The sequence below is a fragment of the Pipistrellus hanaki genome, assembly GCF_964339955.1.
Source record: "Pipistrellus hanaki genome assembly, chromosome: 6".
Taxonomy (NCBI): Eukaryota; Metazoa; Chordata; class Mammalia; order Chiroptera; family Vespertilionidae; genus Pipistrellus; species Pipistrellus hanaki.
In genome coordinates, this window is record NC_140508.1 from 12336458 (window position 1) to 12457893 (window position 121436).

Here is a 121436-nt window from a genome sequence, read left to right on the forward strand (position 1 = left end):
CCCGTTTGTGAGAGTACAGGCCGGGCTGAGGGACCCCTCTTCCCTCCTCCCCTCCCATGCACAAATGCCATGCACCTGGCCTCTAGTTTATTATAATAGGATACAACCCAGCAACAGCCAGAGGGCAGGGATGCCTAGGGCAAGGCCTGTGGGAAGGGCCACTGAGCTTCTTGTTCTCCACAAATCTCCACTGGATCAGCAACCCGGAGGCTCTCTGAAGCCCACCCTCCCCCAGGCTTTTGGTTCATTAAATCAGTGTTTCCCAACCTTCTCTCATGATGAGAATCACCTGGTGGAGTTGTTAAAACACAGATTCCTGAATCCCAACTAAGAAGTGCTAAACTAGAATTTTTGAGAACATATAGGTAAAATTGCATACCTAACTTAGTGCTCTGTATATAACATCTGTGTTAGAGCACTAGTTAAGTATACAATTTTACCTATATGTTCCCAAAAATTCTAGTTTAGCACTTCTTAGTTGGGATTCAGGAATCTGTTTTAACAACTCCACCAGGTGATTCTCATCATGAGAGAAGGTTGGGAAACACTGCTCTATAGTCAGCCCTTCTTCCCTTACACCCCTAACAGGAGCAGGGGGTGGGGGGTGAGAGGGGTGGGAGGGAAGGAAGTTAATGGGGTTGATTCCCTAGGATCCCTAGAGTCCCTAGGGCCGTGGTCGGCAAACTGCGGCTCACAAGCCACATGCAGTCTGCCGCTCTGTTGACTAATGAGTTTGCCGACCACTGACCTAGACTCTTGATTCCAATAATTACAGGCTGTTGTTGTTCCTTGTGAACAGCCCCTATCCCAGTGGTCGGCAAACTCATTAGTCAACAGAGCAGCAAACTTCGGCTCAAGAGCTGCATGTGGCTCACGAGCTGCAGTTTGCCGATCACTGCCCTAGGGCCTTTCCAAAAATTACTTCATGAGTATAACAGAAACACCTTTATGGCTCTCAACATTTACAAAATCCCAAGGAGTTCTAGAACATAGTTTCTAGGATTTTGAAACTTTGTATTTGGGGGAACACTAATTTCAGTGGAAAGTGTGACCCTAACCGCTTCCCAGGACATTTAAAAATATATATTTTTATTGATTTCAGAGATGAGAGAGAGAGAGAGAGAGAGAGAGAGAGAGAGAGAGATCAATGATGAGAGTCATTGTGTGGAGAGCAGCTACAGTGTTTGGACAGGTTCAAGCCTCGGACGGATGAGAGGGCACAGTCCTCTCATGACCACGTGCAAGTCCCAGCTTGGAGGGCAGAACCCTCCCAGCACAATTATAGCCAACAGCTGTAGTTGTAAGCATGAACCTATGGTCTGAACACGAGGCCCCATGTGTCTGAGGGATGTGGGCTTGTTAGAGTTCAGGTGCATGTCACTGAGTAGGATAGAAACCCACGGGAATGTTGTAAACATCTTGACCACGCCCTTACTTTGCCTCGTGGCATCTGGCTATAAAATAAAGACACAGCTTGTGGTCCATGGCGCTCTCTCTCCAGGAGAGAGGCCAGTGTCCCAACCAAGACCCAGCTTTTTTCTCTTGTCTGTCTTTTCTCAATCCTTCTCCACCCCCTCAGGGTCACTGAACCTGGTTAAGCTGGTGTGGCACATAAGGTGCCCTGGGGCTGAGGATGCCACGGCCATGCCAGCCTGCAAAACATTGAGCAGCTTCCTCCTGCTCACCCCACACTGGGGATCAAATCCATAACCCAGGCATGTGCCCTGGACTGGGAATCAAACCGTAACCTCCTGGAGCCACATTGTAATGAAATGTCTGGGTTATCAGTACAATCGTGACATAGCTGCCTTCTATATTTTCTATGAAGTTGTATGGGTAAAGAGACCCAAAGTTTTTTGAAAGTTTTTGCAATTCAAAAATCACCTGACACTATTATTATGGGGAGCTGGGTGAAGGGTACATGAGAACTCTCTGTGGTATTTTTGTAACTTTTGGTGACTCTTAAACTATCTCAGAATGAAAGGGTGTAAAAATATATTCCAAACAGGTTGAAAAAAATTTTTTTTTCATTTCCACCAGTAGCTTTGGATTCCCACAAGAAGGGAAGGGCCTCCTCTGTTTCCTCTTCTGTAACGTGAGAACTAGATCAGCAGCTTTCAAACCGCCAGTGTCACTGAGGGTGTTTAACAGCTCAGCCAATATCTGCTTTGATTTTTATCTTATCAAAGCCATCTGAAAATTCGCAGTATTCGTCCTGACTTTTAACTCTCTGAGGACCCCGGCAAGTTCACTTGTACTTTCAGATTAGCTCTTGGGCTTTCCAACTTTGAAACTGTCTCCTTTCCGAACCATGCGCCATACTTGAACCTCTTTGGAGTTGGTAGCTGTACAGACTGTGACTGCCTTGCATTGCTTTTTGGGGAATGGACGTGGAGAGTTTACTTTTCTTTGCTTAAATTCAAGCCTTGCATCGGTTTAGAGAAATGCAAATTAGATCTACCACAGAGCATTTTTCACCGGTCGATCAGAAATGTGATAGTACCCGGGAGCCAGGCCGCAGGAAACAGGTGCGCTGACGGGCTAGCCCGGAGTGCTCAGCGGCACAACCCCCTGGCACACCTCAACATTTCCCATGCATGCACTCTTGGACCTGGTGATTCTATTTTAGGAAATCATTCTACAGACACTCTCTCTCGTGTACAGATATAGGTATAGATATTCGGTGTCTCTTTGTAGTAATAAAAGAACTGGAAACAAACTGAAGGTCCATTAATAGGGATGGTTGAAGCCATTTTCAGTATATGTACGTACACAATGGGAAACTGAACTCCTAAAGCAATGATGCAAATCTAGACCCACATATAAGCAATATTTCCCACGATACATTGTTATGCCAAAAAAAAAAAAAAAAAAGCAGAATGTAAAAGGTTGTTTGCATTATAGTATAATTGGGGAGTGGGGGGCTGGACAAGAAACTGGTAATAGTTGCTGTTTTCTGAAAAGGAAACTGGGGGCCATGTATCCTTTTTTAGACAGGACTTTCATGTTCCTGCGCTAATTACATAAGCGTGAAAAGAATCAGGCCTGTGTATGCTTGCCTGTGTGAATTATCTCAAGTGAACATACTGTTAAAGCACAGGTGTGCCACCCTCAGTCAGGTGCCAGGCAAGACTCGGAGCCAGCTCTTATCAAATAATCGGTTGTGCAATCGCCACTCAATGCCCAACAGTCTCACGTCCTGTTACAGAGGGTCTCAGCACTTATGTTAACTTTCACACGATTCTTCCTTAGCTTGTCTGTTTATGTCAGGATTGCAGGCAGTTGGTAAATATGGCTGGTGGGTCCGTTTTGGGACAAATTTTTCCCTCATCCCTTCCCAAGATTTCAGCTCAGGTTCCAGGGATGAAGTCAGGAGTGCCCGCTGGAGTCACCCAGGCGTGTCTCTGTGCTGTGTGCCTGGACCACACGCCCTGCCACCATCCGCCCCAGCAGCTGGGTGTGTCCTCAGCACGTTCTCCGGGGAGACGCTCAGGCACTCTCTGGGTAAGAACCACCTGCAGCGTCCACACCTCAGAAGCTCCACAAACCTCCTCCAGCCGTCAGCCAGGGCCCAACCAGGACAGAGAGGCAGCCCTGAGGACTTAGGTGCATTTAATGCAGGAAGAGGATGCACAGGTGGTAAAAGAGCTGGAAAGCCACATGGGAAAGGTAGGCAGCCGAGAGACTAACAGCAGGAAGCTCTACCGCTTCCACCCAGGGAGGAGGCTGGGAAACAAGAGAGGAGGTGGCTTTTCAGAGCTGAGGAACCAGAGCCACATGGCGGAGCCTGAGGCCAAAGGGCACCCCTCTGGGACCTGGGCCATAGAGGGGTTGGTTGCAGCCACTGTCGCCAAAACAGGGAGGGAGGGCAAGAAATACTCTGGCTTCTCCCTTCCACCCATTAGCCCAGTGTTTCCCAACCTTCTCTCATGATGAGAATCACCTGGTGGAGTTGTTAAAACACAGATTCCTGAATCCCAACTAAGAAGTGCTAAACTAGAATTTTTGAGAACATATAGGTAAAATTGCATACCTAACTTAGTGCTCTGTATATAACATCTGTGTTAGAGCACTAGTTAAGTATACAATTTTACCTATATGTTCCCAAAAATTCTAGTTTAGCACTTCTTAGTTGGGATTCAGGAATCTGTGTTTTAACAACTCCACCAGGTGATTCTCATCATGAGAGAAGGTTGGGAAACACTGCATTAGCCAAGCCCAACAGGAAGCCAGAAGCCCCAGACTCCTGGACACACGCACAGGAGCTGCCATGTGCGGTGCTGAGTCCGGGAGCGAGGAATGGGTCCGAGGGCAGCGGCCTCACAGCCCTCCCACCAGCTTCGTTCAATTTGCAGCTGAAATCCTGGGCCACGCTTTTCTGAAGTAATTCTGAGAATTTTTGGATTTGTTGAAACAAGTGCTTTTGCGACTGCAAAGCCCTGAATTAGCCCGTCTTTGTCTAGAAAAATAAGGAAGGCGTAAGAAAAAGGAGCCCTCGTGCACTGCTGGTGGGAATGCAGACTGGTGCAGCCACTGTGGAGAACAGTATGGAGTTTCCTCAAAAAGTTAAAAATGGAACCTCCCATTTGACCCAGTAATCTTACTTCTTAGGGCTATATTCCAAGAAAGTAGAAAAACGGATTAGAAAGGATATATGCACCCCTATGTTCACAGCAGCAGAATTCACCATGGCTAAGATTTGGAAACAGCCTAAGTGCCCATCAGCAGATGAGTGTATTAGAAAACTGTGGTACATCTACTAGGGGTGTCGAACTCAATCAGAGAAGGGGCCAAAATCTAAAATCCAGCCTAAATCGCGGGCCGAATGGTTTACTGAACAGTCATAAACTGACAATGTCATAAACTGACAGCGGAGTGCAGTGATGACAGCGTGGTGCGGGCCACATTGCAAGGCCTGGCAGGCTGGATTTGGCCCGCGGGCCTTGTGTTTGACACATGTGATACACAATGGAATACTACACTGTGGTTAAAAAAAAAAAAAAAAAAAAAAAAGGAACGTTTACCATTTGCAACAGCATCGATGGAACTGGAGAGCATTATGCTAAGCGAATGAGTCAGTCAGAGAAGGTTAAATATCGATGTGGGATATAATGATCAACATAATTTGATGAATAGATCGATCTAGAGACAAATGGTATGGGGGGAGAGGGGGAGTTCGAGAGCAACCAAAGGACTTACATGCATGCATGCATATTAGCATTAACATGGACACAGACACTGGGGCGGAGGGGGCTTGCCCAGGCTGGAAAGGGATGGGGGAGGAAATCAATTATTTTATTATAATAAATAAAAGCATACAATAAAAAATATTTGAATACCAGTTACCAATTTAAATGGGATCTATAATTTTTCTAGATTCTGTCATCATATCACATTCTCTGCATGTTTACTAAAAAGGGAAACGTGCTTTTCCGTAATAGTCAAAGATTTGCTTTAATAGTGATCTTCCAAAGGAACCTTGATACCATCTATCTGTCCGCCCATCCATCCATCTATCCATGCAGACATCTCTCCATCCATCCACATATTCATGCATGCATCCATCCGGGCACGTCACAGTGCTGATGAATAACACAAGAAAATAAAAGCTCCTGTCCTGAGAACTTAGATTTTAGTGGACTATGCATGATTGCTATAGAAAACTATTATACATCTGTTATGTTTGCTGTGGACCAAATTTTGATCACCTGCAATTATGAACTATTTTGTTAAGAGAAGGATATCTCTGCTCACAGAACATATGACAGTTAATCCAGTGACTGTGACCTCATTACTCTTCAGATTAATATACCAGAAGAAAAACTGAATATTCTCTTAATGATTTAAGAAAGTGTCTGGAAATCTCCTTCCAGGAATTTAGGCAGGAAATAATTCTAACAGGTTGATTTTTTGGAACACCAGGCCAATCTCTGTTCTTCTACCGTTTCTGCTACTTGTCCTCAAAGATGCTTCACTGAGCTAGTCCTCCCTGGCCTTTTGACGGGAGGGAATTTATTTAACGCTTGTGACACTCAGGTTCTGCATCCTTAAAATAGTGGGAAGCGTCGCCTCTCTGCTTTTCAGGCATTGGATGACATCGCACACATGATGCTGGTAATTCCTTTAGGTAGAGATTTTCAGTCGAAAGAAAAGTTTAAACCATAGGCAAGGATAACTCCCGTCTTCTATTAGAAACACGTGGGAAATTTTGAATAAATTCAAATACATGGAGCACAAGGGCAGTGACCTAGCAAACGGATATCCAGGCTTATGTCAGAAGTGTAGGGAGGCCCTGGCTGGTATGGCTCAGTGGATAGAGTGTCTGACTGCGGAGTGAAGGGTCAGGGATTCGATTCTAGTCAGGGGCACATGCCCGGCTTTCCGGCTTGATCCCTAGTAAGGGGCATGCAGGATGCAGCCAATCAGTGATTCTCTCTCATCATTTATGCTTCTCTCTCTCTCTCTCTCTCTCTCTCTCTCTCTCTCTCTCTCTCTCTCTCTCTCTCTCTCTGTTTCTCTCTCTCCCTGTCTCTTCCTCTCTGAGATCAATAAAAGTATATTTAAAGAAGTGTAGGCAGGAGGGGGCAAACAGGAGAGACCAGACTCCACGCAGCCACGTGTCACTACAAGATAATCCATGCTCAGATTTGCCAGATCTTTACACTTAAAAAAAAAAACTTTCCAAATCCCGATTTTTATGAGAGCTCTATCATCTTTTAAGCATTGGCAACAGATTTAAATTTATTTTACATTCTAGATTTCGAACATGGGGTAGAATTGCCCATATGTCTGAACCTCAAAGGAAGGTTGCCATTTCTAAATTGTATTTCATCTATTAAATGGGAAGAGGTAAAAAACTGGAGAACAGAATAAGCCATGCACATTCTAGTCAAACAAAGGCTGTTAGCTTTGCAAGAAATGTCTTCCCCCCTGAGCAAGTCAGTCTGGAAGGAACCCGCATTGGAAGAGCGATCTGAAGGGGGAGAGGAGGAAAACGCCCTTCCCTCTGGTGTTAGAACATCGGATCCTGCAGCTCTGCTCGGAATGGCTGGTGTGGACACATGCTCACACCGACCGATAACAAAGCCACTGCAGATGTTACCTACACCCAAAAAACCACTGGCACCCACTAGCACCCAAAATGAATCACGATGCAACCTTAGAATGAAATATTATGCAACCATGACAAGAGTGGGAAGCGGAGGTTTGCAAGTATCGAGTGCCCAGGTTCACCCGGGGAGCTTGTCATGTGGACCAGACTTCACAGCAGACCCTCCGAAGCAGTCTCCACGAGCGGGGTTGGCGTGTCTGCACATTAACTTCTACACAGGCCCTCCTAACCCACCAACCAAACTGTGAAAACGCTTCAGAATCAAAGCTGTTATGAAACAGTATGCATCGTGTTGCGTTTGATTAGGCTTTATTCAGCTGCATGTGAAAGAAACAACACACACAAATAACAGAACCTGACACAAGATAAATGTGCATTTCTTGTGAAGCTCAGAAGTAGGCAATCTAGTTGACATCTCCATAAAGAAGTTAGCGGCCCGGCCAACATGGCTCAGTGGCTGAGTGTCAACCTATGAACCAGGAGGTCACAGTTTGATGGTACATACCTGGGTTGTGGGCTCGATCCCCAGTGTGGGGCGTGCGGGAGGCAGCCTATCAATGAATCACTCTCATCAATGGTGTTTCTATATCTCTCTCCCTCTGCTTTCTTCTCTGAAATCAATAATATAAAAAATAAAAGTTAGCCAGCTGGAAATTTTTAATAAATTCTTATACATAGAGCACAAGGGCAATGACCTAGCAAATGGATATTCAGGCTTATGCAAAAAAAAGGGGGGGGGGAGAAAAAAAAGAAAAGAAATTAGCAACCTGGACTACATACAACTTACCTACGTAATGGTCATAATATATATTCCCAAAGAAGATTTAAAAACAGCATGTAAGTTTTAGTCATAATTTTATAAAATACATGAGTACAACACACACACACACACACTCACATATCTATATATATGAAAGCCTAATATGCTAAGTGTCCAACTGTTTGACCAGTCACTATGACACACACTGACCACCACGGAGTAGACACTCCAACCAGTAGGTTAGCTTGCTGCTGGGGTCTGGCCAATGGGAACTGGGCTGGACATGTCCTGGAGCCCTCCCCTGGTCCCTCCCCAGACCCTAAAATAAATATTTCTTCTATTAATTTCCTTTCAATGTGCACGAATACGTGCCCTGGCCTTCTAGTATATATATAAGCAATGAAAAACAAATATTGTCCTCCGCAGCACACATTTTTAGTCATGTTCCCTAGGGACAGGTATAAGGAAGGTGGCCTGCCGAAACCAGTTTGGCTCAATGGATAGAGTGTCGGCCTGCGGACTGAAGGGTCCCAGGTTCGATTCCAGTCAAGGACATGTACCTTGGTTGCGAGCACATTCCCAGTAGGGGATGTGCAAGAGGCAGCTGATGGATGTTTCTAACTCTCTATCCCTCTCTCTTCCTCTCTGTAAAAAAATCAATAAAATATATTTTTTTAAAAAGGAAGGTGGCCTGGTAGAGTCCCACTGGGGCAGGTGCTTTCCATAAGATACAGGAAAGCCTCCCTGGGAAGGGACATTCTGTTTGGCCCTGACTGGCAGAAAGAAGTTAGTCCTGCAAAGACCAGGGCAAAGCAGAGAGAGGGCCTCAGGGGCAGGGAGAGCTGGTGTTTAAACAACAGCTGGGAGGCTGTGGTAGGGGCCTGGGCACAGCAGGAGAGGACTGGCCGGCAGGAAGCTGGGCTGGAGGACAACAGCCAATCCACACCTAGCTCATCCCTGCCTCAGGGCTCTTGCTCTGCTGTCCTCCATCCCCACTCAAGTAGTACCTGCTCAGAGAGGCCTTCCTTGATCATTCCCACAGCCACCAGCATGTCCTCGTCTTATGTCTTCTGAGACCTCATCACTATCAAGCAAGAACCCTGCTGATGTGATGAGCAGTGCGAGCCACTCGCAAAGCTCTCTTTTTGGATCACCCCTGCACCTCCGAGGTCTAGCACAGCGCCTGGCACACTGCAAAAACTTATAAACAAAGAGTCCCTAGGGCAGTGGTGGGCAAACTCATTAGTCAACAGAGCCAAATATCAACAGTACAAATATTGAAATTTCTTTTGAGAGCCAAGTTTTTTAAACTTAAACTTCTTTTAGCGCCACTTCTTCAAAATAGACTCGCCCAGGCCATGGTATTTTGTGGAAGAGCCACACTCAAGGGGCCAAAGAGCCACATGTGGCTCCCCAGCCACAGTTTGCCGACCACTGCCCTAGGGGAAGGGGCACACCCTTAAAGGAAGCATAGAGGCAATTCCATTAGTTACAACATTATTTACCCAGCGCCTGTTCTGTGCCAGGCTCTCGGCCAAGTTGCGGCGGACAGATATATCAGTGAAGCAGAGATTTCTAAAAAAGAAAAAAAAAAATCCCACCTTCAAGGGGACTTATTGAATGCTAGGGGGAAGGGGAAATGTAATACACAAATAAATTATGATCTGTCAGACACATAGATGGCTATAGATACACAGACTCCCAGATAGTATAAAGTTAGATATAATGAATTCTAATAAGAAAGCTAGCCCTAACTAGTTTGGCTCAGTGGATAGAGCGTTAGCCTGCAGACTCAAGGGTCCCAGGTTCGGTTCCAGTCGGGGGGCATGTACCTTGGTTGCAGGCACATCCCCAGTAGGGCATGTGCAGGAGGCAGCTGATCGAGGTTTCTCTCTCATCTAACTCTCTCCCTCGCCTTTCCTCTCTGTAAAAATTCAATTATATATTTAAAAGAAAGTCTTTTTTTTAAAATGTAAAGCAGAGGAAGGGAGACAAGGCGGTAGGTGGGGGGAAGAGGGCCGCAGTATGAGACTGGACAAGCCAGGGATGGTCTCTCTAAGCAGGGACTTCCCCTGGGAATTGAGAAATGCTCGTTCCCAGGCCTCACTCCGGCCCTCCTGAGTCAGAAACTCTGGGGCGGGCCCCGCAGACTGCTCTGACCAGCCCTCTCGGGGGCTGTGCCCGCCCGGAAGGTCCGAAAGCAGGCCTCTGGGGCGGCGGGGGGGAGGGGGGCTGTCAGAGTTCGGCCCCCCGTGTCAGTGTCTCCACGTGATCCCGGTCCCCTATCTCACCGGTTCCCACCGGCGCCCCGTTAGCCGCACGCTGACCTCAGCCGCGCTGGCTCCCGGGCCCCCCGCAGCGCCCACCAGCACCGCAGCCCGAGGCGGCCTCTCCGCCACCCGGCCCCCCATCCCGGGGGTGCGCGGCCGCCACCTCGGGGCCCCGGCGCCCAGGGCGGCAGGTGCAGAGGCGCCCGGGCCGGGGAGGCCAGACGCATCCATCGGCCCGGATCGCAGGGCTGCGGGAATGGGCACAGCCCTCCCGCCCGGGTCCGCCTTCCCCTCCGGGACGCGGGGCGCCGCCTGGGTCCCTGGGGACCCCGCGATCCGGGGCCGGGGCGCGGCGCCCGGGAGCCGCTCCGCAGCTGGACCGGCCGAGCGCCCTCTAGGCAGCGGAAGTGGCGCTCGCCGCACATCCGTCCTCCCGCCCCGGAGTGGGGGGAGGAAGGCGGGGGGGGGGGGTGGAAAAATAAAGGAAAAGCCCTCCACCATGTAGCCCCGTGTTCCCCGCCCCATCGCCGGCCGGGACCCCCGTGTGCGGCCATGAACGCGGCCGGCGAGGGCGAGAGCTTCCCGGGCTCCGTGCAGAGTAAGTGCCTCCCGGCGGCGCTGTGCGCGCTCCGAGGCCCGGGCCCGGCCCGTCCGCGCGCAGCCGCCAGGCCCGGGGCCCCGAAATCGGGGTGACGCCGCCGCGCCTGCTCCCGGGGACCGCGGCGGGCGCGCCGGGCGGGGGGCGCCGGGGCGGGTTTGGGGTGCGGGCGCCCCGCGCGGCGCCAGGCGGGGGGCACCCTCCGGTTCCCAGACCCCTCGGAAGGGGACGGTGGGGGAGGGCATGCCGTCCAGACAATCGCCACCCCCTTGGGGCATTCCCCGGACCGTGCTCCCCTCCATCCCCCCCCCCCCCCGGTGGAGTTTGGGAGATTCGGGGTAACCGCTGCGACGCCGGTGGTTAAACTTCTGCCTCGGGGGCCCCAGACCCTGGAAGTGCGGGGGTCGGAGGGTCCCACGAGGTCTGGCCGGCGGGGCTTGCCGCCGCCTTATGGCAAAGCCTGGTCCCCATCAGAGGCGGGGATTTGAATGGGGAATGGAGCCGTCGTGGCTCCTCGGAGTTTGGGGTTCATGTTTATTTTCCTTGTGAGACAGGCGGTCCCTGGTCCCGCCCGGAGCATTGTCTCCCCAAGTGCGGTCCGGGGACCACGCGCCGGCCACCTGGGAGCGCGGCGCTTGTTTTAAAGAACAGAAAGCTCTGGGGCCCCACCCGTCTGGTCCGTGCTGGGCTGCCGGGCGAGGGGGGGGGGGGGCGGGCGGGGGGGAGGGCGGGCGGGCGGGGAATGATGGGGGTTTGAGGGGAGAGACCGCCCTTTCCCTGGGAGATTCGGGAACATATGCAAAGTTTGAGAACTCCTGGCACAGGGGTTTGCAGACACCTGGCACTTAGTAAGCGCTTAGCCTGTTAGCTGTTCCCGTTAACAGTTTGGGAGACTTTGGGTTTGTAATTTGCATAATTTGTGAAAAGCACGGATTTTCCTCGACCCCAGCCCACCTCCTTTACGACTCCTCTGGGAGTGGGACCCAGGTGTGTCCAGGGTAAACCCCCAGCCCACCTCCCCCAGATCATTCTGATGCTGAAACAGGTTTGGGGAACTTTGCAAAGAGAAATACATTCTTTTTGTTGGTGGTGAGCATGAGCCGTGCTCAGAGTTGTTTTTTTTTATTATTATTATTATTATTATTATTATTATTATTTGACCTCAGTCCATTCTCACTGCAAAGGTAGGTATGGTTTCTCACTCCAGATTTTCAGAGGGGGGTACAAGTGGGTGCCTCAGTAACAACCCAGCCGGGAGGCATGCGGGGGCTGGGGACCCCTGCGCTGGCCTCTCACAAGCACCATCTCATTGAGGCCTGGGAACCAGGCTGTCGGCGTCAGCCCTGCTCCATCCGAATGGCCCTGAAGCAGGTCCCTTCATCTCTTGGTCCCTTGTTTCCCGTTAGTTCTCCCACCCCCACCCCCAGCACCTCAGCAGCAGTGCGGAGGTTTTGAAGGAAAGCCTTCCTTCCTCCCATCCATTGGCTTGAAAGTACTTAAGTGCAAGATGGCTGGTAAAGCATGGCCACGCCCAGCCTCAGCACGCTCCTCAGCCCGCCAACCACATCGCCTTTCCCCACTAAGATCTCTTGTCTTTGATAGACTGGGGGGGAATTGAACATACTGTAATTGTCTTGGAATTTTTTCAGAAAGTTAATACATGGATGCCGCCATATATGCGCAAAGTAGGTCTCATATAATTTAAGCATGGGAAAAGTTAGCAATAATATAAAGATCTAATAAGTACTGAAATTTATGAAACATGGGTAACATGAAATAATATAAATGTATTATTACATAATTGTATTTACAGATACATTTTAAAGATGTAGCACAATGCTTATGCGGTCTTATGTGGGTAGAAAAGTTAATTTTACAATATATTATGATGTTAAACAATTTTCAGTTAAAATACAATTTTTAATTAAGATCTCATGTTAGAGACTTATTAACTAGTGGTGTTTCTTTATTCGATAAGCATTGACATAGACTTTGTCAGTTAGGGATGAATTTTGGCCATAAGTATCTGCACTAGCCTAAGGAGAAGCCTGGAATTGGTGGTTCAGGAGATCAGTGAAGTAAGTACAGCCTCTGCAGGCACCTTAGCATTTTCCTCAGAGTTACAGTATGGCTGCACAAGCCCTGTTATCACACCTGCAGTCCAGGCAGGATGTCTGTCCCCTTTTTATCATGAAAGCCAGCCTTTCTCCAGAAACTCCTTTAGCAGTGTGCTGCAGGGCTTCCCAAGTATGAAGGGGACCAAGATCATTTGGAGTGGTGGTTCTTACAATTGGGGCGACAGGTAGATAGGATTTAGAAATGTGGAAAGAATATATATATATAAAAATACACACACACACACATATATAAGTAACATATATATATATATATATATATATATATATATATATATAAATTTCAGAGAGGAAGGGAGAGGGAAAGAGATAGAAACATCAATGATGAAAGAGAATCATCGATCAGCTGCCTCCTGCACAGCCCCCTAATGGGGATCAAGCCTGCACCCCAGGCATGTGCGCTCAACCAGAATCCAACCTGGGACCCTCAGTCTGCAGGCCTTGTCCACTGATCCATCCAAACCAGCTAGGGCAAGGGATTAGTTTTCATGACTGGGAAGTACAACCATTCTTTTTCTCGATTATCTTTTTTTTAATCCTTATGGGGAAAGAGGTACGCCCATTCTTTAGCTGCTGGTTTTTCCAAGTGCAGGCAGACGTGCACATAAAGAACGTTCTCGTGTGCAATGCCACGAGTGCCCCTAAGGACAGAAACGTGTTATGAGCCATCACTTGGGCCTGGGTACCTTCCTGCCAGAACAGAATCGGAAGTCTGTTTGTAAGGAAGAAGAGGGAAGTAGATTGGACAGTGAGCCGGCAACTAGCCATGCCTGCCACCGTGCCCCGTTTTCCTACCTGGATTTGGTTTGCCCTGTAATGTCAAACTGTCTGCGGTTAATCTGCTCCTTTCCCTTTGTCCCATGGAGTTCCTGGGGGCACGACGGTGCTGGTGGAGCTGACCCCCGACATCCACATCTGCGGCATCTGCAAGCAGCAGTTCAACAACTTGGACGCCTTCGTAGCGCACAAGCAGAGCGGCTGCCAGCTGACCGGCACGGCCGGGGCGGCGCCCAGCACCGTCCAGTTCGTGTCCGAGGAGACGGTGCCCGCCACCCAGACGCAGACCACCACCCGGACCATCACCTCGGAGACCCAGACCATCACAGGTATGGCGGGCGGGGAGCCGGTCAGAGCGGGCCATGTCCCAGACCCGCCCTGGAACTTGTGAAAAGTCCAGTTTCCCAGGGCCCACCAGCTGGGGCTGCTGGTTCATTATTTTTAACAAGCTCCGCTGGGAAGCCAGCCGCCCAGCAGGCTTTGGGAGCTGCCGGGGTAAAACAGTAAGTATTCGCAGTTGTAAAGGCTGTCACATGTTAAACAAACAAAATTAAAACAAGTTCCTAAAGCAAAAACCTAATACTAAGAGGAAGAATACCCGCAGGAAATGCACTGCAGTTAAAAAACAAAAGATTGTTATTTTGGGTGATGGGAATATGGATATGGTCTTTGCATTTGCATTATTTATATTAATGGATAAAAAAGGGGGGATTTTTGTTTGTTTGTTTGTTTGTTTGTTTGTTTGTTTGTTTTTAACCCTGTAAGCAGGCATTGCTGCCTCCCTCTCTGGCTACCACCAGGAACTCAGAAAAGGTCACCCCAGTTCTGGGTGGTACCGTTCACGCCACCAAAAGTAAATTGTAGATGGATCCCAAATTTAACTGTATAATGACACCATGAAAGTCCTAGAGTAATTACTATACACACAGACACACGTGTACACACACACACACAAACACACACACACGTACACCTACACTTATTAGTACACCTATATAATCTGTCTTAAGGGGTCAGGCAGAAAACTTTTAAAATATGAAGTAACCCATTTATGAGTTAGCACTGACATTGTGGGTTCCTGTGTATTCCTTAGCTAAAGGCATTCACATTTTTAAATAAATTAATAAAAATACTGTGCCCACCAAAGAAGACAGGTCCTGGACACTCCCCCCTCCCGCCCCTAAAGGAAAAGAAGTGTGTAAGTAGTTGCAGATTAACTTGAAATTTTTCCAAAGGAAAAGCAGTGTATTGAAAAGTTTAATAAGGACAACTGGAGAAGATAATTGCAGCATATATGACTAAGGCCTAATGTTCATCCTATCTAATAAAAGGGTAATAAGCAAATTAACTGTCACTCCGTCACAAAAATGGCGGTGTCCATAGCCACAAGATGGTGGCACCCAGTCCTCTCAGCCCTGCCAGAGTCCCCCCACTCCCCAGGGATGGCCACTGAGAGTGGGCAGCATGAGCAGCCTGGCAGAAGGCTTGCTTCATCGCCGTGGCGACGAGGCAAGTGTTCTGCGCCCAGCCGCGGATGGGCCTCTGGGCAGCAGACACAGAGCAGTCAGGCCCTGCAAAGAGCTACTGACGCATGGACTCATGTGCAGGGCAACTAGTCCTACATAAAGAGCTCCTAAAAGTCAATGAGGTGGAGAAAAAGAACCAAGTAGAAAAGTCAGCAAAGGGCAGTAGGTGATAGACAAGAGGCTCTATCATGGAAGTATGCCTGGTGCTCAGCAGTGAAAGACATGCATGTGGACAAGGCTTGGGGGAGGAGCTGCTCTCCTTTCTGGGGAGGTAAATTCACATAACCTGGGTGGGTTTGTGATATCTTTTGAATTTTTAATGTTAGATTTAAGATTTTTCACATTTCGAAATGTACATAAGACACATTTACCCAATAAGTCCACTCCCAGGTATTTACTCTATAAAACTTTAGAGCATAAACTATAAAGAGAGTGGGACTTTTATATGTCTACAACAAGAGGGAATTAGATAAATCAATGTCAGAGATTCAGACAGTGGGATAAAACTTGGCCTTGAAAAGGGGAGCTAGATCTATATGCAGACATAGAAAAATCTCCAAGTGTAAAACTCATACAGGTGTGTGTGTGTGTGTGTGTGTGTGTGTATATATATATATATATATATATATATATCATTATATTCAAGGGAAGCTTCTAGAACAGGAATGAGGCGGGTCATTCTAGTGAGAGAACCGTGAACTGTGCACAGTAGGGAATGGTGAGGACTGGGGAAGCGGAGAAAGCTGCTGTTTGGATGCAGTCAGATACTTTGAGTTTTCAGAGAAGCCAACCAAATGTTTTTCCCAAACATTACAACGTTGGTGGCCAAACAATACATCTGTGAGCCTGGCTGAGCCACAGGCTTTTTTTTTTTTTTTTTTGCATATTCTCATGTTTACCAAATAGTTCATATGGAGCTGAGGCGTGGCGAGCACCACCACTTTCTCTTCATCAAATATATGTTGTTGTGATGTTTGAATTTTGGGGGGGGGGAAAAATAATGTTTCTGCTGAGTTTTTAAAACATTGAAATAGAATTAACCGATCATCTCACAAACCTTAATAATAATACCTCAAGGTCTTCCCCACTTTCTCCAGAGTTGATCTTAATATTATTTTAGAGAAAATTTGAAACCTAATATACACCTTAGAGATGGGCCTGGTCCAACCTTCTCGTTTCACAGCTAGACCAGTGCAGCTACAGATGTGGAGGGGATGTGGCCAGGTCCCACCACACATCAGGACAGTCCTGGGACTTAGGTGTCGTGGCCCTTACCCCGGGCGCCTTCTCTCTGCAGACTCGGTCCCCTGTCCTCAGAGGCAGGCGCCCAGGAGCCTCATGCTGTGCCGTGCTGCCGCAGGGCGAGGAGGCGTTGAGGCCCGCACTTTATTGGTGGCCCCTGACTACATCCTTCTGTGATCTGAGCTTTTGCCTATGAGTTCCCTCTGCCTGAAATACGTCTCCTGTCTTGGTCCGGCAGACGCCAACTCCGCCTAATTGTTCGAGGTTCAGGACTGTCTGCACACAGAGCATCAGGCTTATCCTGGAATGCCCCCTCCTCTGTGAACTGCAGCCGCCGTGTGCACACCTTTATGTTTGCCAGAGGAGCCAGGATTCCTCTGGCCTCAGAGCCGCCGTGCATGTGGTTCCTCTGCCTGGAACTGTCTTAATTCTTAGGCCGACCTCAGAGCTGCACCTAGAGGCATTTCCTCCAAAACGCCCCCACCCACCCCCACCCCCCCTTTGACACCACACACACACTGTTCTCTCAGACCAGGTCAGGTCCCCATAGCTCAGTGATTATTTGGGCAAGAACCCTAAGGTCTGCCCCATGGCTGAGCCAAAAGCACATGAATGAGGTCATCCCCAGCGCCAAGAAGGTGCTGGGCGGGAGGGTGCTCCTTCTGGGTTGAGTAAGTGAACCACTGACTGCCCAGGTGACCTTCATCCTTGAAGCTGACCCCACACCCAATGGCTCCTCCTCCGTCCTCGTAGTCAGTCCTTGGCCCGATGACACCCATGTCAGCATTTCCACTGCCCACGTTCCTTCACCCTTGCTGTGCCTCCGCTGTGCGTATCATCCTGTATGCTCAGGTCAGGCCCGGAGTCCTCTCCGTGCCCGGCTCATGGTGCCTCCCCCTGTCGAAGGGAGCGCCGAGCTCCAGAGACAGACTGCTGGACTCGCATCCCAGTCTGCCGCCCCCCAGCCCTGGACCGGGCGAGCCCCTTCCACGGTCTGATTAATATCCCTCATCAGGCCCTCCCGGGTGTGCCCAGTGGTTATAGCGTTGGCCTGAACACCGAAAGGTCTTGGGTTCGATTCCTGTTCAAAAGCACGTATCAGTTGCAGGCTGGATCCCCGGTCGGGGCTTGTGCAGGAGGCAACCAATGGATGTGTCTCTCACATTAATGTTTTTCTCCCCCACTTCTTCTCCCCGCCTCCCTTCACGCTATCTAAAAACAGTGGGAAATACCCTCGGGTAAGGATTAAAAAAGAGCTCATGCCAAAACCGGTTTGGCTCAGTGGATAGAGCATCGGCCTGGGGACTGAAAGGTCCCGGGTTCGATTCCGGTCAAGGGCATGTACCTTGGTTGCGGGCACATCCCCAGTAGGGGGTGTGCAAGAGGCAGCTGATCGGTGATTCTCCCTCATCGATGTTTCTGGCTCTCTGTCCTTCTCTCTTCCTCTCTGTAAGAAATCAATAAAATATATATTCAAAAAAAAAGCTCATTATGGCACCTGACACTATTGGGGCCCAGAGCTGGGTGCCTGGTATCCCCGGGTATTGGGAGGATTGTGTGATCACAGGACCTGGGGCAGAGGACTGGGGCTCGGTAAGCGACCACTCTCTTAAGGCGGAGATGGAGGGACGGATGGTGAGATCTGCTGCTTCTCTGCCAGACGCTGGTGCTCTTTCCCACCGTTCCTGCGCCCGTGCCACAGAACAGGCGGCATCTTGCTGGTCTCCTTTCTTTCACGCAATTGAGTTTGGTTTTCTGGGCCCAGCTCCCCCCACGCCAGGGCTTCAGTGTCCCAGTGGTGACGGTGCCCAGACCTGCCGGTGGGCCAGAGTCCCCAGGGAGCTTGGTAAGGACCCCGGGGCCTGGGCTCCACCTCCCGGACCTGCACCTCCGGCTGAGGTGCAGGCACCTGGTGCTTAAGCTCCCGGGCGATTCTGATCTCAGCCAGGCAGTGAGACCCCCACCCCGAGGCCACAGCCCGAACCCGGACACCACCCCGGCAGGTGTCTCCAGGTGCCCGCACCCTGACCTTGTCCAAGCTCATTTCTCGCTCTTTGGTCCTTGATTAAACCCTACCTCCTCCTCACTCAGCTCCTGGGTCTCTCTGTCCTACCGTAGTCGGGTGGAAAGTAAAATGTATTCTCCGCCGCTAGTTTGGAAGCTCCCTGTTTCTCATTGGATTGAAGAACCTGCCTCCAGGAACCACTGAGATGTGGAGGGGCTCACCCTCAGAGACCCCCAGGCCCGGGAGCAGGGGAGGAGGCCCGAGGGGAGAGACATGCCCGCCCAGCCCTGTGGGACGAGCACAGCCTTGTGAGGAAGTAAGAGGAGTAGTGAGTCTCCTGGGGAAACACTGTGAGGCCAAACATATTATATCATAAGCCTGGAGAGGATCGCCTGCCTGTGGGAGGAAGATGGTGGGAAGGGGCATTTCCGAATGGTGGCCTGTGGGTGGCGCCACTCGAGGCCAGATCTGGTAACTGCCTAGAGGTGACCTGAGAGTAGTGGTGGGAGCCATGTTTCATCTCTGTTTTCTTTCTGAGGGAGCTGGGGAGCCATTGAAGGTTGTTGAGCACAGGAGTGATGTAGTAAGCATTGTCACAGTGTGGCAACATAATACTAGCTAATTCTTTGTTGTTGTTTTTAAATATATTCTTATTGATTTCAGAGAGAGGAAGGGAAAGAGAGAGAGAAAGAGGAACATCAATGATGAGAAAGAATCATTGATCAGCTGCCTCATGCACACCCCCTACTGGGGATCGAGCCCACAACCTGGGCATGTGCCCTGACCGGGAATTGAACTGTGGCCTCCTGGTCTGGGCATAGCTAATTCTTAAGGAGTTCTTATGAAGAAGCCTGTCTGAAGTCCTTTTCACAAATTAAATACTGGGAGTCATTATCCCATTTTACCAAAGATAAGGAACAAAGGGGTTAAGTAACTTGTTTGGGGTGACAGAGCCAGAAATAGTCAGAAACGGTCTCAAAGCCACACCATGCCTTAGTAACCTCCTCGTGGCGGCAGCTCTCAAAAGAAACCCTGGAGCTGAGTGGAGAAGGCAGACCCCAGCCCCCTCCCAGGATAACATCCCATGACCCAGGCGGGAATGGGAACCAGCCAGTGCTTTCCATTGCCCTGAACACCCGACTACACATAGGCCGGGCAGCAAGATATTGGTTATCTCTTCGGACAAGAACGGGCCGGGCTCACCCAGGGTCCGTCCTACAGTTCAAAGATGACAGGTTCTTTGCGTCTTGTTGGTGTCCTGGTGGTGGGTGTTGTCCTTCGGCCTCGACCCTCATGGGGAAATGAAGGCTGCCGTTGCTTTATGCCTCCAGCCTTCGCTCAGCCCTGTCCACAGATGGAGAGAGGGACAGATGCTCTTTATCTGGAGGACGACGTGCTTCCCAGAAACTGCAGACCCCAGGGGCTAAGATGGGACACAGCCCAGGCCCATGGCCGTGGAGGCGGCTGGGCCACAGGGACAGGGAGGAGGTCTCAGCAGGGGAATCCAAGCCAAGGGCCCCTCTGGAGAGCCACCCAGCCGGAGTCTCTGTAGACTGGCCCAGAGCAGGAGTCAGAGCTGATGGGAAGGAAGAATTACCTAGAAATCTTGTTTAAAAAAATACAGCGATAGCCCGGTTGGCATAGCTCAGTGGTTGAGCGTCAACCTGTGAACCAGGAGGTCCTGGTCACAGTTCGATTCCTGGTCACGGCACATGCCCGGGTTGCGGACTGGATCTCCAGGGAGGAGATGTGCAAGAGGCAGCCGATCAGTGATGCTCTCATCATTGATGTTTCTATCTCTCCCTCTCCCTTTCTCTCTGAAATCAATAAAAATCTACTTTTAAAAATACAGCTATAAAGATACACAGACTTTACCCCTGATATCTCCATCAGAATCTCTGGTGCATGATCAACTCGGAGAACCACTGGGCCAGGAAAAGGGGAGAAAGGAAGGAAATCGCTTGGCATCGGTGTCTGGCGCATAGTAGGTGCTCAAGAAATCCGAATGAAGGAGTGAGCCCAGCACTCAGAGTGGGAAGAGGTGTGGGGAGTGGGAAAGAAGCTCTGTTCCGCTGTGGTGTTGGTTTTTTGTTCCTACCCAGCGAATTCCCAGTCTAGCACAGGCTCACTTTGTTTCGGGAAGGACGGTTTGTGGTTGCCTGTGACAGACCCCTGCTCTGGCTATGGTGGTTTAAGCCCAAGAGGGGGCTTTTATTTACAAGGAAATAGAGAGTCACTGAGGACCAAGGGCAAGGATGTGGCTGGAACTCAAAAGAATGATACTGCCCAGCCTGGGTGGTTCAGTGGTTGAGTGTTGACCTATAACTAGGAGGTCAGGGTTTGATTCCCAGTCCAGGCACATGGCCGGATTGCGGGCTCGATCCCCAGTAGAGGGTGTGTAGGAGGCAGCCAATCAGTGATTCTCTCTCTTCATTAATGTGTCTCTCTCTCCCTCTTCCTTCCTCTTTGAAATGAATTAAATATATATATATATATATATATATATATATATATATATATATATATATATATATTTTTTTTTTTTTTTTTTTTTTTTTTTTTTTTTTAAAGTGGCGTTAGCCGGTTTGGCTCAGTAGATAAAGTTTTGGCCTGCGGACTGAAGTCTGGGTTCAATTCCAGTCAGGGCACATGCCCAGGGTTACTGGCTCCATCCCCAGTTGGGGGCATGCAGGAGGCAGCCAACCAAGGATTCTCTCTCATTGATGTCTCTATCTCTCTCCCTCCTCTCTGAAGTCAACAAAAGTATATATTTTTTTAAAATAATAAAAATTTAAAAAGCAATGGACACCGGGAACCAGAAACATATCCAGGATTTCAGATGTTCACGGTTCAAAGTGTGGCCTGAGGACCATGGCCGCTGCTCAGGAGCTTGTTAGAAACCCAGCTGCGGCCCACCCAGAGCTGCTGACCTGAATCTGCATTTTAAAGAGACCTCAAGATGGTCTGGGTGCTTGTTACCGGGGAGAAGCGTGCTGTCTGTGTGACAGCCCCCAAGCTTAATGCCTTTTTTTCTTCTTCAGAAGGAAAGTCCACGCCAAAACGCAGTCTTAGTCCCAATTCTTAACCCCAGGGCAAGCGGATCTGACTGGCCTCCCAGGTGTCTGTGGGACAGGAAGGGCTGCGCGGACAGTCACTGCTCACATCCCCGTTTCACTGGCAAAAGAACTGAAGAGCAGCAACCTGGTCTGGTCAAGACCCCATAGCTAGTGAGCGGTGGAGACTGAGGTTGGTCCCAGGTCAGCCTGGCGTTACACACACACACACACACACACTCACATACACACTCACCCTCATTCCTGGGAACGAGTGGCTCCTCCAACATCACACGGCACCCACACGCCCACAACAGCCCCTCCCTGATCAAGGCCACCTGAAGGCTTTCCCGTGGGACCTGCAGGTCCCGTTGTTCACAGTGGCCCCTGGCAAGAAGCCGAGTGTGGGGCGGGCTGCGAGGGGCGCCTTGAGGAAGCCATCCAGGAGGCTCCCACAGAGTGGGCAACGCGGCTGTTGAATTCCAGGCACCTGCAGCAGAAGACGATTAATAGTCACACGGCTCTGTGTTCCCTACTGAAATGCCACCTCCTCACAGAGGCCTTCCGGGATTACCTCACTTAAAGTCACATGCCCCCAGCACTTCCTTTTCTCACTTCCCTTCCGTCAGTGTCTTTCCACGTGTTTGTTAGGGTTTTTGTGGCAAAGCCCTGGATGGAGTGGTTCAGTGGTTAGAGTAGGGGTGTCGAACTCAATCAGAGAAGGGGCCAAAATCTAAAATCCAGCCTAAATTGCGGGCCGAATGTTTTACTGAACAGTCATAAACTGACAATGTCATAAACTGACAGCAGAGTGCAGTGATGACAGCGCGGTGCGGGCCACATTGGAAGGCCTGGCGGGCTGGATTTGGCCCGTGGGCCTTGTGTTTGACACATGTGGGTTAGAGCATCGGCCCGCGCACCGAAGGGTCATGGGTTTGATTCCAGGTCACGTATCTGGGTTGCAGGTCTAGTCCCCGGCCCCAGCTGGGTTGTGTGCAACAGGCAGCCAGTTGATGTGTGTCTCTCGCATTGATGTCCTCCCCACCACCTTCTCCCCACTCCTACTCCCCCTTCCTCTCTTCCTTCCACTCTAAGAATCAATGGAAAAAATATCCTTCGGCGAGGGTTAAAAGCAAACAAAAAAAAGAAAGGACCAGAAGCATCTGCCTGAATTCACAGAAATCCTATCTGGTGTAAGTGATGGGGACAGTGCTCGTGTGTTAAAGAAGCCTAGGTTTGGCTGAAACCGGTTTGGCTCAGTGGATAGAGCATTGGCCTGCGGACTGAAGGGTCCCGGGTTCGATTCCGGTCAAGGGCATGTGCCTTGGTTGCGGGCACATCCCCAGTAGGGGATGTGTAGGAGGTGGCTGATCGATGTTTCTCTCTCGTCGATGTTTCTGACTCTCTATTCCTCTTCCTTCCTCTCTGTAAAAAATCAATAAAATATATATATTAAAAAGAAGAAGAAGAAGAAGAAGAAGAAGAAGAAGAAGAAGAAGCAGCAGCAGCCTGGGTTTGGATGGTTTCAGAACTCTGGCTCAGCATCTGGTCTTCTCGCTGTCCCCTGTGCTTACCGAACGGCTGCCACAGGTGCAGGCATCACACCCTCCCTCCAGCATGTCCAAAGACAGGAAGTGTAACCAGGGCAACAGGAACGAGCATTCCTCCGCTGTCTCTCTTCCCCCACTTGTTTGATTGGCTTTCATCCGGGAGAAGACCTCTTACAGAACCCCCCGCCTGTCCCCTGGGCTCCGCCGCTGCACGGGGCCACGCGGACCCGCCTGAGCCGCTGAGGGGCTGGGAAGCAGCCTGCCCCGGGCATGCTCCAGAGAGGCAGGCGGGCGAAAGGGGTGGCTGCTGGAAATGAATGACCACCCTGTCTTTCAGTGTCAGCGCCAGAGTTTGTGTTTGAGCATGGCTACCAGACGTACCTGCCCACGGAGGGCAACGAAAACCAGACCACCACCGTCATCTCTCTGCCCGCCAAGTCACGTGCCAAAAAGCCCTCGGCGCCCCCTGCGCAGAAGAGGCTCAACTGTTGCTACCCAGGTACAGGCCGCCTTGTGTCCTGCGTGTGAGGAGGACGGGACGTTGTGTAGGCTCCGGGGTCCTACATCGTGAGCTCAACCTAGATGTGCTCCAAACTCTTCGGCTGACTAATCAGAGCCCCGTATGGTAAGGTGACCAGATGTCCCGCTTTTGGCGGGACAGTCCGATTTTTAACAATGTTTTAAAATGCCGCGGGACACATTGTTAAAAATTGGGACTGCCCCCTTTTTAAAAAACACCATGGGACGTGGGACACATTGCTAAAAATCGGGACTGTCCCACTAAAAGCGGGACGTCTGGTCACCTTCCTGTATGGGCAGCATCCCACACGGGCTCTTGAGTCTTGAACAGCCATGGGACTTTGGAATGGGACATGCGAGAGTTTCAGGTTCCTGTGAATTTTCCCTGCGTGGCAGTAGCTCAGGAAGACATCTAGAAAGATTCTGTTCTTAGTTAAAGAAACAAAACAAAAAAACACATTTTTATTTGGGAATAATTTCAGAATTACAGAAAAGTTACAAAAATGGTTCAAGCCCAGCTGGCGTGGCTCGGGGTTGAGTGTAGCGATGAGCCAGGAGGTCACAGTTCGATTCCCAGTCAGGGCACATGCTTGATCCCCAGTGGAGGGCGTGCAGGAGGCAGCCCATCAGTGCTTCTCTCCCATCACTGATGTTTCTATCTCTTTCTCTCCCTTCCTCTCTGAAATCCATAAAAATATATATTTTTTAAATAATAAATTATTCAAAAAATTTTCTATATTATCTAGATTTTCAAAATCTGAACGTAGTAATGTAATTTGTCATTTTTCCTATATACATATATATTTTCCCCTCACAGCACTGTCCCTTGTCCCTCAATGCCTCGATATGTATTTCCTAAGAACAAGGAAACTCCTATAACCACCGTACAATCATCAAAGTCGGGAAATTCCCATTTATAAACACGATTGTCAAGTTACTGACCTTATTCAGATTTTACCAGTTGTCTCTGTGTCAAAAGAAAAACATCTTTCCCCCGGTCCCAGATCCAGCTCAGGATCACACATTGCATTTGGTTTTCATCCTGCGCTTTTCTTTTGTGACCTTGACATTTTTGCAAACTGCAGGCCAGTGATTGGGTACGGTGTCCCTCCGTTGGGTCTGTCTGAGGTGTCCTCCCGGTTAGATGTAGGCTCCGCAGAGCGGGCAGGAAGCGCAGGAGTGGTGTCCTGGCCTTGGTTCATCACCTCGGGGACACGGGACCCCGGTGTGTCCTGTCTCTGGCGGGTTATTGAACTCTCGTCACTTGGTTGAGGACGTTCCTGCCAAGTTTCTCCGCTCTAAAGTGATTATGTGTTATGATTAACCTCTCCTTGCCTTTTGAAGGTTGCCAGTTCAAGACTGCCTATGGCATGAAGGACATGGAGCGTCACTTAAAAATCCACACAGGTACGTCCCATTTCTTGGGCACCTGCGCCCTGAACACGTGCTCTGTGCTGAGAGCTGGGGGTCCAGACCAGTCAGACACAGGACGTGACATAGAACCTCAGTGCGTAGCACACACAAACAAACAAAAACAAGATGCTGTTCCTAAACGTGGTTTTGGCAGAAAATGCCTAAAGCATTGAACCCAGGACTGAAACAGGCCTGAGCGAACTTCACCAGTGGAAATGTGAACGGCTACAGCCATTGGGAACATTGATTTGCCAGAATGAATTAAAATTTAAATGCACCTATTTTTGTCATTTTTGAAGAGATGATCCTGTGAATGTGTCTCTGTGTGCATGTTTGTATGTGGGAGAGAAATGGTTGGTGAAGAGAGGAATGAGGGGGAGGAACAGTAACATTACTTTTATGTATCTTCACATCGTATCATTGGATGCAGTGAGTGTGTTATTTATGCAATTTTGAAGGGGGATTTCATAAATACTTTTTTTTTTAAATATATTCTATTGATTTTATACAGAGAGGAAGGGAGAGAGATAGAGAGTTAGAAACATCGATGAGAGAGTCATCGATCAGCTGCCTCTTGCACACCCCCTACCGGGGATATGCCCGCAACCAAGGCACATGCCCTTGACCGGAATCGAACCCGGGACCCTTCAGTCCCAAAGCCGACGCTCTATCCATTGAGCCAAACCGGTCCCGGCAAATAAATACTTTTTATAAAAGGAGAGAAAATAATCAGTCTTTGGCGGAAAATGTGATTATTTCTAGTGATTTTAAATTTATTTGATATATTGCTTTTATGTCTCCCCTATTTTCTGCAAGGAAAAGGAGTTGCATTTTTACACTGTTTTTTAACAAAGTATGAGATACCCCTAATTCGATGATACAGGCGTGTATAAATTTAAAAACAAGTGTATGAGGTCTAGACACACTGAGAGCTGGCTTAGGGGTCACTCATGCCTGGAGACCACACCTTGGCCTCAGCATTTGGAAGATCGGTTGTTTCTGACATTCCTTGGCCCTGGCCCATGATTGCCTCATTGCACTGGCGGCACCATCGGATCCAGTCCACCTCACAGTGACATGTCACTTGAGTTTATTCTAATGATCAGAATGTTCAGTTTTAGGTTTCAAGCATTGGTAAGCATTCTCAGTGTAACAAGCAGTGCATTTCTCCACGTGGCTTTCACGTGCTGAAGTTCCATCAGTCACGTGTCACATACTCGCCATTGCGAGAATACAGTGCTGTAATTATTAATGAGGATTGGGGGAACATTCTAGAAATATTAGTAAGGCCCTGGCTGGTGTGGCTCAGTGGGTTGAGCGTTGTCCCATGCACTGAAAGGTAGCTGATTCGATTCCCAATCAGAGTACATGCCTGGGTTGCAGGCTTGAACCTTGGTCAGGGGCGTGCAGTAGGCAGCTGATCGATGTATCTCTCTCACATTGATATTTTTCTCTCTTTCTATCCTCTCTTGCTAGAAAAATCAATTAAAAGATCTTTTAAAAAGTATATGTATACATAAGGGCCACCATCTTCGGTCTGTGTCTGAGATCTTCAGAAAGCATCTTTTACATACAGTGAGCCAGGCCTGGTTTCATAGGGTAGTTTCTACATCACTGCAGTATGTCTACCAATATCTTCAAGTGGAGAGGTGACAAGAAGGCGTCCTTACTTTAGTAACTTTCAGAGGCGAGGATGTGGTCAGGAGCAAGAATAGCAGGGCTCGCCCGACCGGCATGGCTCAGCGGTTGAGTGTCAACCTATGAACTGGGAGAGCACGATTCCATTCCTGGTCAGGTCACATACCCGGGTTATGGGCTCCATCCCAGTGTGAGGTGTGCAGGAGGCAGTCAATCAATGATTCTCTCACATCATTGATGTTTATCTCTTTTCCTCTCTCTCTCTTTCTCTCTCTCTCTCTCTCTCTCTCTCTCTCTCTCTCTCTCTCTCTCTCTTTCTCTCTCTCTCTCTCTCATCAGTAAAACTGTATTTGACCCCCCAAAAAAAAGAGTAGCAGGTCTCTGTACCAGCAGAGCCGGCCAGCACCTGCTCAGTGCTGCAGCCACACAGACAGGGACCCCAGGGGCCACCTAACAGCTGACAATAATGAGAAATTATTGTTCCTGGATATTTAAATTTGACTATTAGCATTTTAACAATAAAATTGTCACATTTCATACACTTTTAGGGGTGTTCTTGAATGCCAGATGTTTATTCTACAATGGTAGTGATCAGTTTGGGCCGACATTGGTATGAGTGCTCGGTTATTTACGTATTTGATATAAAGTAAAAGTGAAAATCCTAACTCCCATCCCATCTCCTTCTTATCTGGTGCCCATAAGTCACCAGTCTTAATCATCCAGTAGGTCTCATTCTTAGATTTTGGCATTCCGGTACCAAGCCTAAGGCACACACACACACACACACACACACACAATTTACTTTTTCTATCTTACTAAGGTAATATTTATGTATATACGATAGCTTCTCAGCCTTTTGGCAAAGATGTTGTATTGTTATCACTGCAGCTTGCTGTTTTTCGTTGACTGTTGGACATCTTGCCTCAGCAGTATGCACGTACCTATCTTACTCTTTCAACGGCCAAGTACGGAATTGGTCCAGTAATTCACAGTACCTCTGCACACGAAATGCTTCAGCCTTAAAAACCTGTGGGTATTGCCTGGCTGGTGTGGCTCAGTGATGAGCATCAACCTGTTATGAAACAGGAGGTCATGGTTTGATTCCCAGTCAGGGTACATGCACCGGTTGTGGACTCAGTCCTCAGTAGGGGGCATGCAGGAGGCATCCAATCGATGATACTCTCATCATTGATGTTTCTATCTCTCTCTCCCTTCCTCTCTGAAATAAATAAAAATAAAAATCATGTAGGAGTTTGTTTTTTTAACAAACAGTATATTGTATTGATTTTTTTTTAACAGAGAGGAAGGGAGAGGGATAGAGAGTTTGAAACATCGGTGAGAGAGAAACATTGATCAGCTGCCTTCTGCACACCCCTACTGGGGATGTGCCCACAACCAATGTACATGCCCTTGACTGGAATCGAACCTGGGACCCTTCAGTCCACAGGCCGACGCTCTATCCACTGAGCCAAACCAGTTAGGGCGTCATGTAGTTATTAATGATGTGAAAAGATAGAGTCACTGGGGAGACAGGGTTGCATTTGGCTAAGAAAGCAAAGACAGTCCTGGATTCTAATCCCAGTTGTTGAGAGGATTCAGTAAAACCACTCAGAGGCAGGGGGCCTTTCAGAAAGGAAGTGTTTCAATTGATGTCAGCCAAGAGGTCTTTTTGTACAAAAAAAAAGTGGAGGTACACACAGACACAAAAGAGACTGGAACAATTTACGTCAAAAAACGTGTGGGTGACCAGTTGACAAGTGTCTCGAGAGTCTGGATGAAGCAGGTATGGCAAAGAAACCCCACGCCTGCTCGGACAAGGCTGGGCTTTGTGTCTCTGTCACATGCCTGGCCAGAGGCGACAGGTGGTCCGGGCAGGTGGGCGGGGGGTTACCCTCCTTCTGTGCCATCACAGTACGTTATGTCACGGTCCCCACCGCCTGCAGGTGGCTGGCCTCACCTGCCCACACCTGCCGGTTCACCCCGTCTCCTGGTGACCGCTGGCACGAAGGAGGGGAGAGAGAAGAGGCAGAAAGCACACAGCTTCTTTTTCCAAAAGGGGCACCTTTTCCTTCTCTGCCATTTCACCGGCGAGGACGTGGTCGCAGAATCACCCCTCCCTGCACGTGAGGCCGAGAGATGTGGTCCGCAGCTGGTCACCCACGAGCCCCTACAACTAAGGGGTCTGAGGGTTCGGGCCTGTCTATGGGGACAAGGGAAATGGAGAGAATGGATACGAGGGACAGTGGACACTCTATTTTACTGAGCTGTAATTCAAAATTTTAAGTTGCATTCAATTCTTTTTTCATATATGTATTTATTGATTTTTGGAGAGGGATAGAGAAACAGAAACATAGGTGAGAGAGGAACATCATTGATTGGCTGCCTCTTGCATGCCCCTTATCGGCCAACCTGGAATCATCCTGGAATCAACCAGTAACCTCGTTCCCGGGTCCATGCTCAACCGCTGAGCCATACCGGGTTGCATTCTATTCTTAATAAGTAAGAAATTCATATTCAATGTAGGAAAAATCAGAAAATACCAGTAATAGCAGACTCATCTTCAAAATAGAGGTACCCTGCCCCCCTCCAAGATGGTAGCTCTTTGCCAACCACCCATCCCCCACTCGGGGGAGGGTTTCTAACTAGACTTTGGTGATCATGTATCACTCCCTTCACAAGGCGGTGGGAGGTGAGCCTCCTCCTTTACGCTGTCTCCTGACGCCCTCTGTGTGTTTGAAGGAGACAAGCCCCATAAGTGCGAGGTCTGCGGCAAGTTCTTCAGCCGGAAGGACAAGCTGAAGACCCACATGCGGTGCCACACGGGCGTGAAGCCCTACAAGTGCAAGACGTGCGACTACGCTGCCGCCGACAGCAGCAGCCTCAACAAGCACCTGCGGATCCACTCGGACGAGCGGCCCTTCAAGTGCCAGATCTGCCCCTACGCCAGCCGCAACTCCAGCCAGCTCACCGTGCACCTCCGGTCCCACACGGGTGAGTCCCCCGCCGCCCCCGCTCAGTGCCGCTGGCGTGCTGCGGCTTCCGTCACAGGCGCCCATGCGACCATGAACTGGGGGCGTGTGATGATCCCGTTGTATGCAGTTTTGCTTTTCGTCTGGCCCAGAAGTGCCTTCCTGGGTAAAATAGGGGAAACCTCCCATTTAGAACTCTCTGTATATAGCTTTAGGTCACTTTATAATTTACTTCCTATTATTTAATTGAGGAGCTATGCTAAACGAAATATAGAGATGCAAGTGGTGCGTTTTTTTAATACATTTCTGCATAATGGTTGTTGAGTCACTTCCCTCCACCTTAAAGCATACTCTGACTGGTTCAGCGTGGGACAGCTTGATGGAAAATCTCAGCAGAGTAGGTAACTTAACAGATTGCGTGTGCTTTCCCTTTGGCGAGTGTATCCGTTAGCGATTGGTACAGGGATGCTGTGTAACAACCAGCGTGAAACCCCAGGGGCATATCATGCTACGTATTCATTGCTCACATGCCTCAGGTCAGCACGGACATGGCTAGACCACTGTGCTGATGGGGGCCGGGCGCCGTCACCTGTGAGGGGAAGGCTGGGCGTCCATCACCCTTGGCTGGGGATCTGTTAGCTGTGGGCTACCTGGCTGTCCGTCGCCTTGGCTGGGGCGGGTAGGCGGGGAGTGAAGCTCTGCTCCCCATACATCTCCTCCTCCCTCTGGAACCAGTGGGCTACCCAGGGGTCCTTCTCATCGCAGTGGCAGTAATACAGGCAACTGTGTCTCAGTGTGTGACCTGTACTTGTATCCTGTTGGCTAAAGAAAATGCTGTTTTGGGCCTGGTGTTAAGGGTTGGGGCTGAGCTCACCTGCAGGAGGAGATCACCACAGGTTCCATGGCCAAGGCCAGAGAGATGCGGGAGGGATACAGAATGGAAGCCACCCCGCCGGCGCTCACCTCTCTCTGACCTGCACATGCACTCCCACCCGCCCATGGCCAGCATCTCGCTATCTCCGTCAGGTGTGGATACGTGTCCTCTCGCCTGGAGACCCTGGCAGTAAAAACACAAGCCCGTCCCCCCTCCGGGGCCCAGAGCCGGGACGGCGGCAGTGGCCTTGCTGTGGCAGTGGGTAAGGCTGAGGCCCCTGGCAGCCACTGGTCCACACGTTTCTGACGTCCCTCTGACCGGGGTCCCCGGCCCCCCGCTCTGTGGACAGGAAGTGGTTTGTGATTAGCTTTGGCTCAGCTCCCTGGTTTCTAGATGGTTCCATGGCCCACCTTTCCCTTCCCCTTCCTTGGCTACTTCTGAAAAGGAGTGAGAACGCGCCTTTGGGAGAGGGTGTCAGCCTGCGTCCCCGCTGCCGGACGCTGGGCACCTCTTTCGGGTGCTGGTGCGGCTGGGCACGGCCTCGCCGGCAGAGCAGCCTAACGCGTTGGAGCCCCAGTGTGTGTGTGCCGGCAGCCGCACCGCAGGCCCTCCCGAGGCTGCCATCCTCGGAACCCAGCGCAGGCACTTTGGCACGTAACCTCCTGTGGGCCGAATCCTTGAGACTGTAGGACTCCTTGTCCAGCTGAGAGAATCTACGTGGCACCAGCTTCACTCTTTTAGAGGTTTTAACGGAGACCCTACATCCACAGCCTTCGTTTCTCATTCAGTCTTTTCTCCCCCACTCCTCACCTTCCCCCGCCCCCAATCCTCGCCGTCTCGAGATCAACTCCCTGGATAGGATCTTTGTCCACAGTTTGTTTTCTTTGAAAACCTTCTGCTGGCTAGAGATGAGAATCTTTTTGTGTTGATTATAGATATATATATATTTTAATTTGAGAGAGAAAGGGAGAGAAAGAGAAGCATCAATGATGAGAGAGAATCGTTGATCGGCTGCCTCCTGCACACCCTTCCCTGGGGATCCAGCCCACAACCTGGGCATGTTTCCTCACCGGGAATCAAACTGTGACCTTCTGGTTCATAGGTCGGTGCCCAACCACTGAGCCACACCGGCCAGGCACAATGAACATCTTTATCCAACCCAGCGCATCTTTGATTTCTATATTCTCTCTCGAAGTCCCATATTGAAAATGGCCAGGGGTTTGTGTGTGTCTTTGTCTCTTTCTGTGATAGCTCGTCATGTGCAGCTGGTGAGACACTTCCGGTGTTCTGCCTAGAATTGACCTCTTCCATCAGGTCCCCAGTTCAGTAGGTGTGTAGTCTGCCTTTTCAGTTCCTGCAGGGGGCAGTGTTACCGAAGGTTTGCCACTCGGTGGTGTCCCGGCGGCCTCCTCCTGCCAACCGGTCCGAAAGCCAGTGCTCCGTAACTTAGCTTTGTGCTGTGGCAGTGCTCCGCTTCTTCATCCTGGTCTCTGCATCCGTTACCTGGTATCACAGTGATGCAGTGTGACAGCCCGACCCTCAGTGGATACAGCGTGCCTTTTCCGTTCCCACGTTGGGATCAGCTGGTGTCCTCTGGGCAGCTCTGCTGATCTTGGCTGGGCTCATTTCCCAGTGTGAGGCTCAGCTGGCCGTGGCCTGGCTGTGCCCTGGCCTTTACCATGGTACCCCAGCTCCGCTCCACGCACCTGTCCTCTTCCTCCTCCTCCTCCTCCTCCTCCTCCTCCTCCTCCTCCTCTTCCTCCTGGGACCAGTGGGCCAGGCCAGGCTTGACCTTCTCACGGCGATGGATGGCAGGCTTGCAAGCAAGCAAATCCCAACGCACAAGCCCATTTCAAGCCATTACTATGTCAGGCCTATGCAGCGTATCATCAGCTGAATCTGAGGACATGATGGGCCCTGTGGTCTGAGGTCATGGCAAGTCATCCTGCCCTGGTCAGGAGAGCATGCATGAGGACATATGTGACCGAGGCCATGGCTACAGGGAGAAGTGGTAGGTGGGAGTTTGGGGGACATTTTTGTGGCCGATAGCACGTTAAGACGTTGACATAACTAATGCCCAACCGATCTTCAGAAATCTCCCCAACCTAAGGTAGAGGAGCTGAAGGACTCACTTATGGAAACGGTTCAGAATCATTTTGATGTACATGGATAACCTTACCATGTAGTGTAGCATCTTTAACTTGGCCCAGAAAAGTGTATTATGTAAAAGTTTGACTGTGTTCCATTTATGCATGGAGTACTCATCCCCCCCCCCTTTTTTTTTAAATATATTTTATTGATTTTTTTTACAGAGAGGAAGAGAGAGGGACAGAGAGTCAGAAACATCCATGAGAGAGAAACACCGATCAGCTGCCTCCTGCACACCCCCTACTGGGGATGTTTTCGCAACCAATGTACATGCCCTTGACCGGAATCAAACCTAGGGCCCTTCAGTCTGCAGGCCAACGCTCTATCCACTGGTTTCGGCTCATTTCCCCTTTTTAAGTCTGTGGCACTTACAACATTTTACAAATTGTAAAATTAATAGGATTTTGTCTTACCCTTCCTTCGCTTTGATCAACTACGTTGTCCATCATCTTAGGAGCAACTTAAACTCAAGAAAGATCCGTCCACTTAAACGTGTCTGTCATTTATTCATCCACCAACACCCGTTAAGTCCCCTCTGCCGGGCACTGAGAATAAGGTAGTGGGCACTCCTCATTTAAGAAGTAAATCTGTGGTTAAAGGGGAATGAAGAAGAAGATGGCAAAGGGATTTAAACCGTTGACTTCCATGTCAAAATTGTTGTTAAGCTCTGTGAGAGTTGATTATCTGCCTTTCCTGGGTTTCACCTCTGCTGATGCTTTAAAAAAAAAAAAAAGACAAAACATTGACCCTAACTTCAGGGAAGACCTAGTAAAACATTCTGGAGCAGAGTCTTCCTCTGAGTCCACAGACACGGCCACCCTGAGCCATGGATAGAACTTAGGAAGTCCATGAAGTTGGATGGGGAAAGATTTTCATCCTCACCTTCACTAACCCGTACTGAAACGTGATGTGTCCTTCAGTTCCAGCAACTGGCAGCCAGTCTGGTCACAGTGCGCGGAACTCGTTGCCAGTAGAAACCACACGTCCTTCCATACGAGGGGTTGCAGGAGGATCAGAATTTCCTTAATGCTCTTCTCTGTTTAGAAAGGGTTGTAGTCACTGGATCTTACTATTTAATATGTTGGTAAGCACCTACATTGCCATATCACAGATTTTTTTTCTTTTAATTTTTAATAATTACTTCAAAATAATCAGTTCCTTTTGAATTCCTATTCATTTTTAGCTTATTTTGAATACTTAAGCATTGTTCTGAGAAAGGGCCCCTGGGTTTCACTGAATTGGGAAAAGGGGGTTGATGGCATGAAAGGGGGGTCAGCAAACTTATTCTGTAAAGGGCCAGATAGCAAACATTTTAGGCTTTGTGGGCCACACAGTCTCTGTCACAGTCGCTCACCTCTGCCTTGAAAGTGACCATGAACAACACAAACAAATGGGTGTGGCTGCATACCAATAAAACTTTATTTACAAACACAGGCTGTGAGCCAGATTTGGCCATAGCTTACCATCCCAGAATTCAGTGTGCATGATCTTGGTGGTATTTATTTACACATAAAGCATTGTTTAGGTTTGGGCTTCCTAATTTTCTTAAAGTTTGCTATTTCCCCTCCCTGTTGTCTGTTTTAAAATATATTTTTATTGATTTCAGAGAGGAAGGGAGAGATAGAAACATCAGTGATGAGAGAGAATCATTGATCGGCTGCCTCCTGCACGCCTGCTACTGGGGATCAAGCCCGCAACCTGGGCATGTGCCCTTGACTGGAATCAAACCTGGAACCCTCCAGTCTACAGGCCAACACTCTATCCACTGAGCCAAAACAGCCAGGGCTGTTTTGTTTTGTTTTTTAATTTTTTTTAATTGATTTCAGAGAGGGAGAGGGATAGAAACATCAATGATGAGAGAGAATCATTGATCAGCTGTCCCCTGCATACCCCACTCTGGGGATTGAGCCCGCAACCCTGGGTATGTGCCCTTGACCAGAATCAAACTCGGGACCCTTCAGTCCATAGGCTGACACTCTATCCATTGAGCCAAACTGGCTAGGGCGCTCCCTGCACCCTAGCCAGTTTGGCTCAGTGGATAGAATGGGTAAGCTATGGCCAAATTCTAGAATGGTAAGCTATGGCCAAATCCAGCTCACAACCTGTGTTTGTAAATAAATTGCATGCATTAAGCAGCTCATGGTGATGTGTTAGGCCTTACACCTAAAAGCAGGAGCACAGGCTTTGTCTGTTGAGTCTGTGGCCTGAGACAGCGAGCATTGGCTGTAGGTACCGATGGTTAATTACCTGGCATCTCAGCTTACCAGCCTGGAGTCCAGGCCCTGCTCAGGGCTCCCAGGGACTGTGACCAGCTCTGCGGTCTCTCTAGGCCTCGGGCTCCTCGCGTGAACAGTGGTGTGAATGGTAACATTGCTAACACACCTGCCTCCTGGGACTGTCGGAGCCCCCAGGAGCCCCCGATGAGACCATTCCTGTGGAGTGCTCAGCAGCGTGCCTGCCACCCGGAAGCAACCCTGAAGAATGTTAGCTGCTGCTGTTCTGCCTAATTATACAGTCACTGACATGGGTGGGGCCACCGCGGCGCCTTAGATGCCCTGGACCTGGCACCCACTGACCCGAACGCTTCGGAGTATCACGCCGTTCAGAGGTTGGCGCGGTTTCGCTTCCCCCGCTCATCTTTCAGCAAATATCAATTTAAAAACAAAGAGTAGGAAGTCAAGCGGCTGGATGTTATGACTTCGCCAGCAGAGAACGCCGTTGGCAATGTGGGATATAAAGTTTGCGCAATAAACACGTCTTTAGTCATGAAACTCTGCCTGGAGTATAAGCTGGCCATGTGAACCCCGGTAAGAAAGAATATTCTGATGAGTGATCACAAGGAGATGACTGGTTCGAAATGTTACAATATGTAACTCAGTCACAGCCAATGGATCATGCAACACGGTACAGCCCCCAGCCAGGGTCGTCACAGTAACCCTGGGAGCCATAGCGCGATTGTTGTAAAGACTGTGCTGAGGATGCTCACACACCTTATTGGGACAATTAAAGAGCTCTTTCCAGTCTCCGCTTTTCTCCTGGGTTTTGAGACCGTGGTGGTGGCTTAGTTTGGGGAAAGAAGAGAAGCCCTCCACCCCCCCCCCTCTTTTTCCCCCTCCCAGGGGCTGCTAGAAGCCGCAGTTAGAAGGTCTCCACCCGCTGCCCTGGTGTAGGCGAGTTTCGGGTGTGCGCTTCGGGGGGAGATCCGCGGTGGTTGTTGCCTGCCTGTTCTCACCCGAAACTCACCTTGTGTTGACAGGGGACGCCCCCTTCCAGTGCTGGCTCTGTAGCGCCAAGTTCAAAATCAGCTCGGACTTGAAAAGGCACATGCGCGTGCACTCGGGGGAGAAGCCCTTCAAGTGCGAGTTCTGCAACTTCCGCTGCACCATGAAGGGCAACCTCAAGTCGCACATCCGCATCAAGCACAGCGGCAACAGCTTCCAGTGCCCGCACTGCGACTTCCTGGCGGACAGCAAGGCCGCGCTGCGCAAGCACAGCCGCCTGCACGGGGCCGAGCCCCCGGAGCGGTGCGCCGAGTGCGGCTACTCCTGCGCCAGCAAGGCCGGCCTGCGCGTGCACGAGCGCGTGCACCGCGCCGACCGCCCCTTCAAGTGTGGCCACTGCAGCTTCGACACCAACCAGCCCGGCAACCTGAGCAAGCACGTGAGGAAGTTCCACGCGGACAAGGTCAAGAGCGAGGCCCCGGAGCGGAAGGACGTAGCATCGGGCCGCCAGAGCAGCCGGCAGGTGGCCAAGCTGGACGCCAAGAAGACCTTCCACTGCGACCTCTGCGAGGCCTCCTTCATGCGCGAGGACTCGCTGCGCAGCCACAAGAGGCAGCACAGCGAGCACCGCAAGGGCAAGCGCTCGGACGTGACGGTCCTGCAGTTCCAGATCGACCCCAGCAGCAAGCCACCGGCCGCACCCCTCGCCGTGGGGCACCTCCAGGTGCCCCTCCAGCCCGGCCCCGCGCCCCCGTTCGGCGAGGGGAGGGTCAAAATCATCGTGGGGCATCCAGTGCCCCAGACGAACACCATCGTCCAGGCCGCGGCCACTGCCGCCGCTGTGAACATCGTGCCGTCGGCCCTGGTGGCCCAGAGCCCCGAGGAGCTGCCCGCGAACGGCCAGCGGCTGCAGATCCTGCGCCAGGTCAACCTCATCGCCCCGCCCCAGGCCTCGGGGTGCCCCGGCGAGGTGGGCGCCGTGGCCCAGCCCACCACCGTGCTGCTGACCACCACGCAGGACCAGGCGGACGGGGCCACCCTGCACCAGACCCTCCTCCCCGCGGCCCCCGGCGGCCCCCAGGAGGGCGCCGGCAGCCAGACGTTCATCACCAGCTCTGGCATCGCCTGCACCACCGACTTCGAAGGCCTGAACGCCCTGATCCAGGAGGGCGCGGCCGAGGTGACCGTGGTGAGCGACGGGGGCCAGAACATCGCCGTGGCCACCACGGCCCCCCCTATATTCTCCTCTTCCCAGCAGGACTTGCCCAAGCAGACCTACTCCATCATTCAGGGAGGGGCCCACACAGCTCTGCTCTGCCCGGCGGATTCCATTCCAGATTAAAAAACGAAGGAAGGAAGGGGGAGCTTAAAAAAAAATAGAAAGGGGGGAGGGGGATGTGACAAGTCATACATAGAATTCTGCAAGAGGTATACTCTTTATGTTTTTAAACATTATTGTGAAAATGCACACACCCCCATAATAAATTGTAATTTTATACTGCCCACTGTAATTTTTAACGCTGTCCTAACTTTGAGGCCTCCTCTTGAACCGTTGTAACCGTTGTAGGATCTTCAGTGTTACCGGGATCATTATGAGTAGAGCTTGGAATTAAATGCATTGAGTAGTGACTACATTTGCCTCCAACGTGGCTTCCCAACTCTAATAAAGGTTTTCTCCATCTCATTAAACTTGTGGAGTGGATGGTGCTTCCCAGCCTCTCACGTGCCATTCTGAACCTCCCCCAGCATACGTGGCTACCAATCTGTGATACGAAGGACCATTTTCTGCACAATGTTACCTGGGTATTTGACACCCCCCTCCAGAAAAAAAAGTTTAGTTCTAATCACATAAAAAGGGAATGGTTTTCTAATAAATTGATACATATTTAAAATATACTGACGGTTAATGATTTTGTAGTCACAGTATGATTTGGGATGGAGGGGATGTGAATGAGCTTATCATTAAGGAGAACTTGAACAAGCAAAGGTGTGTAGCCCTCGCTTCTAAGTATTATAGAAACATCTTACCTCAACAGTCAAATTACCTGTGGTACCTAAAGTGATTTGAATGGAAATGCTTTTGACCAGTAGGTGGCGCCAGAGAGCAAGCTAGGATTATACCACATACATGAGCCAGAGTCCTAATATCTCTGATTTCCAGCCTCTCACATGATCTTCGAGTCATAACGGGCTCTTAGTGAGTACTGCATGAACGAAGCATGCCCTCACAGAATGTCAGCAGGGGTGGTGAGTTAGAGAGGTTACTCTTGTGAGAGAAGTATATTTAAAATATAAGAACACTTACTTTTTTTAATCAGTTTTTACACACTTTTACTTCCCTAATACACACACTTATTAAAGTTCTCATGCACATCAGCTTACTTTTACGTAAAAGATATAAAGCAAAGTAAAGAAATAACAAAGTGACAAAGCTGGAACCCTTGAGGGTTGTCCTTTGGAAACAGCTACAGAGTTTGAGCTGGGCTTGTCTTTCTCTGCTCCTTACTTACTTGAACACAATGCTGATAATTCATTGTGCTTTCCTTTTATTTATTTTTTCCATTGTGTTTTCTTGCCAGAATTTCTGTCTTTTCCTATCAGTGATGGTAATAATGATTCATTAACTATTGTTTGATAAGAAATCAAAAAAACATGCAGCATCCAATGTTAGTATTTTAATAATGCCATTGCTTTGGAAATATTGCTTTAATAATGCCATTGCTTTAGAAATATTGCTTATAGCTCTTTAGGAAGCTCAGCTATTGAATTTCAGCAGGGAAACTTCCATTATCATGAACCTGTTTTTTACCTCTTTCTTTTTACCCAGAGTACCCCTTTTTTTTCAACTTTTAAAAATTTCCCCCCTGATTATAAAAGTAATGTGTGTTCAAGATAGAAAGCATGGGTCTGGCCTGTGTGGCTCAGTTTGTTGAGCACCATCCCATGGACCAAGTTTCGGGCTCAATCCCCAGTAGGGGGCATGCAGGAGGCAGCTGATCGATGTTTCTCTCTCTCTCCTTTCCTCTAAAAAAAAATCAATCAAATAGAATTTTTTTTATTGTGGAAAGTATGAGAAACATTATCTAGAAAAATTAGTCCCTAATCTTACTATCCAGATGTAAACATTGGGACCATTTTGATGGAGTTTCTCCTGATCTTTTCCCCCCTGCTTATGTCTCTATGTTTTCTACTCCAGTTACAGAGTTGATGTTGAATTGACCATACTATTTCCTTTCTATGTACTATTTTTTTTTTTGTAATTGGTTTTTGTTTTGTTTTTTTCCTTAGAGAGAGAAAGGGGGAGAGAGAGAGAGAGAGAGAGAAAGAGAAACCTCGATGTAATAGCAAGACATGGATTGGCTGCCTCCTGCATGCCCCCTCACCCAGCATCATGCTTAGAGAGAGGAAGGGAAAGAGAGAAACATCGATGTGAGAATCGTTGATAGGTTGTCCTCCGAATGTGCCCTGACTGGGTATGGAACCAGCAACCTGTCACGGCACCAGCCAACACCCAGCCAACTAAGCCACTCTAGCCAGGCCCTAACTTTATTTTTATTTATTTATTTTTTTAATATATTTTATTGATTTTTTACAGAGAGGAAGGGAGAGAGATAGAGAGGTAGAAACGTCGAATAGAAATATCGACCAGCTGCCTCTTGCACACCCCCTACAGGAGATGTGCCCGCAACCAACGTACATGCCCCTGACCGGAACTGAACCTGGGACCTTTCAGTCCGCAGACTGACGCTCTACCACTGAGCCAAACCGGTTTCCACCCTAACTTAATTTTTTAAGCAAAAGTGAGACTATGACCAAACCATGTTTAATTTAACCATCTTCTTCTTCGTGACTATTTAGGTTGTTTTTGTCTTGTTTGCCATTACAATGTCCACAGTAATCATCCTACATAATTCCTCACATTCACTGTACTCTTGGAGTTTCAGTGCATTCCCTTAGTCTGTACCTGTGTAGATTTCAAACCGGTAGTCCCCGCTGGTGTGCACCCAATTATCACCAACCCTGGGTGTTTTCCGGCTTTTGAAGTCTTGTTAATCTGATGAGAGAAATGAGGTGTTTAGTCCTTGTGCGTTTCCCCAGCTGGTGTTTTGATCTGTATTTGTTTCTACATAGACTATTTGATCGTTTGCGTTTTTCTCTTATGACCTTTACACCACTACACACTCATTCTTTTTCTTGGGTTGTTGGGAACTCGAGGATTCGACCCCATGCCCATCACATATTGCTGAGTTTTCTCTCTTCCTGTCTTTTGTCTTTTGACTTTCCTTGTGGTGATGTTCCCATATAAAAATGACTGTCCTTTTATGCAGTTGGATTCTTCTGCTTAATTTGTGGCTCCTCTCTCTCCTATGAAAGCCTCCCTCCCGAGGCCTTTCTGTGATATTGTTATTGTCTGGCTTCGCTGGCACCTTGCTGCTGCCAGGACTCATCTCTGTAACATCTGATGTAGGAGTTTGGTTGTCCACATATACAGGCCCATTTGTTAAACAAGCTATCAATATTATTCCCCTTGGGACGGAATCTTAATTTCACCTTCAGATGAAGTACCCAAATATACTTGGATCTGTTTCTGGAATCTATTTTGTCCCATTGATCTTCATGTCTTCTCTGGTTTGCCAGTAACACATAATTTGATTATGTTTGCATTAAAGTAAACCTTAATAGCTTTCAGACTTACAAAGACTGTAGATGATCTTTTCCAAAACTTTCTTAGCAATTCTTAGGTATTCATACTTCTAGATTAACTGTCACTTGTCCAGAAAAAGAACACTCATTGAGGATTTTTATTAGAATTGCATCAATGTCATATATGAACTTAGGAAAAGATAACTTGATTAAAATGTTAAATCTTCCACCCAAAAACTTTTATTTACATGCTGTTGTAAACATTAGTCAATGAAATTACATAATTTTCTTTATATACAGCCTAGACTTATTATATAAGCTTGTATTTTCATATTCTGAATTTTACTATAATTGTATAATAAATAGGTCTTTTATCCAATTTTAAATAATGATTACTTAGTCCTTAGCTCCAGCCCCAGCCCTAACCCTAGCCCTAGTTCCCCTAGCCCCAACCCCAACCCAGTAATTGTTAACCAGGTGAACTGGTTTCAAGTAATCTTGTAACTGACAACCGGTAACTGGTAATCTGATAACCAGTGACCTGGTAACCAGTAACCAGTGACCTGGTAACCGGTAACTGAATAACTGGCAACTGGTTAACTGGTAACCTAACCAGGTAAGCTGGTTACAAGTAACCTTTGTTACTGGTAACCTGGTAACTGGTAACCTGGTAACCAGTGACCAGTTAACTGGTAACCTGGTAACCAGTTATTTGGTGACCAGTAACCTGTAACCAATTAACTGGTAAATGATTAACCAGGTGAACCTGTTACTTATAACTGGTAACCAGTTAACTGGTAATTGTTAACCACATAAACTGGTTACAAGTAATCTTAACTAATAACTATTGACTGGTTAACTGGTAACCTGTAACTGATTAACTGGTAAATGATTAACTGGTAACCATTACTAGGTGAACTGGTTGCAAGTAACCTTTGTAACTGGTAACCTGGTAACCAGTTAGTTGGTAACTGGTAACCAATTAACTTGCAAATGGTTAACTGGTAACCACTAACCAGGTGAACTGGTTGCAAGTAACCTTGTAACTGGTAACCTGTAACCTGGTAACTTTTTGTGACCTGGTAATCGGTTACCAGTTAACTGATTAGCTGGTAACCTGTAACTGGTTGACCAATAACTGGTTAACTGTTAACCAGTAATCTGATAATCCATACCGTGGTAAGCATCAGTCATTAATCTGGTAACTCTCAGAGTGAAATGGCAACCTAGTATCAGGGTATATCACCACCTACTAATATGGCTGGTGCCCTGTTTGCCGCTAGCCCTGTAACTGGCAACCTATTGACGGAAATATCTGGTTAACAGCAAGCAGGTAAACGCAAGCTGGGCAACCTTATCACTTTGAAATCAATAACTACCGTAGCAACCAAGTAAATGGGAAAATAATGAGAATTGAAGTGGTAGCGGTGGTAAGAGACAACCTGCGACCCCGTAAAGAACTAGCTAGTAAGTTGCTGGTTATTTTCCTGGAGTGCAGCCGCCTAAGCACCATTGTGGCAGGTACAAATCTGGCAGGTAGCAAACAGATACCTGGCATGCAGCACCCAGCAACACAGCAACTTGCAAGCAGTAGCTAGCAACCTAAGATGAAACCAGCACCTGAAACCTAGTAACAGGGTTTCGGAATCCAGCTAGTTATCTGTAAGCACCTGCCAATTAACAAGCAACCTGAAAGCAGTAATGGTCACACAGAAAAACTACCTGCTGGTGCACCCAGCCAACACAGCTAGCAACCCTAGGCAGTGGTACAGGGAGCGTATAGGTCAGACAACCGCCCTCTCCCAGGTAGCCTGTACTCCCCCTCCCTCTCTCCCTCCCTCCAACCCTTCCTTCCTTCCTTTCTCCCTCCAACCCTTCCTTCCTTCCTTCCTTCCCTCTCTCCTTTCTTCTCTGAGGTAATATCAATCGGGATGAAAATGCTAGCAGGAAAAGTCACTGCAAAAAAAAAAAAAAGCACAGCAAACCATACCTGGAAAGAGGACCCCTGGTCCTGGGTAACCACAGTAACAAGCATGCAGCAAAGGAAACACGCGGAAAGCTGAAGGAACGCAGACAACAGCACTGCCTCCATGCATCTTTCGCCGGAAATCACCGCAAAGCAGTTCCGCTACAAGAAGGAGACAGCGACACTGGCAAATCACGCGAAATACTGAATAAGGGGGGGGGAGGGGGAGGGAGGGGGGGAGAGGGGGGCGGGCACTCAACTACGTGGTTACTTGTGCAAGGAAAGGGAACTCCAAGAAATTGGATACCGCAAGGCAGCGGGGAAAGAAGACCTAACCAGCATAGCACAGCCACAACTGCGTGATGCACAGGTTTAGGGCATGTATCAATATCATGGGTCTGCCCGTATATTCTAAGTCAGACATCATCGTCCGGGAAACACTGCCGAGATAGAAACGGCCATTCTGAACTGAGGGAAATGGACAGGGAAATAAATAACACGTCTTGGACACCCTTAGAAGATCACAGTTCAGTTCCCAGTCCTAAATCACTGGGTCAGAGTTATTTAATTTTTGGAAGAAAGTCCATGCTGTTTTTCATAGTAGCCGCACTAGTCTGCGTTCCCACCAGCAGTGCACGAGGGTTCCTTTTTCTCCACATCCTCACCAGAACTTGTCGTTTGTTGATTTGTTGATGGTAGCCATTCTAAAAGGTATGAAGTGATACCTCATTGTCGTTTTAATTTGCATCTCTCTGATGATCAGTGACTTTGAGCATTTTTTTCATGTCTCTTGGCCATCTGTATGTCCGCTTTGGAAAAGTGCCTATTTAGGCCCTTGCCCATTTTTAAATTGGATTGTTTGTCTTCCATTTATTAAGTTGAATGAATTCCTTATATATTTTGGATATTAACCCTTTATCAGTGTGTCATTGCCAAATATGCTCTCCCATACAGTGGGCTCCCTTTTCATTTTTTTTTAATGGTTTCTTTTGCTGTGCAGAGGTTTTTTTATTTTGATGTAGTCCCATTTGCTTCTCTTTCTCTCTATTTTTTCTTCTCACTGCAGCAGTCCCTTTAGCATTTCTTGTAGTGCTGGTTTGGTGGTGAAAAACTCTTTTACCTTTTTTGGTCTGGAAGCTCTTTGCTTCACCATCTATTTTGAATGATGCACATAGTAATCCTGGTTTCAGATCCTTGCTTTTCATTACCTTGAGTACTTCATGCCATTCCCTTCTGACCTGTAGAGTTTCTGACGGAAATCAGCTGTCAGCCTTATGGGAACTCCTTTGTAAGTAAATTTCCTTTTGCTGATTTTAAGATTCTCACTTTGTCTTTAATTTTAGGCATTTTAATTATGTGTCTGGGCATGGGACTTTCTTTGAGTTCTTCTTGCTTAGGACTCTCTGTGCCTTCTGAAATTGAGTGATTTTTTTTTTTCCTTCACCAGGTTAAATAAGTTTTCTTCCATTATTTCTTCAAACACATTCTCTTGCTCTGACCGGTTTGGCTCAATGGATAGAGCGTCGTTGGTCTGCAGACTGAAGGGTCCCAGGTTCGATTCCTGTCAAGGCATGTACCTTGGTTGTGGGCACATCCCCAGTAGGGGGCGTGCAGGAGGCAGCTGATCTATGTTTCTCTCTCATCGTTGTTTCTGACTATCCCTCTCCCTTCTCTGTAAAAAAATCAATAATATATATATATATATTTTTTTTTTTTTTAAACAAACACATTCTCTATCCTTTGCTCACTTTCTTCCCCTTGTGGCACGCCTATTATGCAGGTATGGTTATGTTTCACGTCCCACAGCTCTCTTAAGCTGTCCCCCTTTTTAATTGTTTTTTTTTCTCTTTGGTTCTCTGATTGTTTTTTTATACCATGTCTTCCAATTCACCGATCCAACAATCAGCCTCCCCCAATCTGGTATTCCTTCTACTGTATTCTTTATTAGTGCTGTTTTACTCTTTATAGTTATTATATCTTTTCTCAGACTGTTGAACATCTTTGCCATTATTATTTTGATCTCTGTATCTGATACATTTCTTACCTCCATTTCTTTTAGCTCTTCTTATGAAGAAGTCTCTTCTTTCATTTGGGGCTTGTTTTTTTTGTCTACCTATTTTGGCTGCCTGTTTGCATTTGTGTCTGTGTATTATATAGGTAGATCTGCTGTGAGTTCCAATCTCACAAAAATTATTAATTGACAGTATTTATTAGAAACTCTTGGTCTCTGATGAATATGATATATGATGGTTATGATATAGTCATTTAATATCCACATTGTTTTATCCCTTTCTTACAGTGTATATACTAATTTTGTTTTTTTGTCCTATTGCAGTAGCCAGAACCTCCAAACAATGTCGCTACAGCTGGCATCCTTGTTGCATCTCTAACTTTAACTTGATGGCTTTAGAATTTTCAAATTTAATATAAAATACATGGTTCCTTTGGGTGTTGGTTTTTACATATCAACATATGTAAAATATGTGAAAAAAATTTAAATATATGTTTTTATTGATTTCAGAGAGGAAGGGAGCGGGAGAGAGAGATAGAAACATCAATGATGAGAGAGAATCATTGATTGGCTGCCTCCTGTATGCCCCTACTGGGGATCGAGCCCACAACTTGGGCATGTGCCCTTGGCCGGAATCAAACCTGGGACCCTTCAGTCTGCAGGCCAATGCTGTATCCACTGAGCCAAACCAGCTAGGGCTACTCTAATTTTTACTTAGAGTTTTCATTGGGATGAGTTGCTTACTATTATCAAATATCTTTTCAATATCTTTTGATATAAATATTTGGATTTTGCACTTAAATATGAGGATATAGTGGATCAGTGCAGGACATAGCCTGGTGCTGAATCACCTGGCTTTCCTGAAATAAGCCCCTTGGTCGTGTTGGATTCATCTTCTAACGCTTTGCTGGCTCTCATTTACTGGTATTTTCCTTGACTACTTCACAGCTACACGTGTAAGCCCTGTTGATGTCTAGTTTTCGTTTTTTATGCTTGGAGTTTTGCTGGTTTCTTTGTTTTAGGTTATTCTACTCTGAAAATAAATTGGGACTCTTTCCTTCTTTCTCCGTAACTAGCAAATATTTAATTATCTCAGTAATTAGTCTGTTTATCATCTGGGCTGATGCTTTTTATCATTGTACATCCTTAATAATCTTTCCAGTTTTTTTCTGTAATTTTCAGTCTGGATCAATTTAGGTAATTTATAGTTTTCAAAAGAAAAAAATTTTTCACAGTGCTCTAAGTTTTCAGATCTGTGGCCCTTCCATTTAACATTCTCCTAAAATTATTTTTAAATCTTTGACATTTGTTTAGCAGCTTTCTTGTTTCTGTTGTTTTTGTTTTGTGTTTTCATTCTTCACCTTAGTTTGCCAAGAGTTTATTTTGTCATTTGTTTTAAGAAAAAGTAAAGCTTTTGTTTTTATTTCTTTACTCCTCCATTTTATTCATCTCAGCTTTTATCTTTTTATGCATTCTTTCTGTGCTTTTCTTTCCACTTATTTTGTTATTGTAATTTCCCTAAGTTCACTTCTTCTCAGCCTTTAGTAATGAAAGCATTTAAATCTATATATTTTCCATTTGACTTTACCTATGTTAGAAGATAATTTTTAAAAAACTTAAAATTTGTCATACAAATATAAAGTGAACATATTAGGGATTTTATTTAATTAATTAACTAACTAACTAATTAATTAGAGACTCAATAAAATGATACAACAGGTTCAAATGAGAATTAATTCGACAAATGCATACTTACAACAACCATCAGAAACACAAAAATAAATTTGCAGACAGATGCATCTGGTCGGTATCTCCAGGTGATTTATTTGCATTATTATATTTTTCTATAACCCACAAGGTTATAAAAACTTCAGAAACAATGAAAGGCACTAACTCCTATAGAATTAGACAATCCAGACCTGGAAACTAACAGGATACTCAGAAATCTCTTTTGCTTATTTTGAAGTTTTTCAAAAATTTTCATGGCACCCATATTTGTGTAGATTTTTTTCCGAAGCATCCTTTCATAAGTGTTAGATATTTTGTTATTTTAGTTTCGAGGATGGTTGGTTGGCTGGGTTGGTGTGTCGGGGGGAACAAACCTGAGAGTTATATCAAGGTATATTTTTTACTTTTCAAGTAGTTCCAATTTGTGAAACCATGCTTTGGGTTTCTGATAATAATGGGTTTTGGTCTGAGAATATGACTTGTAAAAGTGCTCCTTGTGATTTTAGTTTTTTTATTTTAAAAATATGTTTTTATTGATTTTCAGAGAAAAAGGGAGAGGGAGAAATAGAAACACTGATGCATCAACATTGATCAGCTGCCTCCTGCATGCCCCCTGCTAGGGATCAAGTTGGAAACCTGGGCATATGCCCTGAGTAGGAATCGAACTCAGGACCTCTTGATATACATGAGTTGACTCTCAACCATTGGCCCATGTGGGCCAGACAGTTTCTTGATGGCCATGTACATGAGTGATTTTTGTAAAAGTTTGGTGGCTATCTGTGAATGAAGCATGTTGACTTATTATTCAGTTCTTGAAATCCTCCCATAGATTTTGTCTATTTGATAAACTTTGAAAGTATTTTTAAACCTCTCACTATGATCGTGTTTTTGCTACCAGTTGCAGCTTCTGATTGCAGAACCTTTTCATTGCCCCCGAAAGAAACCAGCTAGCAGTCACTGTCCTTTCCCTGCCTCTCCCCCGCCTCTGGCAACCACCAGTCTACTTTCTGTCGCTGTTGCTTTTCCTGTTTTTATAATTTCACATAATCAGACCAATGGGATCTTCTGTGTCTGGCTTCTTTCTCTTAGCATAATGTTTACAAGGCGCATCCATGTAGCCTGTATCAGAATTGCATTCCTTTTTTATGGCCAAATAATATTTCATTGTATGACTATACTATTATACAATTCGTTTATCCCTTCATCAACTGGTAGAAATTTGGGTTTTTCTGACTCTTTGCCATAGTTTTTAAGATATCATTATACTCAGGCTTTAGAATCATTTATGAATTTTTATCAGGGTGGCCACTACCTATTGAGCAGTTGCTCTGTGTCAGTCATATTAAATCAAAGACTGTTCCCCCCAGTCCTACCCGGGAGCCGTTATTACCGTCACCCTGTAGGGCTGATGAGGCTGAGAACCAGCATCAGTAAGCAGCTGGCCGGCTCACACAGCTAGTTTGTGCCATTTGACTTGAATCATAAAGTCAAAATGGGGGGTAGGAAGTACCCAGTTGAATGCAGAAAACAGAAATGGGGGTGAGCAGCTTAAGGTGGGCTGGAACATATGAAGGTCTGGAGGAAGAGAGGTCATTTGTAGTGAGCATTTTTCTAGGAAAGCAAAGTGCGATTTTTTTAAAGGTTGGTGCTTCTTGGGTCTTAGGAAGGTTGGTTGTTTCTGGAGAACAAAATCCTGTATTTATATTGTATTTATAAGGTGATCATACAGCTTGTCATCCAAACTGGGACACGTTTGAGAGTAAAGTGGCATTATTGATCATTATGCTGGGTGAACACGTGTAAATCAGCTTCTAATTTACTGTTATTACTGATTAAAAAAAAAAAAAAAAACAAGCCAGAAGCTGTAAAATAATGACAGTGCTTCACCCTAGTGGTGCAAAGCAGCAAAGATTAGAATTCCACAGCCCATGGGTCAGTTTTCCAGAAAAATATGTCACATGCCATAAAGCTGATCAAAATTTGGGTTTTCTACATAGTGTGTATATAAACATTTAGATTACTATAGATATATCTACCAATCCGTTTGTGTTTAGCCAGGTGGTTGTATTCCTATTCCTAATGTTAGTAAGCGTGGTAAATGAGATAATGGTTTCCAGTTGGCAGAGAATTATATTCCCCCTCCCTTGCCTGCTGGCATCATGGTGAGCGGAGTGTGCTTCCCTGCCCCATTGGTTCTGGACCAAGCCATTGTTTCACTTTGGCTGACGAAATACCAGTGGGCCTGGTTGAAAGAGGGGCTTTAAATGTGCCTGTGCAGTTTGGCTCATCCTCTCGCTCTCATGTGACCTGTCATGAGAAGAACATGCCTGTGTAGTTGATGCCTATGAGACACGAACAGACATGTGGGCCTATGAGCCCCATTGGCAGCCCAGAGCCAAACCCAGCACAGCCCCCATGAACTCACAGACCAGTAATAAGGAAAATCAGCATTTCTATGGAAAGCCACTGAGAGGTTGTGCTTGTTTGTTATGTAGCAAAAACTAATACGAGAGACTGCTGGTACAGCCCTCAACGTAGGATGACCTATTGAATGGCCATAGCCGATGCTAGGTGTTTATGTGAATGAATAACATGATGTCTTCCCAACAATTCAGCAGGTCTCTTTCTCCCATATTGTCTTGCCTCCTTTTCCTCTTTTCCTTCTTCTTCTCCCCCACCCCCTTAATTTCTGGTCAGTTCCCTTTCATTGGAAAGGGAGAGGAGAACCTGCTTATGGTTCTCCATGTGGACAGCTCTGTGGAGAGGCAGCCTGTCCCTACTGGCTCTGAGGCCAGGCCCCTCCCAGGAGAAGCTGCATGAAAAGATCCAACTCCGGGGATGCCTCCATTTGTGTGAGATGTTATACCTTCCCAGAGAGGATTTTGTTCATTTTGAGCCAACTCTAAGCCACCACGCATCTTCAGAAAGATAAGCCGAGTTCAGGTTAGTTTGAAATATTAATATGTTGAAGGTTCAACAAGCATTCATTTTGAGGGGTATTAAAAGTTCTTGCAAATCAGTGGTCATCTTTACAGAGTGGCTCTCAACCTAATCCATTAGACAGCACAGACACACCCAAATTGCCTTTACACCGGTGGGTAAGTACCATCATCCAAAGACCCTTGGGGGTCCAGTCCACCCCCACCTTCAGCCATATGCTTCAAATGGGGCTGACATACCCTCTATCAAAGAGGAGGAATGTGTCCTACACTTAGCAAATTATGGTACCCAATGACCTTGGTCAAAGTTATTGGTCTAAAGCAAGATTCAGCAATGTTTTTTCTAAAGTGACAGAAATGCTTGCTGGTTTCAACAGAAACATTTGATAGTAAATATTTTAGATGTAGAAGGCCATCCAGTCTTTGTTATGGTTCTTAACTTTTTAGTTTTAGCATAAAAGCAGCCATAGACAATACATATGAGTGAATGAGGCTGTGTTCTAATAAAACTTTATTTATAGAAACAAGCAGTGGGCCAGATTTAGTCTACAAGCCATAGTTTGCCAATTCCTGGTCTTAAAGGATGGGCATATGAATAAAGGTGAGCCACTGAGGCCTAACCAGGGCTGAGTCATAGGACTTTTTTTGAGTGATCAGGAAAAAAGGCACCTTTTTTTTTTTTTTTTTTTTTTTTTTTTACCTTGGATCTATGATAATATAAGGCTGGTCCTGGCTGGGCTTCCAAGTAGAGATGTATTATTTACCAACTGCTATGTAACAAATTATCCCAAAGCTTAGTGGCTTAAACATATGTATTATTTCAGAATTTCGATGGGTCGGGAATGCAAACATAGCTTAGCTGGATCCTCTGCCTCAAGTTCTCTCCCAAGGGTGTAATCACGTTGTTGGCCAGGGCTGGGGTCTCATCTGAAGGCTGGACTGGGGGATATATCTGCTTGCAAGCCCACTGACATGGTAGTTGGCAGAATTCAGTTCCTTGTGGGCCACTGGGGTGAAAGACTCATTTCCCACTGGCTATGGCCGGAGGCTGTAATCAGTATTGTGCCACTTGGGCCTCTCCATAGCACAGCTCTCCACATGGCACTGGCTTCCATAAAAGTGAGCAACCACACGGAGACCGGTTTGGCTCAGTGGATAGAGCGTCGGCCTGCAGACTGAAAGGTCCCAGGTTTGATTCCGGTCAAGGGCTTGTACCTTAGTTGTGGGCACCTCCCCAGTAGGGGGTGTGCAGGAGGCAGCTGATCAATGTTTCTCTCTCATCGATGTTTCTAACTATCTATCCTTCTCCCTTCTTCTCTGTAAAGAATCAATAAAATATATATATATTTTTTTTTTTAAAGTGAGCAACCAAGAGAGAACAGGACAGGTGAGCAAGGAGAAGCCAGTGTCTCTTTTGTAATTTCATCTCAAAAGTGGCATTCCATCTCTTTTGTCAGAGTCTGTTCATTAGAAATGGGCCTCTGGGTCTAGCCCAGCCTGTAGGGGAGGAGATTAGCCAAGAGCAAGAATATTAGGGGGTTAGGGCTCAGTAGGAGCCATGTCAGAAGCTGTCTTTCCCTTTGAGGAACTCCCTGGAGGAAACCAGCACACAGGAGCAGAGCAAGACGGAGCTGGCATGACCGAGTTTGAGGCCCTGGATCAAGCCAGAGCTAAAATAAAAATGCACTCTCACCATTCAGTTATTTAAGACAAAGTATTTGTTTTTCTTAAGGGGGTATTAGTTGAGCGTTTTGTGGCTTTCAAGCATACAACCCAAAAAAAAGATACTTCATTACATAAATTTAGTCCTAAGCCACCTGGGCATCTATAGTAACTGATGGAAAAGGTCATTCTTCATTGACTGTTCCCTGTGCCAAGTAGTGCCCTAGGCATGTTACAACTACCTCAGCAGTCCTTGTGTCAGCTCTAAACAGCAACTAATGCAGTAATCTCTTCTCACAAATGAGATAAAACCAGGAATGACACATACTCTTGGTCACCTCTTTAAAGGGAAGCTGCTTGCCTTCCTCTTCCTCTTTGCTCCTCCCCATGGGCTGGGTCACTGGTCTGGACCTTTGCCTCCAGGAGATAGAAAAGCAACAAGCTAGGAGTTGGGTCCCTAGATGATCTCGTGGAGCATCATCCAGCAGAAATAAACCTCTGTCTTATTTAAGTCACTTTTACTTGGTCTCTGTTAAAGAACCCAAAGCAACAGCCTAACTAAAGATGGGATCACAGGAGGGCCTATTCTATAGTACGGCTGAACTCAGTGTTCCAAACACACCCCTCCCATCTTTCTCCCTGACCCATCCCCAGCATGCCTGGCACAATGTCAGTATTCAATAGAATTAGTAAATTTACAGGTATCATTATCCTATATAATAAAGCGGTAATATGCAAATTGACCATCACACCCTCACACAAGAGGGCCATGTGGTCAAAAGATGGCTGTCACAAGATGGCCGGCAGGGGAGGGCAGTTGTGGGCAATAAGACCAGCAAAGGAGGGCAGTTAGGGGCAACCAGACCAGCAGAAGAGGGCAGTAGAGGGCAACCAGGTCAGCAGGGGAGAGCAGTTGGGAGGGACTAGGTCTGCAGGAGAGGGCAGTTGGGGGTGACGAGGCCAGCAGGGAAGGGCAGTTGGGGGCACCCAGGCCAGCAGGGGAGGAAAGTTGGTAACCAGGTCAGCAGGGGGGGAGGGGGGGAGTTAGGGGTAATCAGGCCAACAGGGGAGGGCAGTTGGAGGCACCCAGGCCTACAGGGGTGGGCAGTTGGGGACAACTGGGCCTGTAGGGGAGGGCAGTTGGGGGTTCCCAGGCTGGCAGGGAAGGGCAGTTGGGGGGACCAGGTCTGCAGGGGAGGGAAGTTGGGGGCAACCAGGTCTGCAGGGAAGGGCAGTTAGGGGCAACCATTCCAGCAGGGAGGCAGTTAGGTGGTCGATCTGGCTGGCAGGGGAGTGGTTAGGGGGTGATCAGGCTGGCAGGCAGAAGCAGTTAGGGGCAATCAGGCAGGCAGGCAGGCAAGTGGTTGGGAGCCAGCAGTCCCAGATTGTGAGAAGGATGTCCTAAACCAGCAGTCAGACATCCCCCAAGGGGTCCCAGATTGGAAAGGGTGCAGGCTGGGCTGAAGGACATTCACCACCCCCACCCCCGTGCACAAATTTCATGCACCGGGCCTCTAGTTACATTATAAAATAGTTTTATAAGTTATTATAGTGTAAGGATAATAAGTAGATGACTGCCAATAATAATAACCAATATCCTTGATTATTTACTGTTTGTCATTCCCTTTTACATATAGTCTGCTTTATTACTCATAAAAACTATTTGATAGACAGAAGAGCCAATTCTGTAGAGAGAGAAAGCAAATCAATAGTTGTCTATGGCTGAGGAAAATGGAGAGTGATAATAGGTGATAAAAATATTCTAAAATTGTGATGGTTTCCCAACTCTGAACTACTAAAAATAATTATGTTGTACAGTGAAAGGGTGAACTGTAGGGTATGTAATCCTATCTCATTACATTTGTTAGTTGTTGGTTTAAAAAAAAAAAAAAAAAAAAAGAAAGAAAGAAAAAAGAAAACCCATTTTAGGTAGGTAGGATTATTGTCTTCTTTTTACAGATGAGAAAACTGAGGCTCAAGGAGGTTAAATTACATATCTGTGAAGAGCCAGGTCTCAGTGAGATAATACACGTAAAACATCTTCTAAAATAGTACTTAGCTCATGGAGGACATTTGTGAATGGCCACTTTTTTCACTGTCAATACTACCACCCCCACCATTATTATCCTTCATTGCTTCTCGGTAAGGAGAGGTAAAGTAGCTTTCCAAACCAGCCAGGATTGGCCTCTGGATGTGTCTGAGGTTTAATAGGGAAAGAGGGGAAAGGAGAAATAGAAATGGTTTAATCATATACTGCCTGCCTCTTCCTTCCACCTACCTCCTTCCCCTCATCTCCAGCACTCCACCCACCTACAGCGAGACTGAGGTTCCTCAGACATGCCATCACTTTACCTCCTGGTCTCAGCACAAACTATACCCTCTGCCTGGAAGCCCCCTCACCTCACTTTTTTGCCTGCCCAAGACCTACACATCTGGGGTTATGAATCTGCCTCTTGCAGGAAGCTTTACCTGACCGCTGTGTGAACCTTTATCGCACTGTCTTGTTCACTTATTTTTCCTCCTGATTATTATGTGACTCCCTTGAAGGTTTGTTGTTGCATTCCTAGAGGTTAGCATGATGCCTCACACCCAGATAGAACCCAATTAATGTTTGTTAAATGAATGGCTCTGGAACAAACCCTCACAGAGGATGTCAGAGTCAGGGAAACCGTGCCATAAGACATGGAAAGCGATGATAGGTCTGGTGATCTCAGTGTTGCTTGAAAGGGATCGAAACCTCGGTTTTCTCTGGTGAAACAACTCACCACTGCCCCAGGTCTAGAATCTGCAAACTCCTATGCCTGGACAGCATTCCTTTACAGTTCAGGAGCTTACAAACCTGGAGGAGCCAGCAGATGAATTGGAGGCTGTTTAATATCTCTGTGAATAAAGGCCCTGATCCTCTTTGTGGCTCACACTGTAGCTGCTTCCAGGGTGTCATTTCTTCATTTCACACTCGGGAGAGGGACTGGGGGGTAGGAGCAGAAAGGAAAGAGAAGGAGGAAGTGGAGATTTGTATCTGGTTATTCACATTTTCAACTAAGACTGTGCCCTAGTGACTTTTAAACTAGTACTCCCCCCCTTCATTTTAAATGATATACACCGGTGGGAATGTAAATTGATATAGCCACACTGGAAAATACTTAGGCATCTCCTAGGGAAGTTGGACAGGAGCATATGGTGGGATCCAGCTATTCCTCCTCCCTTCTCCCCCCGCCCCCTCCCCCCCCCCCCCAAACTGTGCTTCCAAGCGACCATGCAGGAGAATCTCCAGGGCAACTTGTTAAAATGCAGATTGACCCCTGTGCGTCCCAGGCTATAACGTGAGCACAGGTCACGTGGGAACCTTGTGAAGAAGCAGCTTTTAATGGAAAAGAGAAACTTCCCTCCATGAGTCAGGGAACCTGAGTGAGAATGTTTACATCTACGTTACTCATAATGGCCAAATTGGACACCGCCCATTGGCAGTGACAGTGCAGACCGAATTGGTCTATGCATGCAACGGAGGTCACGCGAGAGTGGAAATGAATGAGCTGCAGCTGCCTGCAGCAACCTGTTCAATCTCACAGAGCGAAAGGAGTGGAGGAAAGTTACCCTTGTGGTTCAAACGGTGGCCAGACTCAGCAACGTGTTAGGTGGTGGCAAAACTACTTTTAAATCGTACGCACTTAGAAATAGTGGAACAAGGTGGCAGAAGGAAGGAGAAGCTCGTGGATGGGAACATGGGAAGGGTTTCCTTGGTACAAAGAATGTTCTAGATCTAACGTTGGTGGTTACATGAGTATTAGTTTTATTCCTTAAATTGCACATGAATGTTTTATGCACTCTTGTATGTGTGCCAAATTTTGTTATTTGTTTTTTAATTTTAAAACTTGAAAGATTGCAGAAAAGTATGTACTTATGTAGCAAGTTGTCAGTCACTCAGACAATCATATCACCAATATTGCTGACCTGTCCTCGGGGATAATTCCTTGGTCTCCTCCGCATTCACATGTGTGTGTTGGGTTGTGTGTACAGGGTGTAGCAAAAGTAGGTTTACAGTTGTTCATATAAAAATAATACAATAATTAATAAATAATAATACAATAAGAATAAGAATAAACTATTTTGCATACTCACAACTGTAAACCTAATTTTGCCAAACCCTATATATATTAAATTTTATAGAGAGAGATGCTGTTAGATCTTTAGGTATTTACATACATATATTTACATACACACAGCAGCATAATTGGTGTTATTTGAACATTTGGAGACTTACATATCTTGAAGAATATTCCCTATCAAAGCACACAGGAATATATTATTTTTTTTTATGGTCATATAGAATTTATTCCATCATATGACACAATCACAATTTAATTATTTATTTTTAACTATAAAGTAGTCTGTGAATACATTCATTGTTTTAAAGGAAGTATTACTGTATTACAAATACACAGAAAATTTAGGCTCCTCAATCCTTCTGCCCTCCCCCTCAAAGCTGCTCCCCTGCCCCCACCCTGCTTAACACATAGCTAGTGTGTTGCCTTCCGATACCTTTTTATCCTCGATTTCCATGTTGCAGTATTGGAAGTCTATGTCAATGTGAACGTGTGTATATCTGGGGGAACTTGCTGTTTTATTGTTTTCGGTGCAGTAGATCTGGGACTTGAGCCAGGCTTGTATACAGAAATCTGACTGGTTACTTTGTATTTGCTGCCTGATATTCTACGGTGTGGCTAACCCTCACTTTAATCGAACCACTGCCCTATGATTGGGCATTTAGTTTGTGTCTCAAATTTTTTGGCTGTGACAACGATGTCACCACAAACATCCTCAGACACACTCCTCTGTGCGCATGCGAAGATGTCCCTCTGGAGAAGACTAGATGGGAAGGAGAATTAATTGCTAGATCATTGGCGGGGACACATTTTACATTTTATTGCCAAATTGCCCTCCAAAGTGACGACAAACATTAACGCTCCTGCTAGCAATGCATTAGGAAACCAATTACCCTGCACTCCTGCTAGCAGTAGATGCTATCAGCCTTCTCAGTATTTACTGGTCTGGTAGGTGGAGGAAAAAAAGAGAGAGGAATTCTGGCTACTTAATATTCACTCCTTGTAATTAGTGAGGCTAACTCCCCCTACCCTCCCCCCCCCCGCACAATTTCTTCCCAAAATCCACATTAAACAAGATCTCCAGGTCGTTCTTCTTCCCATTCAAGTCTGAGCAGCACAGAAATCAGAATCCGATTCTTAACAAGGTCCCCAGGTGATCCGTGACTGTTATTCTCTGAGACACCGGAGTCAGGATCTGCATTTTAACAAGGTCCCCAGGTGATCTGTGCCCGTTACTCTCTGAGACACAGGAGTCAGAATCTGCATTTTAGCAAGGTCCTGGCTGACTCTCATGTTGCATGCATGGTACCTGTGAGAGTGCAGGATGGGGCAGGAATAGTGGCATCATAGCAGATGCTCACCTTTACTAATATGTGTTTCGTCTTTTTATTTGGGCAAGATCTAAAACAGTATTTCAATTTATTTTAACTTGCATGTCTTTTGTCATAAGTGAGCTTAGACATTTAAACAATTTTTTACAAGCCAGGTTTTCCTTTCTGGGAACCAGCTAGTCAGTGAATCTCGTTGCTTTGCTTGGAACACACCAGCGCTGATCTCCTTGGAGCTTTGCTGCTGTGTCCTCTCCCAGGATGCCATCTCCCTGGTTCTTCCAGGGCTTTGGCTCTACCTACCCCATCTAGCCCAACTCAGATACCCCACCACCACCACCCAGTGATTCTTTGTCGCCATCCCACTTCATCTTGACCGTAGCAACCATTGTTATCCGAATGACCTTATGCATGACCCCATTCCTTCATTCACTCTTCATTCCTTCCTTCGCTGACTGCCCTGCTGGTCTTGTTGGTCTTGCATATCACTCTGTATCCAACACCTGCAACAGACCAGGAAGTCATGTGGGTCAACACATTGTTAGCAGATGAACAAGTAAATTAATTCCTGGCCGATAAAGAAATAAGGTTAGCTTCTCTCTGGATGTACACCCCATTCAGGGATCACTTGTACCTGGATTGTTCAGTCCTGTATCCATAGTGGAGAACCGTCATGGTTATGGCAGATGTCAGATGAGGTGGCTAAGGGGAGCACAAGCCAGGCGAGGTGAGCACACCCCCAGGAAGCCTAAGATGGTCAGGGAGATCATGGTAATTTATTTTTTATCTATTTCTCTTGAGAAATAAGGCAATTACTTGAGCAATGTTAAGTGAGTAGTATTAAATTACTCACTTATATACTGGGAAACACGCACTTCAGAAGGGCCGAGTCATGTCTACACGGACTTGTTTGCATCTAATTAATTTCCATGTAAAATAGTATCTGTGCCTAGTCAATTGGAGGCACCAGTTCTAGATAAGTGTTAGCTATTATTATAGGTAACTGTAACTCTTACTCTATGGTTGTAAATAGTAACACGAAGAGAGTACTGCCTCTGTGCTGTACATTGCTGTGTACTGTACACACATGAATCTGTCCTCACAGCCACCCCAGTTATGCATTGCCATGTTACTGATCAGAAAGCGGGGCAGGGAGCAGCTTTCTCACGGCCACGCAGCGACAGAGCCAGGATTCTACTCTGGTGGCTCCACGGGGTGCTTACCATCCCATGCCACTCCTCCCGGTCTTCACATGCTCTGCAAAGGGGTGTGGCGTGACCAGGAGGATCTTTGTATGGTTCAGAGGTGCCCATTCCTCTCTTGGCAAAATACTGCAAGAGCTGTCAAAATTACAGATAGTCTCCATTTTCCTTTTATGAAGTGACTAGTGTTGAAACTTTACTAACTTTCTCCATGAAGAAAGGAGACTACTTAACCATTTTTTTTTAAAAGAGAAGATTCAGGAGGATAAAGGTGATCTATAAAGAATGAGAAAGTAACTAGTTTGCAAGAGGAACATCCTATGGAGACAGTATTTTGAAATGTGCCTTTGGCCTTGATCCCCTTGTTAAGTGATTCTGTTACTGAGAACAATGAAAAATGATGACACAAACACCTTTATCTGAGAGGTTGAATTTAGCAACAGAATTTCTAATCCGTGTAAGCATCTTCCGTGGGTTGGAAATCCACGTTAAGATTTGAAGATGCACCTGCTTCAGGTGAATTTGCAAAAGCCCCAGGTGATTAGCAGGGAAGGGGAGCATTTACAAACTGGATTTTTTTTTTTTTAAACTTGTATACTTGGTAAATGGAATGGAAAGAACAGAATAACTTATTCAGCATAGCCAATCATACCTGGGTTTCATTTAGATTTCTATATCCTGTGTTACAGTTTTTTTCAGTTTTTCAATTATGACCCTTGAAATCAAACCGTTGAAACCAAACACAGCAGTCAATTTAACTTAGCACAACTCTGAATGCATGTAGTGTAAAATGTTTAAAAAGTGCCTTCAAAAAATGAAACAGATGTAATCAGATTCTGCCATTGTATTTGTGGAAAACATCAGTAATTTTGTTTTTCCTGAAACATTGCACGCAGGGAAAACACAGGCTCGTAGTGAACTATCAGTGTGTGTGAGTCTGACAGGCAAAAATGAAGACAGGACGTGGCCCCACAGTATCGCTGGCCCCGTCTCAGTGCCGTTGTAAATCAGTGTAAATCAGTGCCATTGTCTCCTAGTCACCTACCGTCCAACCTACGGGGACATTCCCTTAAGAAACTAGGGCGCTTTTTATTTTACAGAGAGGGAGAGAGAGAGTTAGAAACATGGATGAGAGTCATCAATCACTGCCTCTTGCACGCCCCCTACTGGAGATATGCCCGCAACCAAGGTACATGTCCTTGATACATGCCCATGACCGGAATCCAACCCGGGACCCTTGAGTCCGCAGGCTCTATCCACTGAGCCAAACCGGTTTCGGCACTAGGGCACTTTTTAGAAAAGATCAGAGTCAACACCGCACACATGGCAAAGGCCAGGAAACAATCCGTGCCCATCCGCAGGAGAGCAGACAGATAACTCTGGTATGTTCGCACCATGGAAGATTACACACGAGTTAAAATGGACGAATGCCAGTCACAGCAATTTAGATGATCATAGTAATCTACTAAGTGTGAGAAAAACAATTCCTGGAAGATCGCATACACTTATGTGAAGTTTCTTTTAAAATTAAAATGGTTTATATTTTTAAGAATACTTGTAGGTGCAAAAAAACAAAAACAAAAAAAAACCTTGCTATAAAGAAAAAGGAATGAACATGTAGGACTTAGGTTGATGACTATTAAATTAGAGGAGAGGGAGCTAAAACCGGTTTGGCTCAATGCATAGAGGCCTGCGGACTCCAGGGTCCTGGGTTCTATTCCCGTCAAGGGCATGTACCTGAGTTGCAGGCACATCCCCAGTAGGGGGTGTGTAAGAGGCAGCTGATTGATGTTACTCTCTCATCGATGTTTCTGGCTTTCTATCCCTCTCCCTTCCTCTCTGTAAAAATTCAATAAAATATATATATTTTTTAAATTAGAGGAGAGGGAAAGAGAAGGTGGGTGAGATGTAGTTTATGGTTAATGGCTTAGTTTTGGGTGGTGGGCCCCTGGTGTTTATTATATCATAATAAGCTAAGGAACAAACCAGCAACCAGATACAGGCCCGGGATGATCAGTGCTGACAAGGTGTGCTGTAGCAAGGACTGACTGACCCAGTGGTGTGCCCTTGAGTGGAAGGGTGCAGAGAGCTCAGGCAAGCGAACACACAGGCTCATGGCTCCAGCAGGCCCAGGGTGTCAGGTGTCACCCATCCTCCATGCTGGGCGCCCTTCCCCTTCAGCTTCCCCGGAGGCAGTGACCGCGGTCCCCAGCTTACCCAGTGTCCTCTGCAGCACTCCAAACGGAGACCCTAGCATTACCTTTTCACATGGCATGTGTTTTCAAATGGCATTACGTTTATGTGTATATACATCCCAAAGAAATCTTTAAAATTGCTTTAATTTTTTTGTTTGTTTAACCTCGAGTGACTTCACCTCGCGTTGCACAAACATCCTAGAATCGATTCACAACTTGAAAACAGGAAGGCTGAGGAAAACAGCTCGGTTTGGGGGAAATATAAAAATGCTCTTCCCGCAGGCGGTCCCCTAGGGCTTGTCAACGGTAGTAACCCCGCAGCAGGCGGTGTACCGGACGCGGAGAAACCCCACGGGGCCCGCACTCGCCACAGCAGAGCCCCCCGCCCGCGGAGGCGTTAGGAACACGGGTCCCCAGACCCCTCCCGGGTTCGCAGCTGAACCCGGGTCTTTCTAACTCGGGCTCCACGTGACCATCAAGTCCCGGCAAGCTCGGGGCACGGCCCCGCCTTCATAACAGCTCCACCTGGGAACGAGTAAACACCTGGGACGGACCGCGGTGGCTTTCTGGCTCCCAATTGGGATGTCGTTCACCTGGTGCAAGGAGGGGTCTCCCCCTGCGCCCACCCCAACACCCCTCGGGTCTCATCAAGGTCCCAGCCAGTCTGAGCACGAACGCCAATTAGACACACACACACACACACACACACACACGCACACGCACGCACGCACCCCGAGGACCACGCCCCAGTTGCCTGCCGGGCGGGGCCCAAACTTCTCGGGTGTGTGGCTTCTGGGGTGTGTGGCTTCTGGGGTGCGCGACGCTGGACCCCGCGCGGCGCAGCGCAAACGCGGATTCCCGGGCTCCGCCGCCTGGAGCCAAAACTTTGGGAATCTGTGTTTTTGATCGGCTTCTCCAGGAGCAGTGGTTCACCCTGCATTTGGAGACACTGTGGCCTCATTTAAATTTCAAATTCGAACGTACAGCCAAGGCTGAGAGCCGCGCGTGGAAGTCGTGCCTTAACGCCCGCGCCGAGCAGCCGGGGGAGCTCGCACAGCCCCCGCCGCGGCGCCCGGGGTCCCGTCCGGGCCGAGGGAGCCCGAATCCGGACGCGCCGCCGGGGCCTCGCCCGGGAGGGAGCTCGTTAGGATCCAAACGCGCAGGCCCCAGCCCAGACCCGCCGGGTCAGAATCTGCATTGTAACGAGCTCCCCGTGGTGCCAGCGCACATTCGGGCTGGAGGCGAGCGGCGCTCCTGCATTTTTAATGGGCCCGCGGATCACCTGGGAGCTTGTTAGGATGCAGACGCGGCTCCTCCAACTTTAATGTGCGCGCAGGTCGCCGGGGAGCTCGTTACAATGCAGGTTCCGCCGCGGCGGGCCTGGGCGGGGCCCGGGAGCCTGCATTTCCCCGGCGCCGCGGGGGCGCGGCCTGCGAGGCGCGGACGGCGCTCCCCGGACCCCGAGCGAGGCCGGCCTCGGGCCAATCCGCCGCCGGGGCCCGGGATAAACGCCCGCTCCGCCGGGGGTGTGACTGCCCAGCTCCGCGTCCTGCTGGCGGGCAGCCGGCCGCTCGCGGGCCGGGGCGCCTCGCCATGTCGCGGCGCAAGCAGGCGAAGCCGCAGCAGCTGCTCCGCGCCGAGCCCGAGCCGGAGCCCGCGCGCCCGGAGGCGGCGGAGGCGGCGGGTGAGCCGGGTGAGCAGCGCGGCGGCCGCCCCGCCAGGGGGGCTGGATGCCGTTTCCCTGGTGTTTCCGGGCTCGCGCGGGGGCTCAGTCCCGCCGCCGGGCGTGGAAGACGGGGCGAAGCTTCCAACTTGTCCTGGGACTCCGGCGCGGATCGGGGTGTCCGCGCCGACTGAGCGCGGTGCATCGCCGGGCCCGCTGCAAGGATGCCCGGGGACGCTTCCAGGGGCTGCCTCCGGGGTGGCGGGGTGCCGGTCCCCGAGCCCCGCGCGCAGGCACTTCTGGGGGCTGGAGAGATGTCTGCAATGTCTGAGCTGGCGGGTCCCGGGCTCGGAGGGGAGAGGGACACGGCAGCGGACCGGGCGGACGGAACTCCGGCTCCGCTGGAGCCTGTGGCCCGGGCGCCGGAGCCCGGAGCGCGGTGGTTCGGGGTGCGCTTTTGGGGGGAGGTGGGGGACACGACAGAAAAGCCCTGGAGGGAGGTGTGGGCCGGGGGCGGGGGCGCTTTCACGCGCTGTCCGGACCGGCCGCGGGGTGAACCCCCGAAGGCTGGGAGGGGGCGATGCCCGGGGGGAGGGCATTCGGGACGGCGGGAACCGCGGGTTCGGAGGGGAGGGCGCGGCGGGCTGGGACCTGCGGCGGGACAGACGATGTTTGAGGGGTGAAATTGTGCCTTTTTACCCCGGAGAAGCGGAGCCGCTGGGGGGTGGGGGGGTTCGGGTAGGCGGGGCCACAGCCGGACTGGCCGCGCTCACCTGGGAGCCCCGCGGCTGGGGGAGCCCGGGAAGCGGAAGGACCCCCGGCTCCGCTAACGCCTCGGGCGGTGTTTCTCACCCCGGGGCCCCGGGAGCCACCAGTGCTAAAGCGGCTCGGGGTAGGGAGCTTTGCCAGCTGGTCAGATTCTTAGGGCCACTCGCAGGTACCCCATCCCTTGGAATGTCGGGGGAGGGGAGGGGAGGGGTGAGGTCGGGGAATCTGCATTTCTAAAGCGCTCCCGCTCCTGATTATCTGGCACTCAGACACAGATTGAGAGGCGGTAATCTCGCCTCCCTCCTCTTAGCCTCCCCTCCCTCCCTGGCCTGATACCTTTTTCTTAGGAAGGAAGTGGAGTGGAGTTTTAACTGCACTGCCTTTGTCCTTCCTGCGTTCTTCTGGACGGGGATCTCGAGTCCCTTCTTTGGAAAGGCTCAAACCCCCAGCAGCGCTAAAAAAAAAAAAAAAAAAAAACTCTCCGCAGGAGGTGGCGGAGGGGAAAAAACCTTAACCAAGCCACTCCTAAATTAGTAGCTTGTATTTGAAACTAAAGTTCGGCTGCATGAATTGCCGTAAACAAAATGCCATAACCACTTCCATGCCCAAGGCCTTGAATGGAGACAGGTAGCTGGACAAGGGCGGTCTTTGGCCTCCTGCTGGTCCTCCTGCGAGGACTTTAGGATGTTGAATCTTTAGCTGGGAGCGATTTTTGAAGACTTCCTGAATTGCCCCGGGCTGTTTTTCAAAGTTCTTGCTACCCGCTTCTTTTTATGTGTTCAGCAGCGCTGGCCCTGGAGCGGGCCTGTGTTCCCAGGCTTTGGGGATGGTGTTGGGTACCCTGAGTCCCCGGGTCCCCCCTGTGGGCAGGCATCATCAGAATTACGCCCCAAACACGCCTCAACACCGGCCACCACTGCAGAGAAAAAGCAGCCTGACAGCTGATGGGTTTTTTTTTTTTTTTTTTTTACCTCTATTTTATTTACATCTGTGCTGCCGAGCTGGAGCTTGCCTTTCTTGTTAAGTTAGGCCACTCTTGCAAATAAATCACTTTGCAACCAAAGTAACATTTGGAGGAAGTATAATGGAGCAGGTCAGTTGGTAGACTTGAGGCACCACCAGTGGAAGAGGGAAGTAGCAGGGGCAGGACAACAACCTTACAAAGTAACATCAGCAGTTTCTCAAAGGGTTAAAAAAGGCCCACTGTGCTCAAGGAGGTTCTAACTGCCAAATGTTTGTGGCTGCTCTCCCCTCCCCGCTCCTGGTCAAGCAGATCTATCTTTCCCAGGAGAGCGTGGGCCCTTGGGTATCTAATGGTGAAGGAAGTCTCTCGTGGTCCCTGATAGCTGTTGGGCAGTTTTCTGATAACCAGAACTCGTCCATCTCTCTTCTGCCTATTTTGAAGCTTGCATTGCGCAATGCATTTCCCTCTCCGAGAATGTGGTGGTGCACATATGTACACACTAGTGAATAAAACCAATAATGTTTACACGGTGCTCACTTATGGCCAAGGTTCTTTTATGGAGGCTAAATTTCATAATCTTCATGTTACCCTGTAAGTTTGGGGCTAAAGTCCCATTTTACTGATGTGGCAACTGAGGAACAGCCAAGTTGAGTAACTTACCTAGGGTCACACAGGTACTATTGGAATTTGAAACTTACTAGCTGGCTTCCCAGTCAGATCCCTCTCACTTAGATTTCAGCTTTTCAGTCTAACGCTGCCTGGCAGGTTAAAACACTCCAGAGTTGGATGCCTTTCTTTTTAAAGGGGGATTGCTAAGTAGTACAGGTTTGGTTGCCTGTGAGGGGCATACTGATGAGCTTCAGGGTTCTAGTCGGCTGAAAACTTCTAGCCCTGTGACCTTGAGCATCTCTCCTGAGTCATTTTCCATCCTTCTGAGTAGAAGGTCTCAAAGTGTGGTCCCCAGATCAGCCGCATCAGCAGGGAACTTGTTAGAAAAATCACCTCTTGAATCAGGAACTCTAGAGGTGGGCACCAACACCTGTGTCTTAACAAGCCCTCCGGTGATTCTGACTTGTGGCGTTGTGTTAGAGCAGTGTTTCCCAAACTTCTCTCATGATGAGAATCACCTGGTGGAGTTTTTTTGGGAACATATAGGTAAAATTGCATACCTAACTTAGTGCTCTTAGAGGTATGCAATTTTACCTATATGTTCCCAAAAATTCTAGTTTAGCACTTCTTAGTTGGGATTCAGGAATCTGTGTTTTAACAACTCCACCAGGTGATTCTCATCATGAGAGAAGTTTGGGAAACACTGTGTTAGAGGCTCCAGTGTCTCCCAAACTTCTCTCATGATGAGAATAGTAAAATTGTATACTTAACTAGTGTTCTAAGCTTAAGGATACAATTTTACCTATATGTTCCCAAAAATTCTAGTTTAGCACTTCTTTGTTGGGATTCAGGAATCTGTATTTTAACAACTCCACCAGGTGATTCTCATCATGAGAGAAGTTTGGGAAACACTGTAATGAGGGTGTGACTTTGTGCTTCTCTGATTTTAGCGGAGTAAGCGTGTCAAACTCATGGCCCCGGGGGCTGTATGCCTTGTTTACTTGGCCCGTGTTCGCTTTTGAGTTTGACATGCTTGATACAGAGGAATTGCCTAGGGCTCCTGTGAAAGTGCAGGTTGCCTCCATAGGTGGAACGGAGTCTGGGGTGGGGTGGGCCTGAGGTTCTGCATGTCTAACTAGCTCCCTTGAAGCTGATGTTAGTGCTCTGTGGCCAATCCTTTGAATAGCAGAGGCTTAGAGTAGTAAGAGAGTCGCTTAGGAAAGGCTTTAAAATGCAGGTTCCTAGGGATCTGCCCTAATACCCCTTCCCTCTAGGGCCGTGGTCGGCAAACTGCCGCTCTTTGGCCCCTTGAGGGTGGCTCTTCCACAAAATACCACGGCCTGGGCGACTCTATTTTGAAGAAGTGGCATTAGAAGAAGTTTAAGTTTAAAAATTTTGCCCCTCAAAAGAAATTTTAATCGTTGTACTGTTGATATTTGGCTCTGTTGACTAATGAGTTTGCCGACCACTGCTCTAGGGCATTACATTTAACCCACAATGCAGGTGATGCTGATCCAGGTATGGGGACCGGCCTGTGCATTGTACGGTGTTCAGCAGTATCCCTGGCCTTACCCTGCTAGATGCCACTATCCCCACAGGATCCTGACAATTAAAACGTCCCCAGTCATTGCCAAAAGTTCCCTGGGGGCAAAATGAACCCCAGTGAAGAACCACAGACCTTTCTAATTGAAGTGTTGTGTACAGAGAATTTACGTTGCTATCTCTTAACCCTGAGACAGGTCAGCAATTCCTTTTTACAGGCGAGTTCCCTGTGGCTCAGAAAGGTTAAGTGAGGTGCCCGTAGGCACACAGCTAGTTTCCTGGCTAAGCAAACCCTGTACCTCGAACCGAAGCCCTCACCAATGTGCTGCACAGCCTCCCGTGTCAGAGAAGGTTTACCTTGACAAACCCTCAAGGAAAATGGAATCAGCCTTCTGTACTGGGGTAAACCAAAAGCCCCAGACCATGGCCTCAAATTTGTAAATTAGTCGAGATCTTTTTTCTTAAAGACTTCAGACATGGCTCGCACGTCTGTAGGAGGGAGTACTTAATCATTGTTATGGGATCTTTTTAAACTGCCTATTTAAACTGAGCCATATGAAATTCTCATCCAATCCTTGGGCCCATGAAAACCAAGATTGTGCGTGGCCCAACCTCACTGAAAACGGAAAGACACAGTGAGGGGCCTGCACCCCTGGCTGGGCTACAACAGGTAGTGACGGGGCCGGCCTTGTTTCTTCCGTACAGCGATTCCCCTTCCCTGGGCTGTTTTACAGTGAATCAGACAGATATGCAGTTTGTGAATATTCCTCTCTACACTGTGAGAAGGTTTTTTAGTGAAGGTCTAATTTTATCTTCCCACTTTAAAAATAAAAACCCTTCTCAAGCTTTTAGCTGGGTTCAGCTTCCCACCGTCTCTGGTGGTGTTACAGTCTGTTGAAATCGGAATCAAGACCCTGGTATTACAGACCGTCATCAGGTCTTTGTCCCTGGCTCCCCCTTCTGTCGTGTTATCTGCTGAAACGCCTGCATGTGGCCTGTGACCTGTACTGCGTGGAAATGGGACGGAAGCATTTAAAAATAGCCTGGCATTGCCCCGACATCCAGCTTTCTGTTCTGTCCGTCGTAACTCCTGGCCTTTGGTTCTTGTCCTACTGCCCTTTTCTCATAATTTGTGTCCATTACCTTTTATAAAATTGTAGCCTGTGATGGATCGGACATTCTCTTACAAAGCAGATCGTTGAGAGGCACTTTTGCCAAGTTTTACAGCCCGGATCCGGCCATGGCATCCCTGTCACGATGCTCTGTTCTTTTGTCCCCTGTGTATCCTGGAAACCGGTCATTAGTGAGGGTGACTTTTCTAAGGCCAGAGTGCATGTGGCTTCCAGGTTTTCAGGTTTTGTGTGTGTGTTTGAGAAGGGATGAAGGGAGGTGGAGTAAGCCCATGCCTGCTCTGTTATAAGACTTGCCGTGGTGCTAATATTTGAGATATTAAGGAACACCTTCTGGTCTCCATTTCAGCTTCAGAACTAGATTCTGATGCCTCCAAACCAACTTGCCCCTCCTCCGACAGCAGCGACACCCAGAAAGCCCCTGTCGTGGCTCCTCCCTCCGAGTCAAAGCAACAAACGGCGACCCTGGGAGAGAGGACCTTCAACTGCTGCTACCCAGGTAAAGGGGAACCGGGAGCCCCAAGCCCCTGGGGCGCTGTCCAGCGCGGCGGGTCCCGCTAGCTGAGCGCGGAGCGCTGAGCGCATCCCGGCGCTGCTCTTGCGCATGCGTAGGGGCATTCTCAGTGGGTCCTGAGCATCGCTGCTCAGCGTGTGCCTTCCCCGAACTCCAGTTCATAGTAGCTTTCTTTCCGAGATTATATATTTCTCTTTCTCTTCTAGGTTGCCACTTCAAAACTGTTCATGGCATGAAAGACTTGGACCGCCACCTACGAATCCATACGGGTAGGTGTCCATTCATTTGCTCAGAATTTTAGTGTTAAAAATGTACAACAGCACACGAGGAAAGGGATAGGATTAAGTGCTAGGTATGAGGTGTGAGCAGGACGGATAAGGTCTCTGCCTCGTGAAACTCAGTCCAGTGGGGTGGGCTGGGACCTAAAAAGTAACCAATAGGCCAAAATGTTAGCTAACGGGTAAGGGGAAAGTGCTCAGGAACCTGTGTTAGAGGGATGTGATCTAGCTGCAGAGGCTTGGGAGGAGCAAAATTGTGTATGAGGTGTACGTGAACTTGAACACAGGTTCTCCAGCCCTAGTCAAGCCTTCACAGTATTGCAGGTCCAGTCAGTATCTCAGTTATAACCTAATTAGAGGTCCAGTGCACAAACTTCATGAGGGCTGGGGGGTCCCTCAGCCCGGCCTGCACCCTCTCACAATTCGGGACCCCTTGGGGGATGTCCGACTGCTAGTTTAGGCCCAATCCCGGCAGTTGGACATTACTCTCTCAATCTGGGACCACTGGCTCCTTAACTGCTCACCTGCCTGCCTGATCGCCCCTAAACCCTCTGCCTGCCTGCTGGCCCCTAACTGCCCTGCCTGCCAGCCTGCCTGCTGATCGCCCCTAACCACTCTGCCTGCCTGCCTGCCTGCTGATCTCCCCTAACCACTTACCTGCCTGATCACCTCTAACTGCTCACCTGCTTGCCTGATCACCCCTAACCACTCTGCCTGCCTGCCTGATCGCCCCTAACTGCCTCTTCCTCAGCCCCTGCCGCCTCATCCCCCACCACCGCAGCTTCATGACGCCTGGAAGGTCATTCGACTGTCTGATCTAATTAGCATATTATGCTTCTATTATTATAAATGAGAAGCCTTAGCCAGAACTAATCAGCTAGCCTGCTCCTCAGAAATTGACTGAGATAATGTTTGCTGTTGTTTTTAAATGGGCATGTGATGAAGTTGGACAGGTTGGCACAGTAATCTTAGATAAGAGCAGTAAGGTTGCTTCTTAAAGGTGCCTTCCAAGGTGCCACCAGCTGCTAAGAACACAGAAATAAGATGCTGGAGTGGAAGAATTCCCTGATCTACATCAGGGGCGGCACACCGTGGCCCGTGGGGCCCGTGTACCCTGCAGGCATGCCTCTTGTCCCCCTACCTTTGTGGCTGCTCTGGCCCTGCGGTGGCATCACTGAGCAGTTCCCGGAGAAGAGAAATGGGGTGGTACACAGAGCCTGAGATATTGACTGCCTGGCTCTTTACAGAGCTCTGCCAACCTTGGGAGTGTAGACCCTTTAGTGTGAGTTAGGATACTGGTCTGTTTGCTCTTACAGAACCACGCTAAGTGGCTTATTTCTCTCAGAAGCAAGGGACCCACAGCTGTTAGACCGGCTTTGTCATCCTTAACATAGCGCTTCATCTCCGGTCCAGATTCCCTGCCCCGTGGAAAACGGAATGGAGGGGAAGGGCTCACAGCCTCCCTCACGGGCCGTGCCACAGAAGCAGCAAACCTTGTGGCCAGCGGCAGATGAGCAGACCTAGGCCTTTTCAGGCATCGGGGCGGGGAGGGGACTGGGAATGGTTTCCGGAAGGGCAGCCACATACCCAGCTGAGATGCTGCAGCACCAGGAGTAGGACAGCTCTCGGGACAGTTGGCAGTGTGCTGTGGAAATAAGAATGAAGGGGCGCTCTTGCCCAGAAAGGGTAGACCATGAGAGGCCTCTTAGCGAAAGGAATGGATAATCCTCATCTTGAAAGACGAGACTGCGGGATGACAGGGTCAGTAGGAGCATGGCACTTGCAGGAGCCATTGGAGCAAAGCTGAGAACCCCGTCTTGCCCTAACATGGCGGGTTTGGGCCACCTCAGGGGACTAAATTGAAGGAAACGGTGGAGCTGTTGTTCTCAGCAGTGGCAGTGCTGCTGCCATCTAGTGGGTGGGGCCAAAAGTGCTGTCTGCATCCTGCCTGCACCGGACAGGCCCTTTTATCATGTCCCAAACGCTAGGGTGGACGGAGAGAGAGGCTGCAGCTGGGTTAATCGTGTTTTATTGGAGTCACGCAGAGCATGATGGGGGTACAGGAAGTCTAGGCAAGGCTGGCTCTGTCCTCGGTGGTACCCTGAGTCAGGCGGGCAGCTGTGGTGCAGACGGATTGCTCCTTAATAAATGTATCCTTGGGCTGCTCCTCTGGGTCCAAGGCAACTGCTCTGGTTCCCGGGTTCTCTTACCCAGGGAAGAGGGGGAGACGGCCTGGGGTCTCCCAGCATCTCTCTCTGGCATGACCCAGAAGTAGTGTCCCTCGTGGTTAGTGGAATAGTGAGATCCAGCTAATGGTGACTTAGAAACAAAGCATTTCTGTCCTGCAGCACAGCCCAAGCTCAGTGTGGCGGCTGGCCCATGGCTTCAGGGACTCCGGCTCTTCTTTTGCTGCTTTGACATCCCAAGGATGTTCCTCTCACAGGCATGGTCTGTACTGCCACTTTAAATATATATTTTAGTGATATTTAACAGAGAGGAAGAGAGAGCGATAGAGAGTTAGAAACATCGATGAAAGAGAATCATCGATCAGCTGCCTCTTGCACACCCCCTACTGGGGATGTGCCCGCAACCAAGGTACATGCCCTTGACCGGAATCGAACCCGGGACCTTTCAGTCCACAGGCCGACGCTCTATCCACTGAGCCAAACTGGTTTCGGCTTTACTGCCACTTTAAAGACACATCCTAGCCTGGTCGGTGTGGCTCAGCGGTTGAGCCTCAACCTAAGAACCAGGAGGTCACGGTTTGATTCCTGGTTAGGGCACATGCCCAGATTGTGGATTTGATCCTCAGTATGGGGTGTGCAGGAGGCAGCCAGTTGATGATTCTTCCTCATCATTGATGTTTGTATCGCTCTCTTCCTCTCTCTTCCTCTCTGACATCAATAAAAATATATTTGGGGGGAAAAAAGAAAAATTCTAGAAGCTACACGTATCACTTGGATTAATGAAGTCTTGAATACATGTGGCAAAGAGAACAGTCTCTTCACCAAAAAAAAGGAGAAATGGCACGCAGGCTAGTGGTGTGTCTCACCCAGCCTGGGTGGGAAGCATCTGTAGGTGATCATTTCAGTCTTGAGCCCCATCTTTGCCAAATAGGTAGGACAGTGGTTCTTAAACTTCTATTTTGAGATCCTTTTACATTTAGAAATTAAAGCCTCCTTTCCCCCCCCCCCCCCCCCCCAAAAAAAAAGGGTTTTTGTTTTATCTAGAGTTGCGGCATTAGCAATCTGAAACTTTAAAATATTTATTCACTTAAAAATAACAGAAAACACATTCTATATTAACATAACACTTTTATAACACGTATTTTCCAAACCAAAACGTAGCATTGTTTATGCCTTCGCAAATCTCTTCTGTCTGGTTTCGTGGCCGGCTGGGTCCTCGGCTGTTTCTGTGTACAGTCCATTGTCATGTGTTGTTTTGATTGAAGCATGTGATGAAAACCTGGCCCCACTGACAGGGCGGGCAAGAGGGAGTTTACGGCCGAAACCGGTTTGGCTCAGTGGTAGAGAGTCGGTCTGCGGATTGGAAGGTCCCAGGTTCGATTCTGATCAAAGGCATGTACCTGGGTTGCGGGCACATCCCCAGTAGGGGGTGTGCAAGAGGCAGCTGGTCGATGTTTCTCTCTCATCAACGTTTCTAGCTCTCTATCTCTCTCCCTTCCTCTCTCTGTAAAAAAATCAATAAAAAAAATATATTTTTTTAAAAAAAAGGGAGTTTACGATTGTGGGCACACAAAATACAGAGCGCATTCTTGTACCGATATGTATTAATTATTGCATTTTTATGCGAACAACTGTAAACCTACTTTTGAATGTGATGGGAAATGGAGGGGAATGTTGATGGTCTTTCCAGATAATTATTTTCCTTTAATCCACAATGCAATATATGGTTAGCTACTGAAAGATTTTTGGCTACGTGGACTCTGCAGCCGCATAGCCACAGACTTTTCAAACTGTTCCGTTAAAATGCATTGATCTGAATGCTTTTCCCCAAGCTTGATTGTTGGCATGTCCTGCATTGGTCGCTGGGAAGACACTGGCTTACCAACTTAGGTAATTCCTCCAAATGTCTCATTTCATTCCAGCACGGGGAAAATCACTTCTGTTAATATTGCCAATCTCGTTTTGGAAACCTAAGAATCAGGAAGCTGCAGGCCCAGAGTAGCGGGTCTGTGTTCTGAAACCCTAACTTCCCTTTTCAGAGCTTTCTTGAATGTTACATTGTGGTGTTGGTCACTGTCCTTGAAGCCACAGGCCCACGTAGCTCATTCGGCCGAAGACCAGGTCTGAAAACAACACACAAAGAAAGCCATAGTTCGCCAGTTGTTTCAAATCAAAGCCGTGCGGCCTGGGTGCGGTGTGCCGGTGCTTGTCAGACAGCCGTGCGTTGTGGTTTGCAGCAGCAGCAGCAGCTTCCACATCCCACATCCCGTTTCATCACACAGGGAGTTAAAGAGGCTTATTCAGGGGAGAGATTTAATCAAATGGTTTCAGCTGCTGGAAAGGATATTATTCCTACGAGTGAAACTGGCTCTGGCTTCCCTGGGCAGCGGGGGACAGGGGCAGGTGGTTGTGAAGGCTGTCGGGACAGCAGGGAGAGCTCAGGGGCCAGCAGACCGGCCCACCATCACTCCTCAGTGACAGCGCCAGCCATGAAAAGGGCAAAGCGCGTCCTAGGAGGGGTATGAAAATACTTTGACCACAGACTCAACCAGATGAGTCTCGAGGACCCCCGGGCACTCCCAGGCTGAACTTCGAGGGCCGTGGAGGCTGAGTGGGACAGGCGCATGAGGAGAGGCTAAGGCGTATGTGCGCCCAGCATGCAGGCTTGCTGAGGGCTTATTTGGGGAGTGTTGGAAAGTCAGGCCTGGAACTTGGATTGAGTCTTTCTTTTTATTACTTTTATTCTAGAGTCATGTTGGGGCATACGTATGTGTACGTATATGGGTTTTTACCTTAAATGTGAGTCTGTCTGTCTTGGATGGAAAGAAAAACTAAATTTTCAAATAGACAATAGAAACAGAGCGAGGAGTGAGAGGGAGGAAGAACAAGATAGAAAATGCTTCATTTCTATTTTTTTCCCTAGCAAAATCGTAAACAAGAAAATATAGAAAAGTCAATGTAAACAGTAAATATATCCGGATAATTATAAAAGCAGCATCAGTTTTCTCATCAACTTCATACATTGAATATATATTGCTTACTGTCTTTCTTGGCGGCGGGGGGGGGGGGGGGGGGGGGGGGGCTTTTTTTTTTTTTTAAGAGAGAAAGGGAGGAGGGGAGAGAGAGAATCAGATAGAAACTTCTGTCAGTTGCCTCCAGTACCTTCCCGAACCAGGGATCGTTCCCACAACCTGGGTATGTGCCCTGACATGGAATCAACCCTCCAACCTACTGCGCCACACCAGCCAGCGGAAATTTCTAAGTCCTTCTATCAAAAGTGAATATGGTGTTGTTTGAAAGCTAGCAATGACAGGATGAGGTCTTTTGCCACCTCTGCTTCCAGACCACTCTCCCACCTGCTTCCTGGGCAGGAAAATTCATCTGGAAGAGAAAAGAAGGGACAAAGCTAGCCCCAAAATCTTGGACAACAAAATCTTTTGCTTTATTAGAAATTAAAATAACCAAAGAGTTATAAATCAATCTGTGAATAAATAAATAAATAAATAAATAGAAGTGGGATAAATAAATATGGGACAGAGCATAGGAAGAGGTGTGGGGGGGAGGGAAGGGGGTGCGCACGGGTGAGCAAATTGAAGGCAGCATTTCGAGGTGGAGGAGTTGCAGGTGAATTCTGGTGATGTGGGGCCAGGACAGTTGGCAGTCCATTGGGACAAAAGTTATTGCCCTTCGCCTCATTCACAAATTCCAAATATACTAAATAAGTTAGGGATTAAAGTCTATAATGTAGTAGGACAAATTTATGGTGTAAGTAGACAATTAAAGCCACAGAGAAGACATATTAATGTCTCTAAATTTAAAACTTAGACACCACTACGAAGGGAAGACAAGTGTCCCACAAGTAAATTTGGAACATGGGCGGAATTAATCTTCAGCACATACAAGGTTTCCTCCAAGTCAAAGATAATCTTAGGGGAAAGAATCTGAGCAGGAAATGGCCTAAGAAATACAAATGCCAATATTTGCATTGAAGGCCCATAAGCAGTAAAGGAAAATGCAGTCTAGATGCCGTCTTTTCTCCATCTGGTTGTATTAACAAAGTGAATTGCAGAACACCATATATCACTCTGCATTCAATTTAGTCATTGCCATACCCTTCCTCCCTCACCTCCCAATTCAGAGAGAAACGTGGCAATGGGCAGAAAGTTGATAGAGGTCTGATAGTACCAGAGCCGCTTTAAAATGAAATTTGAGCTTTGGCCAGTGTTGCTCGATGGTTAGAGGGTTGACCCATGCACTGCAGGGGCATGGCTTCTATTCCCAGTCAAGGGCACATACCTGGGTTGCATGTTCGATCCACAGCCCTGGTTGGAGTGCATGCCTGAGGCAACCAATTGATGTGTCTCTCTCACATCATGTTTCTCTCTCTCTCCCCTTCCCCTGCTACCTTCCACTCTAAAAATTAATGGGGGGAAATGCCCTCATGTACTCTAATAGTTCAAGTGTACTTTTGTTTTGTCTTGATAGACTATCTTATGCAAGTAAAGCGTTTTCTCCTATCTTTCTACTTGATCCTGAGCACCTCTGTCTGGGTGCTCCAGGTCTGAGTTGAAGAGTAACAGTGAGAAGAAGCCATCATATCTTAATTCCTTATCTGAAAGGAAGGCTCTCCTGTCACCATCTTTAACCAAAAATGATGGCTGCCTTTCAGATGGTTTGCTCCCTTTAAGGTGGTCTCATGGGGTTTCTCTGGCCTCATAAGAGATTGACTTATAAGGCTTATATTTTTACTATCACTTTGTATTTCTTCCTTTGGCATTGATAGCCGAGTTCATCTCTCATGAAGTGAGTTGAGGCATTTATCTTTTCCTATGCTATTAAACAGTTAATCCAATGTAGAAACACTTCTAGGGCAGTGGTCGGCAAACTCATTAGTCAACAGAGCCAAATATCAACAGTACAACGATTGAAATTTCTTTTGAGAGCCAAATTTTTTTAACTTAAACTTCTTCTAACGCCACTTCTTCAAAATAGACTCACCCAGGTCGTGGTATTTTGTGGAAGAGCCACACTCAAGGGGCCAAAGAGTCACATGTGGCTCCTGAGCCATGGTTTGCCGACCATTGTTCTAGGACATTTGGTCATCTGTGCCCACAGTCCTCTCTGCTTGTGTCTTTTTTCAGAGGGTGGGAAGGGGCTGTAGATGGGGCTGTGTCGGGAGAACTGCCTTCAGTGGCAACTGAATACTGCGCCACTCATCCCAGCGTCCCTACCTGTCCCCAGCCCCGGCCCCATCCGGGTGAGGCACAGCTCCGTGCCTGTGGGCTTTTCTGCAGGACCCAGCGGCTCTGTCTGGAACACGCCAGTTAAAGGCATTACTTGACCTTGTGTCTGCTGTGGACTCCTGGCAACTCTGTGAAGCTAGGACCCTTCCCAGATAGTGTTTTTAAATGGAGTAAAATCCCATTGAAAGCTGTATTTTAGTACAGTTGCTACCAAACTGTTAAGTGTGTGGTATTTTAATACACTGAGTCCTTACGACCCTGGGAGCTTGTTAGAAATGCAGACTCTCAGACCCTACCCAGGTCCACTGAGTCAGAAACTATATTTTGTTTCTTGTTTTTATGAGTTCAGCTTGAGACGTGAGATATTGATCAAAGGGTACAAACTCTGTTATGAGATGAATACATTCTAGGGAACCGAGGTACAGTGAGGTGACTGGGGTTAATACTGTATCCTTTGTTATATTCTGAAAGTTGCTAAGAGTAACTTACATGTTCTCATCATAAAAAAAAAAAAAAAAAGTAATTATCAGAGGTGATGGAGCTGTGACCACTATAAGGTTAATCATTTCTCAATATACATAGATATTAAATCCTCACGTTGTATACCTTAAACTTACACAATGTTATATGTCAACTAGAGGCCTGGTGCATGAAATTTGTTCATGGGCAGGGTCCCTGGGCCTGGCCAGTGATCAGGGCCAATCAGATCCGTCTGCCGGCTGGGACCTTCCTTCCCCCAGCTGCTGGCTGCTGGCCGGGGCCTTCACTCTGTGCTGCCCCCTGGTGGTCAGAGCACGTCAGAGCGAGTGGTCCAACCCCTGGTCGGTCGAACTCTGGAAGGGACAATTTGCATATTAGCTTTTTTATTATATAGGATTATAGTATCTCAAAGTTCTGCATGTAAATGCCACCCCCAGATGACTAGTATGGACATCAGCACTGAGAAACCCCACATTGAAGGTTAGGACCTCGTGGGCTGGTCTGCTAGCTAACTCCCTTCGCTACGGAGCAGCGATGAACATAAATGTTGCTTTGAGAATGTTGCTCATGTCTATTCACAAGGGTCTCGGGTACCATGATTAGTTTGGTCAGCTAACCAGATTCAAAACAGGAGGAAATGCTGGAATTCAGTTAGGAGTTTTAGAAACGGAAGTGTGATCATTTCCCACACAAGGCCTTTGACCCTCTGGATTGTATCTACATGTCCCAAATGAAGAATCCCCCATCTGGAATGTGACAGGTCATCTGGGGCAAGAGAGACGATGACACGCTGGCTGGTTTAGATGAGCATTTGTCTAACGGTGACTCATCAGTTGTGATCTCATTTCCCTGGGCACAGCGAGCCACACACCGCAGTCCCTGGGGCAGGGAGCAGAATTCTCCCGGGAAGGACAGCTGACACCTCAGTAGTAAACAACTTACTTCGGGCTGCATCTCTGACGGAGCAGCGTTTGACCTCGTCATCGATCCGTTTTACTTTATATCTTCCTGGGCCATCATTCATTTTATCACATCTTCCACATTTATTGGGGTGAAGTTCTGCTTGACCATCGATAGTCCCCTTTCTCTCTGCAACGCCTCTGTCCTCAACCAGGCACAGCGTTACTACCCTCCCTCCACAGGAAACATTCGGCAATATCTGGAGACTTATTTGACTCTCACAACTGGGGGAGGAGGTGGTACTGAGGAGGGGTCCAGGATGCTGTGAAATAGGCTGACATACAGAACAGCCCGCTGCAAAGAAGAAGCTGGCCCAAACTGGCGATAATGCAGAGACAGAAAACCTTGGTCTATTGGAATCTTCTCTTTTAAAAAAAAAATAAATACATTTTAAAAAACGTGTTCATTGATTTTTAGAAAGATAGGGAGGGGGAGAGAGAGATAGAAACATTGTGATGACAGAGAAACATTGTGATGACAGAGAAACATTGATCAGCTGCCTCCTGCATGGCCCCCACCAGGGATTGAGCCCCAACCTGGTCATGTGCCCTGACAGGGAATCAAACCAGCGACCTCTTGATGCATGGATTGACACTCAACCACTGAGCCATACCAGCCGGGCAGAATCTTCTCTTTCTGAGCAAACCTCCTCTTTTAACAACCAAGTTTGGTTTTCTTGATCAAGTGCTAGAATCTTCATTTATTCCTTCTAGTTTATTGACTCTCATATGGTTCACTTGTTTTCAGTCTTCTGTTAAAAATGAACTTAAAAGTGATGGGTTATGGCACCCTGGCCAGTGTGCTAAGTGGTTAGAGCTGAGGAGTCTTGGGTTTGATTCTCCATCAAGGCATGCACTTGGGTTGCAAGTTCAATCCCAGCTCCAATTGGAGCACATGTGGGAGGAAAGCAAACTGTATCCTCTCACATCATGTTTCTCTCTCTCCTCCTCCCTTTCTCCCTTCTAATCTCCCTACAAAGCAATGGAAAAGATATCCTGGGGTGAGGGCTAACAACAACAAAAAGTGACGGGCTGTGGGTGTTGATACATGGCACACTCTGCCCATCCTGGGAGGTTTGTAATCTGATTTGGATTCATGAACAAAAATTGTTGAAAATATGTCCTACAGTTTTCAGGCTGACTTTTTCAAAAACCTTTTGTGAGACCATGTTAGGTCATAAAAGTTTGATTCACATCTACTTGGCGAGTTTAATCTTTTCTTTAATATGAAATTTCTAGTGTCTTTCATCATCACAATTTCGATATTAAAATTGATATTCCTGCGTTCTTTTAGCATTTGTCTAGAATGTTTTTCTATCATTTTTCTATTCCTTGTCATTTTTACTTAGGTCTCTTAAGCACATTAAGCTGACTTTTTGAAATTTTTTGAAAATATATTTTTATTGATTTCATTGAGGAAAGGAAAGGGAGAGGGGGAGATAGAAACATCAATGATGAGCAAGAATCATTGATCGGCTGCCTCCTGCACGCCTCCTACTGGGACCAGCCTCTAACCCAGCTATGTGCCCAGACCAGGAATCAAACCTTGACCTCCTTGTTCATAGGTCAATGCTCAAACCACAGAACCACACCACACTAGGCAGACTGACTTTTTGAAATTTTTAACAAGTAAGTTTAATCCATTTATGTTTGTTGTACTTATATTTAGTTTGATTTTTACCAAATTTTTGTGTTGTTTTTTGTTTGTTTGTTTTTGTTTTGTTTTTTTAATGGTTGGTTCTCTCTTATATGAGAAGCAATACTTTCCATTTCATTGCTTTCTCATATCCCACATTTTATCCACTTCCTTTTTCCCCCCTGATGTGTTTATACAATTCAAGAATAATACCCTGAGTCATCTGTCAGCTGGCTTTCTTTTTCCCCTGAATGCCAGTTCAAATGTAGGATTCTATTTAAGCAATTTCTGTAGAACTTTATAGATTTTATTTCCATCTTGCTATCATCCAGTGTGGTCTGAGGAGTTGTGTGCTGATCTGAACGTTTTTCTTTCTGAAGCCTTGAATAGTTTACCATCTGGGCTTCTGAATTTGGCCACCCTTTCTAGATAAGGCATGTTAAGACCCAGGGCCATGTTTGGTGTTGAGAAATAAATTATTTGCTCTGTTCTGTCCTACCCAATCTAGAGCTAGCTGTCATATCTTTTCTTTTAGTTTCTCTGTTGTAACATCCTTTTGCTAGTCAGCTTACTGGAAGAGAATGGAAATAATTCTGGGAATGAAAACTGCTTTTATAACTTCAAGTTCTTGATTTGGACATGTCCACACACAAAAAAGATTGTCGAGACAGCACAATGTAGCAGATACTGGAGCAAAACTGCCTTTGTTCAAATCCCAACTTCAGCCTTGAACAAGTTGGCATGTCTTCCTGGTTCTGGCTTTCCCCGGCATTTGATTCCTGGGTGAAATCATGTGTATTGGACATGATCTGTCTGAAGTGTGGTAGGGGAGGGAAGGATTTGGAGAGATGTTCTGAGCACGGGGATCTCTGATTCCCAGCGCATCTCTAACTTCTTGGGCCGTTTGCGCTATTTCTCTGGTCTGAGCACCCTCATTTCTGGTAGCTGGGGCAGGGGAACTGTGGGAGGGTGGAACTTTGCTCCTTGCAGTTTGGCATACAGAAGGGAAGGACCCTCCTGGCCACTTTTTATGGTTTCATCAGCGAGAGCCAGAAAGCTGCTCTAAGACACTTAGACCTGAGTACTTCTGTGGACACTCCCATGTTCCCAAATGGGGTTTGGCCTGTGATTTTCTCCTTCAGTCTGATTTTATCGAACCTGTCCTTTGAATTCTCCATGATTCCCGAGCGTCCCATGCATGGCACACCTCTCCTCTCCGTGTGGGCATCTAGATTTTTAAAATATATTTTTATTGATTTCAGAGAGGAAGGGAGAGGGAGAGAGAGATAGAAACATCAATGATGAGAGAGAATCATGGATCGGCTGCCTCCTGTATGCCCCTCTGGGGATCGAGCCCATAACAAGTGTCCTGACCGGGAATCGAACCATGACCTCCTGGTTCATAGGTCAGTGCTCAACCACTAAGCCACACCGGCTGGGCGGCATCTAGATTTAAGTGTCTTTCTATCCCGGGCATTTGTGCAGAAGGAAGAGGCAGACCCATGTGCCCAAACTACCATTTTGGTCAGATCTCTTTGCAGTAGGCTTGATGAGAGGAACCCGTAAATCCTTGAATCTTTCATGTATTTGAAGGAGACAAACCACACAAGTGTGAGTTCTGCGACAAGTGCTTCAGCCGGAAGGACAATCTGACCATGCACATGCGCTGCCACACCAGCGTGAAGCCCCACAAGTGTCACCTGTGCGACTACGCCGCCGTGGACAGCAGCAGCCTGAAGAAGCACCTGCGGATCCACTCGGATGAGCGGCCCTACAAGTGCCAGCTCTGCCCTTATGCCAGCCGCAACTCCAGCCAGCTCACCGTGCACCTCCGGTCCCACACAGGTGAGTCCCTGACCCGCAAACCTGGGCCTGACCTGCCAGTTTCTTAACCTTTATTTATGTAAAACACAAGCAGCGTAAACACCCTGGTGGTTAAAAAGGAACGTGGACTCTCTCTGGTGATGGTAAAGCTTGTGGTTTTAATTAAAAGATGAAAACCCAACAGCTGGGTTTCCTAACATGCCTGCATAGAATGCACTGGATGAGTAGGCAGTACAGCAGCCAGGAAGCTAAGGCATATATTGAATTATCTGAGATATAAACTAGGTGTTTCAGTCTTTTCACTAAAACTCTGATTGCATAGTTTAATCCAGAAACATGTAGCAAAAGCAGTGGAATGTAACTGCAGATCACAAATTTCCAGTTATAAAAATTGGGCTTTGCAAAGAGCTTTTCCTTCCCTTCTTTATGAGGGCCCATTGAAATAATGATCGATCAATCGATAGACCCAAATAATCCATCGTGGCATAGAAAAATGGGGATTGGGAGTCTCATAAGAAGGTTCCTAAAATGAGAATTTTCAGTGAATTCATGGAAGATGGCAAGCAGACAGAAATACGTTGTCATCTAAAACTGAGTAAAGAAACCTGTCCCAACAGTCAGATGAGAGGCAGCCAGGCCTTGGGAGCCACCCCTTGCAGCCAGTGTCCGGCTGGCCTGAGCGTTCTGGGCTTGTAGACAGCCAGGCCCCAGCGCTCAGAGAAGCTGAGCCTATTGGCAAAATGGCCCAAACTATTACCCAGCAGGCAAATATCTATGGCACCTGAGTCTAATCCTTAGGCCGATCCACTCTTCCTAAGCGAAGTGTCAACTATGGATTATGAGTCATTTGTGGAAAATGATGGTGTAAAAAGCACCCAGTCTAACAAATAATTCTGGAGCTAACAGGGTACGTGGGTGATAGATGAGAATTTTTTAATTCTAATTGGTATCCATCCACTGGCAGAAATGTTGCATCCAAGAACAGTTCTATGAAAAGGTAGTAAGAACAAAGAGGGTGTGAATTAAAACTAGGATTACTGGCTCTAAAGTTTTTTAAAATCCCAGAGATCCGGGGGAGTCGGGGGGTGGGGGCTGTTGGAAAACTGAGAATAAATATGAAGCTAGAAGTTGGTTGCTGGCTAAGTCTAGGAAGAAAAAAAATAGAAGTGAGAAAATCAGAAAAATGATTTCATAGCTCTAAGGGGCCGTAGGCATGACAGGCCTCACAAGATGCCATGCAGGGCCAAAGGAGGGGCCAGAGCAGACTCTACCTAGAAAGACTCCTCAGTAACACTGGCTTTTGGAGACAGTGGAACGGTGGCTTCTAAGCTGGAAAATCATTTTGAATGTAGAATTTTATATCCAGCCCAACTGTCTCAAGTCCAAAGCAGAACAGACAAAGGTGTATATAAGGACTCAGACTTTTCTCTAAGCCACCATTCTAGGGAACGTACTGGGAGATAGACACTATCAAAACAAGGGAGAAAAATTTGACCTGAGGTATTTGATATGAGAATATCTGAATACAGCTAGCTGGGATTGCAGTAAAGGGAAATAGCAAGATGATAACTTGTACAAAAGGCTAAGAGGAAAAAAAATTAGTAAATCAGAAACTTACAGAAAATTCATTAGAAAATCCATGTAAATGCTTACATAACTAAAAGACTGGACAACTTGAGATGATGATGAGGTTCTTTTTACTCAAGAAATGAACAGTGTAGTCAAGAGCATGCATGATAAAATGTGGCTCAAAATGCGTCTGTAGGAAGAGGATCAATTAAACCTTGATGTATATTATCAACTGACCCAGGTGTGATAGTGATCCTGGAAAGGGGGTGAACGTAATCTGTAGTTGGGTATGATGAATATTACATACTGTCATTATATAAATTACTTCTACAGCAGTCCTCAAATCACACTGTCCTGTTCAAAGTTGTTTCTTTTAACGTTGATTGGAACATAACTCTGTTTATATCAGTTAGCCTATGGTAAAACTGGCTCCGTTAACATTCCGATGACATTAAGAGAGGACTCAGTAGAGCTGAACCCTAAAAGGTGAAAACAGCCCTAGCCAGTTTGGCTCAGTGGATAGAGCATCCACCTTTGGACCAAAGGGTCCCTGGTTCAAATCTGGGCAAGGGCTCATACATTGGTTGCAGGTTCCTCCCTGGCCTGGTCCCCGGTCAAGGCGTGCACAGGAGGCACATAATTGATGTGTTTTGCTCACGTCGGTGTTTCTATCTTTCCCTCTCTCTTCCACTCTCTCTAAAAAGATCAGTGGGAAAATATCCTCCAGTAAGGATTAACCAAAAAAAAAATAAATACAATTTGAAAACAGCTAGTCAAAGCTTGAGAATTCGCAAATGTTATTGAACTTACGTGTAAAAATAAAGCTATTCCTGACAAGAGGAGGGTATCCTCAGAACACCTCTGAAGCTGACGGGCTCACAGTGGTCAGGCTGTGCGTTGGAAGGGAATGCTAGAAGGCCAGGGCCACAACTCGCAGTGCGGGAGGACACTGGGGGAGAGGGTGCCCAGGTAGGGTGTAGGAAGAGTGAGACCTCGTCTTGGCTTAGCGTCATGACGATGATACATAAAGTAGCGACCCCCACAAGAACTAAAAACCTTCGCAGTCTCCAGGGGGGCCTAGGAGGCTACAGCCTCTCTGTATGTGTCTCCTGCTGCCATCTTCACGTGTTCCTTCTAGAAATAAAACTCGTGTTGTCATTGGGAAAATGTGAAACTTCCGCGAGGAATACAAGGCAGTTCAGTGATGTAATGTAGCTTAAACGCTGGAGTCAGCATGCTTCTAAGTGCCAGCTGGGTGTGGGACAGGGGTTTGTAACACTGTGTGCACCTCTTCCTCCTCCTGTGTCCAGTTCTGACATGTCAGGTTGAGGGAGAGTTTAGAAGCGAAGCGGAAGTGTCCTGGTGAAGAGGATGGGCTTGGATGCCACGGTGCCGGGGTTCAGATCCCTGCTATTCAGGATCCATACGTTGACCCCTCTGAGCCTCAGGTATCCCAGCTGTAAAATGGGGGTAGTTGGGTAACGGTACCCATGCACAGGGCTGTTGTGAGGACTCAGCGAGTTAATACACATGGGAGATGGTGTCATTACGAGGCTACAGCTAGCAGAGTCCGAAGACCCCACTGTTCCCTTTGCGGCCAGGTGTTCTGACGCATGCTTGGGGGGAGGTTGGTGTTGCCTGCCTGCTCTAATGGAAACACACCTTCCGTTGCTAGGGGACACCCCCTTCCAGTGCTGGCTCTGTAGCGCCAAGTTCAAAATCAGCTCGGACTTGAAAAGGCACATGATCGTGCACTCCGGGGAGAAGCCCTTCAAGTGCGAGTTCTGCGACGTGCGCTGCACCATGAAGGCGAACCTCAAGTCGCACGTGCGCATCAAGCACACCTTCAAGTGCCTGCACTGCAGCTTCCAGGGCCGGGACCGGGCGGACCTGCTGGCGCACAGCCGGCTGCACCGGGCCGACCACCCCGAGAAGTGCCCCGAGTGCAGCTACTCCTGCTCCAGCGCGGCCGCCCTGCGCGTGCACAGCCGCGTGCACTGCCCCGACCGCCCCTTCAAGTGCGACTTCTGCAGCTTCGACACCAAGCGGCCCAGCAGCCTGGCCAAGCACTTCGACAAGGTGCACCGGGACGAGGCCCGGACGACGGAGAACCGGGCCCCGCCGGCCAAGGAGGCGCCCCCCCGGGAGGGCGGCGGCTCCCCGCACGTGGCCAAGATCGTGACTCAGAGGGCCTTCCGCTGCGAGACCTGCGGGGCCGCCTTCGTCCGCGACGACTCGCTGCGCTGCCACCGGAAGCAGCACAGCGAGCAGAGCGAGAGCAAGAACGCGGACCTGGTCACCTTCCCGCCCGACAGCGGGGCCTCCGGGCAGCCGGGCGCCCCGGCCTCCTCCGCGGGGCAGCGGGAGGCCGCCCCGGAGCCCGGCCTCTGACCGCACGGGGAGCGTGGGGAGCTGCCCAGACACCCAGGCGAATGCTGCTCCCGGCCATCGGGTGCTGCCATCCGGCCAGACTTACTCACAGGCTCTGGGCACGGCTGCCCCCGACTCCTGGGCCTCCAGACGCCAGGGCTGCAGCCCCTGTGGCCGGAGGGCAGACACCTCCCATCACCGTCTTCCCTCGGAGAACCCATGAGGCGAGGCAGCCAAGCGTCCCCGGGTGGGGCCCGCTGAGCACTGACTGCTCTGTCCGACAGGACCAGCTTCTTCATAACGGACTCCTGTCCTGAGACGGGTCCACCTCCGGTGCAATTATTAAACGACTCAGACTACACGGGACACGAGCACAGAGCTGACCTGTTTGGTTCGGGTGAGGATGGGTACGCGGGGTCTCTGGGGAGCTCTAGTTCTTACCCCTGGTGGCGGTTGGTGGAGTGTTCGCCTTACACGTTTTTTGTATGGTTCCTTTTGTCTTAAAATAAAACTCATCAGTTTGTCGGTTGTCTTAAAACTCATCTGCCTACGGCGGTAAGAGGAACATTCCTTCCGTGGGCAGGCGGTGGTGGTCTGCTCTCCGCCCGCCCCTCCTGCAGGGATCAGAGATGCTCAGACTCCCCGGTCAGGGCTGCGGGAGCGGAGAGCAGTGTGGCCTGCAGGTGGCAGCAGAGATAAGCTAACGGAAGCGCAGCCGGTCGCCGCTTTGTGAACTCCAAGGTTTGTGAAAAGAAGGGACGATGGGCTCGGTGCGCCCGGGGCTGGTTTCTGGGCCTGCGGTGCATGGGACAGCCTGAGACCAGCGTCTTTTCATCACAGGGAGCACGTGGTGTGCACGGAACCAACCAGGACGTGAACTTCCAAACCTCTTATAAATGGATGCGGTACTTAGCTTAAGAGGCAGCGAACACCAGTGGCTTGTCTCTGACCTTAAGTGGCCTTTTTTCCCCATTTTGTCCTACTTTGGCATCTTTTCTTCAAATACAGTCTGTTTGATACAAGTCCTTGTGTGTTCCTCATCAGGCTAAAAAGTGATGCCGTTAAGAAGGATGAACAGATCCATTGGTTTCGGGAAAGTGGGAAAGGGAACGTGAAAACAGATGTGCAGAGATTGCATAGAAGGCACTGTTTCCCTTCTGACATAGCGAGAGGGATGCAGCTTCTTTTGTCACGGAACAAAATTGTCGCCTGACCCCAGACCTTCATGCGGTCAGGTTTGTTCCAATAAATAAAGATATTAAAATATCTTTATTTATCTGCCAGGTTCCCACTCACTCTGCCAGCTTATTCACTTTGATAACCATGTTTTAAATACGTACGATACATTCATTTTAATGTGAAAGAAGTCCTTGGAATTTGTCAAATTTGTCAAAATTGTCGTCGGAACAAACCTGACCGCATGAAGGTCTGGGGTCAGGCGAGTGATGCCCTGTGGAACCCCTTTGTTGTGAGGAGATGACGAGAATGAGGAGCCTGCCCCCCACGTAAGAACGGATTGTTGCTTTGCTTTCGGACATTGTTCCCGTGGCTCAGAGAAGCACGGGTAGCAGCGTGCAGTGTGCTGTGCAGGTCCCGCCGTCCCCGGGCTGCTGTCTGCCCGGAGTCTTACCTGCGCGTCTCTTCCAATAACAGGAGGGCCGTTGACCTCTCACGTGGGAGCCCCAAGATCAGAGTCACACAGGTGTCCCTCTCCTTCGCTGTTATCCCCCGTGGGTAAACAGGAAAGACGCCGGCCTTCTAGGAGGCTTTCTTTAACAGCTGCCTGAACCTCAGGTCTTACATCTGCCCTGGGCTCGCCTTGTGAGTCTGGGTTCCCAGTGCAGCCGAGATCAGGGCAAGTGTGGGACCAGATACCAGTAAATACCGGAGGCAACAGAATGAGGCTTCCTTTTTCTTTCTCTCCCCCCCCCCAAAAAAAACAAAAAACAAAAAACAAAAACACAATACTATGTATATTTTATTGATTTCAGAGAGGGAGAGGGAGAGAGACATCATCAATGAGAGAGAATCATGGATTGGCCACCTCTTGCACGCTCCCCACTGGGGACTGAGCCTGAGACCCAATGGAGCCTGAGACCCAATGTGCCCTTGACCAGAATCGAACCCGGGATCCTTCAGTCCGAAGGCTGATACTCTATCCACGGAGCCAAACCAGCTAGGGCTATCCTTTTTCCTTTAAGGAAAAAATTAAATGCAGGGACAAACAGCCGAAACCGGTTTGGCTCAGTGGATAGAGCGTCGGCTTGGGGACTGAAGGGACCCAGGGTTCTATTCCGGTCAAGGGCATGTGCCTTGGTTGCGGGCATATCCCCAGTGGGGGGTGTGCAAGAGGCAACTGATCGATGATTCTCTCTCATTGATGTTTCTAACTGTCTATCCCTCACCACCCCCTCAGGGTCACTGAACCTGGCTGAGCTGGCACAGCACATGAGCCCAGCGTGGGGCTGCGTATGCCATGGCCGTGCTGGATTACCACGACTGTGGAATTCAATTTTGTTTATAAAGAACAGATGGTTTCTATTGCATTGTGTTCACTTCTCTCTCTTATGTCCATTTACCTTCAAAGTACAGGCACTTTTACTTGACCAGAGAGGCTAAATGTCACACATACATGTTTTGGGGATTAAGGAAACTCCTGCACATCCTCGTAGGCGTGAGTAATTGAGAATTGTTTGTAATTAAGAACTCATTTAAGAATATAAATTCTAATTAGCTGGCTCTTGATCTGGGGCTGCTTATGTGCCAGACACCCTTCTAGCTCTTACTTAATCTGCATAACAGTTCTGGGAGGCAGGCACTGGATGATCTCCATTTTATAGATGAGGAAGATGAGGTGCAGAGGTCTTAGGTAACAGGACCCAAGTCTCGCAGCCAATGAAATGACAGAGCCCGAATTCAACCCGGCGCCCTGAGCCTCCGGGCTCCTGGGCCCCGGGCCATCTTCCAAGCTCCTCTCCGGGAGCCGGACGCACAGCTCCCGGCACGCTCTGTCTCAGCATTTCCAGCAGGAAGCTCCTTATCGCCCGCAGGGGAGGCGCCAAGCTGAGCTGCAGCCGTGGCTGGATGACAGGTTTTCATTTTTATATTGCTTTCCTACCTTCCCTCCAGTGACCACGTAGTGCTTTTGCAATAAGAAAGCAGTTATGTTAAAATACTGACAGTCCTTAAGGACAGAACACTTCCAGTGCCAGAACGTGGCTCATCTCTAATGTCTGAGCCAACCTGCCTACCCACAGCCGCTCAGCGTTACTGTTTTGTGACCTCGAACCAAAGCCACGGAGACGCCAGAGGCAGATCCAAAATTCCCGACGGTAACAGCTGTCCTGGTGCTGTCTCGCACACATCTGGGAGGGCCTGTATGTCCACAGAACGTAGCACAGACTGAGCACCGTGGGGTCTGCACCCCAATGGAATATACTACTGGAGGGGCATGAGATGCTCAGGACAGTAACAAACAATACCCCCTCACCCCCAAACAGGGTCTAATGAGAACCGTCTGCTCTGGGAGAAGAGGCGGTACTTCTAAGGGACCAGGGCAGGAGGTGGCATTTGAAATGGGCCTTTGTGACCAGAGATCACAGTAAGGGCGTGGTCAAGATGTTTACATCATTCCCGTGGGTTTCTATCCTACTCAATGACATGCACCTGAACTCTATCAAGCCCACATCACTCGGACACATGGGACCACGTGTTCAGACCATAGGTTCAAGCTTACAACTATAGCTGTTGGCTATAATTGTGCTGGGAGGATTCTGCCCTCCAAGCTGGGACTTGCACGTGGCCATGAGAGGACTGTGCCCTCTCATCCGTCCGAGGCTTGAGCCTGTCCAAACGCTGTAGCCGCTCTCCACACACAGTCAGATGGGGGAAGAGAATCCGTTTGCTCTGCTAGAGGGAGACTTGTTGGAGAGCAATTTGGCGATAATGTCGAAATATAAGCTGCAAGTTCCCTTTGGCCCATCAGTTCTGTGTGTAGGTTTTTCTCCCGTGGAATGAATTTGATGGGGTGTTAGAATGAGTATGTGCCAGGATATTCAGAGCAGCTCACGAGCAGTTATCAGGAACCAATCAGCGTTTCCGTGGGTGTAGGGCTGGTCAAGTTCGCCAGTGACCGCACAAAGGTTTTCCAGAGACACAAAGTCCTGGTTGGTGCATGTGTGTTGGCATGGAGAGTGGTTGAAGGTGGATCATTAAATGAACAAAAAGTAGCTTGCATTGCTCTGTTCAGTACAGTCCCCGCTGATGTTTAAAAGTGAAGGTATGTGTATGGTCATTGCCTCAAAGGATACGAAAGAACTTGAATGGTGGCTATTTCTGGTAAGTGAAGGAAATGTAGGGAGACAAGGAAGGCTTTTATTACTTTAACTGGTAGCTCTGCGCACAAATCCATGTGCCAGTAGCTCGTCAGTAGCTCACTGCTGCCCTCCAGTAGCTCTCTGCCCGCTGCCCCGCCCTCCTGTAGCTCCACACCCACCCCCAGCTTGCTGCCCTGCCCCCTCCTGTAGCTCTCCACAGCCTGCTTGTAGCTCGCTGCTCCACCCTCCTGCTGATCCGTGATCCAGTCGTTGGTCAGTTGGTACGCTGACCAGGTGCATATTGCATCTTTATTATATAGGATACCCTTCTGTTTCATTCTTGTTTTTACGACAGGCTGTATTAAGTAGATGATTAAAATATCTTTATTTATCTGCCAGGTTCCCACTCACTCTGCCAGCTTATTCACTTTGATAACCGTGTTTTAAATACGTACGATACATTCATTTTAATGTGAAAGAAGTCCTTGGAATTTAAATATTCTGTGGACATCTCTCACTTTTTATGTCGACTCCCTTTTCTCCACCTGCCTCTCCCCTGCACAGTTAGGCTCACTTTCTGCCGCTCTCCGGAGCCCCTGGGTGCAGAGCTGAGGGAGCTCTTCTCGGGTCTGTTTGTGGATGGCACAGCCCTCCTCTCTCCCAGCATGAGCTGGAGGGGTCGATGGCTTTCGCGCGTTTCTCTGCTGTCCTCTGGGATTCAAACTTGGGATGAAACCAGAATTTATGCACTTAGTTCACGCAGCAGGCATTTCAGCAGCTGACCTTTTGGACTGTCCCTCATTCCATCCACAGCTTACCCTCCTCGCCGGTGCTTGTCTTCAGTAAAACTTTCCCAAAGCTCATCACTCCCAAGGACAAGTAACACTGTACGAGGGGACAGCATGACGCCTCGTTGGTATTTTCACACCAAAAGAAAAAATTCATCTTAATTATAATAAGTGGATTATTCTTTTATATAGAAAATTTGGAAAATACAAAATAAGGTAGAAAAGCAAAATTGCTGCCTGGACAGCATAGCTTAGTGTCTGGATGTTGACCTACGAACCAGGAGGTCACAGTTCAATTCCAGGTCAGGCACATGCTCAGGATGGGGGTACAATCCCCACTGGGGGGTGTGCAGGCAGCAGCCAATCAATGATTTTTTCTCATCATTGATGTTTCTGTCTATCTCCCTTCCCTGCTGAAATAAATAAAAATATATTTTTAAAAAAGAAAAGTAAAATTATCTATAACTTAGTCCCAAACCAATAGGCAATAGTTGCTAGTGTGTTCCTCTATTAGTTTTTTGCTTGACTAAGTACGTTTTATATCACTATCTAGCATTTGTTAATGTGTGCACTTTGAAACCTAATATGGCAGTTCCCTGTGTTGCCATATGCAACTTACATAAGTTACTTCTCATTATTCTCAGTGGACATTTGAATTTCTTCCAGTTATTCAGACTTAAAAATAATGCCACATCTGTCATCTTAATGTATGCGTCTCTTTCCATATGTAGGATTACTTTCTTCAGGTAGATTCCCAGAAATGGAATGACTGGATCAGAGTTCGTAAATATCTTTAAGGCTCTTGCTAAATGTTACCAAATTGCTTTCTACAAAGGTGGTGCCAGTTTGCACCCGTCAACAAAATGGCAAGTATCCTTCCCCCTTCTCCAAAACTGGGTGTTGTTATTAAGTGCTGTGCAGTTTAGGTAAGCTGCTTATCTTTATTGCATCAGCAACTCTTTAATGGCATTAGTAGAGGAGCTTTCAAAATACCCATACATGGTGTAGCCCAGTCAGCGTGGCTCAGTGGTTGAGCGTCGACCTGTGAACCAGGAAGTCACAGCTGGGTTCTTGGTCAGGGCACATGCCTGGGTTGTGGGCTCGATCCCCAGTGTGGGGAGTGCAGGAGGCAGCCAGTCAAAGAGTGAGTCTCTCTTTGATGTTTCTATCTCTCCCTCTCCCTTCCTCTCTGAAATCAATTTAAAAATGTTTTTTAAAAAATAAAAAAACATATGTGATCATATACTTGCATATTTTAAGTAATGTATAGTATATTAAATAAAAGAATGTAAAAAAAAAAAAATACCAAGGTTTCACTATGCAAATATAAAATCCACCAACCCACCCTGTTTGGTGTTCTCAGTGGTTAGAGCATCGGCCCACTCACAGGAGGGTCACGGGTTCAATTCCTGGTCAAGGTCATGTACCTGGGTTGCAGGTTCAATCTGGGCCCCAGTTGGGGCACATGAAGGAAGCAATCAAATGATGTGTCACTCTCACATCAGTGTTCCTCTCTCTCTTTCTCTCTCCCTTCCCTCCCACTCTCTCTCTAAAAAAAAAAAAAAAAAAAAAAAAAAAAAAAAAATCAATGGGAAAAATACCCTTGGGAAAGGATTAACAGCAACGACAAGAATAAAACAAACATAAGTCCACCAACCCTCTACCAGCAGCAGAGTAAGCACTGTGTGGACGTAAAATCATTTGACATTTCACCACTTCGTTTAACACGTAATTATTGCAGTAAGCAGCAAAAAGGGGAATTATTTAAAATCTGGCCCTTTTGCCCCAAGAATGTTGGGCATTTATCCCAGGGGCCTCCATTTGCTTCATCAACATTAAACCGCGTTTGTATGTAAATCACGGGGCTCCGTGAACACGGTAACTCTCGCTGGACAGTGATGTTCATGGTGGCCCAATGCTGTGAGCGCAGTTGGTGCCGGCTGATGACTCTGCTTGGAAATTGCCCATCAGGAAGCCATTTTCAATTGATTATATTTCATGGTTAATAGCCTCAAAGACCGCTTCTACTCCTATAATTAAACGTCATTCTTAGAAGTTGAACAAAGCAGTGATCAAGGAAATGGGATGGGGATGGGTACCACGCAAAAAAAATGAATATATAGCTTTGCCAGGTTCTCAGTAATTGAGGGCAGCCTGGAAATTGGAAATGTGCAGTATTTGACAAAGCCGCTTATGTCAGAAAATGGATGGGCGCCTTGGGAATGGGTGGGGGAGGCGATTACGTAAAACTGTACATAGTTGAAAGGAAGGGAAAGTAGCTTAGTTTAGGAACAGCTAAAAATGAGTGATATGAATAATCTGTTAATGGCTAAAGGCATAGAGAGAAAAAATAAAACTAGTAAAGGGCATAAGAGAGCTGGAATGTTGCATGCAGTTTGCTGATTTTGTTTTTGAAATAGAGAATCCTGGCACCAACATCACTGTTTTTATATCCATAGAATGGGATTAGGTATAATCCCTCTGAAAAATTGGGAGAACAACACCCCTAGTGCCATCATCTTGCCTCCAAAAACCTGTAATGATACCATAGCTAACATAAGATTCTATTGCCAAGGAAATAGATCTCAAATGAAAGAGATGGAAAAAAATAAAAGACTGGATATAGAGTTCAAAACCACGGTTATAAGGTTTTTCAAGAATTTCCTAGAAAAGGCCAATAAATTTAATGAGGCCCAACTAGAAATTAAACAAACACTAAAATAAAAAATATTATACAGAGACTCAATAGCAGACTAGAAGAACACAAGAAACAAGTCAAAGATTTGGAATACAAAGAGCCAAAGGGCACTCCTCTGGAGAAGCTAGAAGAGAATCCATAAAGTTGAAGATAGTGTAAAGAGCCTCTGGGACAACTTCAAGCATACCAACATCAGAATTATGGGGGTGCCAGAAGAAGAGAGAGTGCAAGATACTGAAAACCTATTTGAAGAAATAATGTCAGAAAACTTCCCCCACCTGGTGAAAGAAATAGACTTACAAGTCCAGGAAGCGCACAGAACCCCAAACAAGAGGAATCCAAAGAGGACCACACCAAGACACATTATAATTAAAATGCCAAAGGCAAAAGACAAAAAGAGAATCTTACAAGCAGCAAGAGAAAAGCAGTTGGTTACCTATAAGGGCCCTTTTTCTCAACAGAAACTATGCAGGCCAGAAGGGAGTGGCAAGAAATATTCAAAGTGATGAATAGCGAGAACCTACAACCAAGATTACTATATCCAGCAAAGTTATCATTCAGAATTGTAGGGCAGATAAAGAGCTTCAAAGATAAGAAAAAGCTAAAGGATTTCATCACCACCAAACCAGTATTATATGAAATGCTGAAAGGTATTCTTTAAGAAGAGGAAGAAGAAGAAAAAAGATAAAATTTATGAGCAACAAATACATATATATCAACAAGTGAATCTAAAAATCAAGTGAATTAAAAATTTGAGGAATAGAATAAACTGGTGAATATAATAGAATCAGGGGCAAAGAAAGGGAGTGGATTGATAATTATCAGGGGAAAGGGGGTATGGGGGTGCAGGAAGAGATTGGATTAAAATTGTACACCTTTGGATGAGGACAATGGGGGGGCGGGGAGGTAAGGGCAGAGGGTAGGGCAGGAACCGGGTGGAAGGGAGCTATGGGGGGGAAAGGGAGAAACAATTGTAATAATCTGAGCAATAAAGATTTATTTTTTTAAAAAATTGCCAAAACACTACGTAGAAAACAGAAGAGTTGATGTTGTCAGTTCAGAAGTGCTTACTGAGCACATACTATGTACCTGGCCTTGTGCAGGACACTGAGACGCAAGACAGACATCGCTGTATGACTTTATTCCTTTTAACTAGTTGTCTTTATTTTATCGTTATTATAAAAATACACGATCATTTGTAAAAGATTTAAATCTTATAATTAAAAAGAGAAAGATGGGGGACAATTCAATAGATGTGGCTTCAATAGATGTGGCTTCGGAAACTGTTGAGTCAGAAAGAAAGTTATATTTCCTACTTTAGTTGCAAAAAATAAATCCTGTGGTTACATAAGTGACAAAGCCTAAACAACAGAACTGATCGATGTGGGAGAAAATACGGAAGAGTGTGTGTATGACTTTATTCAAAAGTCGCCAAAACCACCAAAGAAAGAAATTTGACAGCTCCCCATGGCAAACGCCGGTAACAGTAACTGAGTCACATTCAGGATGAACCACGAACTCTTTCCAACTCTAAAGCACTGGACAAGCAATCCAACAGCTCCCAGCATGGGCGAAGGCTGTGGACCCACAGATGCGGTGTGTCTGCCCCAGGGGCTAGACCAGCCCGACTGGCGGAAATGAACCTCAAGAGTCAGACACCCTCTCCACCATGTCACACCCTCCCCCCCGCCCCCGTCTCTCTCAGTTCTTCAGGCCTGCCACCTTTTCCTACCCCAGGCCCTTTACACGTGCTGCCCCGTTTGCTTGGAATGCTCTCCGCCCTCTTCCCGAGGCTAACTCTGTATCTTCAGATCGCAGACTGAAGGGTACTCTGCTCTTGGAGAGTTCCTCCCTGCCCCTTCCTGTGTGAAACAACTCCCCTTTCACCAGACTCTGCCTGGTGTCTCAGAGCTGAGGGACTGTGTGATTCTGGTCACATCTCCGGGACTTAGAGCAGCGCCTGGCTCCCAGAGGTGCTCACAGCACTTACCAAACAGCTGGCAAACATTTCACCTGCCTATGTACTGGATGATTGATTGATTGATTGATTGACTAATTGATTGCTGTGCTATTTTCTGTATCTGTATACACTCTTTTCAGGTTGCACTTAGGACTCTGTCATTTATTGCTTTCACCGAGCCCCTAAAAAAAGAGCCAGGAGTATTGTAAGTATTCAGTAAATATTTGTTAAAGAGTAAATAAATGAACCTCACACATTTTGGGGGGGGGGGGGGGAATCTCCTTATTATGGCTAGTAGGTACTGGATAGTCATGGGGAGGGACCTGTACATGGCAGACTTTTATAAATACTTCCTGTTGTCCATTCACTGTCTAGACGTCGCATACTGCTGTGTGGCCACCCGCCCAGGAGGGGGACTCTGGGTTTGGAGGGTCCCCTCCAGAGCAGGACCAACGGCCCTGCCAGTTCTCGGCCTCGCCTTCAGATGTCACTAAGTGCCTGGCCACGGCGTCGCTGGCTGGTGGTGACAGAGCCGGGCGGGCCGCCCGGAAGGGAGGAAATGACTGATGCTAGAAACAAATCTCCCGCTTCCTCAGCGCCGCCAGAGAAGGCGACAGGGTGCCGATGTGCCCCGCTTTGCAGGACGCCACTAGCACACCTGATACCCCGGGGCCCCGGAACCTTCCGGCAGCCAGAACCCTCTAATCATGGGGAGCTGGGGCAACAGGAAAGAAAGAACTAAATGTAATAGAAAATCCTGCAGGCAGCGTGGTATTTGTGGTTAGATCCCAGAGCAGGGAAAAGGGACATCAGTGGGAAGACGGGTAAAATACAAAAAAATAAATAAATAAAAACAGTCTAGTTTATTTATTAGAACTGCACCTTGTTAATGTCTTTGTTTGTTAGGAGGAGCTGGGGGAAGCACCTATTGGAGTTCTCTGCATGACCTCCCATAAGTCTGAGTCATTTTAAAGTGTGCAAGACTGGCCAAAACTGGTTTGGCTCAGTGGATAGAGCATTGGCCTGTGGACTAAAGGGTCCTGGGTTCTATTTCGGTCAAGGGCATGTACCTTGGTTGCGGGCACATCCCCAGTAGGGGGTTTGCAGGAGGCTGCTGATTGATGTTTCTCTCTTATCAATGTTTCTGACTCTCTATCCCTCTCCCTTCCTCTCTGTAAAAAAAAAAAATCAATAAAATATATATTTTTAAAAATAAATAAAATGAAGTGTGCAAGACTGTGGTGGTGGGGATGGCGTGGCCTATGTCGTAGGATTCCCAATGCACCTGGTTTCAGCTCTGTGACATTGGGCAAGGGGCCTCTCAGAGCCTCCGTTTTCTTTCTTTTTTTTTTTTTTTAATATGTTTTATTGATTTTTTACAGAGAGGAAGGGAGAGAGATAGAGCTAGAAACATCGATGAGAGAGAAACATCGACCAGCTGCCTACTGCACACCCTCCACCGGGGATGTGCCCACAACCAAGGTACATGCCCTTGACTGGAATCAAACCCGGGACCTTTCAGTCCGCAGACCGATGCTCTACCACTGAGCCAAACCGGCTTCGGCTGATAGCCTCCGTTTTCTTATTTTTAAACAATGTCCGCTCTGTAGGGGTGTTGCGATGGCTCCAGGAGATAACGTGTCATGTAACACATCTGCTCTGGTACCTGCTCATCACAGGTTCTGGATAAATGCTGTCTTTGCCCTGTCCGTCATTTCAGAAAAGGGGCGACCAGCTGCACTGGAGTATCGGGAAGATAACAATGAGAGTGAGATGTGACCGGACATGGACGTTGGCCAGTGTTAATTAGAAAAGCAGGAAGGGGGATTGGGTTCCCCCTTAATGTGAGCACGAGAGTCCTCTTCTGTCAGTTTTTAAATGGATGAAAGGTATTTCTTAAGCTTTTGAAAGAAGGCATGCTTCCAGTGAAACTAGTCTTAAAAACTTGTGTTGTTTTCCAAGCTAAACCCAGAAAAGAGCAAAGCAGTATTTGTGAAGATTGGAAACAGCCTAAATGTCCCCAGGTTGGGAGAGGCCTAGCCAGATAACTTTGATCACTCATTTTGTGGAATTCTCCAAAGACATTAAAACATGTAAAATGGCCTGGTTGGTATTACTCGGTGGTTGAGCATCAACCTATGAACCAGCAGGTCATGGTTCGATTCCCGGGTAAGGGCACATGCCCGGGTTGTGGTTCGATCCGCAGTAAGGCGGTGCAGGAGGCAGCCGATCAATGAATCTCTTTCATCTGGCACCCGGGTCCCGGGCTTCCCTCGCAGCCCCAGCTTCATTCTGAAGGTTGAATGGAAGGATGTTTAGTCTAATTAGCATATTATGCTTTTATTATAGATGTAAAGCAAGAATATGAATGTGTGTGTGTACATAGATACTGATAGTACAGAGTCATATGTGAAATACATATGCAAAAAAAAGTATGGTGCAGAATGTACATACAATATGCTACCATTTGTATGTTTAAAAGTATGTGTTTGTTTAGATATTCATCCACTGTCACTGGAAAGGTCCTGATAATAGTTACTACTTGATCAGCATTAAAGAAAAGGACCATTCAAGTCATATCCGTCTTCTTAAATGTTATTGCCAATAAAATTTCACTTTGCCCAGATGGTGGCTCCATTGGTTGGAGGGTCATCCCATATACCAATAAGGTTGTGGGTTCGATCCCCAGTCAGGGTGGGTGCAGGAGGCAAATGACCAGTGTTTCTCTCTCATCTCTTTCTCTCTCTCCTCCCACCCTTTCTCTCTAAAATCAATAAACATATCCTTGGATGAAGATTTTTTTTAAAAAATTGTTCTTGTTTAGGATGGTTAACCAGCATTTGGGTCATACTAATTTCTTCAGTATGATTTTAAACTGTTTATTATGGAAAATTTCAAACAATACAGAGGAGAATCTCAGTGCTCTGTCTACATCCATGACCCAGCTTCAGCAGTTAATAGTTGTTCTGATCTTGTAGTGCATTCAGCTTGTTTTCATCAGTGACTTAAAAATGATGATTATAGCCGAGACTGGTTTGGCTCAGTGGATAGAGCATTGGCCTGCGAACTTAAAGGTCCCAGGTTCAAGTCCAGTCAAGGGCATGTACAGTGGTTGCGGGCACATCCCCAGTAGGAGGTGTGCAGGAGCCAGCTGATTGATGTCTCTCTCTCATCAATGTTTCTGACTCTCTATCCCTCTCCTTTCTTCTCTGTAAAAAAATCAATAAAATAAAATAAAATAAAATTTTTTAATGATGATTATAGTCTATGTGGATCAGTGGTTAGAGTTGGCCCTCAGACTGAAGGGTCCCAGGTTTGATTCTAGTCAAGCAGCCAAGGGCACATTTCTAGGTTTTGGGTTTGCTCCCTGCCCCCTGGTTGGGGCATATGCAGGAGGCAACCAATGTGTCCCTCTCACATTGATGTTTCTCTCTCACCCTTTCTCTCTCTCTCTCTCTCTCCCTAACCTCCCTTCTCCTTCCTTCCCTCCCTCCCTCCTTTCTACTCTCTGAAAAGCAGTGGAAAAAATATCCTCTGGTGAGGATTTTAAAAAATAAAGATGATTGTAATAGTAACTCAGTTCTCATCAAAGGCGACCCACAGGTTGGGAACCGCTAGCAGGGTCACCAAGACCATCAGAAAACACAGATATTTACATTATGATTCATAACAGCAGCAAAATTACAGTTATGAAGTAGCAACAAAAATAATTTTATGGTTGGGGGTCACCACAACATGAGGAGCTGTACTAAAGGGTCACAGCAATAAAAAGATTGAGGAAAAACTGGCCGCTATGGGCTATATTTATCCCATGAGCTAAGAATGGTTTTTTATATTTTTAAAGGTTTATAAAAACACATGAGAGAGAAAATATATATACCGCAAAGCCGAAAACATTTACTATCTGGCTGTTTACTAAAGTAGTTTGCCAACCTTTGGTTACTAGAATGTAATTATGTAAAAACGTGACTGTAACTACATACTTAGTGATTTTTTTAAAAAACTGAAATGGAAGCAACACAAAGAAATATTATGGGATAAATATATAATTTACAAGTCCTATTTGTTGTTCATACTAATCATATCTCAGGCATTTCAACAAAATACCCAGACATGTGCAATAATAAGTACATTCTCTCATCTTGGATAGTTCTCTGACTTTGAGCCATAATTAATACCATTTCCCCGAAAATAAGACAGTTTCTTATATTAATTTTTGCTCCCAAAGATGCGGTAGGTCTTTTTTTCAGGGGATGTCTTATTTTTCCATGAAGAAGAATACGGTACACATTTATTGTTAAATAAAAATAAAGGAAATTTATTACCTGTATACGGTACGGTAGTACGGTAGTTGTCAACACAAACCAGACAAACTGTGAATCCTACAGTATCAAGAATTTACTCATTTATTCAATGACGATCATGTCATCATCTTCTGGAACATCATCATAACAATCCAATTCCTGAATTTCCTGGTGAATTTCTTATGACTCCATTTCTTTCAGAATCAGTGGACCAAATCTATCATGTTTAGTCTAGGGGGGCCTTACTTTTGGGGGATGCCTTATATTTCACTCAGAAGGAAACCTATAAGTAGGTCTTATTTTCGGAGGATGTCTTATTTTCGGGGAAACATAGTAGCATGATATCTGTGTTTTGCTTTTGTCACGAAGGAGGTAAATGTGTCAGAGCATGAGGACTAAGTGTTTCGTGCGAGCTTCGTTTGGCTTGGTTTATGACATCCTGGCATAAGTTACCTGGCGGAGGCCCACAGATGGTGTTGGATGGTCTGCCCACTGAGCTCAGTTGAGTTCCAGTCTTCCCATCATGTGGAGTTTTGTTTAAATCAAGAAAAATTCTGAACTGAACATTGCTCAGAGGAGCTTGTGTGGTTTGTATTAACGCTCTGGTTACATGATAATTAAAAAATAGAGCATCTCTTATTCCTGAGGCAGCATCTTTATCCCCCACGCCCCGCAAAAGACATTCATCCTGATCAGATCCTCTCAGTCCTTCTCCTCACCGGGGTGCAGGGTGCGGGTGCTCTGGGCCCCTTTCCCTTCAGTCTCTCTGACCTCTGCACTGAGGCCTCAACACCAGGAGGAGACAACCTTCTAGGAACCTGGCAGAGAAAATAGCACGGAGGCCAAGAGTGAGGCCCTTGGTGTCTCCCCACCCACCACACACACACACACACACACACACACACACACTCACACACACTCACACACACACACACACTCACACACACACACTCACACACACACACACACTCACACACACACTCACACACACACACACACACACTCACACACACACTCACACACACTCACACACACACACTCACACACACTCACACACACACACTCACACACACACACTCACACACACACACACACACTCACACACACTCACACACTCACACACACACACACACACTCACACACACACACACACACACAATTGGAGGCAAAATAACAGGAGGGGAAGGTGAGAAGAGTGAGAGGGGAGAGGAGGAGGAGAAAGGGGGTCCGAGGAGCAGTTGAGAAAGGAGGGGAGGGAAAGGAGGAAAGGAGGAGGGAAATGTTCAAGGGCTCCTCCCCCCACTGCCGCGTTCAGCTCAGCCCCCTCGGCCTGCAGGCCTTCTCCTCTGAGGAGCGCTGCTCCCTGCAGGGTGAGCCTCCGCAAGCTGGAGCTGCTGGCTCTTCCTCCTGAAGCACAGCCCACAGACTCGCTGTTGCAGCCCGCGCCTCTCCGAGCGCAGAGGCCTCCTCCCCACGGGGACTCACTCTCCGGGGACATCTGCCAACAGCTGGTCATCCCGGCGGCAGCCCCGGAGGTTCCTGCAGCTGCACGTGCAGGGGAGAGGTCACAAGGTGTGTGCGGAATCAGACCTGGAACCCCGCGCCGTAGGCAGGAGGCTGGCTTGTTTCCAGGAAGGCAGACGGCTTGTGCCCACAGGAATGGGGCACCGCTCTTCCGACATCTCAATCCGGGTCCTCCCCCACAAGTCCTCCTGCTCTGGAACCACTCAGAGTTCCCGGACATTCTCCTCCTTGGTCCCTGTGGCTTCAGTGCCGCATCTTTTTTGAGAACATTTGCCACAACCAGAGAAACTGTGCAGCTCTTGGTCGTTATGCGTCTGAGTGTTCCTCTAGGGTTCAACCTGCAAAAACCAGAAGGTGGTGGGGGGGGGGAGGGGGGAGGTTTGGTCTAAGATTAAAGATTTTCATTTGTGTTGGGTAATAAATGTAATTCTGCCGATCACATCCTAACACACTTGCTACATGTTTAACATTCCTAAAATTGCCCACAGTACTTGTTAAGTACTTCCTATGTAATCACGTTTTCCGTAGACGCTCACTTGGACCCTCTGTTTCGGGGAAAAAGGACTCCGGATCTTTTCTGGTTTCTTGATTTTGAAAATAGGATTCAAGAGGGAGGGCCAGGGACCCGCTGTCATACAAGATCTCACTTTTAAATTTGGCCCCGCAGTCCCGGCAGGCGAGCACTGTGAGGTCTCTGAACCTATGAGGACATGCTTTAACGCCGTCACGGACATGTTTTGATGTCCACACACCCGGGAGAAGGGAGGGTCCCACGGAAGCCAAAGTCCAGAAAGGAGCCGGCAGTCTGGGGGACCGGGCTCCTCGGAGCCACCTTAATAGCGATCGGCCACTGGCCATTTAAACCGTCAGCGCTTTATCTCTTTGTTGGACTCTTGGAATGCCATTGATACCCTCTTGTATTGGTAATTGTTTTAATTAGCCGCCCGGCAGGGACCCCTCTCCCGGCTGGATTATGGCCGCACAGCTGGCCCCGCGGCCCGGGAAAATAAAGGCCAGACTTTATGACGCGCTTAATTTCTTTTTATCTATCCAATTTTTCCTTTTCTCTCTCGCCCTCATTTTTGCCCTCTTCTCCTCCCCAGCCCACCCCCACCTCCCCTTTGTTTTTGTGAAGGGCTGAGGCAAAAAGCTTTGGAAGAATCAAAGAATTACGAGGGGCGGAGGGGCCACTCCTAACGTGGCTGTTTATTAGCGTCTCACTCTGCGGGAGGAAACACAGTCAGGTCTGCTCTCGGGGGCACTGTGAACCCCCGGTGGTATCGGGGGCACTATGAACCCCCGGTGGATCGGGGGCACTATGAACCCCCGGTGGATCGGGGGCACTATGAACCCCCGGTGGGATCGGGGGCACTATGAACACCCGGTGGATCGGGGGCACTATGAACCCCCGGTGGATCGGGGGCACTATGAACCCCCGGTGGATCGGGGGCACTATGAACCCCCGGTGGTATGGGGAGCAATGACGCTGAGGTTGTTGTCCGCCCTGAGCTTGGAGGGTGGAGGGCGGGGAGCGTTTGCCAAAAGGCTCCTGTCGCTGGGGAGTGTTTGTTCTCATTGACCACATCCTTCTTTTGTGGGGGGAAATCTGGAGGATCGATTATGATGCAGATCCGACACCATTTCCATTTGTGGAAGCCGTGTGGCCGGGGATGTTTGGACTTTTGGAAATTCTTGCATTGTTAAGATTGCACCCCACCCCTGCTCCCACCCCCCACCCCCGACTTTGAACTGGCTGCTGCCAGTGTGACCACAAACGAACTGCAGGAGGAGAACAGGGACCAGCAGAGACGCAGGGCTGGTCTGTGGCTTTGGAGAAACAGCCAGGGCCTCTCTCTCGCAGAGTGTGAGTCTGTGAAGCGACCCGCCTAGAAATGAAAGCAGGCCGTCCTCCCACACTGCGCTGCACACAGTTCCGTTTTTCCCCAATGATACTCAGAGTAACTGATCTGCGTTGGGAAAGCAACGATAGCTCCTGTTATCAAATGTGGAAAAGGCCTCGAACTGGCACTTAAACGTCTTAAATATTGCTGTACCCAACTTTTATTTCTAGCCATTTTCAACAGGAAACACTAAGCAACCTCCACCAAGGAACCTGACAAGATGGGGGGGGGGGGGTTGGGAGATATTTTTAATTTGTGTGCAAACATTCAGTGTTTGGGTGTCTTTAAAACTAAGTATGGTTGTAGCTGAAATTTTCTCGTTCCTTGGATCATTTTTTAGTTTGGAATCACTCAGAGATGCAGACCTTCGCTTGCTTTGTAAAACAGGCACATGACACAGAGACTAAATAAATACCAGCAGCGCCTTGTTGGGTGTGATGGTAAAGCTTTGAAATTCAACGACGAGACTGAGAAGAGGCAGGAATCCCTCAGTAAGCGAGCATTTTTGAACGGGAGGCCTGGGGGTCGGGAGAGTCTGGCGGGAGCCCAGTGTCCATGAGGGGCGGTGAGTTACTAACGGACAAAATAAGTCACATGCAACAAACATAGATGTTCATGAAGGCAGTGATGGCACAACATCGCGAATACACTAAATGCCTCTTAATTGCACACTTTAAAATGGTCCATTTTTATGTTGTGTGAATTTCACTTCAATAAAAAAATAAGTAAAATGAGACGATCTTTTAAAAAATCATAGAGTAACTAAGCTTTAGAAAGCACTTAAAAATTTGCCTCACTTTTTCTCTTTTTCTCCTGTCCACTCTCTAGCTCCATCTTTCTGGAACAGGACTCATGTGGGGTCCATATTTTGAATATTCATCTCATTTTGTCATGAGAAGGGACCCGACTCATCTACTGTCCCCCGCCCGTGACAAGGCAGTACAGGGACTTAGAAATCCTGATTTCTCTGGTGGCATTTGCTCTGTCAAATGAATACAGCAGCTGGCAAGAGCCTGGTGTCCTACGCACAGATTGACGGGTTTTGTGGATGCTTTCCTTGCTTCAGAGGTTTTGTAGTGGGAAGTGCTGTTTGGCAGCCAAGCAGACCCGTGAGGGTGGCGGAGTGCTCACTCATCTCCACCTGGGGGTGTGCCAGGCTGCTGTGTGGGCTCCAGCGCCAGCCTGAGCGACATCTTTGCAGTGTGCCTGTCATGTTGGCAGACCTCAGGAAGTGAGCGTTTTTGTTTCTATGGTTAGTTACTGCTGTCATTTTTATCCACAGAAATGACAGCATGGACCCAAGATCAAAGACAGAGCATTCTTTTATGTAAGAGAATTCATATGTCTTGATTGATCTTTTAGAGAGAAAGAGGAAGGGAGAGAGACACTGATTTGTTGTTCTAACCATTTATGCACCCACTGGCTGACTCCTGCATACATTCTTACTGGAGATTGAACCCACAACCCTGGTGCCTTGGGACGATGCTCCAATCAACTGAGCCACCTGGCCAGGGCAGGACAATCCTTTAAATATAGAATACTAGAGGCCCAGTGCATGAAATTTGTGCATGGCTAAGGTACCTAGCAGCTGTCATTTGCCGGTTGGGGTCTCCCTTCTCCGACTTCCAGCTGAATGCCAGGGCCCTCCTTCATTCCATGCCAACCCCTGGTGGTCAGCGCACATCATAGCGAGCGATTGAACTCCCAATAGGTCGAACTCCCAAGGGGACACTTTGTATATTAGGCATATATATATATATATATATATATATATATATATGTTCAAAGTTTCAGCAATTTTAAAGGACAGTTCTTTGTAAAGATTAAAGATAATCAGGAATATTTTTTAAATCACTTCTTTGGCAGATTCTTATTCCCCTCACAGGTGTTAATTGAGAATATCTATATGACCGTATAAGTGTATGCATATCCACACAAGAAATAGCCAAAGTTGTGAAGTCTGTGTTAGCCTTTGCATTGAGGGGGAAATGTTGAAGAAGTCCATCATCCCAGAGCGGGTCGCTATGGTCTTTCCTTCCCAAGGGACATCCCTACTCCATGAGACTCGATGCTTTTGTTTGCCTTTGTCATCCTGGATCACCCAGGCCAGGCACAAAGTAGACCCTCCTCAGATACCTGTGGGGTGATTGTATGTACTAAACACGTGACCAGGAAGCAATAAAGGGAGCTACATAAAGTAAGTGTTGCCAAATCACTGCCCTTAGGACAATAGATGGTCAAGTTTCCAACCAGATACCTTCCAGTGTTCCTTTTCTCTTTCTTCTTTTCCTTGCCCTTGAACTGAGACAAGGTGCATGTATTCTTCAGAATTCACTGGAGACTGCTGGGCTGCCCGGGATTTCCCACTGCAGCTCATGCCGTCCCCCTTAGTGCCATCATTCGCATCTGTGGCTCCTTAATTAAGCCTTCGGTGTCTATGAAAACGGAATTTGTGAATATGAAGGGTTTGTACTCTGTAAGCCAATTAAAGTGACCAATAGCTGGAGGAGGCCAGCTGGCCTGTAGGACACTCAGTTTCTCTCTCGCCACTCTAGACACTAGCAGCTATAGAGCAGAAGGTGCATGCATTTTAAAAACAGAAGGCTAAGTATGGTTCTCTGGAAGGTGGTGGTGGTGTTTTCTAAGTGGATGTCACCGGACAAACAAATGAAGCATCCAGTGTTAGAGAAATGGATTTTAGAGGAAAAGTGAGATTTGTAAGAAGTTTAATTATATAAAGCAATTCATTAAATCGGTACTATAAAAGAGAAGATAATAAGTAAGTTTTCTTGCATAATCCTATCTAATAAAAGAGTAATAGGTAAATTGACCATCACTCCAACAAACAATATGGCCACCCACATGTGGTCAAAGATGGTTGCCCCCATGTGGACACAAGATGGCCAGCAGGGGAGGGCAGTTGTGGGTGATCAGGCCAGCAGGGGAGGGCAGTTGGGAGGGACCAGGCCTGCAGGCAGGCAGGTAAGCAGTTAAGGGTGATCAGGTAGGCAGGCAGAGGGGTTAGGGGTGATCAGGCATGTAGACAAGTGGTTAGGGGCAATCAGGCAGGCAGAGGCAGTTAGGGACAATGAGGCAGGTATGCAGAGTGGTTAGGGGCATCAGGCAGGCAGGTAGAGATAGGGATGATTAGGCAGGTGAGCAGTTAGGGGAGATTAGGCAAGCAGGCGAGTGCTTAGGGGCAATCAGGCAGGCAAGCAGAGTGGTTAGGGGCATCAGGCAGAGTGATTAGGGGTGATCAGGCAGGCAGTCAGAGGCAGTTAGGGGAGATTAGGCAGGCAGGCTAGTGGTTAGAGGTGATCAGGCATGCAGACAAGTGGTTAGGGGCATCAGGCAGGCAAGTGGTTAGGGGCATCAGGCAGGCAGGCAGAGGCAGTTAGGGATGATTAGGCAGGCAGGCAAGCAAGCTGTTAGGGATGATCAGGCAGGCAGGTGAGTTGTTAGGAGCATCAGGCAGTCAGGCGAGTGGTTAGAAGTCAGCCATCCTGGATTGTAAGAGGTGCAAGCTGGGCTGAGGAACCCCTGTCCCCTGTCCATAAATTTCATGCATCAGGCCTCTAATCTATAATAATAGAAGTGGAATATGCTAATTAGACCTGATGTCCTTCTGGATGAAGCTGGTGCTGTGAGGGAAGCCTGAGTCCTGGGTGCTGAAGGGAAGTCCGTGCCGGCAGCCAGGGGAAGGAAGGCATACTATTGCACGAATTTCATGCATTGGGCCTCTAGTAATATATGAAATATGCATTTATAACAACTATGTAATATGTTTTATTCTCATGTGGACCAATCTTGAAGATAACAGTAGGCAAAGAAAGCAAGTCATAGGATGAATGGTGTGTATAATGTAACAAAAAGCACACATGTAGATAGTAGATCTGTACATATTTGTTGTATGTGCATGGAATCACTCTGGAAGAATACATAGGAAACCTACAACAGCCATGATTGGTGACCATGCCCATCCAAGTCAGTGTAGCGTTTAATGCAAAAAGAAAAATCGGTAATACTGACCCTAATTTTAATTAAAATTAAATCCATGGTTCATCATGGATTTTTTTCTATGAATTTTTTATTTCCATTACCTTTGTTTTTTTAAATATTGCATTAAAATCTTATTTATCTGGATTCCTGAGTTGTTTGCTCCCCCTGGAAACATCGCACCCAAGATGAGTGAGGGCCCTCCCCGCCTCCTGGTTCTGGCTGCCCTTCAGTGCCGTCTGATCTTACTGTCCCCGCCTGCAGATCCATGGCAAACCTCATTCACAAACAGAAAAGAAAGGGCATTCAGCCACACCAGCTATTTGGAACCTTTGCAATCACGGTCCTAAATCTTTTGGGGGCATATAGACCCAACCCCCCCCCCTTCCCCAACCCTCCCTTCCCAACCCACCCTCCCCCAACCCCCCCTCCCCCCCGCAGAACCTGCCAACAGTGACAGTCCCTCTGCACCTACAGACTACATTTTGCATTTTATTTCAAGGTCTGTGAAAAGTTCATGTTTTAAAGGATACTTCACCTAGAGAGATTACCACCATGCCAGACTTCCTCTTTCAACTTGTGTCCTGGCTTTCCTTCCACCCTCCGTAGCAAAGAAATAAATACCTTGTTTCTGTCTTTTCGCGCCTTTATGGGGGTGGGGGTGTTGTCCATCACGGGGACAGACACATTTCCTCGCTCCCCTGCTGGTCTTCACAGTTGGAGTGCTTCCTGGCAAGGCCTCCTGGGGACGAAATGCTATGACAAGGCTGGGTCCTCCCAAAAAGGAAGCATTGCTCTGAATGTAGATAATATCGGATGCAGGAGCAGAGTCCCGTCAATACATCATTCCACGAGGCCCAGCCTCAGCACCAACAGCATGTTGAGCAGACCCTGGTATCTAGCGAAGGCACCCTGACCTGACAGAATGAAGACAGACTGGCAGTTGTGAAATCCAAAAATGTCTCCATGCACAGGTCCCCTGGGGGACACAGTCGCCCCACCCAGGAACCTCTGGGCTTTGCGATGTACAGATAATGTAAGAGAAGCCCACACCTGAAACCTTTATGTTCAAGTTGACCGATGTCACCCCAATAGATTTAATTTTTTAAAAAAAACAAACAAAACAAAAAAAACCAACTCTGGGCTAGATCTGCAAATCACCTGAGTATTTGCTGACCTTCTTCCAGATTTTCTTTCCAAGTTAACACACTGGATAAACACCATGCAATGGACTGTTTACAAATGCACAGGTTAATCCTTAACTGCGATCCTTCTCACAGTGAAACCATTGTTTTTTTATGAATTTGCAAGCCCGTGAAAGGGCATAAAGACCTTCCCCTCCCTGAACCACACTCTCCCCTCTCCTCCTCAGACACCCCTCTGCTTCTCCAGCCCTGGCTCCAGGAAGTGTCACCTGTTGCAAATGACTAGCGGAGTGAATCCCCCGTTTTTTTCACGGCCCCAGCTTTACTTCTGGAGTGTTCTGAACCAGCCCTGGACAGTGTTACTTTCTGCTCATGTGTGATTAAAAGCCCCAGAAGCCCTTGCAGCAATCTCTTCATTGTCTCTGGGAGCTTGAAAGTGTTCTTCCTTCACAGACAGGGCTTACTGGAGCTTGCAGATCCCAGAGACGTGGGTAGTCATTGTCCCCCCAAATATGGCACTGGAGGTGGATTGCTCACTTTCACTGGGTTAGGATTTAATAAAGTTTTTAATCTGCTTGTTGGAAGCTTCATATTCCTAAGAAAGAAAAGACACCCACAGGTTCAGCAAAAGTGTTTTTCTTTCTATGTTTCTCCCTTTCTTCTTCTTCTTCTTCTTCTTCTTCTTCTTCTTCTTCTTCTTCTTCGTCTTCGTCTTCGTCTTCTTCGTCTTCTTCTTCTTCTTCTTCTTCTTCTTCTTCTTCTTCTAATTTAAAAGACTTCTTCATATTTTCTTATCAGGACCTATTATCATAATAATTTCAAATAACATTAATTTTCCCACTCTTTTTTTTAAAATATATTTTATTTATTTTGTACAGAGAGGAAGGGAGAGAGATAGTTAGAAACATCGATGAGAGAGAGTCATCGATCAGCTGCCTCTTGCACACCCACTACTGGGGATGTGCCTGCAACCAAGGTACATGCCCTTGACCGGAATCGAACTCGGGACCCTTCAGTCCCCAAGCCGACACTCTATCCATTGAGCCAAACTGGTTTCGGCTAATTTTCCCACTCTTAATTACCAAATATATATGCAGCAAACACACACCAAAAAAATGTTTTAAGCCACAAAGAAGCAAAACAAATCACTGGGAGTACCAATGCCTGGAAAAGGGAGGCACTGATATGGTCTTTTGCTTCGTTATCTGAGTGCGAACTCAGAACAGACACCAATGAGTAGGAGGCCTCCTGTCCTAAGTGGACCCCATTAGGAAGGCTCATTCCCTCAGGACTCAAAGTGGGAGCAGCATCCTAAGCCAGTCTCTTAGCTCCGTCAGGTCAGGATGCCTCCGCTAGTCCCGCGTTATTTTGGCGGTTGGATTTTTGTTTGTTGTTTGTGTGTGTGGTTTATTTAAAGGAGGCAATCCATTCACCTTCCATGTGGTTCTATATTCTAAAGGTACAAAGAGCTAGATGGTGAAAAAAATTTGTCCCAGGCCTCAGTCCCCACCCTGGTGGCCTTTTATTAGTTTCTTATACATCTTTCTAGAGATTTCTATGCATTCACAAGCAAATATTTTTATACTCTTTTTCTATCTGTTGCTTCAGAGGAAACATGTTAGCCACTCTGATCTATATTTGCTTGCTTTTTTTTTTTCCACTTCCATGAACATCTTGGCATCAGAACAGAGAGAGCTACCTACCACGTTTTTAAAAAGAGCTGTATGGTATTTTAGTATATGGCTGCATTTAAATGTTCTTAACCATGAAATGTATTGCCATTTACATGGTTCTACTCTTTTTTTTTTAATAACAATGGTGTTGCAATGACTATTTTAAAGACAAAAGCATAATGTAGCAGCGACCTGGGTGCCCCCCGCACCACCTGGCTCAAGACCAAGACCTGGGCCCAGCTCCTCTCGCCACGCCCACCCCTCACACCCTGCCCCGCCTTCCTCACACCCTGCCCTGCCCAGCCGGCTCCCAGCCTCCTGCAACCCTGGAGAGCTTTGAAAGGGAGATGGAACAACTTGAGTCCTAAGTGGACACCTGCCGGCTGGGGAATGGGGGCGGACCCGTCACTTTGGGAGTTTGCTGCCCATTAGCACCTCTCTGGGCCGCAGGAAGGCAGCTCTGACTCCCCCGTCAGCCTGGAGCCATTTCCTCTGGGACAGGGGTTCTCAGGGGGGCCGTCTGCCCCACAGGGGCATTTGTCTGTGACTGGAGATACTTTTTTTTTTTAATATATTTTATTGATTTTGTACAGAGAGGAAGGGAGAGAGATAGAGAGTCAGAAGCATTGATGAGAGAGAGTCATTGATCAGTTGCCTCTTGCACACCCCCCCCCTGGGGATATGCCCGCAACCAAGGTACATGCCCCTGCCCGGAATCGAACCCGGGTCCCTTCAGTCCCCAAGCTGACGCTCTATCCATTGAGCCAAACCGGTTTTGGCTGGAGATACTTTTTATTTTATTTTTACTTTACTACTGGTTAATCCCTGCCTGAGGGTATTTTTCCCATTGATTTTTAGAGAGAGTGGAAGGAAGGGAAGGAAGGGGGAAGAGAGAAATATCCATGTGAGAGAGACACATGAATTGATTGCTTTCTGCACACACCCTGACCAGGGCCGAGGATCGAACCTGCACCCAAAGTATATGCCCCTAATCGAGAATCAAACCCGAGACCCGTTGGTGTGCAGGACGACACTCTAACCACTGAGCATACTGGCCAGGGCTGAAAACAGTTTTGATTGTCACACCTGGATCTAGCGGATAGAGGTCAGGGATGCCACTCCACATCCTCCAATGCACGGGACAGTCCCCACTACAGAGACTGATCCAGCCCGAATGCCAGCAGTGCCAAGGAGGAGAGACCCCGCCCTGGCAGCAGTGGGCCTCTTTGCATGGTGCCCTCCTCTGTTCTTACATTGATTCCGGACTAGTCCTTCAGACCAGGTGCCTTTCCCGCATCCACTGGCCCCTTCAGGCCCTCCCTCTGCAGACCCAGGGTCCCCTGCGTGGGGACCACACCCTCGGATCCCAGGGAAAGACAGCCCACCTCCTCACTATGACATGTGCTTGCTGTGCCCGGCTCAGAACGCACCTTCACAAGACGCTGCCCTTGTTTAATCTGTCCCTTCCTCGAAGCCCCTGCCACTTACCCCGCCTTTGGGCCACCACATGGCCCTGGTCTACAGAGGGAGACCCCAAGGAAGCAAAGACGTGACCTTTATTTATTTATTTTTAATTTTTTTTTTAATATATTTTATTTATTTATTTATTTTTATTTATTTATTTATTTTTTTTACAGAGAGGAAGGGAGAGGGATAGAGAGCCAGAAACATCATTAAGAGAGAAACATCGACCTGCTGTCTCCTGCACACCCCCCACCGGGGATGTGCTTGCAACCAATGTACATGCCCCTGACCGGAATGGAACTCGGGACCCCTCAGTCCGCAGGCTGACACTCTATCCACTGAGCCAAACTGGTTTCGGCAAAGACGTGACCTTTCACTAACCTGAGGACCTTGGGCAGGAAACAGAGGTGTGTTGGAGATGGTTGAGACGTTTGTGGCTGTCCCACGATCTAGGGGCTGCCTCTGGCATTCGGTGGGTGTGTCCCAGGGGGCAGATGTCCTCCATCAGCAGGAGAGAACCCGGGCCTTGCCCAGCTTCCTAACGTGTCACAGGCGTTCGTGCTGGACCTCCGGCTCATCCAAAAGAACAGCACTGCTGTGTGCACAGCGTTAATCAGTAACTTCCCAGGCCCACTGTCCCAACCAGCTCAGGCCATTTGCATGTTCTCTTCTCCGGTACAAACACGTCTGGCCTCTTAGTTCCAGTTGTAATTATGTCCACGCACGCACTTACTCTTTCTTTTTTCCACTCCATTTAGCTCCTAACGCCAAACTCATTGTTCGGAAGAATGGTCAGGCTTCTTCCCGATGCTTTTCTGGAATGGTCCTCCCAGCCGTTTGGGGAGGGAAATAAATATGAATATTCTTACCCAGAAAACAAAACCTCACTACTTCTGGGCTGCCTTCCCTGCCCGGATCCTCCTCACATTCATGTCGGGGCTGCTGCTCCCCCCTCGATGTCCTGAGAACTTCTCTAACCCCCTCTTGTCTCATGGCAGGTACCTGGTTCACATTGGCTCCTCATCTGATTGCCCCTCCCCTGAGCTTCTCCTCATACACTGCCTGCTCAGTGTGTGTTCTAGAACAGGGGAGACTATCCATGAGCATTTGCTAGATGAAGAAGAAGGGACGGGAAGAAGGAAAGAGGAAAAAATTACATCCAAAGCTTTGTTTAAAAAAAAAAAAAAAAAAAGTGAAATAATTTGTCCAGGTGTCATCTGGGGTGTGGCGAGATACCCCTTGGGTCACTAGAAAGCATTGCCTCTCAGATGTTGCTGGTTTGTGGTTCATTGTTACCTTGAGGGGAAACTTTGAAAATCGGTGGTTGAGCATTGACCCATAAACCAAGAGATCCACCAGATGGATTCCTGGTCAGGGCACATGCCCAGGTTGGGGCTCGATCCCCAGGAGAGGGTGTGCAGGAGGCAGCCATTGATGTTTCTATCTCTCTATCTCTCTCCCTTCCTCTCTCTCAAATCAATTTTTTAAAAAAAATTTTTTTTTTTTTTTTTAAAGAGAGAGAATGCAAAGAATGGACAAAACTGAGTTTTCACTTTCTGAGCGAGCAGAAGGCAAAGTCATTCTTCAACCTGATTGCATGTTAGCTCCTCCTCGAAGCCCAGGGAGACCCCAGTCCCGCCTTCAGGAGCTCACCTACAAGAGAGAGATTCTCGCGCAGAGACAGGTAAAGGCGGGATGTCAGGGAAGGACTGGACAGAGAGCCCGGGAGCTGGCGAGCAGCGTGGGGCGAGCGTGTTATCCAAACATGTCAGTTTCTGGTGATAAATGGAACCACCAGGGGGGTGAAGGCCTCCTCCGAGGCAGGCCTGGCATGTGATGATGGGGGGCTGGACGCTGCGGCGTGTTAAGCCGAGGCCATAAATCGGATGATGTTCAAATGTGCCGTCGCTGGGTCAGGTCAGTTTCCAAATCTGTCAACCCACTTATCTCGGCCCCGGGGCAGCCTGTGTAGAGAGGACTGTTGTCCTGAGCCCCCGCCCGCCTCACTGCCTTGCTGTCTGTGTGCAGGCCGCTCGCCTTTGGACCATTCCAGCTGGTCTTAGAAAGCCTGCTTCCTTAAAGCGCAAAAGCAGTGAGGGAACTTCGCCGGAACTTATAAAAGACACCTAGAAGGAAAAAAGTTGCCTGTTATCCACCACCCAGAAAGAACCGCTGTTAAGATTTCAGTGTTTTTTCTTTGCCTAGACATTGTTACACAAAAATGGGATCGTTCTGTACATACTGTTTTATTTGCATTTTACTTCTTTTTTTAAAAAAAATATATATATATTTTATTGAGTTTTTACAGAGAGGAAGAGAGAGGGATAGAAAGCTTGAAACACCGATGAGAGAGAAACATCGATCAGCTGCCTCCTGCACACCCCCTACTGGGGATGTGCCTGCAACCAAAGTACATGCCCTTGACCGGAATCAAACCTGGGACTTTTCAGTCTGCAGGCTGGTGCTCTATCCACTGAGCCAAACCGATTTCAGCTGTATGTTACTTCTTATTTGGAAATAATTTTAGACTCATGGGATACTGCAGAACACAGGGGTCCCTTTATGCAGCTTCCCCCAGGGGTCACTGCTCCCACCACAACAGTATCCCATCTGTGCGTGCCTTTGCCTAACGGGACAAGTTCTTACTCTGCTGTGAACATCTGCCTGTGGTGTCTCTGGTGCTGGCCCCCTGCAGTGTAGTCTTCACACTGCGGCCAGAGGCACTGGCTAAACCCTAAAGCTGATCACAACCCACTTTTACTCAAAACCCCCCCCGGGGCGCAAAGTCAAAGCCAAAGTCTGTGCAGCACCCACACCCACACTCCTTAAAGCTCTGTCACTTTACATCGCCCTCCCCCTCACTCACTCTGCCCCAGACACACCCTCCTCTTTGCTGTTCTCCTAGCGTCTCAGATGTGCCCCTGCCTCGGCGACTTGGCACTGGCTGTTCCCTCTGTGGTGTACGCTCTTCCTGCAGACTTCCATCCATATGGTCTCAATCTCCTTCAAATCTTTGCTCAAATGTCATGTTCCCAATGAGAGTTCTGGCCCCTCTGTTTTAAATAACACCTTTTACCACCACTGGACCCTGGAGCCCTCTCTTGTTGCTCTATTATTATTATTTTTTTTCCCTGAAGCATATATATAGCCTTCTGACATTTTATCATGTGACTGGAGGCCCTGTGCACCAAATTTCGTGCATGGGTGGGGTCCCTAGGCCTGGCCGGTGATCTGGGCTGATCAGGTTCCCCGCCTCCCCACCTCCCCCCTCCCTTTCCTTCCCTCGCTGCCTGCATCCGCCACCACCTATCCCCATCCCCATCCCAGCCTGGGACCCACACTGATCAGGTGGTCAGGGCCTGCCAGCCCAGGGGGGAGGAATTGGGAGGTTGGCTGGCAGGCCCCATCAGCAATCGGGGCCTGTGGCCTGGGGGCAGCTCCTGCAGTGAGCGTCTGCCCCCTGGTGGTCAGTGTATGTCATAGCGATTGGTCATTCCGGTCGTTCCAATCGTTTTATCTTAGCAGTCACTTAGGCTTATATATATATGGATTGTTATATCTGTTATTCATTGTCTGATGTATGTTTCATAAGGAGGTACCCTGAGCACCTAGATCACACTGGTAATAACAGAGGCTCAACAAAATATTTATCAGTGAATAAATGAGTAGTGGTTAAGAGCTTGGATTCTGTGTTCAAATCCCAGCTCTGCCACTTATGAGCTGTGCAACCTGGAGATCAAGTTACTTTTCTGTGCCTCAGTTTCCTCATCTGTAAAATGGGGGAATCATAATTATCTGTCTCATAGGACTGTCATGAAGGTTACCTTAATTAACACATACGAAGAACTGGTGCAGTGTCTGACAAACAGTGAATGATAAGCAAATGCTAACTACAATTGTTGTTTTATAGCATCATTAATTATGTGCCACAATTGATTTTAATAGTAGCTAGATATTTAATTGCTTTCCATTTCTCATGAGTTTATAGAAAAGAACAGTAAGCTTCCTTCTAGCTAGGACTTTGCATATACCCTTAATTATTCCTTTAAGAAAAAAACATTTGTGGTAGGCTTTTTATTTACTTTTTGACCATAAACCTATCTCCCCAATCAGGCTATTTTCTTTTATTGCATACAAATTTGTTTTGCTTTGTTTTTTCTATCACCAAAGCATCTCATATCTCATGGGTTGTACAAACAGCCCTCAAGCAATCATTGTTGAATAGATGAATATGTAAGTGAATAGAAAGTGTGCTTTATTCTCAGTACAAGCTGATGTTTACAATAAACAACATCAGGGTTTCACAAACAGCACATGGCGGGCTCCTATGGCAGAGACTGCTCTTGTCCCCAAGTAGCCATTCTCCTATTCTTCTCCAAAAGCAAAAACCCTGATTAATGGCAGGACACATTGCTGTCTAGAATAAAGCCACATTTTCCAGCCTCCCTTGCAGCTAGATGTTACATGACACTGCTCTAGCCCAGTGGTCAGCAAACTGCGGCTCAGTGAGCCGCGGTTTGCCGCTCTGTTGACTAATGAGCTTGCCGACCACTGCTCTAGCCTATGACTTAGGGAAAGTGTCCCATGTAACTTCCCAGTAATAGCCTTGGGAAAGGCCCGTGGTCTCTCACCTTCCTCTTTGGAGGTAGGTAAATATTGACATAATATCAGGAGCTCCTGTAGTGGGAAACACAAGTTTGATGATAACAGAAAGGCTAGAAGGAATAGCTTCAGTTCCTAATAATTCTGGAATTGTTATATTGGCATTCTACTGTGTACTTGTCAGAAATAAACTCATCTTTTATTGACTAGAGAGAGGGAAAAGAAGTGGGAGAGAGAGAGAGAGAAACATGGATGAGTAAGAACCATTGATTGGTTGCTTCCTGCAGGCCCCCTACTGGGGATCAAGCCCAAAACCTGGGCATGTGCCCTGACTAGGAATTGAACCAGCGACCTCTCAGTGCATAGGAGGACACCCAACCACCTGAGCCACACTGGCCAGGGCTAAACCACTCTTAATTTGAGTTTTCTATGCTGCACAGCCAGAACCAACCCTACCTCATTCAGGACTCAATAACTTTTCTTGACTGAATGAGTGAACAGTATGTACATACATTCCTAGGTTTAAGTCACAAACTACATTTCTAACAATGTACCTTCTAAAATCTGCTGCCGGTGTCTCCATAAGGTGATAGATGGTGTAGGATGCATTTGTATACAAAAGTCCCCCTATTGGGTTTAAACAAAGACTCAACTTTTAAACAAAGTTGTCTCAGAAAGCAAAAAACCTTATACCTCCAATTTGACTTAGCAGCTCAGTAATGTCATCCAGGACATGGGCTCTTCATCCTCCCTTTCCCCTTTCTGGGCATTTCACTGATGTCTTGCCTCATAGTCCCCAAACGGCTGCCATCACACCAATGTCACATTCTCATCCAGCAAAGGGAAATGGAATAAGGGACAAAAGTGGTTTTCCCCCTTTTTTTGTCAGGGAGAAAAACCTTTTCAGAGGCCCCCAACTGATATCCACCTCATTGGCCAGAACAGGGTCACATGACCTCCTCAAGAATCATCACTGAAAAAAGGAACAGAATTCCTCTGACTGATACAGACCAGCTGGTCCTTAGAGAGTAGAGTGCGTGGAATCCTGGGGTCTCTGAGACCCTCTGAGTCAGGGGTTGCGAGGTCAGACGATTTTTATCATCATGCTAAACAGTCATTGGCCACGTTTCATTGTGTGGACATTTGCACTAACAGTGCCAAAGCAGATGGGGGTAAAATCGCTGTGCCCCACTCCAGGGACACCCAGTCAGCAAATTGCTAGTGGACAGCATATTCTTCACTGCCCTGCACTCAGTTTGTGGGGGAGAAGGAGGTGGGCTATAAGGGATCAATGGGAGGAAAAAGGGGACATATATAACACTTTCAACAATAAAGATTTAAACATAATAATAATAGTCCTGACCGGTTTGGCTCAGTGAATAGAGCGTCGGCCTGTGGACTGACTGAAGGATCCCAGGTTCAATTCCAGTCAAGGGCATGCACCTTGGTTGCTCCAGCAGGGGGCGTGCAGGAGACAGCTGATCTATGTTTCTAACTATCTCTCTCTCTGTGTAAAAAATCAATAAACTATATATTTAAAATAATAATTTAAGAATGTCCTAATGAAGCAGTAAAATTTACTGCTCTAATGAGTATCCACCCTTGAGTGCACATTTTTTTTCAGTCCTTATGTGGAACAGGAAGTTATACAAAGAAAGCTCTCTGGCCCTGTGGGGCCATGACCTTCGGAAGGAAAGAGGTGGTTTGAGTTGCGAGCTGAACTAGCTGCATTTTTCACGGACAGCTGACATACTGGCTTCTCAGACTTAGGTATAATATTTGGCAGATTTTGCCAGAAGACGAATGAAGTAAATATGTCATTTCAAAGACAACAGCACACAGTATTTGTTGCCAATGATAACATTTGAGCTTTCAAGCAAAAATTAGAAATTCAAAATATTAGGCCCACCACCATGACCCTGACGGCTTCACAATGCTCAGGCTCTTGTCCAATGAAATCAGCGGTGACATTGACCACTGTGGCTTTTTTGAATATTTCATGGTAAAATGTGCCAACATCGAGAACGAGTATTTTTCATTTGACCAACGCACGCTGTTAAAAAATCACACGTGGGTAAGAGATCTCCTCAGAGTGTGAGAGCAATAGGTTTTGATGTAACAGGCCATGTGTAAAGTCCATCGATATGATCTCCGGGTCTATATGCTAGCATCCAGGAGCCTCACTGTCCTGACCTGTAAAATGGGACAATCAGTCCCTCTCCCCATTTTGCAGATTCCGGCTCTGGTGGGTTAGCAAGGAGGCATGCGAACACCCGCTACCATGCTTTGTGCTGGTGATTCCCTCTCCTTTTTACTCTTGTCAATGGTGGAAGTCACAGCCATTCTCCAGTGCCTGGAGGAGCCGAGGCTTACCAAGGGGATGTCTGACATGACAGGAAGGGAAACATCTAAATGACACGTGTGGGCAATGTCCCAGCAGAACTGAACACCGCACGGGACCAGGTGCTGGTGCAAGGCTCCTTCCCTGCCTTCTCTCTCGCGTAGATACAGTGAAACATATGTGAGTGTGTGTCTGTATGGACATATGTCACTCCTGACCAGATAGCCTATCGATCCAGTAAGCCAGTCCCCGCTAGGATTTAAATTGACGTTTTCAGAAAGGTTTCCCTTTCAGTTAATAAAAATGTTCTGGAACAAAATAGTGTGGCAGGATGCACAACCTTGTGAACGTACCGTCTCTTATACACCCTTGGATTTTACACTTCTAAGCAGTTAAAATGGCCCTAACCAGTTTGGCTCAAGGATAGAGCATCAGCCTGCGGACTCAAGGCTCCCAGGTTCGATTCTGGTCAAGAGCATGTACCTTGGTTGCGGGCACATCCCCAGTGGGGGGTGTGGAGGAGGCAGCTGATTGATGTTTCTCTCTATCCTTCTCCCTTCCTCTCTGTAAAAAATCAATAAAATATATATATTTTTTAAAAGTAGTTAAAATGGCCCTAACAGGTTTGGCTCAGTGGATAGAGCGTTGGCCTGTGGACTGAAGGGTCGCAGGTTCAATTCCGGTCAAGGCATGTACCTTGGTTGTAGGCACATACCCAGAGGGGAGTGTGGAGGAGGCAGCTGATCGATGTTTCTAACTCTCTGTCCCTCTCCCTTCCTCTCTGTAAAAAAATCAATAAAATATATTTTTTTAAATTGTTAAAATGGTACGGTTTACGTAGTGTGTATTATACCACAATAAGAAATATAGGGAGACCCAAGGGACTTTCCAGTCACTCTCAGGGGCACCTGGGAGAGGGGGTCCCGACACTCAGATCCCTCAGCCCAGCACATCCCTCAGGTGTGGAGGCCAGGGCCCCTCACGGCTCGCCTGTGCATCTGCCTGTCCCGGCTCCTCCTGTCCTAATGTCACAAGTAAACACAGACAGACAAGCAGAAGCCGTAAGCAGAAGGCCGGCCTGTGTGTGACTTTTACTGGGACGAAGCTGTCCTTCCCTGGAACGGGGACCATGGCCTTGTGAAGCCACGGCAGGAAGTGTGCTCACAGACGGTGTCCTCTCTGGAGCTCATTCTGAGGGAGGGGAGAGCCTTCTTGGAGCGGCTTAGCCATGTGGGATGTGCTGAGAGCTGCTCAGGGACCCGCCGTCCGCTCACTGTACCCTTGTTATCAAAGGCCCCATAAAACCCAGTGGCTTCCTCGGCGTCTGTCCAGACCTCTGGAGAAAACGCCCCTTAATCACCGCAGATCCCCTGCTGTCTGGGATCCCCTCGGAGAAATAAAGCCATAAATACGTTCAGTTGTGTTGACATTCACACCGGAAAGGGCACCGAGCTCCCAAGCACTGCGGCTTCCTTTTGTGTTTTATTACTAAGCAGCCAGGAAAATAGCAGAGGGGCCGCCCCTGGCGATGCCGGGTGGCACAGTGGGTTTCTCCTCTCCGCGAGGGGCAGGCAGCATCCCTCACACCATGGCCAAAGCCAAAGGCTCGGAGCATGCCGGTCCGCACAGAGCATCCTGCCGGCACAGGCACAGACCTGCCAACTGAGAGGCAGCAATGAACAGAGCACACACACACACACACACACACACACACTGGCCATCTGAGAGGCATCAATGAACAAGCACACACACACACACACACACACACTGGCCATCCGAGAGGCATCAATGAACAAGCACACACACACACACACACACACACACACTCACACCGGCCATCCGAGAGGCATCAATGAACAGAGCACACACACACACGCACATACACGCACACGCACACACACCCCCCACGCCTGCCTGACTCAGGCCTGAAAATATCAGCATTCCTGCCACTGTAATCAAACACTTAGGCAGCAGGCTGTGGAATGCGCAATAATTTGTCAGGCGCCCTTCAGTGGAGTCCGAGAGAGCAAACCGGGAGGCCCCCTTGACCCTGGGAGACTGTGCCCTTTCACCTTCCTCCGGCCTCCTCCAGCCGGGCTCCGCTCTGGCCAGATGGCCAAACTATCAAAGGGTTTTATGAGTGAAAACTGCTTTCTCAACCTGAACGCTGTCTATTCCCGTCCCTGTTAATGTGCCCGACCAGGCCAGGGCTGTAAGTGCAAGGCCCGGAGCGGCCGCCCTGTGTGAGCGCCAGGCGGCCCGGTGTTTGCAGAGAAAACAGCTGACGCCCAGATGAGGGCAATTTCAGCTAAATATTTTAAAGAGCCATCAAGAAAGAAATGATTGATTGATATTTTTTATTGTGTGTGTGTGTTTTGTGTATGTGTGTTTTTGTTGTTGTTGTTGTTCCTGCCGTGATCTTTTATCAAATTGCAGGCAAATTTGCTCCCTTCATAAATTCTAACTTTCTCCCCCCTCTCCCCCCCATCCCTACCCTGCCTTTCAGGAAGGCTGGGTGACAAATGAAAAATCATCAGATCAAATTGTGCCAGGAAGCTCAAGTAGAAATTGATGTGTCTCTCACATTAGATTTCAAGGTGAATTTGTAGTCCGTTTTGTAAGCTCTTGGGCAGTTCCTAAGAAACGGCTGGGATGAGTTTGACTCCCCAGATATTTGTGAGTGTAAACCATAAGGCAGACTCCATCCCCATCCCAGTGCCATGCGGACCCTCCGGCAGGAGCGGGAAGGCTCCTGTGGGCAGATGCTGGTGTGTGCCCTGGTGCTGAGAAAAACAACAGAAAGAAACAGCCCCCCGATGGCAGGCGGTGATGACGAGAACAGACAAGGCAGTGGGAAGGGGCTGACTGCCTCAGGAACGGGTGACGCTCAAGTTTGTGCGGACGGGAAAGGCCCCCTGGATAAGATGATGTTAAAGCGAAGATCAGAATGAGCTTAGGCAGAGAGAGGCAGCACGGTCCATCCAAAATACGACGCAGGCCACGCATTTGTGCTCAGTTTTCTAGCAAACGGTAAACAGAAATGGGTGGAGAAAATGTAAAGATATTATATATTGTATTTTAATGGTATGTTTTCTGTGATTCGTATTAGGATTTTCATTTCTTTTTAGTTTTAAAACCTTTTAAATTTATTTTCATTTTATTTTAAAAAATGTATTTAATAATGTATTTTGTTATATTTAACCCCACATGTTATGTTTTCTCATAGCCAGATTTTAAAAAGTTTAAAGAAAAAAAAAGCAAGTGAGCCCTAGCCAGTTTTGCTCAGTGGGTAGAGCATCAGCCCTCAGACTGAAGGGTCCTGGATTTGATGCCGATCAAAGGCACATGCCTCATTTGCAGGCTCAATCGATCGATGTGTCTTTCTCACATCAATGTTTCTCTCTCTCTCCCTCTCTCTCTCACTCCCTCCCTTCCTCCTTTCTACTGTCTCTAAAAATCAGTGGAAAAAATATCCTCAGGTGAGGATTAATACACACACAAAAAAAAGCAAGTGAGACTAGTTTTGATAATATATTTTAACTCGGTGTATCCAAAACATTATTTCAAAATGATTTTTTTTTTTTGGGGGGGGGGGTGGAATACTGAGTCTTTGCAACCCAGGATATATTTTATACCAATAGCACATCTCAATTTGGATACTACGTTCACAAAGGTTTTATCTGGATTTAGATTTTATAAGGTTCACAGTTGAAAAAGTGGGTGCCTATGGCCCCGTTGTACCAAATATCCTTCAAAGTGTTCGATTTTGCAGTTTTGATTTAAGTTGCAATGAAGTAACGATAAGAGCCCGTCCCTCAGATGCAGGGGCCTCATTTCACAGTGTGGTGGCCCCTGGGGTGTGTGGCGATCGACCGGCCAGCTCAGGCCCCTGCAGAACCCAGGTGCGCTCGGGCCAGGACCAGTCAGCACAAGGTCTGGGCTGGAAGAGGTGTCTGGGACAAGCAGAGGGAGAGGGAGCCCCTGAGGAAGGGGCCAGAAAAGGAGGGTGACTTGTCTGTCTCAAATGGAGACGGGGCCTGGGCTGGGCATGCTCGGAGAGTGACACACGGAGTTCCGGTAACACTGCACGTGTCCACGCCACGCCCCGTAGGAGCACACGCTCAGCTGTCACCAGGCCCCCAGGAGGCTCACCGCGCGGCTGGAGCAGCCAAAGGCCGCCCGCCGCCCCTGTGCGCCCGTCAGAGGAAGGACAGATAGCACACGATCCCTTCTGCAGCCACAACGCGATCCTGGATCCTGCCCTTTGAACAGATCGCATGTGTCCCCATGTCTCAAAAACAAAAGCAGGGGAACGAGAAACTACTTATACAAACGAGAGTGCCTTAGGACATTTAAAGACACAGACACACAGGATGTGAGGTGCTGGAACCGGTTGGAAGGACGCCTCCGTTTCATGATGGCAGTGGCTCTAGGGGAGCTCTTGAGGGAGGGGACACGGGGCACAACCTTAGCAGTGGTTTTGTTTTTCTTATCATAAAAACATCCTAGAGCACATGTGTCAAACACAAGGCCCACGGGCCAAATCCAGCCCGCCAGGCCTCGCAATGTGGCCCGCACCGGGCTGTCATCACTGCACTCCGCTGTCAGTTTATGACATGGTCAGTTTATGACTGTTCAGTAAACCATTCGGCCCGCGATTTAGGCTGGATTTTAGGTTTTGGCCCCTTCTCTGATTGAGTTCGACACCCCTATCCTAGAGAGAGCAACACAATGACTATATTTGGTGGCTTGGGGCGTTGGAACTATATGTGTTTGCCATGCTATATTCTATACTTTTCCGTTGATTTGAATATTCTTCATTAAAAAAAAAAAAAAAAAGCTATCCTAAGAGAAGGGACACCTCTGTCACCCCCAGTCCTCATATGCAGAGGTGGGCAAAAGTAGGTTTACAGTTGTGAGTATGCAAACCCTGGGTTTATCCTTGTGTTACTTATTAACCACTGCATTTTCCCCACAAACAGCGGTAAGCCTGCTCTTGCCCCGCCCGGCATTGTTGGTCCCTGCGTGTCCTGGGACCTCCCAGTGCCTGCCCTGGGGAGAGCAGAGCTGCTGGTGCAGACTGTGTTTACTTACAACCTTTTCTGGGGGGGAAAGCGGCTGGCCTGTTCAGCAATGGCTGAGGCTGACCAGCAAGAGGATTCTTAACTCGTTCACCGCTGGCATCAAGCCACCTTTTCTTCTTCTTCTTCTTCTTCTTTCTGTGTGGCTTCAGGAATCTGAAGCCTCACGTGTCCCTCTCACTGAATATTTGGAGCACGGAAGGCCAAACATGTTCCATGGGGAGCAGATCCGTAACTGTCCCAGAGTTGGCAGCACAGTTCTCTGTGGGAAAGAAAACACATTCCTCTTTCCTGGTTTCCCAAGATCTACCGTATTTCCCG

At 47.6% G+C, this 121436-nt stretch overlaps 1 protein-coding gene across 3 annotated transcripts; it reads left to right on the forward strand.

Moving 5' to 3' along the window:
* The first annotated feature begins 10551 nt into the window (after positions 1 to 10551).
* Positions 10552 to 83847, forward strand: ZFP64 (ZFP64 zinc finger protein). Of its 3 annotated transcripts, XM_084886993.1 has the most exons (9): positions 10552 to 10739; positions 13741 to 13980; positions 23365 to 23526; positions 24891 to 24953; positions 29337 to 29588; positions 66613 to 66762; positions 66984 to 67046; positions 79153 to 79404; positions 82628 to 83847. In XM_084886993.1, the coding sequence occupies exons 1-9, from the start codon at positions 10694 to 10696 to the stop codon at positions 83341 to 83343; spliced, it is 1944 nt and encodes a 647-aa protein (XP_084743119.1). In that variant the 5' UTR covers positions 10552 to 10693; the 3' UTR covers positions 83344 to 83847. The 3 variants fall into 3 exon arrangements, with proteins under 3 accessions (XP_084743119.1, XP_084743118.1, XP_084743120.1); XM_084886992.1 differs by lacking the exons at positions 66613 to 66762; positions 66984 to 67046; positions 79153 to 79404; positions 82628 to 83847 and adding an exon at positions 35845 to 37192 and having other exon boundaries at positions 10555 to 10739; XM_084886994.1 differs by lacking the exons at positions 10552 to 10739; positions 13741 to 13980; positions 23365 to 23526; positions 24891 to 24953; positions 29337 to 29588 and adding an exon at positions 61029 to 61280.
* The last annotated feature ends 37589 nt before the right edge of the window (positions 83848 to 121436 follow it).

Excerpts from the sequence above, each read along its gene's own strand:
- ZFP64 (XM_084886992.1), top strand. The coding sequence starts at position 10,694 with ATGAACGCGGCCGGCGAGGGCGAGAGCTTCCCGGGCTCCGTGCAGA. Across the intron at positions 13,981-23,364 it reads GGAGACCCAGACCATCACAG|TGTCAGCGCCAGAGTTTGTG; the intron begins GTATGGCGGGCG and ends CCTGTCTTTCAG. Across the intron at positions 24,954-29,336 it reads TCACTTAAAAATCCACACAG|GAGACAAGCCCCATAAGTGC; the intron begins GTACGTCCCATT and ends GTGTGTTTGAAG.